This window comes from Rutilus rutilus (genome assembly GCF_951802725.1).
Source record: "Rutilus rutilus genome assembly, chromosome: 17".
In the NCBI taxonomy this organism is placed as follows: Eukaryota; Metazoa; Chordata; class Actinopteri; order Cypriniformes; family Leuciscidae; genus Rutilus; species Rutilus rutilus.
The window spans coordinates 6,599,624-6,731,651 of NC_140230.1; the positions used below are offsets into that span (position 1 = coordinate 6,599,624).

At 39.0% G+C, this 132,028-nt stretch overlaps 1 protein-coding gene across 1 annotated transcript; it reads left to right on the forward strand.

Moving 5' to 3' along the window:
* The first annotated feature begins 39,836 nt into the window (after positions 1-39,836).
* On the forward strand, positions 39,837-120,438 carry plecb (plectin b). Its single transcript, XM_084435277.1, is given in 36 exon segments — positions 39,837-44,304; positions 71,851-71,912; positions 75,681-75,770; positions 78,169-78,246; positions 78,721-78,813; positions 80,858-81,024; positions 84,135-84,250; positions 85,832-85,938; positions 87,339-87,458; positions 89,018-89,113; positions 89,572-89,699; positions 91,218-91,311; positions 91,409-91,563; positions 91,972-92,287; positions 93,427-93,504; positions 93,590-93,751; positions 93,933-94,037; positions 94,652-94,747; positions 94,853-94,978; positions 95,830-95,982; positions 96,064-96,218; positions 96,996-97,122; positions 98,030-98,213; positions 98,340-98,360; positions 100,246-100,403; positions 100,706-100,881; positions 101,339-101,477; positions 103,353-103,709; positions 105,550-105,633; positions 106,036-106,140; positions 106,328-106,426; positions 108,525-111,878; positions 112,102-118,212; positions 118,214-119,164; positions 119,419-119,520; positions 119,671-120,438. Coding segments are annotated over 34 exon segments (17,316 nt in total). The 5' UTR covers positions 39,837-40,430; the 3' UTR covers positions 118,244-119,164; positions 119,419-119,520; positions 119,671-120,438.
* Positions 120,439-132,028: the final 11,590 nt, after the last annotated feature.

The window sequence follows — 132,028 nt, forward strand, 5'->3', positions numbered from 1 at the left end:
AAGCATTGTGGGTGAGGTCAGCAGGAAAAGAGCGCCAGCTCTCGACTGAACTCTGTAATTAATGCGTGTAAGCCTGATTACAGTGATTATTTTTGTTATTTCCCCAGCAGAAGGACCATCTATGCGTCAGCAACACACACTCCACAGGTTTCAGTGTCATAACAGGAATTGGAAAATGAACTTGCTGTGCTGCTCTCCTGTCCCATGTGGCGTCCTTGTGTGTTGAGTGTCATTACTTCTGACTAACTAATGTCTTCTGACTGTCCGCTCATGCAGTGTATCATACAGTGGCATTGCAGTGTGATTGTAGGACTCTGGAGAGTGAACCACAAATGTGTTATAGAAATGGATTTATATAGGGAATAATGTTTGAAATGCTGTAAAGAACTTTATTTCATGTTTGCTACCACACATAAATAGCAGCTTAGTCATTAGAGCTGTGAAATATTGAATGGTAATGTCTACTATTGCGTTTTTTGGAAACCTTCTTTTGGAAATCAAATTACACTGCAGGAAAACCCAATGTTTTTTTTATTTATTCACTGGTAGGGGGTGGTGTGGCACAATGGATAAGACACATGCCTTTGGTGTGAGAGACCCGGGTTCGAATCCACTGTGAGACACCAATGTGTCCCTGAGCAAGACACTTAACCCCTAGTTGCTCCAGAGGCATGCAACCTCTGACATATATAGCAATTGTAAGTCGCTTTGGATAAAAAAAAGCGTCAGCTAAATTAATAAATGTAAATGTAAATGTAAATGGTCAATTGTGAGATTTTTGGCTATTCTGCTTCTGTAGCATGCACTCTAAAAAACACTGGGTTAAAAACAACCCAATTTGGGTTGTTTTCAACCCAAGGGCTGTGTAAATATTGGACAGAACACATTGGGTTAATTTTACTCAGCAAGTTGGGTTGTTTATTTAACCCAGCATAATTGTTTGATTCAATTGCACTATAGTTCTTCTTTGTTTTTTGTTTTTTTACTTCATACATGAATTAATGTTTACTTAAATCCTCTAAACTAAACTAAACTTCTCCACACAACCACTGGTTTGCATGATAATTCCTTTATTTTTTATCATATTTTACAGTATAGCATATTTTATATAGTTTTGAACACATATTGCATACCTTTAAGCTCGTTTAACAAATATTAGGAAGTAAAAATGTAACATTTAGAAGTAATTCAAGTGTAATCGGTAAGTCTGTAAGTCTTTATTGTCCCGTTTTCACCGTAACGGCGCTGGATCTCGTGCTAGCACTTGTATCATGTTTAGTGGGGGAACTTCTAACTTCAGACCGCTGCCCTGTGTTTCCCTCGCAGCCGACCCATGAGCTGGGTTACACTAAAACTACCCAAACACTGGGTTGTTACGTCTGAACCAGGAGCTGGGTTACACTAAAACTACCCAAACACTGGGTTGTTACGTCTGACCCAGGAGCTGGGTTACACTAAAACTACCCAAACACTGGGTTGTTACGTCTGAACCAGGAGCTGGGTTACACTAAAACTACCCAAACACTGGGTTGTTACGTCTGACCCAGGATCTGGGTAACACAAAAACTACCCAAACACTGGGTTGTTACGTCTGACCCAGGATCTGGGTTACACAAACACTGGGTTGTTACGTATGACCCAGGAGCTGGGTTACACAAAAACTACCCAAACACTGGGTTGTTACGTCTGACCCAGGAGCTGGGTTACACAAAAACTACCCAAACACTGGGTTGTTACGTCTGACCAAGGAGCTGGGTTACACAAAAACTACCCAAACACTGGGTTGTTACGTCTGACCCAGGAGGGGTTGTTACGTCTGACCCAGGAGCTGGGTTACACAAAAACTACCCAAACACTGGGTTGTTACGTCTGACCCAGGATCTGGGTTACACAAACACTGGGTTGTTACGTCTGACCCAGGAGCTGGGTTACACTAAAACTACCCAAACACTAGGTTGTTACGTCTGACCCAGGATCTGGGTAACACAAAAACTACCCAAACACTGGGTTGTTACGTCTGACCCAGGATCTGGGTAACACAAACACTGGGTTGTTACGTCTGACCCAGGAACTGGGTTACACTAAAACTACCCAAACACTGGGTTGTTACGTCTGACCCAGGAGCTGGGTTACACAAAAACTACCCAAACACTGGGTTGTTACGTCTGACCCAGGAGCTGGGTTACACAAAAACTACCCAAACACTGGGTTGTTACGTCTGACCCAGGAGGGGTTGTTACGTCTGACCCAGGAGCTGGGTTACACAAAAACTACCCAAACACTGGGTTGTTACGTCTGACCCAGGAACTGGGTTACACTAAAACTACCCAAACACTGGGTTGTTACGTCTGACCCAGGATCTGGGTAACACAAAAACTACCCAAACACTGGGTTGTTACGTCTGACCCAGGAGCTGGGTTACACAAAAACTACCCAAACACTGGGTTGTTACGTCTGACCCAGGATCTGGGTTACACAAACACTGGGTTGTTACGTCTGACCCAGGAGCTGGGTTACACTAAAACTACCCAAACACTAGGTTGTTACGTCTGACCCAGGATCTGGGTAACACAAAAACTACCCAAACACTGGGTTGTTACGTCTGACCCAGGAGCTGGGTTACACAAAAACTACCCAAACACTGGGTTGTTACGTCTGACCCAGGAGCTGGGTTACACAAAAACTACCCAAACACTGGGTTGTTACGTCTGACCCAGGAGGGGTTGTTACGTCTGACCCAGGAGCTGGGTTACACAAAAACTACCCAAACACTGGGTTGTTACGTCTGACCCAGGATCTGGGTAACACAAACACTGGGTTGTTACGTCTGACCCAGGAACTGGGTTACACTAAAACTACACAAACACTGGGTTGTTACGTCTGACCCAGGATCTGGGTTACACCAAAACTAAACACTGGGTTGTTACGTCTGACCCAGGAGCTGGTTAACACAAAATCTAACCAAACACTGAAAAAATATCCCCAAAAATTTACCCAAAAGACTCAACCCAAGATTTGGGTAGAAAAAATAACCCAAGATTTTTTAGACTAGTGAAAAGAAACCATCCAAAATACACATTTAAGTGTTTATTTTATTACACTTTCAGTCCACTCTTACTTCCTGCACAAAAATTTTGTAACACATTTGTATAACCCTTTTGAAAAAGTAGTAAGCTACACTACAAGTTACTATCAAAACGTAGCTAGCTACATTGAAACAACTTAGATTTTTTATTTATTTATAATAACGTTGTACATTACAAATAACTGAATAATTGTTAATGGAGAAATGGATAAAGACTTTGGGTTTAAAACAACGTAATGCAATTCAATTGTGATTTCAAAGATTAGCCTATTGTTTTATCCACTGATAACCTACACACAACATATATCTCAAACTGACTGTTCATTAAAATCAAAGTGCAAAATTGCAACAAATGAAACACTGCAAGAACAAAATGTATGCAAGTTAAATTGATATAAAGGAGTAGTCAAAAATGTACATTAAAATAGTAAAATTACTGTTAAATTTACTGTGAATGGAGCCACTCGGAGACACAAATCATGAGCTGCTTGCGTGAACTCGGTGTGCTTCACTCTGAAACCCACAGCCACAAACTAATCTACATATTTAAATAAATCATAGCTTTTGCAGTGTGATAAGCGCACAAAGATGTATCGTGATTACGTTTTCTGCTCGATTGACAGATGCTTTGCCAAAGCAATGGCCCAAAACACAACGTTAGTGATCTTTTATGTTCAATATGAAATTGTGGTGAGACAGATTAGTCTATGTAAAAAATGGGAAACACTGATTCATCATTGTAATTAAAACAGAAATAGACATTTGATAGAGTGCAATAAAGCAGAATAATTCATCATTTATGATGTAAATCTCCTGTATGTGCGTCCTTATATTTGTGCTTGAAGTCTTGAAATCATTCTAATACGCTGATTTGCTGCTCAAGAAACATTTACTTTTATTTTCAATGGTAAAAACAGTGGCAACCATTATCCATTTTTGCCAGGATTCTTTGATGAACAGAAAGTTCAAAAGAACAGCATTTATTTGAAATATAAATCTTTTGTAACATTTTACATTTCTTTGTCACTTTTAACTTAATGCATCCTTGCTGAATAAAAATATTCATTTCTTATAAACGCATTTGAACGGAAGTGTAATCTGAGAGAAGAACAAGGTTTTGTGAAGATCATGAACTCTGTTCTGGTAGAAGGTTTCATTATAGCTGCGTCCGAAAGCTGATAGGGTAGGAAAGCATCAAGACACGTCTTAATCCAATGTTAGCTTCAATCCCTGTCTCCTGAGATCCCTTCATCTGATGGATTTTTGAATGCAGCATAGATGTATCCTTCCCTGTCTTTGATATCCCACAATCCTGTGCTTTCCATTCTGTGACAGTTGTGCTAAAAAATAAAGATGTCGTCTGAAAGTTGTGGTTGGTGGTCAGTTAGTGTGGAAATGTAAATTTTTGACCAACGCTTTCCACTTCTGATGTAATTTCTAGCGAGAAATGACTATTGTTGTGATTTAAATATTTGCTTAGTTATCACCAAAGCTCTCTCCATTGTGCTCTCTAGATCATTAAACCGTTATACTGCCTCAGAAGTCTGTCTGAAATCAGTTTTGTGCACAAACGCTGCCTGCAAAGTCATTACCTGATGAGGCAACAAGTCACCGCCTAAGCTTTCGGACACAGCCATTGTGTGCGTATACTGGACCAGTGCCTGAAGAACTATTGTAAAAGTGAGATAAGCAGCGGTTTCTTTTTCCTTGTCACTGAACTTTCACTCAGGACTGTATTTAGATATCCGCAGTCAGCCATCTAAAGACAGTTTGTTGATATGCTTAATGTCATTGACGTCATTTGTTGTTTCTTCTGTCTGTGTTTATCACAGAGGATTTGACCTGTTCAGACTGAAAGACGACTAACACACTGTCATTTTGACTGTGTGAGCACAGCCTCTAGTGGACAGTTTCCTCCATAACAGCAGCAAAACACGAGGGGAATCTTTTCCATTCTTGCAAACTGTAGTAAAGCATACAGGGTTTCCAGATGTCTACGTGCGTCACAGTTTGAACTGATAAAGCCCCTGCTAATGTGGCACTTGCCCTTGACCTCGTCTCTAATTCCGTGTTTGTGTTTTGAGGTGTTGACGTGAGATGCGAAACAAAGGAAACCCGTGAGTGTTCCTCTTTCCTCCATTCCCAGCATTCCTCAACAGGAAGAAATGGTCTTTCAGGGCCTGGGTTTCCCCAACACATGGTCACTAACATTCATGGGTTTTAAGTGGTTTGAACCTTTAGAAACCTGCTGAGCTTAAATGTTCCACTTCCACATCTTGATGTCACAAGGTGAAGAATGTAGAGAATGTGCCACTTTTGCAGATTGATTGCAATTATGAGTTTTGACACTTACAGAATATTTTTTGTAGCGCAATGAACTAGAAGTAAAACAATTATGGGCCCTATTTTAAGTGCATGGTCTAAAGCGCACGGCGCAAGTGCACTGAGGGCTTGTCCGAATCCACTTTTGCTAGTTTAACGACGGGAAAAATGGTCGGTGCTCCCGGCGCATGGTCTAAAAGGGTTGTCCCTATTCTCTTAATGAGTAATGGGTGTGTTTTGGGATTTACGTGCATTAAACCAATCAGAGTCTCATCTCCCATTCCCTTTAAATGCCAGTTGCGCTCGCACCATGGCGGATTCGTTATTTAAATGACTGAATTTAATAGTGGATAGACCGAACGCGTCTCCAGAGCGCAAACGGATCTGCTCGTGCGCGAGGTAAAAGTGCGCAAGCAGACCATCTACGGGACAAGCCAGATTCCACCATATCTTTATGTACACAATAATAATCTTTTACGTTGTAATCCTTTTATTTTAAATATTTGGCATGTTTGTGTGCTGCTGTGCATCCCTGTGTGTTTAATAAGCAGAGTGTACGGGCGTTGTGGACCCACCTATAGGTGCACATTACTAACGCGCTCATTAAATAACAAAACAAATACTGCGCCATTGACTTTAGACCAGGTTTCAGTTGGTCAATGTCTCAGTCTATTTCTGTTGCCTCAAAATAGCAACACGCCAACAATGCACCTGAACACACCTTGCTTTCAGACCAGCACAAATGGGCGCAAACGCATTTGCTATTTAAACAACGTGGCGCAGGATGTGATGATTATAACCGCGTCGGACTGAAACAAAGATAGGGCCCTACATGTTTTTAAATAATATGTTAAAAAGTTGATGATAGCATGACCCCTTTTAAAAAAATTTTGAAGTCACAATGAAACTGAAGTAGCACCATCTCTCTTTTCCATATTCTGAGTGTAACGGATTAACATAACACGGGACTTGGTTCTATGCACCGCTTGTTTATTGGATGTTGAGATGTAGGCGTGGCACTCAAAGTTGTATGCAAATGAATGTTAGCTTGCAGGGGCGGGGTTAAAGAGCACTAAATGATGGAGATGTCTTTATGTTACCAGAGAAATCTGACGTTTCACAGGAAGATACAGTTATGACATTTGATTAAACAATTATGAGGTCAAAACATTATAAAGGGGACCCATTATGCCCTTTTTTCAAAGTCTTGATCTTTAATGTTCAAAAAAAAAATTTTTCTCTTCCCAGTCTATCAGTAATGCTCTGTTCAGTCTCTATGAAGCTCCTCCTCTGATTGGTTGGCTCACGTGTTTGTTCCCGAAGAAAACTCGAGACAATGGAGGCGTTTCAGGGAGTTCAGAAACAGTGACACTGATATAGAGAATTATAGATCCTTTGCAGTGACTTTGTGCTTTGTAACTTCGCAGAACTTTTACATGTTCAAACGGCAACATTACACATTAAAGAGAGCTGAAAATGTAAAAAAGCATAAGAGGTCCTCGTTAAAAAAAGAAGCCTATGGATGGATCAATTGACCAATATAATTGATCACAATAAGGTAACACGTATTTAGAAAAGATATCGGATGAATTTACATTTCATGCTGACTTTAAAGAAAATGCTGATGATGGAAAAATAAACAAGAATAGAGCATTAAAAGAGAAAGCACACGAATATCCTGTCAGATCCTGAGACAAAAGGTCCCAGTGCTCACACACACACACACACACACACACACACACACACACACACACACACGCCTCCTGTTCCTTGAGTGCATGTGTATGGTCATTTCTCTTCTGTTCACCCAGTGCCTCATCTGCTCAGATATGAGTGTGTTCGCTTAGCTCTACTTCTGTTCACTCATGGCCCATAGATAGACGTGGAGTCCAGAGCTCAAACAACCAGATCAGCAGAGTGTTTCGATGCGTTCGTGGATTGGGTGACCTCAGAAGGATGGCATGTGTTCAGGACATCCGTAGAGCTGCTTTTGGACAGACTGATGGGTTCCTCTCTGTGACTCTCATGTACACCGAGTCAAATAACCTCTGTTGGTGTCTGTGGCTCCTCTCATACATACAGGATTCTTACATGCATTCATTGCACATTATTCATAAAACACAAGCAGATTGAATTTCTAGGTAAATCACTCTACATCAATTATTGCATTCAAATCAGTAGGACAGTTTGTGCACAGATGGATTTGCTAATTCACAAGTTTGTTCTGCTGGTTAGGACTGCATGATTTTTGTGTGTGTGTGTGTGTGTGTGTGTGTGTGTGTGTGTTAATTTGCTGTGTCTATATGTGATTCACTCTGAACACAGGAAGCTCAGTCCTGGCCAGACTCATTGTCAGTACGTTTTGGCATTTTCCCAGATCATTAATCCTGGATGGGAGAGATTCTGTGTAGAGGAATGGACATCATGAGTCACACTTCATCAATACATGATACGTTTTATTCAAAGAGAGGAAAAACAAATGTTTGAAAGCGACTTTGTGATGTGACAGTGTTGTGGTTTCAATACATTTAAACTGATATATGGGTAGTTCAAATGAAGTAAGTCTCAAACTTTGTGTGCACATTCTGATGCACTGTAAATACTTTTTGTTATTGGCCAATAACTGAGTTTTATTGAGTTTGAAGAGAACTATGCTGAGAATGTGTTTGTCTTTGTGGGATGTTTATTTTTGCAATGTCCAAGGGAGCAATCTTCAGAGATGAGCTCTGCTTTGAGCCGCTGGAAAATGCTTTCTCTGATCTGCTTTCGGTCTCTTGGCCTAAAAAATGAATATAGTGAGTTATTTTAGAAACAGGTAATCTAACCAATGCATTGCATGAGGAGGGCTTTATTAAACCTTATTAATTATTACTATTAATAATTTTTTTTTGCATCAAATGTTTTATTGTTATTAAAGCAATTAAAGCTTTTTGAAATTATATGATATGTTACTTTAAGATTTTTTTCATGCAAGACTGCATACATATTTGTTTATTGACTTTATCTAATGTTCTTTTTTACTTAAAAAAACTACTAAAGAATGTTAATAAATAAGCTCAGTTGTATTTGCATGTAATATTTTTTAATAAATTAATCAAACTTTCAGAGATTCATTGAAATGCAAGAGCTTTAAAGAAAATGTATCTTTTAAAATCCATAAAGTTTGGCATCTGTAAGATTTTTTTTATATTTTGAAAGAAGTCTCTTCTGCTCACCAAGAAGCTCACCAAATATACATTTATTTGATTGAAAATAATATATATATATTTTTTTACATTGTGAAGTTTTGTTACATTTTAAAATTAAGATTTTCTATTGTAATATATTGTAAACTGTAATTTATTCCTGTGATCAAAGCTGAATTTTCAGCATTATTACTCCAGTCTTCAGTGTCACATGATCCTTCAGAAATCACTCTAATATGCTGATTTGATGCTCAAGAATTTTCCATGTTAAAAACATTCTTAATATTTTCTTGTGGAAACTGTGATACATGTTTTTTTCCAAGATTCTTTTATGAACGGAGAGTTCAAAAGAACAGCATTTATCTGAAATACAAGTCTGTTGTAACATTATACATGTCTTTACTGTCACTTTTGATTAATGCATTCTTGCTGAATAATAATAAAAAAATCGTACTGACCCCAAACGGTAGTCTACTGTATGTAAAAACTGTGAGAAGGGAATTTGTTTTCAAATTCTTTCAGTTTCCAGACGTATCTGATTGATTGATTGAAGAGTTCTGAGTTCATAAACATGTATTAAGTGTTCTTCCACTCATATATATATATTTTTTTTTATATCAGCAGTTTGCTGTGGCAGATTTTATAAATTGCTTACTTTAAGTTGTATAAGTATTGTGAAGATCCATTTCTCTCCAGACAGCTTGTTGCTCATAGCTTTGATCACTAATATATGCGTGCAGAAGTGCAGGGATTGGCCGGGCCTTCATGAATATGAATGCTAGGATTGGCTCAGGCAGGATGCTCGCAGTTCAGGGATGAGTTTGGGAGTGGGATGGGCGGCACACGGACAGATTCCAGCGCAGGGAGAGAGAGAGTGGGTGTGAGACCATATGAGTGTGAGGAAGAGGAGGAATAAGACCAAAGGCCGACCGTATGACCCCAAGCCAAAAGACTGAAGAAAAAGACAGAGAGAGAGAGAACTTTGTCATCTGGCAGCAGGTGCTCGAGGACAGACAGAGACAGGGAACAGGGACACCTGAAGAATTCACCATCCAGTCATGACGTCCAGATCCATTCAGCGTGAGATTGCAGCTCTGAAAGGTACAACCCTCCAGTCTGATCATAGTAAACTTTGCTCTGTTCTTTTCTGAGTCTGAAACTCTTCAGTCTGAAGTCTTTTTCTAGGAGAATAGTGAAAGTAGATTGGGAGGTCAAGTGAAGGTTTAGTTCGTAAGTACACTTAATTTGCTGTCAGGTACTGTGCTGAATATTTCCATGTTAATGCTGTACAAGATAAGCAAGAGAAAATGTTGTGATTGTTTTGGCTGGGCAGGGAGGGGCGTCCGGCTGTGCCATTGTTTTCAGAGCGACACAGAAGTTCAGACAGATTGTGCTTCTCAGTATGTGTGTTTGTGTGGCTCAACTTGACTATACATTGTGGACAAAACTTTCTCCAGAGATCAACTAATTATGACAGCTATAGGGTCATGGTGATGCTAAAAAAAGTGGAAGGAAAAATTATATTTAAATGCTTTTGTATAGACTTGCAAAATGTCTAGGGTCAAGACCTGTTAGAAATCAGGAATGGGGAGAGAATATTGAGCTTGGTACGTTTTTCGTCTTCAAACCAAGACATTTTGGGTCTTCAGCCGACGAAGTTTAAATCCCGTCTGGCTACAGCTCTTCCTATAATGTTTAAGCATCAGGTCAGTTGGCGGAGAGTAGACGGTCTTTTGCGGCTGTTTGAACACATTCGACCACATGAGCTTCTTCTCTACCAAAGCAATCCGGTCGAATGCGTTTTCTACCTCTGGAAGTGGTTGAAAGTGGACAAGCCCAAAGCGTTTAAGACCTCGTTTACACCTGTATTTAGTGTCGTCCACTTGTGATCCGATCGACCAAAAACGCATCTTAATACCAGGTGTAAACAGGGCCTCTGTGTCTGAGGCACGTGTACAAATGCCATTCAGTGGCCGACGCAGTGCGATGACATCTTAAGGTGCGCCCCAGCGTATAAGAAGGGTGCCTGAGAACCCGTCTTCAGATTTGTATTGTCTGACGGATGGCAGCGCGACGCAGCGTCTCGTTCCCTTCTCAGGTAAGCAGGGCGGGGCCGAGAGCCGTGAGAATGGTGCAAGGCCAGTGCCACGATTGTTAATAAGCGTCATCTGCACGCCACACCGGTCTCAAGTGTCTCACGGAGGAGCTCCGGATTGATAAAAGGTGGAGTGAGTTGCCGAGGACTGACTAATTCGCTGCCTGGGTTCTGGAGGGGTTGCCGCCGTCCGCAGGAGAGCGGAGGAGTCGCCACCGTTTGCTGCTGCCGTCTGCCCGGCAACTCCCTCCAGTCCACCGCCTGGAGCGGCAATGACTGCAGAGTCTGCTCAGATGTGCTCTGGCTCCGGGGATTTCCCACAGCGGCGAGGGCTCTAGACAGCGCATTCCTCCTTCCTTCCGGGTTTCGCCACCAATGTAGCAAGGTTTGATGTTCAGGGAAGGAGGCAGGAACCGCCGAATGATCAAACATAACTTTAATCATAAAATAAACAAACACAAAATAAAAGTAAAGAGGCAGGAAATGAAAGTAAAGCGCCTCACGGAAGATTGTCCAGGCCTGGTCCTCAGTCATCCTTCACTGTTGTCGCTCCTCCTTTTATCAATCCGGAGCACCTCCGTGAGACACTCGAGGCCGGTGTGGCGCGCAGGTGATGCTCATTAGCAATCGTGCCACCAAAAGCCCATGACCCGCATCTAACAATATAAGCAATGAAGAGCATAACCTCTTAATGTCCAAACCCGGAGGAAGTGACAGAGAAGAGAGTATAATGACTTATTCAGTCTACTCAATATACTTCTGTCTACTCGGCTCTACTTCTAAAATATTGTATCAGGGAGCCGAACAGCAGGCTTCTCAGTCTATAGTAAAGCAAGCTCACCTTACTTTTCAGGGTATTAAGGAGTTGGCCCAAGCTCAGTTTAGACTGCTCCCACTTTCCCAAATAATAGCCACAAATGCCAAGCTTAACCTGATTCCAGTCATCCCCTACTTTTATTCCTCTCTAAAAACAACCTCTTGTACCCCAACACACTCCTCAGAGGAAGTAAAGAAGAAGGAAAAGAAGAAGAAGAAAAAGAAAGAAAAGGGGGGCAGCGGCCCAGATCTGTGTGTGTGACTTCTCTATTACAGTTCTGCTTCACTCCCAGTTCCTCAGAAGGAGAGCTAGCTAAAATATTAACTGGTTTCAACATTGATAATAATAATAAGAAATGTTACCTTAGGCCCAAATCAGCATATAAGAATGATTTCTGAAGGATCATGTGACACTGAAGACTGAAGTAACGATGCTGAAAATTCAGCTTTGATCACAGGAATAATGACATTTTAAAATATATTCAAATAGAAAACAGTGAGGATAAGAGACATTTGTAGAAAAAAAAAATGTTTCCAAACTTTTGACAGGTACTGTAATGGTTTGTTTCACATTGTAAATGTCCTGTCAGAGCTTATACATGCTCAGGGTTAGCAGGTTGGATTGATATCGTCACAAATGCAGGCATTCACCTCCCTTTGGAGTGTGTGAGGATTTTCACAATATTTGCCTCATCCCACAAGCTTACGTGAAAAAGATTTATCACCCGTTTGGTTTATTCTCGTCACAGAGAACAGCCAGAATCAGGCTGCGTGAAACCATCATGTCACAGTGAAACTTTCAGTTTTCTCCCAGCAGACATTCATTATAGACCGTCTGTGAATACTCGACCCTTACTGTGAATGTCTTCTTGCATATTAAGTCACGTCATAATGCTAAGTTTAACCGTGACAGCACATTCCACATGCTTAGAAGTCAACAATGAAGCCTTTTCTCACTGCCTACGGATATTGATTTCAACCTGAGCGTTTGGACCTCTGGATGGGGAGCAGTGAAGGCTTGGTGAAGCCAAAATTAAATATGCAAAATAGGGAAAGTTTAGACCGGCCCACTCAGATGTGTTCACCAATCCTGCGTGAAGGCATCTTACAAAATGTTGGCAGAAAGACTATTTCACTCAATATTTATGCTACTGTTCAATAGTTTAAAAAAAATGTTATTAATACTTTTGTTCAGCAAATAAACTTTTAAATTCTGCAAATGTGTCATTTCTAAGGTTGAAAAGAGTTTCTATTTTAAATAAATGCAAAGAACCCTGAAAAAAAATGTATCATGGTTTCCACCCAAATATGAAGCAGCACAACTGTTTTCAACATTGATAAAATCAAAAGAAATGTTTCTTGAGCAGTAAATCAGCATATTCAAATGATTTCTGGAGGAATAAATTACGTTAAAATATATCCACAAAGAAAACAGTTATTTTAATCGTAATATTTCGCAATATTACGGTTTTACTGAATTGTTGATCAAATAAATGCAGCCTTGTTGAGCATAAGAGACTTTTTTTCAAAAACGTTTAGATGGCACACTAGCGTAGAGGAAGTTGCATTGATTACAGAAGAAAAACGTTTGGATCTCTATGGATATTGAGCTGAAGATATTAACTATTTTATTTCTGAACCCTCAGTAACATATCTACAGTGATGTCTATAAAGTTTCATAGGGTGTTGCTATTTCTCGCACCTCGCACATACTGGTCAGTCACGTCTCTCGTCATTGGCACTGACGCACACACTGCCAGATATAGCAGGGGCTCTTAGACCGGGAGGGAATCCCAGGGCTTTCCTGTAAGTATGCACTGGGAAGTCCACATTCTTCCACTTCCCGTTCAGCTTTCCCTTCATTGGCAGTGCACAGCCCTGTTTTCCACGCGGATGAAGCCCACAAGGATGATTGCATTCATGTGTGGTGCCAAAAGATGTATTATGCTCAGCCTAATTGCTTAGCAATGCGTTGTTTTTCCATCTGAGTCGTCAGACAAAGTCTAATTGTACTTGGGCTTCAAATGGCGCTTTAACCCTCTTGACAAACTAAAAGATCTCAAATGAAATTCGTATGAATGAAATATATAGATCATACTGAATGTCAGCTTGCTTATTTTCCTGAAGATAGGGATTCATTAAGTCCACGTCATAGTTCCAACCACACAACTTTGCAATGCCATTTGCGAATGTTCGTTGGAAAAATGGTATCGGGATACACCGACTCGTTAAACTATGCTGATAACGACGGAACTTGAAACCATAGTTGTCTAACTGTGCTTTTGGGAAATACACCCGTTTATTTCATTCTCTATGAAGCCCCTCCTTCTGAAAAACACAATGTTCTCTGATTGGTCGGCTGGATCAGCGTGCTGTGATTGGTGAACTCTTTCCAGCGTGTTACGGAAGTGTCCCGCCCCTTACTACAAACACCAGTTTGAACACACTACTAATTAGGGATGCACTGATATGAACATTTTGGCCGATACCGATAATTCTTTATATTTGAAATCCGATAACCGATATATTGGCCGATAAATCTAAATCCAAATTTATATAATTTTTGAGAGCCTGATTACAAAAACAGAAGTCTCACCATTAAATCCATGTCTCAAACACACAATTATAATGATGTTCTCATTACAATTTTATGCAGCCGATATGTCACATGCACGTTGCACTTTACTGTATTTTCCTTTTCAAAGTGATTTCAATCATATTTCAAGCAATTCAAAACCATCATGTTGAACAGTGCGCATCTGTAGTGTCTCAGCTGACGGAAATAATACGTTATTTATCGGCTTTAAGATATCTGACAAATGTTCTTATCGAGCCGATAGCGATAACATTCAAAGTGAACCGATATCGGCCGATACCGATATGTTGGCCGATATATCGTGCATCCCTACTACTAATGCAACTCAACCAGATGCGCCCTCTTTTTTTTTTTTACGCTTGGGGAGGAATTATTTAAATGAGGAATATTGTGACGTGTTCGTTCCCTGAAGAAAACTCAAGACTACAATGGAGGCGTTTCAGGGAGTTCAGAAACACTGACACTGATATAGAGAATAACTACCTTTGGAGTGACTTTGTGCTTTGTAACTTTGCAGAGCTTTTTCATGCTCAAACAGAAACATTACACTAAGAAAGTTGAGAATGTTAAAAAGCATAATACCACCTCTTTAAGTCCAGAATTATGCTTATATCATTAGATGCTAACAGGGCCGTTCTCACCAAACCCTGACTCCTTTGTTGATCAGTCATTCTGGTGTTCTTGGAACTGAAGCACAAATCTCTCTTCTTGGTAAACAAGTATTGAGGTAGTGCAGGCTCTCTTGGACAGACGCTGTACCTGTGGTTAGTATTCAGTGGGTATGAGTTGGCAGGCTGTACTTGGCACCAAAGGTTGTGCAAGTAGTCATGCCAGCTTCAAATGGCACACAAATTAACATCAGTATGTCTTTCTTTATTTGTTCTCTTGTCCAGTGGCCTAGTTGAGTCTGAGTTTCCTCGTTTGTTGTTACTCTGGTGCAGACCCTTTAGTAGCAGATTGAGATGAATTTTAGACCTTTCATAACTGATTTAACTCAGCCCGGAGAACAAATGCTCTTCTAAACAGGTGTGATGCAATTAAACAACTGATGATAGCTGAAAAAGAATTTAACCAGCCACAAACACAACAAACAATGAACGACAGGATGTTTTATTAGTTAACTAGATTTTTTGTTGCATCACTGGACAACCATTTTTATTTTTATTTTGAATAAGTGTTGATGCAGTTTAATCTGTCAGTAAGTACTTAAAGAGCCAGAAATCATTCATTTGTAGTGGTTTCCAGTTAAAACACTGCCATCTTCTGCTCAAACACTGCACATTCCCAGCTGCAGCAGTGTTAGACAACAGTTTAAAGCTCATTTTTTTGTGAGTACTCCTTCATACGTGTGTACGAGCATGTGCTTGTGTGTGTGTGTGTTTAGTCTGTTGACTCTGAGCTCAAAGAGGTTCATAACAAAGGCAGGAAGACAGCATGTGTCCATGTGAAGATTTACAGATGTGTTTACTTGTGTGAAATCTGTTCTTTCGAGATGAAAGACCGACCGTTGCGTTCGCAGCGTCAGAAGCTGTTGGACGCTCGTACCTTTCTTTGGTTTCTTCAAAAAATAAGCAGCACAACTATTTTCAACATTGATAATAATCAGAGTTTCAAAGTAGCAAATCATCATATTAGAATGATTTCTGAAGGATCGTGTGACACTGAAGACTGGAGTAATGATGCTGACAATTCAGCTTTGATCACAGGAATAAATTACATTTTAAAATATATTAAATTAGAAAACGGTGTTTCACAATATCACTGTTTTAATTGTATTTTTCATCAAATAAATGCAGCTCTGGTGAATGTAAGAGACTTCTTTCACAAACATTGAAAATCTTACTGATCCCAAACTTTTGAACGGTAGTTTATAAGCGGATGTGAATGATATACAGCTGTCTGACATTTTTACAGTCATTGTGCTGAACAGTGTTCAACCAGTTGTTGAAATTCTACACAAAATCCTATGGCTTAGTTGTTTGTAATCCTAAATTACGAAAAAAGTGTTTTATTGGCACTGAGATTTTCAGTCATGTTCAAAGGAAATGTTCTCCTCAAAATGATTTTTTTCCCCACTTGCATTGAAAAGAGCTGTAAAGAAATTAAGTAGAACTTCTCTTGTAAAAACATTTAGGAAGAACAATAGATTTAGAGATTTAGATGGCAATTTTTTTTTTATTTAGCTATTCCTTTAAAGTGCTATATCAGTGTTTTCTTGACACCTTTTAAAAAGTTCACTTACTTTAACCTTATTATGAGGCTCCAAACCTCCTAAGTATTTGTTGTAAGGATACAGTTGAATATGCCAGTTTTAATATTCTATTGTTAATGTGACCTCTGTAAATAAATCACACTAATATATACAGACACAACAAAACATTTCTTACACATGTGATCAGCAATGCTCTAGATCATTCATGTTTTACCGAGTTGGTAATCTGTAGTAAACTGCTTATTCATGAGTGATGTAATTCTTAGATTATAGCTCTACGTTCAGGCAAAGTAATAATTAAAGCTGCATTAACAAGCACTTTGTGAAAAGAGACACTGTTATCAAGTGTGAAGGGAATCAGAGTTAACTAGTGAGTTTGAACTGCTTTAGTCTTGTTTTCAGCCCGTTCTCATTGTTTCCGGATGTTCACTGGATGGGACCATTAAAGTGTCTGGTGCTGCTCCAGTGGTGCAGGCTGGGAATTAATGAAGCAGAGAGACATCTTAAAATATGAGCTTTCCATCAGGCCCTCTAATTAGTTTTGTCTCATTTTTGATTTACGAATCTAACAGCTAGTTATCTGAGGTTCTCATTCACTCACCCATGACCGCAGGGATTAAAGTTCTGCGTCACTAATGTATTTCCATCAACTGGATTGCAGAGAGGCATGTATGAGATCAGTGCAGATCAGGGGCAGAAATGAACGGGCTTGGGGGAAAAAAACGCCACCAAAATTCAAGATAGAAGGACAAAAAATGTACCCATTAACAATTAAACTGTCATGATTAAAGTGAAATGTGAAATTTACATTTAGATCTGCTCACGTTGCATCAAAGATTTTTTTTGTGGCATTGAGACTTCCAAGCAATCACACGTTTCTGTTGAGCGGATGAACGCAGTGGCCAGTCAGAGGCATTTGAAAAGTGTTGATAAGCTGATATTTTTGACAGTCAAAAATAGTCGATCTCCGAATGCGAATGAACTGACTCTGAGTTTTAGTATTGCTTCTTATATGAGCATCTTTTTTTCAAATACAAGGTCAATATTGTTTTTCACTAACGACAAAACAACAAATTATCCGTGAATTTATATTGAACTAAGCTTTAGGAGCTTTCCATCTTTACTCTCCTCCCTGTTACGTTGCATTCGGAGATCGACTATTTTTGACTGTCAGAATGCCGGCGGACACACAGCTAAAGTGAGTTGTTCAAAATCTTTCTTTTTAGTAAACTCTGTGTACACAAACAATGTTCTCAATTCTGGAGTTCATGTGTAGAGCCCCTGGTGATACTTCCAGCAAAGTTTCATGTTGTGTCGAACCTTCTTAGTGTTTTAAAAATAGCGATTTTGATGCTATCATAGTCGTGCCCCAATCACTCCCATTCAAAAGGCATTTTGACCGAAAACGAAAATACGGTCAAACTTAAAAGTGGCGTTTCCATCCTAATTATGCTTTTAAGCGAAAGTTTCCCTAGGGTAGATTAACAAAAAGACCCTAGGTTGCATTTTGGCGAGAGTTACGATTTAAGACATTAACTTAAAACATTGTTTGCTTTAACCAGATTAAAAAAACTTACTGAAAAGTTAGGTAGATGGTGATTATTTGTATGATTAAAAAGTGTCAAGCGTTGCAAAAAGTATGTTTTATAGATTGAAAACAGCCCTGAAATTATGCAAACTTGCTGTTCCAAAACATCGTATTCCCTTGAAACGCTATTGGTGTCAACCATTGATGGTTAAAGTAATATGCTGAAGAGTTTTCAGCCATAAGAATGGTTGTTTTTTGTGATTGTGTGCTGTTATTTATTTGTTCAGATTGGTGAGGCCACACATGCTGTAGTTCGGATCAGTGTTTAGTGTGTGTTTGTTCAGTGTTACTGCATTAGTCACTCTGTTGATGAGACAGATCCGTCTGGATTCTCAGAGACAGACACCATTAATCACCAGCATATCTATTTTTCTACTAATTCCCCTTCCAATGTATGCATTACATTACTGATGATGTGAAGGTGAAAAACTATTTTAATAAGTATTTTATCTTAATCATGGCATTGCTTTGTTTAAAAGAAAGTTTTAATAACATTTCATGTTTGGATGTTATTTATGGGACAACTTGATCATTCAAATACACAGTTAATAAGAAGATAGATGTTTAAAATATCATTAAACATGATCAGTTAATACAAACATAGTGTAATATGTGTTAGTGTATTATGTGTATATGTTTTTATTAAATCATTGTTTAAAAATATTGTAATAAATCCCATTCAAAGTTTTTTTTTTTTAAAGAAGTCTGCTCACCAAGGCTGCAGGTCTTTGATTACATTTTTTTTTTTTTTTTTACTATAATATTGGGAAATATTAATACAATTTAAAACAGCTGTTTTCTATGTGAATACATTTTAAACTGTAATTTATTCCTGATCAAAGCTGAATTTTCAGCATCATTACTCCAGTCTTCAGTGTCACATGATCCTTCAGAAATCATTCTAATATGATGATTTGATGCTCAAGAAACGTGTCGTATTATTATCAATGTTAAAAACAGTTGTGCCACTTCATATTTTTGTGGATTCTTCGATGAATAGAAAGTTAAAAAGAACATCATTTATTTGAAATAGAAACCTTTTGTAGTCATATATCTTTACAGTATTCACTTCTTTAAAATATAAAGTTTAATATAACTGAAGCAGCATCTGTGATGTCAAGTCAAGTCAAGTCAAGTCACCTTTATTCATATAGTGCTTTTTACAATAGAGATTGTTTCAAAACAGCTTTACAGAGATAACAGGAAAAGTTATCAGTTGTTTCTGCTGTACAGCAGATCTAGAAGAGAGTAGCGTCACAGTCCAGCTGAAGTAAGTTCAGAAATGGTTCATTTTTGTTGTAAAAAAGTTATTAATTTAGTTAATTTATATATATATATATATATCCGCTCTGGAGAAAACAGTGATGTCATCGTCCAGCTGTGTTCAGTGTTCATATAATGGTGTCAGTGCAGTCAGATCAGTAATATTGATGAATATTAAGTGTCCCCAACTAAGCAAGCCAAAGGCGACAGGAATGTCGTCGATTACCAACTGGAAATAATGTAGGCTTGTTTCTGGGTCTGTAAAGACAAACCATGTTTACAGTAATGCACTAACTATGGGAGTCTGTGATTTTTCACCGTGGTAAATGTTAAAATCTCTCATTGCTTTCCCAGTGTGCTGTGGTAGCATCCGATCTGCCTTCCTGCATGTAACAGAAGCTGTTGGCTGAGCGCTGCTGATTGTGAGTGCAGTAAACTAGTGTTTATTGCTTTATCAAATGATTATGGCATCGGCAGTAATCCTCTCCATTCATTCCTCTGATAATGTTGCTCACTCACACAGGTTTAATGATCTGTTTTATAGTCTCTTTCTCCCTCTCATCACCTGCTCTGTGTCTTAAATCAGCCATGTTAGGAAACCTTGTTAAACAGTCATTATTGTGTAATTATGCAGAACTGCGTGTAATGGCTCTCAGATATCATTTCTGGCTGTGTGTGAGATGGGATATGCGCTCTCCTTTAAACCAGTTAGATTTCAACAAAAGACGCAGCGCCGGACTGGGAGTTTATTGCTGTTTTGCTGATACACCCTCTTTTCTACAAAGAAACTCTCAGCCAGTGGTGGTGTGGGAATATCTGCACTCACCTGAGCGGGAGGGGGAACGCTTTCAACACACGAGACCGAGACACGAGCGAGGAAAACCCTGTGTTCGTCTATAGAGCCAGGGAAAAGTCATTAAAACACTGGAATACTGTTGCTGTAGGCAGTTCCTCCTCACCGCACGGCATGATGGACCTGTACTCCTCCAGTAAAGGTAGGAGACGAGTGTGTTCGGAGGAATAACAGATGGAGAGGGTGGATCTTAGAGAGCAGGTGTGAGACGTTCACTGGACAGTGAACTGCAGAAGCTGATCATGTGAGAGTCGCGGTGAACTGGGTTGGCTTTAGTTTCGAACTAATCCATTGTCAGAAGATACTTTCATTGACTAGACTAACTTACTGTAATTCATCAACACCGTATACTACAGGAATATGAGTGTTAAATTGATATCTGTTAATATTAGTTCAGTTTAAAGGGTTAGGGTTGATTTTAAATAAAAATGTATGACATTTAAAATTCTAATTAGATGAGAACATGCAGGCATGAAGGGATTTGTAGGGCTCCGGTTGGATAGATAGTGAGGTTATTGATTTTAGATTAAATAAGCTTCAACTCAACTCTAGTGTCTGAACTATTTCAACTTGTATTTAGGTCTATTGACACCAATCGACTCTTGTAAGACATTTTCCGATTACACTTCATTTTAAGGTGAAGTAGTTACATTGAGTCATTTTATTTTTATTTATACAGTTTAAAGTTACAGAGACAGTGCACATTAATAAACATTTATGTAAATGTGCCAGTTCAGCCAACTTGGCTAATTTTCAACTGTAGTCCCTGGGCAGGTGTGATGTCAGATAAAATACATTAAAACAATCAACAATACTTATACATACATTAAATCACATTTCATGTTCACTTTTTCCCTGTGACACTACGAATGTTTATGTGTCCTCCAAGTAATCCCTCATGGATCCCACAGCATTCGAGCCTGATTTACAGTTTGTACGAATTTCCACTTCTTGCGCTTAATAATTTGCAGGATTTAAGAGTTTCCTTTTAATTGGCTGTTGTATCGATGCATTGTCTTTATTGGCTGCTGGTGGTAGTTTCGTAGTAGTGATATTTACTGGGTCCAGTTCAACGTCAGAAGACCACGAAATCAACGAGGACAGATTTTCTCTACCCATATCAATTCCCACAGAGTAATATTAATTATTATACTTTTTGTGTACATAATAAGTAAAAGTGTAAAAGTACCTGAAAACAGTACACTGCCATTTAAGTATTTGATTAACCTTATGATTTTTAGTGTTTAAAATTTCTTTTAAAAATTGCATTTTAATAAATTAATTGGCCTAATTTGCTTTATTTTTGGTAACACTTTACAATATGGTTCAATGTGTTAATATGAACTAGAGATATACTTTGAAATATACTGAATACTTTCTAAAGCATGTATTAATCTTAGTTAACATTCAGAAATTAAGCAAGGTCTTGTACCACTCAGATGAACACTCAATTAAAAATAATAATAATAATTAATCACTTTGGGTCAAGATGACCTGAACAGAGCATTAAGTTCAACATTTACTAATACATTTATAGAATCAAAAAATGTATTTGTTAATATTGTTTAATAGACGTGAGCTTACATGAACGAACAATGTTAAAAAAAGGCCTACATTAATCCGTTTTTTGTTAAAAACATTCTCTGTCCACACTAACATTTTCCAGAAGTTTCTTGTCCAGCCTGAAATGTTGGAAAGTGCTAAAACTCATCTTACTGCTCATGCGTAAAATGTAATATAAAAGCTCGCTGGGATGAAACCGAGAGACCAGACAAGATCTTACGCTATTCTTCCGCATGATCATTTTATTAGCGAAATATCTGTCCATCTTATTACTTCGTCAATCGCCGTTCCATACCTGGTATACACTGACGCAGGACGGCAACTGCGAGTACATTTTCTGTCATCTTTTCAGGAATGTAATATGATTGTACAGAGTAACATTTATCTTCAGCAACACTGAAAGTGAATAGCACATAGCAGGCACACACTGGTATAAACTTGGATATCTAAAATATGTCACATGACTATACATGTGTCATTGTTTTCAAATACCTCTTTTTCTACTTCTCACCAGACTACTACATGAAATAAACATACTCAGATCAGTGTAGATGTATTTAATTTTAAGACTCATTGCATTATCTATCATTAACTAAAGGGACCTATTGTAAAGTGTGGATGATTTGGATCATGAAGTAAAAGCAGGTTTGGATTTGTTGAATGTTTTTTTTTTTTGCTCACTACATTACACTCATACTTAATATATGTGTGTAGTTTTGATGACTTTATCATTGTGTGTACAGTCTTTGACTGCAAGTGATCTCCTGTGATCCTTTAAAACAGGTGGACAGACTCATGCAGATATGAATGAAGAAGTATGTGCACGCACGCACACACCGACACACACACACACACACACACACACACACATACACATGCAGTCACACACATGCCACTTATAACAAAATGACCAGAGTCATTAGGATTAAATGACTGTCTGTTTTGTGGTTGTGTGGCATTTCTGAAATGAATCATCCATCCAAACACACTTCATGAGTCTCTGTTCCTGACTGAAGCTCTCTGTTCTGGAAATGCCATCTCACTCTCAGCCCAGACCGCTCTGGCATTTACTGGATGTCATGTAAAGCTCGATGAGCTTATGGAAATACTCAGATGAAAGTTCTCTGAGCTCAATGCCAACGCCAGCTCACCGATCAGAGAGCTTGCTCACGTGTCCATCTGTGACCTTCCATGTCTGTCAATGATCCTATGACCAAGACACACACACACATAAAGATCGTCTTCTGTCCACGGTGGTATTGGGGACAGAGGTTTTGAGGGTGTTTGTGTTCATACTAATGTACATGAAGGAAGATTGCAGTATGTAGAGGATAATGTAACGGGGATTGAGGTCTGGTATAGGGGTTTTATTTCTGGATAATGTCCCGCTGACTGCACTTTATCCTGCTTATTGCATGGCTAACATAAGTAAATAAATAGACATGAAATATGAAGTGTAGACGATCTGTGAGAATACAGCATATAATGATATAAGAGACATGGAAACTAGTACGGCTATAGGAGTTTGTTTGCCTAGAACAACATACATTATACAGTTTAGCTTCATTATACGAAATACTGTTAGAAGAGATTGAATGCTTACTGTAAATTATAAGCTTTAGGCTGTTATCTAACATTGTTCTTATGATGTATATTAAATAAGCTCATATATTGTTTAGGATATGTTTGTAAAATATATTGTCTATTTTTATGTACATACACTGCTGCTTAAAATGTGTTTTTTATTAATACTTTTATTTAGTAAGGATGCAAATCAAAAGTGTTCTTTGAACTTTCTATTCATCAAAGAACCATAAAAAATAAAATGTATCACGGTTTCTGCAAAAATATGAAGCAGCACAACGTCACTAAATCATATTAGAATGAATTCTGAAGGATCATGTGACACTGAAGACTGGAGTAATGATGCTGAAAATTCAGCTTTGATCACAGGAATAAATTACATTTAAAATAACATATAAAACAGTTATTTTAAATTTCAATACTATTTCACAATATTAATATCAAATATCAAATAAATGCAGCCTTGAGACTTCTTTCAAAAACATTTTTCAAAATCTTACTTTTGTTAGCACTTTATTTTACAGTCCTGTTCCCCATGTGCACACTATGTACTTATTATAGTAATTACAATAACTGGGTAATAACTAGGTACTAACCCTGAACCTAAACACCTAAACCTAACCTCAACCCATGTAGGTACCTTATATTACCGTACTTTCTTAGGTAAGCACACGTAAGCATACGTAAGTGCACTTACTGTAAAATAACGGCATTAGGTGATTGTTTCTGACATGGTTAATCAGATATAGTTGATAAACTGTAATAGATATGAGTCTCTCTCTTCGTGTGCTCAGTAACAGTCAGCACTCAGCAGGGGGCAGCGCTTCAACACGCAGTGTGTTTTCATACGGTTGTAACACACACGCTGACGTCGATGTGAAGGTTCCCTGAGGTCTGATGTGCTTTGAACACCTTGAACAAATGTCCTGCAAAGTTGATCTCAGTGTTTACTCTATTGTAATTAGATGCTGTGTATCCACAGGCTGTAAACTAATGCCATTTGTCTTTGTGTGTTTGTATTTGCAGGTGAGTTGCAGTTTCCCCACATCTCACTGTCCTGAAGAGCTGTTTCAACACGCAGCAGAGTTGTAGATGTCTCTACCTCAAGTATTTCACACCATATCACACACCTCAACCCTCAGAAGCACTAGAAAACAGAAAGATTGAAATAGCGTTTCCTTGTAAAACATAATCTCTCTAAAAATCCCAGTTTACAGTGCAGATGAATGTACTCCGCTGTATTAGGCAGTGCTTCGGGGTGTAAGCGAGTGTTGATGTAGACGTCTGAGGGTGTGGTAGGGCTCTTTTTTTTGTGATGGACGTTGCTCTCTAGTATATATATACAGGTTTAGGGCCTTTCAAACCCGGGTCATTATCGTCTCATCCTGCAGCCATTAGCTTCTCTATCTTTCACTTCTTAGGGTGGAGTTTATTTTCATTGTTCTCTAAAGAAATCAAACCTTTTTAACACTGCCTGTATTGTAATCTGAGAAGGCGGCACACACAAATACACCCACACCCACACCCTTACACACTCTGTAGAAACTGTGTAACGTCATGCTCGGATTATGCTGTTACCATCACATAGCAGAAGCTATCATGTTTTCTTACTTACATTTCATGTTTGTTCTTAGGCCATTAGTTTTGTCTCATTTTTCTGGTGTAATGTGCTTGCATTATTGTTGATGAAAAAATACTGCAATGATTAGAATGACAGTACAAATCATAATTAGATTATTGTATTTGTTTGTATGCAACAGTACAGTTTACAAAGCAACTGGACACTTGTGATTGTATAGCACTGCTAAAAAACACACACTTTTGGTTGCTTAAAGTCGGCATGAAATGGAAGTTGCAATAGACTTTTCTTCCCAATCTTGCTTCTGGAACAAGAACAAATGTAGGGTATGATTTTGTCCGTGGGGAAGTGATTGGATGGTTGTGGATTGCTATTGGTGGATCTCACGTGAGTGACAGGTTGCCCCGCCCTCGTCATCAGAGACGAGAAGTTGTCGCTGCAAGAGGGAGAAGTTATTTTGATTAAAAGATTACTAGTGGACATGAATTAGAAAAAAGTTAAATAATAAATACTGCAAGAAATAAGAATTGTACATTTTTATTTCATGGTGACTAAGTTAATCCTGGGTGACAAATACACCTGCAAATACAGTGTTTCTACAGAAAATAGCTTTTGTGTGTGTGTGTGTGTGTGTGTGTGTGTGTGTGTGTGTGTGTGATATGACATCCAAAAAGAAAAGGATCACTATAAAAACCAAAACCACTGAAAAATATATCACAAAAAAATGTGCTTATATTGCAGAAATAATAAGCAGAGTGCTATTTTAAACTCCGCTTCTGTGTTTGTACAGAACGTGTCGCTATTTTATATCAGATGAAAACTGTGCTTTTAAAAGCCAAAATGTCAATATAAATGAATGTACTGTGGAAAGTATGCCCTGCCGTATGAAAGCACATCTGTGCAGCTTTCAGAAGTTTCTCGCTGCGCAGACAAACGCTTTATATCACAGAACAATGGAGGGAGAAATGATCACAGACGTCCTGATACGAGATATTAATCACTGTGCTTTTATCTGTTGACGATTAGATGAGGTGTGTTCTGTGGGAATCAAAGGCTTCAGCAGAGCGCACCGCACCCTCACACATTTACACTGCTCAGGGCGGGACAACTTTTCCCAGGATGAGACTAAATCAAACACTTTTAATGAAAGTAATGCAATGTGCTTTATGAATTCCTGGGCTAGGTTACAGAGAGACCATAAAATACTAGGACAAAGACAAGGTTTTATTCTAGAGGAGATTTGCCTTGGCTGTGAACACATTTAATCTGAAAAGGAGATAGAAACGGACTGCAACTATCAATAGTTTTCTTATCTGGTAATCTGATATATTTTGGAGTGCTTCATTGAGATGATTGACGTGCTCATCTGCCCTGAAAACTGAAAACAGCTGGTGAGCGCATGATATGTGAACATGTAAATTAAACCAACAGGTTTATAAGGTGAAATATCATTCAAATTATTACAAATAAATCATAAAAAATGTATGTAAACACATACAGTGCAATGCATAAGTGAATACACCCATGCTAAAGTTGACAAAAAAGAGGAATAAAAAATCATATTTTGGAAATTGAACTTAATGCCTTAATTTAAAAAATTAGGAAAAATCCAACCTTTAAGGACACCAATTTTCTTTGTGAATGAATAATGTATCGTAAATAAATAAATGTTCTTCCTTAAAATACATGGTGCATAAGTCTGGACACCCCTATGTTAAATTCCCATAGAGGCAGGCAGATTTTTATTTTTAAGTATTTTTTTTATTTATTTTTTTAGGATACTATGCATCCTGATAAAGTTCCCTTGGCCTTTGGAATTAAAATAGCCCCACATCATCACATAGCCTTCACCATACCTAGAGATTGGCATGGGGTACTTTCCATAAGATCATCTCTCAATGCAAATCAAACTAGCTATTAGGCTAACTGAAATAAAACCATGCCAATCTCTAGGTATGGTGAAGGCTATGTGATGATGTGGGGCTATTTTAATTCCAAAGGCCAAGGGAACTTTATCAGGATGCATAGTATCCTAAAAAAAAAAAAAACTTAAAAATAGAAATCTGCCTGCCTCTATGGGAATTTAACATAGGGGTGTCCAAACTTATGCACCCTGAATTTTAAGGAAGAACATTTATTTATTTACGATACATTATTCATTCACAAAGAAAATTTGTGTCCTTAAAGGTTGGATTTTTCTTAATTTTTTAAATTAAGGCATTAAGTTCAATTTCCAAAATATGATTTTTTATTCCTCTTTTTAGTCAACTTTAGCATGGGTGTATTCACTTATGCATAGCACTGTACATAAAAAGCAACGCCCTAATTTTGTACATTTGTAGTCTAATCTGTAATAATCTCTATTCAAATAACTCACATTAGTGTAAGTATTGAGTAATACTATTGAACAACATGTTTTATGTGATTCGTTTCCACATTTTTTTTAGTGCCAGTGCAATTATATAAACATATACACTACTGTTCAAAAGTTTGGGGTTGGTAAGTTTTTTATGTTTTTGAAAGCAGACTCTTATGCTCAAAAATACTGTACAACAGGAATATTGTGAATATTATTGGAACATACATTTTAAAATACATTCATAAAGAAAAAGTGTAATTTATCAAAGCTGAATTTTCAGCATCATTACTCCAGTCTTCAGTGTCACATGATCCTTCAGAATTTTGTTCTGCTCAAGAAACATTTCTGATTATTATCAATGGAGAAAACAGTTATGCAGTGTCAAATTTGCGATCTAAATAGCTGTATGAAAAAATAAACATGTCTTTTTTTCACAGTTCAGGACTGGCTGAGCAGTTAAACTCTAGTTTGTCCAGGCTGACAGAGGTTGTTGTTCCAGAGATTTTTTTTAGAGATTTTTTTACCAAAAGTCATAAAGGGATGTGCTGTTTTCAGTTCCCCTGGGCACACGCAAGCAGAACAAAAACAATATGATGAATTCACATTAAAAGTGCAGACTGCCAAACTGCGAAGTTAACAGAACAGGGCCGTCCTGCGCTTAAGACAGACTCGTGCGCACTAGAGGACAGCAGGGAGTGAAGATGCTGATAATGTCCGACTGTAAAATTATACGTTCATCATATTCCCACATGATGCTTTCTCAGGTTAATAAAACATTATGATCTTTGGAATAGAACTGCACTGGTGAACCTTTAATGAGGATAGTTCATGACTCACTTTAATGCATGCTGGCGAGACAGATATGCATGTGCGGTCTTAGCGTTTTTAGCAACATTTTTAGCAAGTTGGTAAGGAATGTGTTGGCTTGCCCGGATGCAAATGCACATTCAAGCACGGCGCCCTGTGTGAGTTTTGCTTTGCTGTTGCTGGGGTAACACTGACCTAAGTCCAGGACAGACGGCGTATTTACCCACGACTGTGACTCATGTTCCCATGGCAACCACAGGCCTGGCTGACCACACCCTCGTGTAACCGTTCTTGCTGACTCACTGGACAAACATGTGGTTTGCTTTGTGTTTTCTGTTGGGATGTGTCGAGTGTGATGCTTTCACAAAGCACTTTCAGTTTTTTGTTTATTTGGAATTGTTTACTCAAGTGTTCCTTTTTATAGCTCGATTAGACATTGACCAACAACCGTCAGGGTATAGAAACCATTGTTTAACTGTGGTATTATTTGCAAAACTATGGTAAACGCAGGTAAAAACACGGAAGACTCCTCAATATCATGGTTAGTATGCAAGTTCAGATTTATTCTACAAACATTTTCCTCAAGGATCATTCAGAATTTCCTAACCATATTTTTCAGAAGACTTGCAATTGCAGGAATTTTATTTCACAATGATTGTCGTTAAAAACGACTAACATGTGCAGACAGGAATCTAAAGCATTTCAGATAGTGTTGTGGTAAAACACTTACAGATGTGTTTTTACTGGTAAAGAGGAACCTCAGTGTACCTCATTGTAATTCAACATAGAAATCATTTAAATAACAGTTTTTCTGTCATGACAACTCTCTGAGTGTTTGGCACGGTAATGGATATGATAATGTTGATGTGTTTGGTCTTGGCAGAATAGATCTGCTACACTGCTGCTGATGTATGGGACAATACATACACAAAATGCTGCTGCATGAATTACCTGTAGCAGATCTATACAGGTGGAGCTAGGGACGGTGGAGGGTTTCTGAAAGCGCACTGAAACTGTATTTGTATGGGATTAATATCCTGCCATGATTCAAAACTGAAAATAAAGTTCAGAAAGGTTGAAACTAAGTGTTCGAAAACTCAAAATCGTACAAAAAAAAAGTTTTGCAAGATCGAAAAATAAGATTTGCAAGCTTGCAAAATGTAAAAAAAAATAAAAATATCTCTGCAAACATTGTTGTTTTTGAGATTTCCTTCTTTAGGACTGCAACATTTTTTTTACGATGTTGCGCAAACAATTTTTCAGAGTTTCAAATTTGTCACTGTTCTCCCACTAAATTAGTTTGTTTTCCAGGTTTGAAACCTTGTAAATGGTGATCTGAAAACTGGTGTGCCGATGTGTGAAAAAAAGTTTTGAAACTCTGAAAACAGAGTTTTGCAGGCTTGCAAAGTGGTAAAAAAAAAAAAGAATCTCTGCAAACATAATTTTGTTTTTGAGTTTTCAATCCCACCTTTCCAGGAATACGACTTGTGATTGGACTGTACGTCAGCAGACAGCAAAGCATTGGCCAAGAGCAGAAGGCCCTCCCTCCAGGCTTTTTTTTTAAGTTGCGAGGTTGCGAAGCTTCATTTTCGCTCAGTCTGAGTTTCAGAGTTTCAGAGCAGAGCTGCGTGACAACGCTGCCACATATCACGTGAGTCGCAAGCTCGCAACTGTGTGGACGTATCTCCGCAAAGTGGGTGTTGTAAACTCAACTCTGAAAAAATAGTCTGCAATAGGAGTGCTAATGTAATGTAATGTAATAAGTTTCGCCCTTTCAAACCTCAGTTTTCAGAGTTTCAAAACTTTTTTTCACCTATTGGCACACCAGTTTTCAGATCACCATTTACAAGGTTTCAAATCTGGAAAACAAACTATACACTGGGAGAACAGTGACAAATTCGAAACTCTAAAAAAATGATTGCACAATACCGTAAAAAAAAATGTTGCACTTCTGAAGGAGGAAATCTCAAAAACAACATAATAATTGCAGATATATATATATATTTTTTTTACATTTTGCAAGCTTGCAAATCTTATTTTTCGATCTTGCAAAACTTTTTTTTGTAAGATTTTGAGTTTTCGAACACTTAGTTTCAACCTTTCTGAACTTTATTTTCAGTTTTGAATCATGGCAGGATATTAATCCCATATATTTGTAGAAGCTCATTGGCTACTGATACAGCAGGAACCAATCAGCTGTGCCCTATAGATAATAATGTGATTCCAAGAAGATTGAGTGAAAGGACCGATCAGCCTGCGCCATCTAGAGTTTCTTAACAGAACTTTGTATTAATTGTGGTGTTACCATTAGCTAAACTCTTTAGCCTATCTAGCGTTTTATATAGTCTACTGACAGGATATTTGTTTTTATCCTGTAAAGATACTCTGCAGTGATAACCCTTTATAAAGACATGCTTAAATGGGTTAAAACAAATTGATAGGGCTCTGCAAATAATTTACAATGATTATGTGCCACATTCTTTCTTTTATGGTCTTTGTATTGTGTTTTGTATCATAAATCCAGTACACTTTTTATATGCCAAAAATGTAATATATTGAATACATGTTTAGTAGTTTTCACTGAAAACTATGTATGTGCTCTTTTAAATAATCTCAATGTTGGCCAAAGTAATTGTGCTTATGATTCCTGCCATAATCAGGCAGCCTTAATGTCATATGTAAAAATGGGAAAAAATGGGATAACTTGCACTCAACCATATAATCATAAATAGTTGGGATAGTACAATTCATAGGCTTTTCAACTTTTAAAAGGGAGGAGAAAACTTTACTGTGGACAATATTAGTATTTGACCCACTATTTGTCCCGTGATGAGTTTGAATATCGTTGGGTGTATGCAATAGTAATATTGATGGATTTCATTTGTGATATTAAATACGTTAAACAATTTTTGGATTGTACTTGATTATAAAATCTGGGTTGTGAAGTAAAAACCAGTTGAGGTCCACTGCCATGAACAACCTTTAAAATGTAAAAGCTTTGTAAAAATGTTCATAGTTAGCATTATAAACACCAATGTGCATAAATAACCCTAAAGACAATGATTTACTTCTCAAGATTCTGTTGAACAGGAACATTTACAAAATAATGCTCTCATCGAAGACCAAGCAAACCACTTAAATTGACACAAAAGGTTGGGGCAGTAGTAAATCAGCCCTGTGGGAGTGTGGTTGCTATGGGGAAGACACTCGTACCTGTAAGACCTTCTCTCTAATGATGCATATCGACAGTCCAAAACCCTCCTGCACACCCTATTATCTCAAACACTGTAGAGTTGATCTAGCCCTGTTTATTAGATTGAGACTCCAAAATGGCTTGGAATTTTGTTTTAGTTAATGGTGATCAATCCCACCTCTTAAAAAACTTTTATTTGGTTGCGCTGCCAAACTAGGCTATAACCTCTGAAACCCCAAAGTGCCTGCTCTCTTTCACAACACATCAATTATTTGGTGTGGCAGAACAAGCCAGTGTTTGTGCGGAAGTAAGTGTTGCTGGATGGGACAGATGTATGGGAATCTGGGAGAACTGGACGAGGCAGAACAGGCCAGATTTATAGACTTTGTGTGTTTGTGGGCAGAACATGAAAAGAAGCTCTTGTTTCTTCAGTGCATTCCCCTGTCATTCTCCCCGATGTGCCCCCTCTGTTCCCTTATGCCCCGTCCTGCACGCCACGGGGAGAATAGGTTTCAGATGGGGTGGTTCTCTCCACACGGGGAAGACGTTGTGGTGCGGTTAGACTGCTCACCCGGGCCTGTTCAAACATGCATTATCAGATGAGCCTGGACATGGGTGATATTCTGGGAGATCGGTTCTGGCGCAGCAGCAAGAAAGGTAGGTAATGGCCTTAGTGTAGTAGTGCATAGGTAGAGAGTGACATCATCACAATTAAGGCAATTATGAGCTCTTTCTGTCCTGGAAAATTCACATTTTACAAAGAATTGACTAATTCAGTTTGCTATACTGCACTTTAGGTCAACATGGGATTGCAGCAGTGTGTTATTATTGTTTTCAAAAGAATGAGGGAAGATGACTCATTTCCAGAGACCAGAATAGCATTGGCGTTTGGTTTTTCATACTAAGTTGGGCCAACACAGAACCACCTAGCAACCACGCAGAAATGTGCATAGCAACACTGTGGCAACCACCCAAAACACACTAGCTTTGTATCTGTGACTTTTGCAGTGGCATTCATTCTTATCTTTGTTGAAAAGACCAGATTAGACCACTGTGAATTCCGATGCTGGTTTATGCCGTGTAATCCGGTTGATGGGCTAAAAATATAGCCGATGGAGCTGATTCAACCTTTCTTGTGATGCTGGTTGACCAAGGAAGTCCTGCTAGTCTTTTGGAGTCGGAAAGTGTTGCTGGTGACCAACCAGAGGTACGTTTTCTGTACAGTGGCGTAACTCGCAGCTGAACCACCATAGCATGATGCATCATTAGAGAAATGAACTAGCAAGTCATGACTGTGTCCTGAAACCGTAGTCGTTTGAGGTACGTTGGTCCGGTCACGTCGGACCACGTCGTTAATGATGTCACATGCAGTGATTCTAATTAGATCGCAATTAATGTAGATTATTATAGTTCATTTACGTGAATATCAGAAAAGCCGGGGGGTTTTTCACGTTAACATGCAGTATGTAAATGGTGTAATCTCGTATACTTGCAGTTCATTCATTCCCTTCTCACTATTTCTACTTCACTATTTTTGTTCCCTTTGTTTTGATTCATCATGGGTTCTCTATTATGTCATACTCCGGGGTTTCCTTTTGCATTTATGCCAATCTAAACACTCACCGAGCTCTCCCAGCTGATTAGGTGCTGAGACTTATATATCAGGGCAAAAATGCAATAAAAAGTCTGTACTCTAAAAATACTTTAAAGATTATACAAACGTTTTGGCTCTTTGCCTTCGTCAGTGACACGTTTGTATAATCTTTATCTCCTGTTTGTAGTAAAGTATTTTTAGAGTGCAGACCTTTTTAGCACTTTTGCATTTATGCACATGCGCACTCTTTAAAAAACTGTGCTGATCGCTGACATGCATCTTAGCTTGCTTATTGTGTCCAAGATTGTGATCTATTTAAGTCCACACCTCATATTAACAAGTAACTACTCTTGTAACGACAGGTCGAGAGCTGTATTTCCAGCAACACAAGTTTGCAACACTGTTTGCGAATGTTTGTTGGAACTACGGCTTTGGGAAATGCAGAATCTTTTAAATATGTTGGTAACGACAGAACGACAGAACTGGGAATGGTACGATCCATAGGCTTTTTGGCTTTTAATACGGAGGAGAACATGCTTGCGTCCAATCAAACACTACATTATTTTGGTGTAAATGCATCTCTTACTTGAAAATAGGGAATTTGACCCACTGTTTTTTTGCATCATGCATTTTTATATGCAACAGAATCTTTCATACAATGCTGGTTGACCAAGGAAGTCTTGCTTAAGTCGTTTGTTAGAGTCAGAATTTGTGCTGGTGCTAGTTCCTTCTCAGTGGTGTACTAACATTAATGACCATTAAACCTACAGTTCAAGTTGGTCTCAAGTTGTCTATCCCGAGTTTTTCGAATAAAGCCGGATCTTTGCCTCTCCCACACTAATCTGACTCTTGAACGCCAATTCCTCTCCTACTGTGCTCCCAAAGGGGCAGCTGGGAAATCAGGGCTGTTTCATATTCCCAACAACCTCAATTGTGAGATTTTCCTCTGGAGCTGTTTACTGCTCACAAAGCATTCCTTCGTTTTACTTCCACGCTATCATGTTCCAACTCCAAACCTGTGTTTCATTAGTAGATATGTAACAGAGAATCAGATTGGATTGTTGAAAATGTGGGCTATAATAACAGCGAATAAATCGTTTTTTTGACAGTATCCTTGTTTGAGTCCAAAGATCTGTTGGGGTTTATATTCCCGCCACCTTCCATACGTTTGAGCAGCGTTCAGGACGTGCGCTGAAGCTTTGGGTGTTGGCCAGGAGGTTGACTGTGCTCAGCGAGGGCTAATCTGAGACGTTGTGTTTCTTTCCACTTAGGAAATGGACAAGACGGAGCGATCCATGACTCATGCTGTGGAGAACACAAGGGAGACTTGTCATTTTTGCCATGTTACATAATTTTACTACTTTTCCATAGACACGTGTAGCCAAAGAGAGAAAGACTTGCACTGCTTCAGACGTCAGAGCTGTTCTGAATGTGCACCTCGCTTAAATGTGAAGACATTTTAAAGAGCGTACCCACAAAAAGTAGATCTGAGCATTGTTGTAACTTTTCATTTGGCATTCCTAAAACAATGTGGCTCTGTTTGAGAAAGCGAGGGATACGTTTGGAGAAGATCACTGTTAAGCAGTAATTTAACCTGTCTGCTTCTCATTCATTCAGGTAAAAAATGCTGGTTTTATGAACTTTAGGTCCCGACACTAGTTGCTTGTAGCTGCCAGAATCACTTTCAGTGCAGCCATTGGCCTGAGCAGTCCATTATGTTTCAAAGACAGACATAGTGGCTGGTTTACATGTTGAGCAGGATCAAATCAATTTTATTGATCGATAACAATTATTTATAAAGCACAATAAAAACAACAGTTGTTGACCTCTGTGCTGTATACAACCTTGCTAATAAGGAGGAGAGTATCAAACTACTGAATCAAACTACTACTTAACACTACTGTTACTTTAGCTCAGAGCTCATTGTGGGGTGAAATGTATTCCGGACAGTTCTCGACAGTTTTTAGCTGGTTTTGTGAGGTTGTTTTCACAAATTACCTGTAAATGTATTTGTCATTAACATAAAATTTTCTTTTCGCGACTCTACAGAAGTACAAGCAGTTTGGAGAATTGGTGGATGGAACAAAATGTCTTTGGGAGAAAAGCTAATTTGCACATGAAAAATTTGCCAGCATCTCACAAATATTTATGAGCTGCATATATTGGAAACAGCTCTTTGGCTTGAAAAAGGTTTTGCTGGGAAAAACTCATCATCAACATTTACTGGTTTTTACTCTTGCTTAGTCCATTCGCCTCTCAAAGCATTTTGGCTTATTTTTTCATGTCAACCTGAATCTTTCGGTTTTGGAAGAAATGTCAGTAATGGTCAGAGCTCTTGTCTCTCGTTTACATGCTGGTGAAATTAGTTTGTCTTTGTCTTTGTTTTAGCTTTTTTACACTCTTTGTCTAGTCATGGTTAAACTTTGGCATTCTATAATTGCTTCAGGTTAATCTTATTTCTCAAGCCATTTCACATTTCAAAGTGTAAGCCTTGAGATGCTTCAAGCAGGTGAGTATATGGAGTATGGTCTATTTAGTGACGTTTACTAAAGTAAGCATCATTCTTATTAGTGTATGCCTCATTGAGCGCCAAATGACTCTTGGACACAAGTGAGATTGGTTGTTTTGAGTGCTGCAAATGGGAGTATAAGTACAACAGGAAATTAATAGATGGTCTGATAAGGAATGCTTGACCTCAGCTGTGTTAATGGGTTAGAGATTGTTCAACATAGACACATTTGGGGCAATTTTTCCAAACGCTGTAATGATGTTTACTTCCTTAAGATCATATGATAAGCTTTAGAATCACATTGCAGTTATTGACAGACACAGTGTTTGTCCTAACCAGACGCAATAAGATTCCAGCAAACAATTCGTCTGTCCACACCAGATGCAATGTGACTGAGACATGACAAAATCAATCCAGAATCACAGCCAATCAGAATAGCGTGTGGGCGGAGCTCTCTCTGCAAGCGCACTGCACTAGCAACAAAATGGATAAGCACTTAATCCAACAAATAAATAGTACACCATAGTCATATGATTAAAAATACATACTGAGTGACTGAAACAATCTTTGTCATAGAATACACTTGTTTGTTCACAGTTTGAACTTTCTTGGTTCTGAGGTGAATTATCCATTGTACGGCTATAAAGGTCACTCAAAATAATATTGAAACTCGCATTAAAAGGTATAGACAAAAACTCTGATTATCATGGAAAAGATACCCTTTATCGAGTGCATCACGTCTGGTCAGGACATGGTGTTAGGATCATATTTGACCTCTCCAGATGTATCAGAATCCTTGATTCCCTCCATATAAGGTTCCTGATCAGCTGAGAACAGCAGGAGATTGAGTTTCCTCTGGGTTGTGAACAGGTGCTGAAGGTTAGAGGTGACACCAAGTCTTCTGACGGGATAGGCCGCACTGGTGTCGGCACTTTTTCACTTGGGACAGCTGAATCCCTGTCCCCAACTCCACTTACAATACTAGCCATGGGCTAAGAGCATGAACTTTTAAAAGTCTAAATGCATTATCTGCTTCCTAATTATAATGTGGCTAACTTGAAGGGATAGTTCACCCAAAAATAAAAATTGGCATCATTTACTCACCCTCAAGTTGTTCTAAACCTGTATGAGTTGGTTTTGTTGAACACAAACAAAGATATTTTGAAGAATGTGTGTAGCCAATCAGTTGATGGGCCTTCCATAAAATAAAATAAAAATACCATGGGAGTCAATGGGGACTAGAAACTTTTTAACATTCTTCAAAATATCTTTGAAAACAAAGAAACTCATGCAGGTTTAGAACAACTTAAGAGTGAGTAAAAGATGAAATAATTTCTATTTTTAGGTGATTTAACCCTTCAATACATTTGATTGAAGGATGATCTATTTATATATTATTTTATTAACTATCATCTTTTTTTTCTTCTTTCATTCTCTGTTTTAACTTGTTTTAGAGACTAAATGAAAAAGAAAAACTATTTGTTGACTTCAGTGTTAGCAGATATGTGGTGTGATATAGATATTGATATGGATAGTGTAGTGTGTACTTTAGAGAGGCTGTTAATAGTAGGTGTGTGTTCTTTGTTTTCAGGTTGATTTGCATTCTGCATCATTATTGCAAATCATATTCAACTGTTCATTCAGTAGATCTGAAAGAGCATTCCGTTTAGATTCTTCAGAAGATGAGCTGAATATAAATCACAAACATCCATGCAACAGAGATAAGGCTTCCGGAGACCTGAAGTGACTGACAAATTCTCATGTGGCACTCGTCTGTTTAATGCATCTTCCAGTCATATCTGATTTCATTCACGTCTCATCAGAATTTGCATCTCTTTTAGGACTGTAAGTGACTTGGAAGAAGTCGTTGGAAAGTTGAAAATGAAATTTAAAGAGTATATTAAAAAAAGTCTTTAATTATATCCCAGTTGACAGGTCTCTGTTGCCTTGGACACATGCAAAACTGACTTCTGGGTCATGTCGACCTTTGTCAGCAGGCTGAGGGAGGAAGGCACGTGTTTCTGAGCCCTAGTGAACACTTAACAGTGGGAAGAGAGCCAGATAATATCTATTCTGGGCAAACTGGGATCACTCACAAAGAGCTGAAGTGATCCAAATGGAGAGCTGGATTCTTCAATAAATTATATTAGGTGACCTCGAATTCATTCTCCCGTCTCTTTATCGCTTATCATCATTTCATGTACAGTACCCGGTTTTTCTAAACTGTTACACATTTTGAAATCAGTCATGTGTGTGAATGTGAGCTCTAAGCACCTCTAATGACTCACATGGGAATAACTGAGGAACAAAAAATGATCAGTGAATCACCACTGCTTATTCAGTATGAAGAAATTTTACTTCTGGAGGATCTTTTTTTTTTTTTTTTTAATCAGAGTAGAGGTTATGGTTAATATGTTTATGTGTATTTACTAACTCTCTCTGATTACCCAAAGATTGATTTATAACAGTCTTCAACTAATGAAGCCTTACAAACAAACTTTTTTTTTTGTCCAACTGGAAACAAGGTCTGAAATGTATACAATTTTGTGTTGTTGTATGGAGTACATCTTTCATTTCATAGCTTAAAGTGTTTATAAAACCATTACATTTTTTGCTGAGCCTGTCTGACTGATTATTTTTTTTACAAACAGAAATCCTTTATTGCTCTTTCTAGGTCTGTTTTATGTTCAAATTATTATTAGCTATTAGTTAATCAAATTTTAAGTAACTCAAAACAGTTTAATTGTTTGGTATTGGTAAGGCTTAGGGTTAAGGTAAAAAAAAAAAAAAAAAAATTAAGAAGTCTCTTGTGCTCACCAAGGCTGCATTTCTTTGATCAAAAATATATATGCAGAAAAAAAAACAGTAATATTGTGAAATATTATTATAATGTAAAATAAATGTTAATTTAAATAAATGTTTTAAAAGTAGTTAGACAATAGAGCAAAACATTTTAATATAAATCTTTTGTATATTATAAATTACTTTACTTTCACTTAATCAGTCATCTTTGCTCGGCAGTGGCTCAGTGGTTAATGTTGATCGTCTACAAACCGAAAGGTTGGTGGTTCAATCCCCGGTTCCACCTGACCAAGTGTCGAGGTGTCCATGAGCAAGACACCTAACCCCAGCTGCTCCCGACGAGCTGGATGGCGCCTTGCATGGCTGACACCGCCGTCGGTGTGTGAATGAGTGAGTGAATGGGTGAATGTGAGGCTATGTAAAGCGCTTTGGTGGCCATAGGTCTGTGAAAGCGCTATATAAATGCAGTCCATTTACCATTTACCATTTGCTGAATAGAATGAATAATTTCTTAATATAAATTATAAACATAAATTCTAATGAAAAAGTAGTTTCAGACACAGCTTAATAGCCAATGACTTTAATGAGTGCATATTAATCAATCACATCATATGCACTACCTATTCCCAGACAGCATTCATCTGTGCTGATTATGACAGAGAGGTTGTTCTTGGTTAAGCGTGCTGTGATGTCCTGCACAGCTGCCCACAAGTTATTTTCATGGCGTTGGAGCGACGTGAAAGAGGATATTTGAGTTTCCCGGAACTGACACACTGTCTGACTGTTTCCATGGCGATTAAAACAAAAACATTTTCCGTTTGAGGTATGAGGGGGTGCGCATGGCATATCCCTACCATTTATTCCAACCAGATATACTCAGAAAACTGGTAATTGCAGTGGTCATTAAGAAGCATATTCAGTTTTTCCAGAAGGCATTAGAGACAATCAGTGCAACTCTACACTCTCTCTGCTTCTGCTCCCTGTCTCTGCATCTGTCTGTGTCTATCCCTGTCCTACTCCCTCAAAATCAGACACCATGTTCATGGTTCCTTTGAAAGGTTAGCAGCAAAGCATGGCTCTTTATATAGTAGACTCTCTCACAGGGAACTCAAATTCAACAGCTATATTGAGATTGAGATATATAGAGCCCTAGATGAACTCTTCATCCATTCTTTCAAACTGTTGCATCACATCATTGTACTGCCAACAGTGCTTGTAAAAACGTGCTTAGTGTAATGCTACGGTCTTTTATCATCTTTTAACTCCATAATTAAAGATGGATTTTGCTGTATAGAAATATACAAATGTATCAGTTTTCAAAACATTATCCAGCTACTCATTTGAAATTAGCTTCAGTTTAAAACTAGCTAAACGGTAACATGTGTTCTTCTGCCTGCTTATTTTTTTCTGCATGTGATTTGCGCTTATAATAACATGCTTTTAGTGTACTTTTCCACTTGAGTCCCTGCTGTTTCGTACTTTCTTCCTGTTCAGTATCTGCACTGATTCATCAGTTAAGTCAGTCATTCATGTTCAAATGTTCTTTGTCAACCTATTAATCACAAAACCAAAGTAAGGCATTTTCTGAGGAATTCAAGTGTCTCTAGGGAAAAAGGAGTGTCCCGACACACGATCTGAAGTGTGTAAACCCTGACTGCCTAAGGTAGGTGTTAATAACTGTATCTTTCACCTATTGGATGACTTACGTGAAGGGTGTCTCCTTTTCTCAAACCTAGCTTCTGATTGACCAATCTACTCTCTGAGATGGTCCAACATACCCCGGGGGTGTGTAAACATGTGCTGTGCACCACTGTGGGTGGTTCCTAGACAGCGTAGCACATATGCCTCAATGAGACATAGGTGTGCTGAACGAGCACTTCTTCTTTTCTTCTTCCATTTTTAGAGTTCTATTTTTGCGTCCTACACTTTTGGCAATTATCTTTGCAAGCGTTTACATCAAGCCATTCACAACTGTTAAAGAGTCTGCCGACCAGGCAGTTTGATTTTAGCAGTTTCTTCCTTGCTCGAGCGAGGTAGGAGGGGCCGACTGGATCATAGTACTCTCTCTCTCTCTCTTTCTCTTTTACACACACCCCCTCTCATTGCAGCTCTGCCAGTTCGGACTATGCTCACTTCCAAGGAAGGCTGAGTGAAGGAGAGAACAGTTTTCCTTTTCTAAGTTTTTCCTTTGCCTACGAGAAAGTTTGAGAAGAAAGAAGAAACCCTTTTGATGAGGAAGGAAGTTAGCTAAACAACAACGAACAGACAGGTTGTATTTATTTTTAGTGTCTTTTTTGATTGAATTGGCAGCACGTGGCAGCAGGCTCTGCCTCAGGACCCTGGAGAGTGAGGTCATTCAGTGATTTGTTCTTCTTTGGCAAAGCTGTTCCTGTTTACTCAGACGCTGCAAGACTAAGGAAGCACAATGGTTGCTGGAATGGTAATGCCCCTTGACAACCTGAAGGCCATCTATGAGCGTCTGTTTCGGGATGGCGTCATGGTGGCCAAGAAAGACAAGCGCCCTCAGACCATGCACCCTGAGATTCCTGGTGTGGCAAACCTGCAGGTGATAAGAGCCATGGGCTCGCTGAAATCCAGGGGATATGTAAGGGAGACCTTTACGTGGAGGCATTTCTACTGGTACCTTACTAATACAGGGATTGTATACTTGCGTGATTACCTACATCTGCCTCCAGAGATTGTGCCCACTCCTCTACAGAGAGTACGACGGCCAGCTGCCACTCTGGCCATCGCCCGCAAGGCGGAACGGGTTCAGTCTGTTGAGGGGCCAACTTCTTATGTTCCCAAACCTGGCAAAATGGGTGCAGAAAAACAAGAGGCTCTGATGGATCGACAGGGTTACCGTCGCAAAACAATGAGCATGGATGAACCTGAAATTACTGAATCCAATGACAGAACACCAAGATTTAGAGGTCGCCCAGTGGCTAGCAGTCAGATCAAACCCAAAGTATCATGGGAATCCAAAGAGCAGCCAATGCTTTCTGATTCTCGTGATTACACCAAAGAGATGGAACCAAGTGCTAGGAGGGAGGTTGCTATGCATTCAGTCTCTCATATGCCTTCTATTGAAACTCGCCATGCTAAGCCAGTTGAACAGGAAAAGATGGTGGAATGCACCAAGGCAGGATTCGTTCAGAAACCGCAAAAGGCTCATTTGAGCTCAGAATCGTCATCACTGGGGGCAACAGCAGTGGAATCCTCTTTGATTTCTGTCCATACTGAAGTAGCCAAAGAAAAGCCAAAAGAAGAAGTGCCTATCAAGGTCTCTCATGAAACAACATCCACAGCAACTGACAATGGCAAAACCGCCAGGGATGCTCGTCGTCCTACTCCCTCAAAACCGAAGGTGGAGAAAACACAGAAAACCCTTGTGATGAAAAATATGCAGGATGTGTCAACTGTTTCATCAGCAGAGGGAACAATTGCAGTGGAATCCTCTGTGTTTTCTGTCCATACTGAAGCAGTCAAAGAAAAGCCCAAGGAAGAGGTGTTTATGAAGGTCTCCCAGAAAACCACATCCACTGTAATAGTTGATAGCAAAACAGCTAAGGATGCTCCTCAACATACTCCTTCAAAACCCAAGGTGGCTCAAACACAGAAAACTATTGTGGCCAAAAATGTGCTGGATGTTTCAAATGTTTCATCAACAATGGGCGCAATAGCAGATGAATCCTTTGTGTCTTCTGTCCCTACTGAAGCGGCAAAAGAAAAGCCTACGGAAGAGGGGTTTATTAAGGTCTCTAAGAAAACCACATCCACAGTAGCAGATAATAGCAAAATGGGTAAAGATGCTCTTCATCCTATTACATCAGAACCAAATGTGAAGAAAACACAGAAAACACTGGTGACAAAAAATGTACAGGATGTGTCAACTGTTTCATCAGCAGTGGAGAAAAATGCAGTGAAGTCCTCTGTGCTTTCTGTTTCTACTGAAACAGTCAACGAAATACCAAAGGAAGAAGTCTGTGTCATTGTCTCACAGGAAACCACATTCAAAGGTGATAACAAAATAGATGAGGATGTTCCTGGTCCTACTCTCTCAAAACCAAAAGTGGAGAAAACAAAGAAAACCTTTGTGACCAAAAATGTGCAAGATGGCACGATTGTTTCAACAGCAGTGGAGACAATTACAGTGAAATCCTCTGTGTCTTCAGTTTCTAGTGAAACAGTCAAAGAAAAGCCCAAGGAAGAACTATTTGTCAGTGTCTCTCAAGACACCACATCCAAAGGTGATAGCAAAGAGGAAAAGGATGCTCCACATCATACTCCATCAAAACCAAAACTAGAGAAAAAGCAGAAAGCCACAAAGACCAAAAATGTGCAGGATATATCAACTGTTTCATCAACAGTGGCAACAGCAGTGGACTCCCCTATATTTTCTGTTGCTGATGAAGCAGTTAACGACGAGCCCAAAAAAGAGGCATTTACAAAGGTCCCTCAAGAAACCACATTTACAATAACTGACGATATCAAAATGGCTAAGGATGTTCTTTGTCCTACTCCATCAAAATCAAAAGTGGAGAAAACAAAGAAATCCAAAAAGACCAAAAATGTGCAGGATATGCCAACCATGATGTCAACAGTGGAGGCAACAGCAGTGCAATCCTCCATATTTTCTGTCTGTACTGAAGCAGTCAACAAAGAGCCTAAAAAAGAAGTGTGCTTTAATGTTTCTCATGAAACCACATCCACAATTGGTAGCAAAATGGATAAGGATGCTCCTTGTCTTACTCCATCAAAACCAAAAGTGGAGAAAACGCAGAAAACCATAAAGGAAAAAAATGTGCAAGAACAACCAATCAAGAACGAAAAAGCAAATGAGACCTCCATTGCACCACATCATGTGCCTGGTGCTAATGTGGATGAGGTGAAGTCAAATACCTCTGTTAGCTCTCAGGTGCCTCTCAAATCTCTAGAATCAGCAATGCCACTTCTGCCGAAGAAAGAAGAAAAATCGGCAATACAAATTGCTGAAAAGAAATCAGAGATTAATCTACCACTGCATACTTTTGAGCTTTCTGTAGAGGAGACGGTCAATAAGTCAGCCGTCACAGCAGTGCCACCCACAGCATCTAGTACTGTTCAAATGACTGACAAGCAACAGAAAGTACTTGTTTCCCAAAAAACAAAGGAAACCCAAGATGCATCTAAACATGAAAACACTAGTCCTTTAAAAGTTCATGGAAAGGTGGAGATTCCTGATGCTATTTCTACTGCTGAGGTTAAGGCAGAGGTTAAAGGTCACAAACCTGACCTCAGCCCTAAATCTCAGTCCCTATCTAAAGGTGCTGAAGTGACGATTACCACAGCTGTCTCCAGCAAGACTTCAGAAGTAGTTGTGCAAACTTTGAAATCAAACATAGAGACATCAAAACAAATTGATTCTGTTCAACAAAAGTCATCCCCAGCAAAACAGACTGAGGAACCCGCAATCACAGAAGAGGCCAAAGTTGCAAAAGACAGTTATACAGTGGATGCCTCAAAGCCTTTAAAAGGAAAGAAGAAAAAGCAGAAATCTTCAAACAAAACTCCTGCTGTAAAACAGGCCCCTCCACCTATAGCTGAGACAAAAGTGACAGAGGTAAAGACAACAGCCCAGGATGCAGGTCGGGTTGAGGGCCCTGAGCAAGTTGCAACAAATGAGTCTGCAAAGACATCCCCTGAAGCAATGCACGATGTGGATAGCATGCAACCAACAGCTGTACAGAATGAGGCCCCGGTTCACAAAGGGGAGGTGGAGCCTGCTCAGCCCTTGGCTGAAAAACGGGAGGTTCTGAGAGGAAAAACATCCTCCTCGCAGAGACAGTGGGAAGCACCGGCAGCCTCAGCGTCAGCAGCTACAGCAGACTCGGCCCAGCTCACCCCCCTCCCTAAACAAGGGGAACCTCCCAGCGTTGCACAACACACGGCTGCTCCTGACACACAGCAGAGCTCAGAGAAGCAGAACAGGTTTTTGGCTAGCAAGGCCCCCACACAGCCTGTCATCACTGGACCCCTTCCTGCCAACGAGATCACCTGCGACGTGCAAAAGCAGTCCACAGACGACGCCATGCGGAAGAAGATTGTTGTGGTCGAGGAAGTGATTGAAGTGCAACAGATTGCCAGTCCTGTTGCGGGACAACCTGCTACACCCTCACCGACAGAGGTTGCAGGAGATGATTTGGACTATGATGTCTTGGAAGAACTGGCCATAGAGCGTGGCCTCCTGTCGGATGAAGAGACTTGGGATCATTCACTACAAGAGCCAGAAGGCAAATCCTTCCCCAACTTCGTTGAAGGTACGAGTCCTTTTTCATTTCAATCACTCTATATTTCAAATGTGCTTTGATGTCAGTAGCACTGCTCCGGTTTCCATCCCTATTTGCTCTGTGGGAGGTTCAAGGTGACTGTTGTAGTGTCAGAATAGTTGTGCTGTTATTAGACTGTTGGGCATGATTTTCTTGAGTGGTGTTAACTTTATATGCATGATATTTGAGTGAATGATGCCTGAGCTTAATATTTATTGAATGAAAAACACAAGTACATTTATAGGTTTTCAAGATTTGTGCAGAGAAGCTTATACAAATTAGCTTGTATAAAGATATGGACAGTATCAACAACTCTAGAACCTCTTTCAAAAATGTTTTGTCTATGCAACAATGCACATCTGTTTTGTAGCTGTATTTATTCAACATTCCTGGTTTATCGCTGTTTCTTTCCACAGGCACAAATCTGGGCATATTTGTTTCCAGTTATTTCGAAAAATTAACCTCTCACAGTGATTCACACCACACCCACACCCAAAACATCAAATTATGCATGCAATGTTTTGCAACCACCCTTTTGCCGTGCAACATTTTGGGACTAGCTAGTGATTTTGTTGCAAGTTTTCCTTCTTCAAGGGGAATACCAGACTGCTGGTAATGAGTAGTTAAGCAGCACTGTGTTTCTGACAGTACAATGCTTGGAGTCAGTTCTCCCCTCCCTGCTGCCAAACACAACCCATATAGTTTTTCTGTTCTTGGAGTAGAAAAAGAGTCATTAAACAACAAAATCAATACTGTGTTTAGAGGATCCTGTGTGCCACTCTTGCAGGAAGCACGTGTGTTTGGTTGTTTCCTCTAGATTGTCTCGGTTTCCAGTGGTCAACTATTAGCTGGTGACTTCTGCTTTGCCGCTTTGTGTATTATGCAATGGTATGCCACAGATTAGATGGAGTTGTCCATCCCAAATTCCACCTTTGTCTTTCTCCCCATTGCTCTGGAATGTGTGCTGCAGTTGCCTTTGTTGTTGTTAGCTGTGCATTTCAGTTGATGCTTGTACACTTTAAATGCAAAGACATTTAATGGAACCATTGATTTGTTTCATTTTATTTACTGGAACAGTCTACTATTGTAGATTTCTCACAGTAAGTGGTTAAGTTTTGCACAATCTAATGGGTGTGCTTAGTAGGTGAATCACAGAGGAAAGATCCAAAAACAATTAGCCTTTTGTTTGAAGGTTTTTGTTAGTCACTTCATCATGACAGGTCTTTTAGGAATTCCAACCAAACACAATTGGATTTGAAAAAGGAAAAAGCATTTATACAATATTATGCTCAAGACTAACTAACTCAAGTCAGATGTGCTTGAGGTTACATGAGAGATCTCTGTAATTTCATGCTGCCCCCTACTGTATCTCTGAAGACCTGTCTATGGAAAAGAACCTCTTCCCCGTAACACTTTCAGATGAAACTTTTTAATAGGAGCTCAGTCACTTTGTTGTTTAGTTAAATTTTAGCCTACAGCTAGGACAAAGTATTTATTGTGCCTAGCACCTTTTTGTTCTTCTGTAATGGTCTAGAAGCAATACTTTATTCGTTAGCAATCCTTCAGTCATCCGCTGGACTTGAAGCATGAAGTTTGAGACTGTTCTCTGTTCAAGCAGAAATGTGTTGTGCAAGTCTGTGTTTCTGCCCGCCTCCACCATGAATTCCTGCATGTTTTTGATGTTGTGACAGGCGCTCTGTGATGTTCTCAATGCCATGTGATTGTGGTGCAGTCCATGAGTCATCCAGTGAATTCTGAGAGCCAAATGAATCTGACCTTTAAGAAGTCTTATCAGACACATTCAATGGCTCTCTGGTGTTGTGATATCCATAACTGGCCCTCCGCCTCTTGTGAAATGAGACCTTTTGTAGGGATGAGTCCATGTTCTGGGTATAGAGGAAATTATGTTTATAGCGAGCATACCGTCCTAATTAACCTGTCAGATTAACATCTTAAAAGTTCTACTGTAACAGCTTTTAAAAAAATATGATATTGGAATTTTGTATGTATAAGGCATAATGTTTATAACATATTTAAACTATCTGGTTAACATCCAATGCTAAAGATTTCACACAATCTTATTAATCTTGGTTGCCTTTACAAATACAATATTATTCATTGTTAATTCATGTATTAGAAAGTTAAAGTAAGTTACTCTTAATGTAAAAAAGCATATTAGTAGAAATATTATTAATGTTAAATATATTGCTCATTATGAATGTATTGCAATTGGATTTGAACACAAAATATTATATTTACTGATAGTTTCCTCATGTGAAAACTAGCCGCACACTCCTTTACATCTGCTTGTTTTTTTAAATATTTTGTTACATCTGGTAACATTATGTCCCTGTAGTTGTTAGCTGTGTTAATAATAATAACTATGAAATGAAACTATATTACTACTTCAACTTTCTGAATTTGAAAAACGAAGCGAGTGCTCTGATAAAAAGCCTTGTCTTTTGCCTTGACCAGTTTTTCCGAGAAAAAAAGCAGCCGTCTCAGATCTCATCATGCCTCAATAAACCACCTGTGCTTCTACTGACAGTAATATAAAAGATTTATGACACATTCCTCTGAAATAGCAGTTGTTTTGATATCACATGAGTCTTTTCTGTCTACAAGGTTAAAATGTCCCCAGGTGAATCAATAATGACACTCAAGAACTCATATTTGAATTCTCTGCCAGGAACTGATTTTCCTCTATGCTTTATCCGTAAAGTAATTTTCTTGTTGTTTCACTGGCTGATACACTGTTTTCAAAGTTAAACAAACCGGATTATTGAAAGACTGAAAAGGTATTTTCTTGTAAAACATACTGTTCCAGTCTTTCAGCTTCAAAATGTCACGTTTAATTCAATGTGTTACTTGCCGTTGCATTGAAACAGTTATCACTCGCCGCCAGTAAATTTCACAAATAATTACAAAGTAAATCCAACACCATATTTTTTTTCAGTGTACAACAGGGATACTGACACCTACAGGTGTGGATGCAGCATCAGTGGAAAGCAACTTTGTTTGTGTGTTGATGCAAGTGCAGGATATTTGCAGGTGCATTTACATTTAATTTATGATCATTTTTTAAGTCGAAATAAAGTATTTAATTGGTCATTAGATCTCTGACCTGCATGAGGAATAAAACTTCAAGGCTTCTGATGTGAGCAATCTTCATGTGAGTGGACATCCGTTTAAATATATTTGTCAAAAAAGGTGACGCACTCATATTTAGACCTATTTGAAATTTATTAAACAGACTCAGTGGAGTCAGACATTTGCTCAGTCAATGATTATCTTATTTTACAAATATAGTTCCCATGCCAAGTCCTGCAAATTAGATGCCTTCAAATATTGTATTTAATCACGGTCGTAAGGACTTTAAACATGAAAATGAAATCAACACTCTGTCAACGCCATAATTCACAATGCCACATGCTAATTTCAGTGGATTGCTGTGAAAAACTCTACTATATTTAGCATAGGTCTGGCTCCATGGGTGGTCTCTAAAGAGTCATGATATGGCACAAGAGAGAGGCGGAGATTTCCAGTCATGCCAGGCTTTTCCTATTACCACATTCCATATTTCAATGGAAAAAATACAGTAAGAACCCTGGCACTCGTGTGCTTGGGAAGGTCTCTGGATTGAAAATGTTAAAACAGAGTCCAGCATTGTGAAATATATTAGAGAAGGAATGGAGCTGTTTGGTCTATAGAAACTGGATTTCTTTTATTTTATTTATTTACATTTTTGCATTCGGTAGATGCTTTTGTCTGAAGCGACTTGCATTGCATTCAATGTATGCAAGGTATAAAATTTCCACTTATTATGGAAATAAAAGAATATACTTAAGTATAAACTGATTTTTTTTTTTTCTGACACTTAATTGCATGCTATTTACAATCAAATAAAAATGTATTAGAGTTTAAAGTTATATTGAAGAGATTATACTTTCACGACTATGTTTCTTAACACACTTAAGTACACTTTTAAATCATTATGTTGAATAATCATGCTTTAAAAAAGTATACTTATTTGGATGTTACTAACATACTAAAGCACAATGACTTGATTATAGTCTTATTCAATATTACAGTTAACGTTATATATTTGAATATACTAAATTGCAGCTTCAGCTTTACTAATGTGTAATTAAAATACATTTAAATAGGCCATATCATTTATTTAACCTTTATTTAACCAGGCAAGTCACTTAACAACAGAATTCTTATTTACAACAACAGCCTGGCAAAATATAAGTTCCAATAGAAATGACACTAAAGTATATTTTAGTTCACCATAAATGCATTCAAAGTACAACAAAGATTTACTTAAGTCCTACTTAAGTAGGGCAAGTTAAACTAATTGCATTTAAGTAAGTTTCAGAACATTTAATACAATTAAGCACACTTCTTTTTTATTTTGTTCCAATTATTCCTCACAAACTTAATGAAACGGGCGTCTTGGTGTCTAACAGAAATTGGGAAGGTAAAGCTGAGACTGTGATGCAATATCATAAAATAACTCTATGATCATCCAGGAACAAGCTGGCCGCCGCGGGTTTCATCACTTTCTAACTGTGCCAGTGTGAGCAACTTGTCCAGCATGATATTTATATCCACGGTGAGCTCTTTTACCCTGCCCCACTCACAGTGCCCCACTCGCCCCCCCCACCCCGACCCCCTCAGCCTCCGCCCACCTAATTGCAAAGCCACCGGGAGCAAGGCTGACATATCCTAACAGCAGGCATGGCCCGTCAAAAATAAGAAAGGCACAGTTCCGACCAAACAAACGGAGACTCTTTTCTTTGACTTTATTGGCGCGCTCTTGCTCTGGTTGTCTGCCGTTGCTGCTCCACAAACTTCATGAAGATCATACCTGGTAGGTCAGATGACCAAGATTGTGTGTCTTTTTCTATATGTTTGATTGCGCGTGTGATCAACGTGTGAGAGGAAACGTTCTGTGTTGACATACGCAGATGCTTCCTATAAATTCTATTCCATATTTTAAAAAACTCTCACACTTCAGTTATCTGTGATGTGTTTTAGTTTTGGATGATTCGTTTTTTTTTCGTCCCACATTGGATGCGGTGTGAGCGCTCTCATCTTCCTCCAGCTTACCTGGAGGAGTTAGCGTTCGCCAGGTCAGACGGACGGATATATCGCGGTAAAGAGGGTGGGCGGGCAGGAAAACAGGTCGAGATATTCTCTGTGTCTACATGGGAATGCGAGGTGTCCCATATATGCGCTATTTTTGAGAGCTGTAAAAAAGCTTCCACCTGTTTTGCAGTCTTGAAGCAGACTTCTCCCACGCGTAATAACTGAGCGTCTGATACAGCGGAACTCCAGCGTTGCTTTGGTTTCAAAACATAATAGTTAATAGTGAAGAATTGTTCAATCAATGTGTTTAGCTTTGTGGCCAGCGTCTATGACATGACTTGTTTGTAAAACCAAAACCAAAAGTGTGTATGTTAATGGACTTGCTATGGAACTGCTTTCCATTGTAACTGTCTTCAATCAACAGCATACAAGTGTTATTTTAGTATTATTTATTTGCTATTATGTACTAATATTTCTGGTTACACTTTATTTCGATGGTCCGCTTTAGACTAATTACTATATCTTAACTACATGTACAACTACCAACCGTTAAAGTATTAATAGACTGTCTGCTTAATATCTTCTAACACTTTATTTTGATGCTCCTTAACAGTGACTATAAGTAACTTTGCAAGTACATGCCAACTTATTCTACAAACCCGAACCCTAATGTAACAGTCTACTAATACTCTAATGAGAGTTAGTTGACATGTAGTTGCAAAGTTGCTTAAAGTTAGTAGAATGTTTAAAGTGGACCACCAAAATAGTGCAACCATATTTTTTTGTATCTTTCAGTTTTCATTTTAAATGTAGTTAGATGTAGTTTTTATTTCTGTTTACACTTAAAAATGCTGGGTTGTTTCAATCCATTTTAAACCAATGGTTGGGTTTGTCCATATTTGACCCAAATATGGGTTGAAACAACCTAGCATTTTTTAAAGTGTAGCTGTCATCTATTTTTTTTATTTATTATTATTAATTTTAGTATAATTTATTTTATATCAGCTTTATTTCAATTAAGAAACGTTTTTCATCTGTATAACAGCTGCTGTCAGTAGACCTTAAAATCAACATAATTTACAACCCAAGTGGGCGTTACATACCAGAATGGATCCAAATGGCTGGAGGGGGTGAAAAATAAATAATTGGTGGTGTCAACAAAAAGGCACAGCGGTTTAAGAGGTGGAGTAAGTTGGGTTACAGAACTGATTTTTGAATCGCATTCACTGATGAATTGTTCAAAATAAGACCAGAAACATGCGTTAAAGGGATAGTTCAGCCAAACATTTTAATTCTGTCATTAATTATTCACCCTCGTGTCGTTCCAAACCCGTAAGACTTTCGTTCATCTTCGGAACACAAATAAAGATATTTTGAATGAAATCCGAGAGATTTCGGTCCCTCCACTGACAGCTACGCAACTACCACTTTGGCGCTTAAAAATGTTCGCAGTTTCAGTTGAGCTTCTGTTTATGTTCTCTGATCAATGGTTATTTGTGAATAAAAGACTCAATTCAATCTGTTCATCATATAAAGCGATCGAGTCTCTTCAGAAAATGTGGACTAATCCTGATATGGATTAGTTTTACAATCTCTTTATGAACATTTTGAAGCGTGAAATGGTAGTTGTGTAGCTGTCAATGGCAGGAACAAAATATCTCGGATTTCATCAAAAAGATCATCATTTGTGTTCTGAAGATGGACTTAAGTCTTGTTTTGGAACGACATTAATGACATTAATTTTTGGTTGAACTATCCCTTTAAGTAAGTAAATAGTCTGTTTTGATTTTGACTTTTAATTTAGACTGAACCTGACTAGTTATGAATATTTGTGTTTTTAAATTGCCAGTTGGTTAGTTGTTTGAAGGTGCTAACGACTGCACACTTTTCTCATTGCCTTTGGGTGTTTCGTTACCCTTTGGATTGATGAAATTCTTTAACTAGTTTGTCCCGAGAGTCTGGTTGTGTCTTCTGATTTCAAACTCAACCAGTTCTGCAAAGCCTGCTGTCTTGTTAAATGTTCAAACAATCTGGTTTGCCAACTTTTCAGTCTAACATTCATTCTAATTTGATGTGATTTTTAAAACCGGTTCACGCTTTTAGAGTTGAAAGACATCTGTAGTGAATGAAAAACAGTGTGAATGTATGCGCAGTGAAGTTTCATCCGCTCCAGGTGTGTTTCCAGCATTAAAGATGACAAGTGAGAAAGGATCGAAGAAGACAAGATAATATAGTAGAGGAAACTCCCTTCAGAAGGAAGGAAGGAAGGAAGGAAGGAAGGAAGGAGAAATGACTAACTCGATCCCCTTTGACTCCACGTTTGGCTGAGAGACTGGTGTCTTTTTTTAAATGTCTGGCCTCAGCCCTAACTCGGGAACACACCCCACATCGCCCCATTCCCTCCACCTGTTCCCGCTGCCGGCCTCGTCCAGGGTTATCCCAGGTTTATCCCAGCCCTAATGCCACTGAGCCCCTCAGAGTCCGCTGTCCCCACACTGGTGCTTTTCCTGCACATTGCCTCTCTCTTTGCAGTCTGGCGTTTGAGGCAAAACAGAGGTGAAGGTAAGAGATTTAAATGAGAAGATCTGGGATGTTCTCGAGTTCTGCGCTTGTTTTTTCTGATCTCTTCTTCTCTTGCTCTGCCAGGGCATTGTGGGCAGTAAGATTAACCCTTTAAATCCAGTAATAGAGGGCGTCAGATAATGGGAAAGGGGAGTGGTTATTGGATTAATTTTGCTTTGTCAAAAGCTTGCATCGTATCATATGGATAGTCATGCATTTTTGTTTATAGTGGTGATTCTCACAAAATTTGTATTTCAAAGATATCCTTTTTATGCATTAAAAATAAGGTCTGTAGAGTTTATGAGCATTGACTTCAAAACATTCGCTGAGTATTTAACTCTTTTTAAAGAGTTTAAAGTGATATATTTTCAAAATAATGTGCCAAACCTGAAAGAATTTTTTTTTTTTCATGTATTAAATTAACATTAAATGTATGTTGTGGTAATAATGATACATAGGTAAAGGAAATTAGGTTGAGGATTTCAGCAATGATAATAAATATACTTTCTATTTTTATCTATTATTTGTACCAGAATAACAACTGGCCTCATCATATTGGCCTAATTTCTTTTGCATTACACTTCCATCTACTAAAAAAACACACACAATAATACTACATGAAGCAGTGATTGCTGATCCAAAAAGGTTATTTCTGCAAGAAAATAGGAATAAATATTAGAAAAGTCCTCTACAAAAAATTGCAGGGCAACGTTAAGTTGCACTTTAAACATATGCATGTGTCCTCTGTAGTTTCAATCTAACGTAGATGTTTGGCTGACCTTCAACACTGGTCTTAAATCTCGTGATGTCCTACATGTGAAGGTCTGAAACCTCTCAAATGTTAATGTCTCTTGGAGAAAGATGACTTGGGAAGTATTTAGAAAGGTCATACTTTCTTTCACACCTTAATAACTCGCCTCTCAAACATGTCTGATCAGGGCCATGTATCTTATCTTGCAGCCTGTAAAAGAGTGAGTTTACAGTTGAAGATTGCACTGATAGCTCCCAGGTGTCAGATGCATACATTTAGACATATGTCAGACAAGTTTATAAAGAAACCGGTCTAAAGTTGTTGCTTTTGAGATCTGCATTGGAAAATACTGAAATAACACTTATTAAAGTATAGTCAGAGAGTTGGACACTTGTTTGTTAGCAGGGCATGGAGAAGACTTTCAGATGAGATAGATCATGATCAGTATTTCAGATGAGATACAGTAGATCAATACTGACCTCAGATCAGTATTTGAGTCCCAGTGTCTGTAAATAAGGATCTGTTTTCCAGAATGATCCATGTGTTGTTGTGACGGCGATGACCTCTGCTAGCGGTTGGCTGGTGTTCTCTGTCACTGTCACTCTTCCTCCCCTCCTCCTTCAGGATCTTGTTTGTTTGATCTTAAACCTTGTATGGGCAGAATAGCGCAGAATGTATTACAGATGATTACTTTATTGCTTTGTTCATCCTGTGTCCATTGTGCATTCTGTAAGGAGAGAATGAAGTTACGTGTTATATGATTCTGCTTCATTCTGGGGAAGGGTGTGTTTGTGTGTATGAGAGGCTCTGATCTCATTCCAGCCTTTTCTCTGTGAGCTTAACCCTTTATGCTTCTATATTTCTACTGTGCCATTAATCAGACCTGTCATATGGAGGAGAAATGTGCAAACAAACAAACAAACAAACAAACAGGTGCAGTAATGATACAGGTGCCAATGCAAAATAAATAAAGGATTGCATAAAACTGTAAAGTTAGTTGATTGAGTGAATGTAAGATGCATTAATAATGCAGGTGCCAATACAAAATAAAACAATTATTGCATAAAATAACAAATTATTTAGTTATGTATTTATAAGGTTGCTGTAATAATGTGGGTGCCAATGCAAAATAAATAAGGGATTGCATAAAAAAAAAAATTGCTATATTTATCCTATCCTATCCATTTTTTATTTTATTACATCTTTTATTTTTGTCGTTGATACCTGCAATATTACTTCACCTTATTATAAGTAAATACATTTTTATTTTATTTTATGCAATCCTTTGCTTTATGCACCTGCCAGTACAAAATGATTTATTTATTTATTTTGTGCATTAATAATGTAGGTGCCAATACAAAATAAATAAAGAATTGCATAAAATAAAATCGCAGTTTAATCTTTTATTTATTTATAAGGTGCAGTATTAATGCAGGTGCTGATGCAAAGTAAAGGATTTCATAAAGTAAATAAAAAAAGCTAAATGTATTTATTAATTTACTTATTTATAATAAGGTAAAGTAATATTGCAGGTATCAACGACAAAAATAAAAGATGTCAAAATAAAAAAATGCTAAATCAAATACAAAATTATTTCTGTAGTATTAGCTAAATTATTGGATTTGTAAAAACACTAAATACATATTTTCATGTTCTTTAATTGACAATAAGCACACAGTAAACCGATCCTGTGAAAGTAACAGCAGTGAGATCATTGTTGGAGGGACTTAATAGTGATCTATAAATCCTGTAGTGATGGAATAAATCTGCTCATATTCATTGAAAGAATCTGGGAATATGTGAACACTTCTGCAAGGCTGTAGTATCACTGTAATTCACAATTTTGAATGGCAAATTACATCAAAACTTTGAATAACAAATTGGAGGTCCAGAGGCTCAGATTTTCCATGTGTTCAGTGAATAAATAAAAGAACATCAGAAACTTTTCTGTATATATTTCCAAGTCAAATTCATAATACTATAGGAGAGCTCCCAGATGTCTTGTGAAAAATGGCCCCGTCAGAACGTACTGTATAACTGCCATAATGGAAAGTTCCAGAGCCGTGATGTGAACAGCACATATGTTTGCATGACTGTATTGTTCAGGGAGCAGCAGGGCATTAAGAGCGTATTTCAGGACCCGTGAAGTGCTTTACACTTGATTTATGATCTTTTTATACCAGAGGGATGCTTTTGCTTTCGTTTGACCGTTACTTTTAGCCCTTCGCTCGTAACTCAGATTTCATAACACACTGTGGTACAGCTTCATGTTATACACAAGTCAGAAATTGACTTTAGCTGTAATTTCAGATGCAAATATTAGATTAGCGGTTATTATCATTCCAGCCAACTTAATGTTGTTTCACTTTACAAAAATCACAGGAACATTTTAAGGACACACAGTGAGTAATACAAATATTTCACTGTAAACAATAAGTAAAAAATAAGTACAAAGCAGCTCTACAGAAGACCGTTGTCATTATTCAGATCAGTTTAGTTCAGTGTCAGTGTTACAAAGTTCGATTATGAAGCAGATTCAATCCAGCTATAAAGCAGCTCTACAGAAGATAACCGTATCATTAGTTCAGATTGGATAAGCAGAGTTTGGAGAGTTTTCTAGCGCTTCTCAAGAACGGCCTCTTTGAAAATGTCCTGAATCTTTTATATTTGCAAAGTTTCATGACATTTCTGTTGGTCTGCTAGGCTTCATTTAAAGATAGATGAGCCAGGCAGCGATGCCATTGGCTAACGGAGGCCTTTAGGCTTCATTATTGCCCGCGACTGAGGTCATGGGAAGCGTGGGAAATCATTAAGAATGACTGCAGGAGACCCGGCGACGTCTCGGGATGCTTTACGCTTTATAGCTGTTGCAGTGAAGGAATGATTTACCAGAGAAGTTGTGGAGAACAAGTTCACTCCTTGTGCAGCATGATGTGTGGTGTTGGTGAGTGACTCAAACACGTCTCTCGCAGGATTTTCACTTAATCTCATCAGTGCTATGTGTTTTAATTCACATCATCGACTGTTATGTAATGTCTGGCTGGTTTAATGATCTCAATCCTGCTGATGAGATTATAAATCCCTTCACTTTGGCAGTCTGGTGCCAGTTTGTTATGCAATATGATAGTTTGTTCTCTCACCGCGCACGGGTCTACCTCAGTACATGCGGAAAAACACGCACTTTCTTTTACTTGTATGATACTCTAATTCTTGTGAAATTATTCTACAACGAGTTGATTAATAAGTATTATTTGCACTTAAATAAAGGTGCGTTATGTTCAGAATAGCATACTACTCTTACTGCACTATTTATAATATATTTGGTACAGAATGCAAAGTCTCCGAATGCAATTAAAAATGCATAATAACTCATTTCTAAAATAACTAAATGCCACTTACATGCGATGTGTCGAGCACGCTGCTGTTTGAATATAACTTATACTCCAATGCATTGAATAAGCAGAAAGCTGATATTGTATTGCAAATACACTCTTGAAAATATATATATATATATTTTTTTTTTTTGCAGTGATGCCATAGAGGAAACATTTTTGGATTCCCCAAAGAAGCTTTCAGTATAGCGAAACAGTTTTTCCCCGTAGTATAAATAACATTTTGAAACATTTTCCACTATTAAGAAAACTTTTGTGTAATCGAAAGGTTCCATGGATGTTGAAGGTTCTTCATGGAACCATAGATACCAATAAAGAGTGTAAAGATCATCTATATGATGGAATTTTTTTTGCCATTTTGATAAACTCTGTCCGACTTAGCCACTCCCATCCATTCAATCAAAGTGATCCATAACCCCGCCCTTAAAAGACACGGCAGCCAATCGGATGCCAGCAAACCTGACCATGCAAAATGATTGATTTATCAAGCAGAGAGTGTTTCTGATGGCGGATAAGAAAAAAATGGCGGCTCATTTGGTTGAGTTTTGCTGTTTGCTGTGAGTTCTGTCACAGTCATGCCCTTTTTCAGTGACATCTGTCAGGAAGTATAAGCTATGCGTGGTATTTCACAAAAAGGTATAGCTGAAATACTACACCCCCTTTATATGCACAATGAATGTGTTGTCCTCTTGTGAATACTGTGTTTTGTCGCCATCTAGTGTTAAGGATCTGTTGAATACTTCATTGTAATAACTTTGTCACTGAAGGTGTGATACTTAAGGCATAAAACAGGACAAAAGCTTCATTAAAGTCACTCTCCGTAAGTCTGTAACACTTGTCAGGATAAACAGAGGGTGGAGTGGTTTTGGGTTTAGTGGAAATTTGGGGTTTAGCCAAGACATCTGTGGATGTGTGGCCTATCATGTATGTCCCTGATAAATATTGGACTCTGATACACTTATCTTCACATTGCTGATGAGTTTAGTTTCCTTCACTTTTACTGAAGCTAATACTGAAATATCCCACTGGCATTTATTCTCTCCCTCAAATGCACATTGTATTAGTGACAATAATCAACTGGTATTTAGTCAAATGGAAAGGTCATCAAAACTGGGGCTTTAGAAAATTCCCCCCATTTGTATCTGTTGCTCAGCAACAAGTTTAGATGTTGTTGTAAGCTACTGGTGTGTGATTGGAGGGGAATTTAGAAATGGTGTAATCTAGCAGAATGTATTCCTTCCATCTTTTCGTATACTGGTTTTGTGAAGTAATCATGCAGTCAGCCCTTCCTTTGAATGACTTGCAATCCGACTATAAATACAGACATGAGTAAGTGTGTGTTGTTCTGATCTGCTGCCATGGCTACTGTGTGTGTGTTTGGTCAACTCTTCTCAGATGTCTGCATATCTGCACCATCAGCATCTCAGATGAAAGCAAGTTATTATTATGTCACTTAGGCAATGCTGTCAAAAGCAGAAGTCTATAGTTTTCAGCTGATCTCATTCAGGTCATTGACACGGCGTGTGCGTCATGTTTACCTTTTAAAGATCACACTTCTCTCAGCTGTTCACAGATCTGAGCCATTGTAAAGTTGTATGATTATGTCCTAATTATTGGCCAGAAGAGGGAGACATTTATTTAATGAAGTCAATTTGAAAACATGGTCATTATTTCATGTCTATCTGTAACATGGATGCTGCAGACACAAGAGGCGTTGGATCCAAGTGCAGGGAACATTTATTAACACAAGACAACAGGAGTAAATTCAGTCACGAGAGAACAGAAAGCTGCAGCAAACACACACACACAATACAACCATGAATTGGCAACACTAGACAAAGAACATGGGAAACACAAGGGCAAACACAAGACACACCTGGGGGAGACTAATCAACAGGGAAAACTACAAACATGGCCACAGGACACATGAGTAACCATAGAAACAAAAGGAACATAACAACATTTCAAAATAAAAGTCCATACAAAACAGGCACAACACCGGGATCACGACATCCTTGTATTGTTCAACCCGTCGAGGTTGATATGAGATTTAAAAAGTAATTAGTAATAAATAATCCAATACTTTTAAGCGAGAGTAATTAGGATAGTAATTTAATTAAACTGTTGAAGATGTAATTAGTAGCAAGTAATTTTTGAGTAACTTCCCAGCAGAAATCACTTTATTTTGTACAATTTCTCAAACTCAAACTCTTCACAGTGCAAGAATGTAACCCATCAGATTGACTTTGAAGAAGTCGTTTCAGAGGACAGTATTACTATTTACACAATGATTAAAGAATATGAAGACAAACATTTCTTATTATTTGATATAACTTGGGCTGATAAATCGTTCACCAGTAAGACCAGGAATGTGCATTAAGTAAACTGAATTTTGATTTCATGAGGACTTTGATACGTGTCTTATATTACGCTTTTAAAGTTCCTGTCATCATTTTGAAGAGAGGCTGTGAGTGAGCTTGGCAGGTCCGTCTGTTTTCCACTCCGGCTGAAACTAGTGCAGAAGGTCTAATAGGTTATTTTAGACCTCAGCTGCTGTTGATGTTCTGTTTTGAATCTCCAGCTAAACAGAGATTTCCCCAAATCCAGTTTTGACTATCACATCAGATCTTGACTCCAGGATTTATATAAGCACAGACATTAATGCTCCATGCAGTTTTGCAATTGTAATATTAATGCTCCTTAGCTCTGGGAATTATGAGCAAATGGAAAGCCACATAATGAAGGTAAATCGACAAAAACCCTTGTAAAGGAAAAGTAAAAGCATCTTATGGAGAGGCAAAAAAGAGCTCAGGTGTCCATTTTGTTCTCGTTGGGAAGGACAGGGTGTGTTTGTGATTCGGGTGAAATCAAAGCAGATTCCACATTCCTCTCTCTCTGGGCGTGACAGACATCCCTGTACACGCTCTCACACGCAGGAGGAGGAAAGAGGGATCTGGAGGGAAAGACTTCTGGATGGGATTGTGAGGCACTTGCACGGCTAATGTGGTTTGGTTACACCTAACACGGGAATGTTGAGGAGTCAATCTCATTACCTTTAAAGACAGCTTTAAGTCTATGACTTTTTGCTTTTGTACACACTCAACTATGCCTCTACCAAAATGGATTTTGAATTATTTAAATGTGCTATTTGTAGAATACAGAAGCCTTTGTTATTAGTGACACCGGTGGCCGTTATGTGAACTGCAGCAGCAATATATTGCTTGTGCTGTCGCTCGTTCGCACGTAACGTACAAGAGACTGAATGTAATTCAAGGCTCCGATATACTCACAGCGAAGTTTTTTTTTTATTTATTTTTTATACTTTGCTTAGAAGTAAAAAGAAGTTGTAAATACCTTTACAGTGATATACTGTTAATGAACATCCAGATGTTTAGAGACATGTAGATGGATGTGTAAATATGTGCTGCATCTTTCCTCTCAATAACAGAATAAAAACACCAAACATGACAGAGGTGAGAAAACATCAGTTAAGAAAGCATCTGATCGCAGTGATATGGATAATTCAAATTACACTGTTATGAAAGTGTGATTATAAAGTATATTTGAGACTATAGACGGTATAGATCTGGCTATGAGACTTTAGTTTGAAATAATCATTTTTGTTTGCATGACACATTGACAATACAGTACAGAATGGCTCTTTCGGCATTATCCTGAACATTGTATATCATTCGTTTCATGTATCATTGAACAGAACAGAAGCTCTCAGGAGCACGAGTAACCGTTACGCCCTTTTGATATTCCTGGCAAAAACTTGTGTTGAAAGGTCAGGCAAGTCAGGCAAGGTCTTGTATTTTAAGTTTTGTCACAAGTTGTTCACACATTGGCAATGAAAAGTGATTATTACTGATAATCCTTACATATAACCCCTTTAAATATCACATGCAAAAACAGTGCGTCATTGATTTTCACTAGAAATGTAGTGAATTTTAAGATTGTTAATCTATATATTTACATTATTTTAATCTACACTGAAATCACCTGTCTGTAAGTTTTCAGAGTACACCATAGTTTGTGAAACTTTTTATTATTTAAATCACACTGTTCCGTTGTACAAAATATATGTTCTGAAAAAAATGGTGTAGTATTTACTTTAAAAAACTTTTCACTCAGAAATTGCTGGGAAATTTCACAAACCAGAACAAAGAAATGGCAAGTAACATTTAAATGTGAAATTTAGAAGTAGCAAGACTAAAATTGTGTTTTCTTGTAAAAGTGTACTCTAATTTTTGCAACTTGCAAAAATCTTTTTTTTTTTTACAGTATAGATATTGTTGCACACTAATATTTATACAGTGTGATAGCACATATGCACTTCAGACCTCTTTAAAGATCGGATCTTTAACCCTTATCATCTGGGCAAAGATATTCTGGGAATATTCTGAGATCTAATATCCGGGTCACGGCACCAGAAAATGCTTTTCAGTTCCACCGTTGACAAACAAAATGTCTTCTTCTGACTGGGTCACATTGACTCTTGCCTGCATCTTCTTATCTAACCCCAGATCCAGAGACGTTTTGCATGCGTGCGTGTGGTTCATAGAAAGATCTGAGGTTTATGTGAGGTTAAAAGATGAATACTTGATATACTGATTCAGAAAGTCATGTTTTCTGCTTCTCCCTGCTTGTGTGAAGGTTCGGTCTTGTGTAGACTTGACAATTGAAAAAAAAAAAAAGTAGCTTTGGCCAAGAACCAGGCATAGTTTTCGCAATTGTTTATGTCGTATAGGTGTGAGTTCATCTGAAACACTGAATATGTGTGTGTGCTCAAGGATATCACGTTTTGAAAATCACGTCTCAAACAAAGCTCTTGAAAAACTTCAAAAGTTGTATTTGTATAACACCATTTATTTTAACTCGTATCTTGAGGCTAGGTCTTCTTCAGAAGTGCTGACTGTTAAACCAGCCAATCAGATCTCAGTTTTCATCCAGCTCGTGTCATTTGTTTGTGTGGATTATGAATCAGCTGGTCTGTGAATGATACTAGCTGTGTAACAGTTTATCTCATTAACATACTGTAAGTCTAATAATGATACATGTGAATGGATAAGTAGATCTATAATACATTGATAATTTTTTGTCATAATCATGAGATTATGACAAAAATGTCAAAAGCCAAATTCAATTTAATGAAAACATAATTTTAAAGTCTCTTCTGCTCACCAACGCTGCATTTATTTGATCAGAAATACAGTAAAAAAAACTGTAATATTGTGAAATATTATTACCATTTAAAATAATTGTTTTCTATTGTAATATATTTTAAAATATAATTTATTCCTGTGATCAAAGCTGAATTTCCAGCATCATCAGTCTTTAGTGTCACACGATACTTCAGAAATCATTCTAATATGATGATTTGATGCTCAAGAAACATTTCTGATTATTATCAATGTTGAAAAAAGTTGTGCTGGAAACAGTGATATTTTTCCAGGATTCATTGATTTAGAAAGTAAAACAAAAAAATTACTTTAAAAAAGCATTTATTTGAATCTTGTGTAACATTTTAAATGTCCTTACAGACACTTTTGTTCAATTTAATGGGTATATAATAAATATTACATATTAACATAAAAAAGGTTATGAATGCTATTAAAGGTGTTGGTAGATTTGTATGCCACACCTTCATACCTTTTTCTGTATCAAAAAACATAGTCTATAAAATGAAGGCGTCAGCTTCCTCATCAGCTAAAGGATATGTCAGATATATCGTAAAATAATCCCTCCTGCAAACTCTGTCAAGTTCAGGCTGTTAGACTCACTGGCGAGCCTCAACAGGTTATCAAACCTCAGAGCTTCTCAAAGTTTATGGCGTGGGCCTGTTCAGATGATAAATAAACAAGAATCGGCACACTGCCACTTCTGCTGCCAAGGATTTCGTTTCGACCCAAAGGGTCTTCGTCAGGCCAGGTCTGCTGAGATGATGAACGTGATGAACGCCCCGTCCTCATCTTCATCTTCGTCTTCTGAGATATTGGTTTATATCTTTATGAACCCTTTTCCCGCATGGACAAAACTGTTACTCATCACCTATTGCGTAAATCTTAATCTTTCTACACTTATCAACCCATTCTTTGGGGATGCACATGCAAGTTCAGCATGTTCACATAAACACACACAGGCATGCAAACAAGAAATGATTCTTTTAAAGATCTTTCATCTTATTTCTAGTTCCGTTCATTTTGCAGCCTCTGGTTATGTATTTTTCTGGGGTTGGTTCAGATTCAGTAATGTTAATCTCCAAGCGTGTGTAGACGTGAGCGGCCCATCCCAGAGCCTCACCCTGTCTTATTGGCAGCACACACTCTTAGTTAGTCATACTTGCCCCACCGCACAGGTATGTTACAGTGGTTAATCATTAAAGAGGCGCATATATGTGTGTGTGTGTGGAGTGATATCTGTAGGCATGAGTGTGATTGTGTAACTTCTGTTCCTATAATGACTCTACACACTCATTTAGTGCTCAACTTAAGGTAGTTACACAACTCGTCACACTCTCCATTTCCTGTTGCATTACTCTTTAGAGATGGTGATGCTGTAGTGTGACTGTTTGGAGAGGGTGTGGGATCCTATGAGGCATGCGGACAGACACACCTTCCCACTCACTTTCCCTGATTCCACCCCTTCTCCACAAACATGACCATTCAGGGATTAGGCGGAGCCAAACATAACCCGAAGTGCCCTGCACCCATGTCTCACAGGAGTCAGAACCTGTAGCCTTCTGACATCATTTACTGGAGATAGAAAAATGGACAGCAGAAATTAAACAGGAACCTTAAGTCTTAACGGGAACATTGCTGCAACGTTCTATTTGGGAAAAGTGAGGAAGCTTGTAAAGAGCAGAGATTTGTGGCTGACAGAACTGTGTGTTTGGCTGTAAGCGTGACGTAGAGGAGATGAGTACGCAACAGAGACGGAGGGAGTACTCGACCGACAGCCTGGACGGGGACAGGAGGGAGAGGATCCCCTCGGATGACTTGTATTATCAGGGAATGCTGAAATCCTTGGACGGCAGGAAAGGTACTCGGGACGGCTGTCTGATACACCTGCTCATGTGGGAAGAGACCTTTCTTTGTTGTACAAAATGATTAGGGTATGATCTTAGACACGTTTATCTAGAGATGCACGTCATGGTCATTGAAGCAAAGATCATCTTCTTCATCAGTATTTTCATCTTGGTTTTAAAACACAGATATTTTGAGAAGTGAAATGACTGATGCCTAAATCAAATACGATTTAGTATTATACGATTTGCCAACAGGGTTAAAAAAATGTATTACGCTTTAGAAAAAAACAAAACATTACTCAAGTCTTAATACCTTATGAAAATTTGCTTTCCAAATGCATACTGCATTAACTAATGTAGTCTGATATTATATTAGAAGATCTCATTATGTAATTCTGAAGGTTTTATTAAAGCAGTAAACAGCCTGAGGTTTATCACTTGCCTTATAATGTTTGCGATCTGCTCAAGTGCCTTGCTTACAGTCGTTCTTGTCATTGACAGTAATTTGTGCAATAAAAAGTGTCATACAGCAGGCGTTTCAGACCTGAAACTGTCTCTCCTGACCAAGGCCATTGTGTCAATATTTATATAGATGGCATATATTTAGCAGTATAAAGATGTGTTAATTGGATCTGAGACAGCGTTCCCTGTTGTCCTGTCACCTGATCACCTGACTCGCACAGTACAGTATGTCATCAGCAAACCGAGACAATGCATTTGTCACTATAGGTATACATATCACTGCATAAAATATAAGTGAGTACATTTGAATTTTATAGGTAAAATATAGTGAATTCTCTTGTCTCCTTACACATTCCAGAGGACAGGCTTAATCACAAGGGCGTTGGTTTAAACATTAGCACTGTAACGTTATACATGTCAAGGCAAAGAATGGTGTTCAAAGGTCTGTTGAAGACCCCGTACTGGTGGTCATAATGATCCATACCATCGCCCACAGAAAGACTCTTCAAACACTAAAAGGGAAGTCTTGCATTAGAGGTCAAGGTTTATTGCCTCCGCCCATGATAGTCACCATGGTAATATTATTTCATAATATGCTCATCATACTCCACCCAGCAGAAACAGAAGTTCTGCGGGAGCGTCTGAATCAGCTGTTCCCTCAATGCACAACAATAGATGGGAGAGTCGTGCCGTTGCCCAGCAAAGATCTTCCACTCCTATGTCGTATTATGCATTCAACTGTCCCGTTGCACAAAATTGCTCCAATTACTGAGCGAGAACCCTGGAGCGTAATTAGACTGAAGTGTTGGGCTTCGACTCAACATCATGTTTTCAGGGATGTACTGTTGTACTTTTCTTGATACGTGATTCATATCCTGTTAACTGTCAGTGTCCCGGTAGCTGGAACCTTCCCACACATTTTTTATTTCCTTTATCACGTTTTAGTAATAATCATACATACATTAGGTATTATCCGAAAGATTTAACACTCACAATCCTGTCATCCTGTTTTGAAACATTGCACTACCATAGGTATCTTCAATCGGATTTGAGGGACAAGTTTACGGTTTATGTCAAGTTTAGGCTTACAGCCAGGGTTAGGTGCTTCTACATCAGTGTTATTCGCCATCATTTCCCTCTGATTTTATGGATAACTCATGGATAGGGTTAGGTTTAGGGGTAGGACTATATTTGCGGACAGGAATGTTGTTCCAGGATGTCTTAATTGGAAAAATCACGGTAAATGATCGCTTACAGTTTTTCAGTCCTTGCATCCTCAAAGCAAGATCCATCATCCCCATCATTCAAAATATGGATGGTCCTGTGCGCCTCATGAGAAGTGATGTCCATCGGCCCAGGTTTGGGCTCTTCGGGCCATAGAGTGTTCTTCTCAATCATACATGCCATTAGAGAAACCGTAGCTGAGATGATCTTGCTCCCAGATTGAGGTGTATCGAAAGACTATATCAAAGACTATTCTTATACATGGCATTTTGTGCATTTTTACAGTAACACTACGGTCACACTTCATATTTGGTGGCCTTAACTATCTATCTATTAGCATGTAATATGGATTTACTGTGCAAATACATGTTGTTTCCACATTTACTGCTAATGAGTTTGAGGTACGGTTAGGTTTAGATGGAAATGTAGGGTTAGGATCATAGCGGTTAGAGGTTAAGGGTTGGGTTATGGTTATAAGTGTCATAATGACTAGATGAGACAGGAAGCAAGTGCAAGTATTTATTACGGCAACACAGTCAACAGTACAAGCTGATGTGAGATGGGTGACGCAGGGACAAGATGGTCAGGATCCGTGATGAAGTGCTGTGACGGTGACGGTGAGAAGACGACAAAATCCACGAAGAACGGGAACAGGAACACAAGGCAGGAACGGACACCGGAACACCAACACGGAGGACATCAACAAACGATCTGACAAGGATGATACAACAACGGTGAGTATTTATAGAAGGGTGAATTGCTTGCAGCTGGTGAAGTGATGATGATCAGCTGGAGCGGATCAGGTGATGTCATACACACACCCACTACACACGCGCTCACACAACAACATAAACACGAGACTAAAAGGAACAGAGAATACGTCTACCGTGACAGTACCCCTCCTCCTAAGAACGCCTCCTGGCGTTCCCAGGCCCCCCTACCTGTCGATTGAAATCATCGATAAGGGAGTGATCCAGGATGTCTCTAGCAGGTACCCAACTTCTCTCCTCCGGACCGTAACCTTCCCAGTCCACCAAGTACTGAAATCCGCGTCCCCTCCGCCTAGAGTCCAGAATACGATTAACCGAATAAGTGGTCTCCCCATCTACGAGTCGCGGTGGAGGAGGAACCGGGACAGGCGGATTAATGTGAGAACGAAACACTGGTTTAATTTTAGACACATGGAAGGCGGGATGAATCCTCCTGTACGCGGGAGGCAATTTGAGGCGGACTGCCACCGGACTAATGATCTTGGTGACAGTAAACGGGCCAATAAATTTAGGTGCAAGCTTATTAGAGACGGTACGCAAAGGAATGTTCTTAGTAGAAAGCCACACTTTTTGACCCACGACGTATACGGGAGGCTTCGACCTGTGGCGATCGGCCTTGGCCTTGGTGCGCTCTCCCACTTGGAGTAGAGTCTCACGGGCTCTAGTCCAAGTACGATGACACCTCTGGACAAAGGCGTGAGCGGAGGGAACCGCAACCTCGGATTCCAGACTGGGAAAAATAGGTGGCTGGTAACCTACACTACACTCAAAAGGAGAAAGGCCCGTGGCCGACACTGGCAACGTGTTGTGAGCGTACTCCACCATAGAGAGTTGCTGGCTCCATGAGGAAGGATTCTTGGACACCAAACATCGCAACACCCTTTCCAAATCTTGGTTGGCTCTCTCGGTCTGACCATTGCTCTGGGGATGAAACCCTGAGGACAGACTAACCGTCGCCCCCAGTAATCTACAAAATTCTCGCCAAAATTTGGACACAAACTGGGGTCCCCTGTCAGAGACCACGTCAATCGGGAGGCCATGTAAGCGAAAGACGTGGTCTACGACGGCTACCGCTGTCTCCTTAGCTGAGGGTAATTTGGGTAAGGGGACAAAATGGGCTGCCTTCGAGAACCGGTCCACCACAGTCAAAACGACCGTGTTCCCTTGAGAGGGTGGGAGGGCGGTAATGAAATCTAGAGCGATATGGGACCAGGGTCTCGAAGGAACCGACAGCGGTTGAAGTAACCCATCAGGAGGTCGATTGGAAGTCTTACCAGTGGCACAAACCGAGCAAGCCAAGACAAAATCGTGAATGTCGCGAGCCATACGTGGCCACCAGAATCGTTGCTTGACTAAAAAACTAGTCCGATTAACTCCTGGATGGCACGCCACGTTGGAACCATGACCCCACTGGATAACGTCGGACCGTAATCCCTCCGGCACGAATAAGCGGCTCGGTGGACACCCGGGCGGAGGCGTTACCCCTTCTAAGGCCCTCTGGACCCTCGATTCGATCTCCCATGAGAGTGTGGAAACGACTAGAGTTTCGGGCAAAATGCACTCGGGAGTAGTCGGGCGTGCGGAAAAATCAAATATGCGAGATAGAGAGTCGGGTTTGATGTTCTTAGAACCCGGGCGGTACGAAATAGAAAAATCGAAACGACCGAAAAAAAGTGCCCACCGAGCCTGCCTGGAGTTCAGTCTTTTAGCAGTGCGAATATACTCTAAATTCTTGTGATCAGTCCAGACGATAAAAGGTACCCCTGACCCTTCTAACCAGTGGCGCCATTCCTCCAACGCTAGCTTAACTGCCAACAACTCTCTGTTGCCAATGTCGTAATTACGTTCTGCCGGGGACAACCGATGAGAAAAAAACGCGCATGGATGCACCTTGTCGTCTACAGGGGAGCGTTGGGACAACACTGCACCTACTCCCACCTCTGACGCGTCGACCTCCACCACGAACTGACGTGATGGATCAGGGGCGACAAGAATGGGGGCTGAAACAAAGCGGCCTTTCAGTTTGGTAAACACAGCCTCAGCTGTGTTAGACCACCTGAACGTCGTTCTGGGGGAGGTCAAGGCGGTCAGAGGTGCGACTAGTTGGCTGAAATTGCGAATAAAACGCCGATAGAAGTTGGCGAACCCCAGGAACCTCTGCAGGGCCTTGCGAGAATCCGGGCTTGGCCAATCTACCACAGCCTTGATCTTCTCAGGGTCCATCCGCATCCCCTCAGACGACACGATGTACCCAAGGAAAGGAACTGACTGTGCATGGAATTCGCATTTCTCCGCCTTGACAAAAAGCCCATTCTCTAGCAACCTCAGAAGCACTCGTCGGACGTGTTGCACATGTTCCTGGAGAGAAGAAGAAAAAATCAATATGTCGTCCAGGTAGACATATATGAACTGATCGATCATATCTCGCAACACATCATTGACCAGTGCTTGGAAAACTGCCGGGGAGTTGGACAGCCCGAAGGGCATGACCAAATATTCAAAGTGCCCCCTGGGGGTGTTAAAGGCAGTTTTCCACTCATCCCCCTCCCTAATGCGAACCAAATGATAAGCGTTACGCAAGTCCAATTTAGTGAAGATGGACGCTCCCTGCAACCTCTCGAAGGCTGAAGACATCAACGGCAAAGGATAAGTATTCTTTACCGTGATGTTATTCAACCCCCGGTAGTCAATACAAGGTCGCAGAGAACCGTCCTTCTTCCCCACAAAAAAGAACCCCGCCCCCGCTGGAGAAGAGGAAGGGCGAATGAACTTGGTTGCTAGAGAATCAGAAATGTATTTCTCCATAGCCTCCCTCTCCGGAATAGAGAGTGAATATAACTTGCCCTTAGGCGGAGACTTACCTGGCAGTAGATCTATCGCACAGTCATAGGGACGATGCGGAGGAAGAGAAGCAGCACGAGACTTACTGAACACTTCCTTCAGGTCCAGATACTCTGCGGGCACGTTAGACAAATCCCCTGTTTCCTCCTGAAAAACAGAAACAGGCACAGACGAACAAGCAGACACGAGACAAGACTTATGACATTCCTTGCTCCACTCCAGCACGACTCTATGATGCCAGTCCACTCGAGGGTTGTGTTGAATGAGCCAGGGATGTCCGAGGACGACGGGTGCCAGAGGTGAATCCATGATGTAGAATGAAATAGTCTCAGAGTGGTTACCAGAAGTGATGAGGGTTAATTCTTCAGTGGATAGTGAAATGGTGGGAAGTGTCTGTCCATTTAGAGCGTGAACTGCAATTCTGTGAGTGAGAGGTTTGAGGGGAATCTGTAACTGTTGTGCGAATGAGTGGTCCATAAAATTACCTTCAGCCCCAGAATCCAGAAGTGCTCGACAGTCGTGCTGGTGGACTGACCATCTTAGTCTTACCGGGAGGAGCGTGGAGGTAGATGTAACAGCTGATGAGGTCTTCCTGGCGGAGATCCCACCCGATAGTAGCCTCAAGTTTACTATCGGGCTTGGCCTTTTACCGGGCAGTTGTATGAAAAATGTCCCGCTCCTCCACAATATAGGCAAAGGCCCTGGGACCTCCGCCTCTCCCTCTCCTCCCGGGAAAGCCGAGCTCGACCCACCTGCATGGGCTCGGGATCGTAGACTGGGCTGACCACGTCCCTGCCGTTGGATCTTGAACCGTCGACCCCTCCGAAGGTACGGGTGGACGGGACTCGGCGTTCGATCCTGGATAGCCGAGCGTCCACCCGCAGAGCTAAGTCAATCAACCCGTTCAGTGTGGTAGGAAGATCCAAGGCGTAGATCTCCTTCTGGACGTGGTCAGCCAACCCATGCAGGAACATATCCCACTGCGCCTCCTCGTTCCAGCCGCACTCCGCCGCCAGGGTCCGGAATTCGATAGAAAAATCTGAAACTGATCTTTCACCTTGACGAAGATCCGCCAATGTCCTGGCAGCTTCTCTCCCCGAAAGCGCTGGGTCAAAGACCTTCTTCATCTCGGCGGAGAGGGTCTGGAACGAGGCGCAGCATGGATGTTGATTCTCCCACACCGCCGTTCCCCAGAGTGCAGCCTTCCCAGTCAGCAAGGTGATAACGAACGCCACTTTGGCCTGTTCCGTACTGAAAGTCTGTGGTTGAAGAGCAAAGTGCATAGAACAACGCGTCAAGAATGCTCTACAAAAGGCTGGTTCACCTGAATAGGTCTCCGGTGTGGGTAGACGAGGCTCGGACTGGGAAGGTCTTGCAGGTGTTGCGGGGGGAACAGCCGGTGTGGGCGGCGCAGCGGGAATCTGTAGGCGATGGATCTGCTGGGTGAGCTCGGACACCTGCGTCACCAGGGCTTGCACTGCGCGACCCGTGTCGCCGATCTCTTGTTGTTGCGAATCCATTCTTCGGATACTGTGATGAATGAACTCTTCCAATGCTCCAGAAGACGCGCTCGCTGCTTCCATTTCTTGGTCAGATCGTTCTGTCATAATGACTAGATGAGACAGGAAGCAAGTGCAAGTATTTATTACGGCAACACAGTCAACAGTACAAGCTGATGTGAGATGGGTGACGCAGGGACAAGATGGTCAGGATCCGTGATGAAGTGCTGTGACGGTGACGGTGAGAAGACGACAAAATCCACGAAGAACGGGAACAGGAACACAAGGCAGGAACGGACACCGGAACACCAACACGGAGGACATCAACAAACGATCTGACAAGGATGATACAACAACGGTGAGTATTTATAGAAGGGTGAATTGCTTGCAGCTGGTGAAGTGATGATGATCAGCTGGAGCGGATCAGGTGATGTCATACACACACCCACTACACACGCGCTCACACAACAACATAAACACGAGACTAAAAGGAACAGAGAATACGTCTACCGTGACAATAAGAGGTAAAGTCAGTGTTACTACAAATGCAAAGTACTTTAAATGTAATTAAGATGCACCAACATGTAAAGTATATAATAATTATATATTATATACACTATTTATTTACATGTACTACTTATAGTAATTATAATAGCTGTTATAACTAGGTAGCATACTAACCCTAAACCTTACCTTAGCCCATGTAGTTGCCTTATATTACCAGTACTTAGGTAAGTACAATGTAAGTACACGTACTGTACAATAAAGTGCTACTATTATATGTTTTAGGCCACCTAATGTGTGACTAACTTTACCAAGTAACACACTAACTTTAACCGTAAATGTGAGCATGTCATTTTAAAATGCAGTAATGTTCTCCAGTAATGATGACGGATGCCTGTGTTGGTCATTTGTGTGAGACAGCAGTACGGATCATGTTCTCTTGTGTTTAATGCTGCTGAAGGAACATGATTCTGCAGGCTGTAGGTGTGCCTGTGTCTGTGGTGACGCACACTGAAGATTAAAGCTATTCTACCGTCATGCTAAAATTTCCCAGCCTGAGGTCTTAAATACAATACATGTTCTTCTCTCCGAACCTGTGCTCCGTCTTTGCGTGACAATGGATCAGTCTAGACTCCTCCTGCAGTCATTACTCCCCATCTTTACCCAGAGATCACCTTACTCACATGGCTGTGTCTGTGAGGTGCTGTTTAAATAGTGTGTAGGAGATGTGAGGCATTACTTCTCAAAGAACTGATTTGAAATCATTCTGATATTGAGATTTTATCTGATCCACTTCTCTCTTCACGTGCAGTTCAACTGTTTTAAAGTCACCATGAAATCAAAATTGACAGTTCTTATTTTTTTTATTGAATATTGCAGTATTTATGTATCCGTGCACATTATTACTTTATTAAATTCATGGGCTCGTAATCTTTAATCAGAATACGTTCCTGTCCCTCCTGCATCAACATCTCTTCTCCTCTCTGATGGTGTGTTCACTGGCGTGAGGGCCTCTCACTCACATGCAAACCACAACCATCTATTCAATTCCCAACGGACAAAATCAAGTCCCGCCCTATATTTGTTCTTGTTTAAGAAGCTTTTTCACTCAGATACATGTCACAATAAGGAAGAAAATACTATTGCAACTTCCATTTGTGTTTGGGACATTCAGTGCATCAATGTTTTGGTGTGGTCGTGATACTCAAACCAACAGAGACAGAGACAGTGGTCTCTGGTTTTTTAAGGTTGAAATTTGATGTTGAATCCATACTAGATTTAGTATTCTAAAAATCTACAGTATTTTAACATTAATAAAAGGACACACTTGCTGTAAATCCTTTCCGATCCAGGCATTTACTCTGTTACTGCTGAAGTGTGTTAAATGTTCTTTTTTCTTTATCTTTTGCAGATGAACGGGACAGAGTGCAGAAGAAGACTTTCACAAAATGGGTGAACAAACACTTGATAAAGGTACATTTATGTTTATTTTTACTGTTAAGATTTGGTAAAGCTTGATTAGAATAACTAATCACTTTAACTTACAAATCCAATGCAATTTACAATACAATTCAAGTATCATACAAAGATTCAGTCCTCCTGAAGTGAGCTGCGGTTTAGGGCCAGATTTACTAACAGCTCCAACACAAACCCTCTTTTGGCATTACAAATAACTGTCAGGATTTACTAAAGACACGCGGTGAAAAATTTGCTCTGAAAAGGCTGGGATATTTCCCTTTCAGACACAAACTTTATGGGAAGAGAGTATTTAAATGAATCACGCAAGGTGATTTACTAAGGTTTTGGCCGTTCGTTTTGGGAGCCTGAAAACGCAAACTTTTAAAAACGGGTTTCAAAGTGCAAGTTATCGTCTCTGTGTAAAACTACAAAAACACAAATTTGTGGAAACGGTGACGTCATGCGCATGTGTATTACGTGTTCAGTCTATACAGATATTTGCAGAGAAGCATATCTTGTTCACACGGGTTATAAATCTGGTCTAAAATGTCTTGTACTTAAGCTGAAAAGTGGTGAACTTGAAAAGCCAAACAAAAGATAATGAGTATGTAAGACTGGACAAGAATGGAGGTTATTGGCACTCTTACAAATCAGTCAAGCCTATTTATTCACTGTAGGTGATGAAAAAAAGAGACCACTTCAAAACAAAAGAGTTTGAGATATAAGACAAACCTGCATGTCAAGAACATCTGGATTCATTTAGCAACTGGCATATCATGTTCAGGGTATAAACACTCGTCAGGCAGGCCAACAGTAGCACATGTGCTGCACAGATGTAAACCCTTCATCTGTGATTAAACAAAAGCCTTACTCAGATGGGACTGGTTTCTCTGAGGAGGACAGGTACATTTATCATTTTGATCCCATTTGAATGAAAACATGGTTTTCCCTCACAACTCTTAAAGGCTAATTTAGTCAAATCTGCTCCAATCTGGGTAGTAATAGCTGTCATTGTGTAATATTATTTTTGATAATGCTTTCATTATTGATTTTGGTGTTTTGGCCACGTTTCTAAAATTAAATAATAGTTTTATTATGTATGTTTACAATAATTATATACACACTTGTAATTAATTCTCTACATGTAACTCAAGTGTTTTTATGATGTGCGTCCAGAGCACGCCTACATAATCCTGTCATTTTACTTGGCAGCATTGTACAAAATATTTAAATAATTCATATTTAACAGAAAGATTAAGTCTGCCTTGTTTTCACTCTTTATACTGTACCATCAAATATAATCTTATTTTACGAGTCAAACTGTGTTCTACACCGACACGTTTATATTTGCTGACTGAATGTTTGAGTTTGACCTTGACGAACACTGATTGCTCAGTTTGTTTGTCATCAGCTGTTCTGTAGCTCTTATTGCTTTGTGCTGACTGAGCTGAGTATGTGTGAGGGAAAGATGGGCCGAATAATGGGGATAGACAGTACAAACGAGACTTATCACTGTATTATACACCCTGTTGTTGTTGGTGATTTTCCAATGTATGAATTTAACACAGACTTTGATATAATACATTTTATCTTATTATTTGTGTGAGCTTCTGCTAGTGGACATGTTGGGTAATATAGACTGACATCAACAGAGACCTCTAGTGGCTCAGTATGACATCTATCTATCTATCTATCTATCTATCTATCTATCTATCTATCTATCTATCTATCTATCTATCTATCTATCTATCTATCTATCTATCTATCTATCTATCTATCTATCTGTCTGTCTGTCTGTCGTTTTGTCATTCTATCTATAGTTCTATCATTCAGTTTGTCTAAATTTAATCAAACATGAATCATATAGGTTTTGAAAGGAGAAAGTAGAGTACAGTAAATTTTCAGTTTTGGCTGAATGACTCCATTATGAGCTGTTTTTAAGTTTCAGCATCAGCCTTTAAATCATATTAATCTTAATGTTGTCCTTCATTTTCAACCTTCACTTCTTTCTTCCATTTCTAATCAACTCTCACTCTCTCTGCCTTCTACTCTGCTCCTCATCATCATCGCATCCTTCCTCTTTTCCTCTCCTGCTCCATTCACTCATCCAGCACTCGAGAGCTGAGGTAGGTCCATCTGTCAGCGTGTCCCAGCAGGCCTTGCTCTCTCACATGCATGTACAGTATTTCTGTCCTCCTTAAGGCTCTGGACCTGGGGTCTCATGAAGAATGAAGATTACCGCTTACACTTATAGAGCTTGAAAAGATTTTAGTCTCATGCAGTACAGCAAAAGAAATCCAAAGCCTGCCTCGTTACGCCAATTTGTCATTGTACTTTGATTTGGATTTTGTTCTTTGAAAGCAATTGTTACTAACTTTTGAAATAGTGCTGAAGATAGGCTTTGCTGTATAATGCTAGTAAAATGAATAGTTAATTCCAAAATCCTGTCATCGAAAACTCAAAAATCTCAAATCTCATTTTCCATTCCACATATTTGAACTTTCTTCCTTACACTGGAGCTTGACATATTTAATTGTCAATGTATAAAAAAAATGTTTTTTTATTAGTTTGGAGCGGGATTGCAACAATGTGAGGGTGAATAAATAATCACAGGATTGTCAGTTTTCCGTGAGCTGTTCCTTAATTCCCGCAGAGAGTTCAGTGTTTTGCAGCAGTGCATGTTGGGTTGAGCTGCATGAGAAATACCTGAGGAAGCCCAATCTCTCATTTCAGCCAAAGAAAAAAGTTCTGTATGGTTTTTTTTATCATGCAAGCGAAGATCTGACCTAGTGAGGTTTTATACAGCATCTGTATGTATGTATGACTTGCTTGATTTAAAAACAAACAAAGAAAAAAGCTTCAGAATTTAATTGACACTGTCCCTCAATAAATCATTTGTCGGATATTTTTTGACGTGAGGCAGGTGTGCCGCCCTTCTGCCTGAAGCGATGCATTGCCCCGTCCTGTACTTGCTGAGCAAAGCGTGAATTTTGAATTCGGTGTTGTTTTTATCCTTTTAACAAGAGACATACATGCTTGCAATTAGAAGTTGCTGCCCATCTTAAAGGGATTGTTCACCCGAAAAGGATCATCATTTACTCGCCCTCAAGTTGTTCCAAACATGTATGAGATTCTTTCTTCTGCTGAACACAAAAGAAGATAGAGTGAAGAATGTCAGTAACCAAACAGTTGACATTGACTTTGTATTTTTTTTTTTTTTTAACTAGTATGGAAGTCAATGGGTCCCATCAACTCTTTGGTTACGCATATTTTTCAATATACTGTATCTTCTTTTGTGTTCAGCAGTTGTGTATTATAAAAGTGGATTGGGATTTATACTGCCAAGCTCCAAAAAGGACAAAAAAGTACCACAACAATTTTGTAAGTGAATTGGAATATATGTGACTGTTGTATTTTTGAAGATTGGCATCACCATATACTTTCCTTGAATGAAAAAAAGAAGCAGCAGCTCATGAGGAAGGATAAATAATGACAATTTTGTCAACAAAATGACCAAAAAAGGGCAAATTCTAGGTGCGTGATTTTTGTCCCCTAAACCAATTAAGCGCGAACCTGGAGCTAATTTCATTGCTCAACTCAATCACGCAGTAACCTGTTTTTGGTATGTGGTGTTTGTTTCAGCTTTATGAAGGCAGTCAGAACTGGGATTGCATGAGCAATAACATTTTTAGAATCTTTTCTAAGCTGTTTTCTTACTGCAGGGGTGATGTGATTTTTAATGCGATACTCATAAAACCATCTTTGCTTTTTTTCCATCCTCAGACTCAGCGTCATGTGAATGACCTGTACGAAGATCTCCGAGATGGACACAACCTGATCTCCCTTCTGGAGGTCCTCTCCGGGGAGACGCTGGTGAGTGTTACAGATTGTCTTGCACTGATTTCTATAGCCCTGTCCCAATTGGAACCCTAAGCCCTCGCAGTCTTCCTCCGAGTCCACACTTGTGTGACAGTACGCCGGTTTGACTGTCGGGTAGAAGTCTGCTGCGGCGCTCGCTCCAGTGCAGGCTCGGTGAAAGTGCACTTAGAGGGAGCGTATCTGCTGCAAAGGGGAACCGAAAATGACAAATGAGACACCCTGGAGGGCCACTGCCCTGCAGAGTTTAGTTTCAACCCTAATCAAACACACTTGAACAACGTAGTCAAGTTACTAGAAAACTGCAGATAGGTGGTTTGATCTAAACTCTGCAGGACAGTGGCCTGGATTTGTGAAACCCTGCCCTACGGTCTTATAGCCACTGTAAACCCACAAGACCGCAAGTGCACATGAAGTGTGCCATTTGGGACAGGACCTATGTAGGGTCTATGCTTCTGCTAATGCAGCACAGCCAAACAAGAGAAAACCCATCACTTCTCCCATTCAGTTTCCAACCTTCCCACCTTCAAACATCCAACCTTGCCCTCAGCCTTCAAACAAATCCAAAGTCCTGATCCAGACCTCCAGGTCAAGGAAGACCTGAACACCCCGCCATATTTATGGGTGATGCCTTGGAATACGTCTTCAAATTCGAAAGATGTTATGTTGAATCACATCCAAAACACTGGGTTCAGATTCAAAATCTTGACATCATCCCATCATACTGCTTAAGTTCTTGGCTTTAGCTAAGACATTAACTTCACTCTCTGGCTTTTCTTTTCTTTTATTTTCTTTTCTGTGTGGCTCCTCTTTGACTCTTTCTCTGCCTATCATTCTATCTTCCTATGACACTGACCCACCATCTCTTTGCTGACTTTTGCCCTTTGACCTCTGTCTGCTCTCTTTGCACTTCTCTTGCTGGGTCAAGACGAGGGAGAGGGACGTTGTGCGGAGCGTACGGTTGGTGAGTGATGTAGATGCTTCATTGGCATGGGTCACTCACTGTGGCTGGCTTGCGCATGATGTCACTTCCGCCAGTCTTGTTGTAGTCATGTTTTCATTTTGCTTCCTTTGAGGTTTCAAGCTATGTTTGTCAATGCTAAGTTTCTCAACTGATTAAAATAAAGAGCTAAATGTTAAAAGACTTCATTAAGAATTGTAAATAAAAAGATTTGAAAGATTTAAGATCTGTTTTGGGAAAAAACATTGCGTCTTAATAAAGCATGTTTTTTCTTTTAATCTGAGGGACTTTTATTTTGAAGTTTCACTGGTAGGAATAACATTATAGTTGCCCTTTTTCAATTCCACTTGCGCATGACTGAGGCTGTTTCTCTTTATGACATCATCTCTCTGAACCTCGTCATAGTTTGGATGTGTGATTGAAATAGAAAATTATATCTAAGTAACTACCCTGACTATTAGCAAAATGCCTATAACTGATCATTAGTGCTGAACAAAACGTTTGTGCAAGACATATTTACATTCTGGACTACAGTTTAAAGCTAGTTTAAGGTGTTCAGGTCATAAAACGATGTTTGCATAAAAGGGTGTGTCAGATGGTGAGTCAGATGGTAAAGATGTTTTGGGTTGTTTTCTATATAAGACAAGCATTTTTAGCATTCATCCACAATAGTAAACCACACTACATCCCTGAAGTCACATGACCATCACTTCTGTCATATACTGTAGTCCTGAAGACCCCATGAAATGACTTGCAGTTTTTCAGTTATCTGTGTTGATATATTTCCTACTGAAATTGAAAGTTGGTGCAGGGCATATCAAAGTTGGTATTGTTTATGTTGAACTGGAAGATAAAGATGGTACAGTATATCATCAATACAGATTTAGTTTTAAGTACACTTACATTTAAATGTCATAAATGCTAGCAGACGTGGACTTAAAGATTTGATTTCATGGGGTCTTGTCTTTTGGATTTTCTTAGTGTTCATATATGAGGTAACACTTTATTTTGATGGTCCACTTTAGACATTATGCTAACTATAAGTAACTTTGCCACTTTGTCAACTACCAGTCATTAGAGTATTAGTAGCTAATACTAGCACTTTATTTTGATGCTCCCCCAACAGACATACTACTGACTATAAGTAACTTTGCAAGTACTGTACATGTCAGATTATTATACTTAGCCGAACACTAACCTAACAGTCTACTAATATACTCTAATGAGAGTTAGTTGACATGTAGTTGCAAAGTTAGCCTGAAGTGGGCCATCAAAGTAAACCGCAACCATATACATTAGCTTCATAAAAAGGTTCTCCACGTTTTTCACTCTTCCTTCATTTCGACCTTCAAAAGAAGCTTGGATGCGGAAGGACACGCCTCAGTCTCATCCTTTGTGTTATGAGTCTTAACCGGCTTCTGTCTGTCTCCTCAGCCTCGTGAGAGAGGACGCATGCGATTCCATAAACTGCAGAATGTGCAGATAGCACTGGATTTCCTCAGACGCCGACAGGTACGAGACAAACTCATCTTTCAAACTAAATTGAAATGATAGTTTATTCCAAAATTAAACTTTTGTCCTCATTTACTCAACCTCTTTTGTTTCCAAACCTGAATTTTCTTTTTTTCGTGGCTTGCCAAAGGTGATGTTTAGCAGAATGTCCAAGCTGCGCCCTTACATAAAGTGAAAGTTAAATGGGACCAGATTCTGGTCACAGCAGAACTGACCATCAAAGCATTACAAAAAGCCAACATGTGCATCATCAGTCATGGTAATGATTAACTTTCATAGTGTGGAAAAGAGTAGCTTGGACATTCTGCTATAAATCACTCATTGAGTGTTTCACAGAAAAAAAAAGTAAGTCATACAAGGTTTATTTTTAGGTGGACAGTATTTAAACATGCTTACAATGGTGTTTTGTTAGACAATCTCTCACATTAAACTTGAACTCAAATGTGAATTATTGTTCTTCTCTGGAAATCACAGGTCAAGCTGGTGAATATCAGGAATGATGATATTGCCGACGGAAACCCAAAGCTGACATTGGGTCTCATATGGACCATCATCCTTCACTTCCAGGTCTTCTTTTCTGTCAGTGTTAAGTTCCCATACCATTTACCTCCTCCTCCTGGGCTCCAAATCAGTCTGACCTATCACTTGAATCTGGGTCAATCACCAGTTCATTTGGGTCATAATTACTGTACACCTTCCAATCAAACATCATTGGGGTCAATCATTTTTTGCTTCAAACCAGTGTCTGCCTCAAGCAATAAAATAAGTTTCTCTTGTTTTATAATATATCCAATATGATCCGACCACAATAGTTTTAGTATGCGGAAATGAGATTTTGTAAATGAATCTGTTCAGTGTCTTGGGCAACATGAGGAATTGAAAGTCTCTGATCTAATCTAATTTCATGATCTAATATCCAGGCAATTTTTTAGACCTAATTATGTGAATCTGTTGTTCAGTGTTTAATTACAATCACACCCTGATTTATTCCACCTCAATCAATTAAAAAAACAAAACAGTCATGTTACAGCTGCAGGAGTCTGACGCAAATAAGACGATTATGCTGTTTGGCTACATCCAGCTTTTGAGAGAGTCTGATTTCTTTGGATAGAGGAAGTAAGTTGTCAGGACTTCTGGTTTGTCCAGAAGAGGCAGAGGGGTTTATGTGTAGGGGTGGAGTATGGACTTCTGCCCACTTCCCCATGAACTAAAATAGCTTTCTCTTTGTGGAGGTAGCCTGACCAAGAAGAGAGTCACATGACCAGGGTTTTAGATGGTGCCAACCTCCCATGTGTTTATATTCAATCCTGACATTAAACACTATTTATTGATTGTTTAATGTAGTCTATACTATGTCATTTTTATTAGGGGGACTAGATTCTTTAGGAGATGTGGTTAATTTCCTCAAATTGAGATCAAATATCTTTAGTTTAAGCCTGTGTTTCAACTCGCTTCCTCAGCTCCTCCATCTTGTTCTATTCAGTTTCCCTAGATTCTCAACAGAATCATGCAGATTACATCAAACAATTGACAAAACATGTGTTATTTCTAGAGATTTTAGCACATTTTTAAATGAATTGTTAGGGCAGGGGAAGCTCATAAACCCAGGGTAAGTAGGACATCTGGTCACCATAATGTGTTAAAATGCTAGCCTTAAAACAGTGTTTGTGAGTAACTAAGGCCGCATTTACTTTATAGTTCAAGTGAATTCAGATTTTTTTCTCCCATGTGGCACAGATAGAATATGACCAATGAACGTATAAGCAGGAAGAAAGCACATGGATTCAGATATTCTCTGATCGGTTTCAGGCCTCATTCATATGTGGAAATAAATCTGATATGAATTGAATACGAGCATTTGCATCTGCCATGTAAGTAGACTGATCGGATATTCCCATCAATGCTAGTTGTACGCCATTGAAAAAGCGACGGTGTTGAAAATTACGCCAACTCAGACGGACACCCAACCACGATCACATGACTCTTTTCAAAGGCCAGGCTGCAGCAATTAAGGGCTCTCCTCTTTTTTCTTGTTTTATCATTTAATCTGCATCCATTGCAAATCACGCCATTTTTACTTCCTTTTCGGCCTAAGCTTTTCCGGGTCAGTGCATCTACCTTGGATTGACTTTTATTTTAGCGAAATGGTTTGTTTTGGAACTAATTAATTGAAACCTGATTCACAGAATCATCACTGTTGCCAGAAATGTAGACTTTTTGCAGGCAAATACATATCTAGTTAATATATTAACTATATATTTAGTTTATAAATGTATGCTTTCAAGTTCTATTTGAGCTCCTCATTGTTTTGTGGCAGATACTGTTGTTTAGCTACTTCAGACTGTGAATTCACAAGGTAATTGGATTTCCTTTAATGTGCTGGGTTGTTTTTGCTACACGTTCATGCAGTGAGTATGACGACGGGTCTCAGAAGGGTCTTAGGAGGTCAATGGTATTTAGAGGGAATGCATTTGCATGACTAAGATTTGTTTCATACCTGTGTGAGATATCAACCACTTTAATTATTTATTGATAATTACACAATAAACATATTGCTACCGCTGCTGCATGTCGCTAAATCCATGAAACTCATTTTCTTCTGGGCTGGTAGATTTCAGATATCCAGGTGAACGGTCAGTCAGATGATATGTCAGCGAAGGAAAAGCTGCTCCTCTGGTCTCAGCGTATGGTGGAGGGATACCACGGTATCCGCTGCGATAACTTCACCACTAGCTGGAGGGACGGAAAACTCTTCAACGCGGTTATACACAAACATGAGTAAGTGCCTCTTTACCAAAGCTAAAGATTAAGATGGAATGTGTGCTTGTATAGTTAGTTGCTCCAAGTCTGAAGTTGTTCAATAATAGTCACGTGATTCATTCTCTTTTTAGCTTACACTTTATTTCAATAGTTCCCTTTAGACATACTACTAACTATAAGTAACTTTGCAACTACATGTCAACTAACTCTCATTTGAGTATTATTAGACTATAATAGACTGTTAGGGTTAGAGTTTGTAGTATTAGTTGACGTTGTTGCAAAGTTACTTACAGTTAGTACTGGACCATGAAAATAAAGTGTTACCTTGATTTCCTGATATTTTCTTGAAATATTTATCTTCAGTCTTTTTGCAACTGATTCATTAGCCGCTATAAGTAAAAAGGAGAACAACAAAGTGCAGTAAATGATAAAACTATTTGCACTACAAATCAGTGTGTTTATCATTATGATAATAAATTAAATAACATGATAACAAATGCCAGTTTGCAATATAAATTAGCATAAATTAGTGTAAGCGGATGACCCGCTTTTACGTTAAGAATAAGTTGGATAGATACTCAAAATGACAGCCTTCTATTGGATGTTGGAACATAGAAATGTGTAAATCAGGTTCTTTCCTGACTCAACATTGAGCTTCACTCTTGACCAAACTTGTACTTGATGCCAAGGAGTGAAATGTTCTGACCTGAAGCACATATTTTCATCAAGATAAACCCCCTGAGCGAAGACATGTCAAATCACACGACTGCCACCTCACTTTATCAGTCTTTGTAGTTCAAACATATAAATATTAAAATTCTTCTAAACATACTTTTCTTCCGATGAACACAAAAGAAAATATTATGCCGAATTTCTGACCTGCTCTTTTCCATTAAACAAGAGATGTTCGAAGCTACAGTATAATGATAAGATTTATGGAAATGGAAATGAGATTTGAGAACTATGGGGGAAATTACATAATTTAAGTCTGTTCCTCACACAAAAATAGCATTTGACATCAGAAGGCTGATGTTGCACTAAATGTATGGAGTACTTTGTGGAGTTTAGCAGCCCATGGTCTGGTTTCGTCGTATGGAAAAGACCAGCATGTACATTCTTGAAAATGTTTCCTTTTGTGTTCCACGTGGTTTGGAACGATATGAACATCAATAATACAATGAAATGCATGATAGAGTGTTTTGAAAAAAGGAAACAAAGCCACGCAGATCCAGGCCAAGTGAAAACAGTTTTTCTGTAATGAGGGTGTGTCCCGTACACAGACGCAAGGACAAAAGAGAGCAGGGCGAGACTGAATAAGAAAGTAGTGCTAATAGAAGTGTACAATGAAGGCAGTTTTACAGAGAAAGTTGAAACGATAAATGCTGTGAGGTGTGGTGCCTGTCGGAGCGGAGACAGGCCTCCCCGCAGGGCACCTTTCCCGAAACATGGACGTGTACCTGCAAAGCTTGGGTACGCCCCGCTGACCCTCACATGAACAGGGAGGATTTGATGCTTTTGTCAGCCAGGAACACCCATTGGAGTTGTAGGATCTGCCTCCTTTCAGAAACAGGGAAGAGACTTTTACAGGCACCACCTGCAGACAAACAACAACGATCAAACTTCAGCTTGGTTTCTTTTTTGGAGCTCTTTGGGAGCAAATGGATTGGAGAAAAAGAAGAATAACTAATACCAGAAGGGTTCATTATTGATATTTGACAATTCGAGAAATATTTCGTTGGTATTGCATTGTGTGGACGCATTGAGGACACGATGATGCTGAACATGAAGAGGCGCCTGTCCTTTAAGAAGCGTCGGACCGGCTCCAGCAGTACGGTGGCTTCTGCGAGCGACTCGGAGGACCGCGTGATCATGCTGTGCGAGGATATCCCCTCCGAAAGCTCCCTGGACTCTGGCCGGGGCTCCCAGAGTCCAGGCGCTCACTCCAGCGGGGACTCTCAGACGGGATATGAGCCAGACTGGAGCTCAGAGAGGGACCTGAGGCAGATCAACGGAGGCTTCGGGATGGACGATCGGACTGCGGTGGCAGACTCTCATTACCACACTGGAGAATCCTATTCCATGCCTTACACCATACATGCCACACAGATGACCGGGTGCTTGCTTCATTTCTGGCTCTCTATAGATTAATGGTGTAGAAACGAAAGGTTTTAATGTTTTAAGAATCTTTTGGTGTAAGTGTATAGATTTGTTCTCTCTCTGTTGTTTCAAGCCACTCCCATCTCTGGGTATTCATGGCATGTCAGTTATGGCTCCATCCCTCAGGAGACAGATGTTATTTTGGATTTATGGAGCAGGTGGTCACATTACCTGTGCTCTGAGCCTAGTATTTATTCTACTATTTATGACTTATTTATGACTTCAAATCAACTAACTCCAAAATGTTATCATGTTATCATTCTGGTATAATATTTGGTAACACTTAATCTTAATTAATATTAATTACAACTTTTAATAATACAGTAAATCAAATCTTGTATCTGGGACTATTATTTAATGGACCTAAGCTAACATGAAATAACAATGAACAGTTAATAAATGCAAACAAAAATAAATATTGTAACAAATGTATTGTTCATTGTTAGTTAGTTAGTTAATGCATTAACTTACTGTAACTAATGGGACCTTAGTGTAAAATGTTAAAAAAAAAAACTGTATTGGATTGCAAGTCTTGAGTTTTCTTCCGGGAAGGAACACAATGTTCCTCATTTAAATAATTCCCATCAAAGGCATACGCAAAAAAGGGCCGGGGCCTGTTTGAGTTAGTTAGTAGTGTGTGAAAGTCGTGATGATGGAAATTTCCGAAACACGCTCAAATCGGTTGAACAATCCCAACACACTGGTCCAGCCGACCAATCAGAGCACATTGTGCTTTTCAGAAGGCGGGGCTTCATAGAAACAGGAACTAAACAGTATTACTGACAGACTGCGAAGAGTGGTGCTGCAATAATACCAAATATGTGAAAAATAATGTATTTTTGAATATTCAAACATGAAAACCTACTAGCAGACCCCAAAAACAAAATCAAGACTTTGTAAAAGAGCATAATAGGTCCTCTAAACTTTTTCTGCTGCATTTATTTCACACTTGTTCCTCTTCATTTCACCAGGCCCAGGCTTATCGACATGTCGAAAGTATACCACCTATCCAACCTGGAGAACCTGGAACAGGCATTTTCAGTGGCGGAGCAAAAACTTGGGGTCACACGACTGCTTGACCCAGAAGGTAATGTCAAATCAAGTGGTATAACCTGGTATTGAAGAAAGTTATTAGAAATTAATGCCCAGTCTTGAAGCTAAATCCTGATCAAGTGTATTCAATATAGGTTTGCATTTTTTAATTAGTTTTAATTGTAATATTGGTTTAAAATTTTTCCTATAGCCTACATTTCAATTTAGTTTTAGCTATTTTCATTAATGGTTTTGTTAGTTTTAGTTCTATTTTTAGTCTATTTTCTATTTCTATTTCTATGTTTTTGTATATTTAGTTTCAGTTTTAGTTTTATAGTTAGTAATTATAGTTTTGCAGAGTTAACAGAACACTTCCCGTATGGACCAAAGCTAAACATTTAATTTCAGCTTTTAATGTTTGCACAGTTTAAAGTTAACGCTTGTGCTAACCACTTAATAATACAAATAAAATCATTGTTTGAGAATGAAAAATAACCAAACAAATGCAACTTTAAAGTATTAAAAAAAGTTACAAATTATTCATTCATACTTCTTGTTAAACATGCCTAGTTTACTTTTTTTTTCCAGATCTACAATGTATCAGTGAAACTACTGGTAAATCTAGAAACAGTTCAAGTCATTTCAAGCCAGTGTGATTAGATAATGAAGTGTAAATGCTGCGTGTGTGTGTGTGTAGTTGTGGAGAAATGTGTCCACATGGATAGTGATATTAATGATATTTTGTAAAAACAAAGACAATAACAGCACTTTTCAGCCTGTCACCATCATGCAAACATTAAATCTCGAACATACAGTAGTAGTTCTTTACAGGTTTTCGCGTTGCACTGCTTTTCAATTGTTTTCTATGTAAACATGCTTTTGACGGGCGTGTTTGGCTGTCGCACCCGCGTCTCGCGCATGAAGCAACATTCTAAAAACGCAGCGCTCAACTTTAAAGCTCATTCCATTGTCCGAGTGAATTAGTAGCCGCTTAGGACTTAATCGCCCAACCCTATGCTTCAGCTCACACGCATGAAGCGCCATCTACTGGTATTTCCCTAAACAGCCACAGGATAAGAGCTTATTAATTACGAACATGATTATTTATATTTGCTAATTAGTATTTTATTTCAGTTCGTTTTTCAGTAACTGTTGTTTGTTTCGTTTCATTTTAGTTTTTCATCTATTTTGAAAGTTTCAGTTTATGAAAATGTTTTTTTTTACCAATAGTTTTAGTCCATTTTCGTTTACGAAAATAACCTTTGTTCAATCCCACAACACCATGGGTTGATCTTTCTTTGAGTTTAGGATCCCATGACCTTTGACATTTGAAAACCTTGAGAAGTGTCAAAAGTTTGTGAACCCTTTGACTTTTTTATGGAATATTGCATTGTTCATTACAAATAATTTATCTACGCACATCCTTATTTAAAAAAGAATCCCTCATTATCTCCCCCTCTAAACGACATAATCAAACGGCCTAATCAATTCCTGATGGACAAAATCAAGTCCCGGTCACAATAGAGAAATACTACAGTCTGCTTAAACAAATGACACACAAACAATCACACATTTTCATGTCACACACCGAATGAAACAATGAATTCTAACTGATCTACAATACTTTTCATTGCAGATGTGGATGTGCCTCATCCTGATGAGAAGTCCATAATCACCTATGTGTCCTCCCTGTATGACGCCATGCCACGAGTTCCAGACGTCCAGGACGGCGGCAAAGCCAAAGTGAGTTTTTCCCTCATCATTTTAAAATGACGTAATTGCCGCTTAACAAACCAGTTCCAGACATAGGCTGTCAGCACATAGTCCAGTTAATATGCAGTCAAACTAAATCTAATAAAACTAATGATGCATTTTTATGAATGAGGTTTCTTAAGGCTTCCTGCCCTTGCCCATTCCCACGCTACTGCTAAATAGCATCAGCATGACGAGAGGTTCTCCAAAAACTGTCCACATCACTATATTCCAAGTCTTGTGTCTTTGTTTTCACAGCAATGCCATAGAATAACCGTAATTGTATGATTATTATATTTTATAACAATTATATTATATTGTATGAATCTTTCAGTGATCAGATGAAAAGAACCATTTTTTCTTAGTGTGAAGAACTTAAAAAAAAAAATCGAAAAAACCCTTTTCCACTATAAAGAACCTTTTGTGCAATGGTAAGGTTCCATGGATGTTAAAGGTTCTTGGTGGAACCAGATGTCAACCTTTAGTTTTAAAGGAACACGCCAACTTTTTGGGACTTTAGCTTATTCACCGTATCCCCCAGAGTTAGATAAGTCCATACATACCCTTTTCATCTCCGTGTGCCGTAACTCTGTGTGACGCACCCACCGCTAGCCTAGCTTAGCACAAAGACTGGCGGTAAATGGCTCCAGCTAGCATACTGTTCCCAATAAGTGACAAAATAACGCCACATTGTGATTTGTATAGTCACAGCGTGTACAAATAACAAGGTCACATGAGACACAGCCATCTTCTAACCATATACATACTGGGAACTATATTCTCAGAAGGCGAAGCACTGCTACTTGGGCGGAGTGATTTACTCCAACTCTGCTCCTCACCACGGGGCTTCTCAGGTGCAAATCACTCCACCCAAGTAGCAGTGCTATCTTTGGGTCATCTTTGAACCTCTCTCACTGTACGACGTAGGACCACCGTTTACGAGCCACGCCTACAGAAATCGCCGCGAATGGTCATCTTTTGTCTGGGACAGCCCAAAATTGTACAATGTGTACTGGCCATTAATATAGATAGAAGGTTTAGGAAATATTCTGTAAACTTCAAGAGGTAATAGACTTTGTGTTATCTGGATTTGGATCCAGTTGCTGTCAAATGCAATTTATTTGATTCCTCCTTCACACCATCAGAATCTATCATGAGGAAGAGGATTAAATGATCGGTGTGAGCTGTGTCACAGACTATCAATCAACCTATCAGGATCAGCTATTTTGCTCCTTTGATTCCTCCCTCCCTTCATATGCTGCTGCTATCAGACAAGGCTACGCTTGTCGACTCCTAATTGAGTGAATGTGATAATTGACTTAGCACAGGGGCAAAAGAGCGTTCCTGTTCTCCCCTGAACAGTTCCCGTGTGTTTTTCCTCCCGCTTGCAGGAGCTGGAGCTGCGCTGGCAGGAATACTACGAGCTGATCACCGTTCTATACCAATGGATCAGACATCACATTACCATCTTTGAGGAGAGGAAGTTTCCCAGCAGCTATGAGGAGATTGAGGTGAGGAACGCTAATGTAAAGTCTGCTGTTGTGTGGTCTGGGTTGCTACTAGTTACTGTTCTTATCTAGTTATGGAATGAATTGCAGTCTTCATTATCTCTTGTGAGATCCACATTGTCTGGGATTTCTGTAGAATTACCTGGGTTAAAAGATCAGCTCGGTCACCAGCATATGTTGTGATCTGCATTCTGGACACCATTCTTAACTGGTCTTAACCAGCAAGAATTACTTTCCTTGGTCAACCAGAAAGTGGTTGAAGTTTTGCTGCTAATATTTAGACCAGCACCAATGCAGCACTAAATATGATAAACAAGTCTTGACCAGCATATGAATTTACACTGGTCTAAGCTAGTCTCTTTAGCAGGGAGGGTGACTTATTTAGGGTCATAGAGAATACAAAACCTGTTGGGAAGTAACTAACTTTAGTAATGAATGATTATATTAGGGATTCCACTAACTTTACTACATTTTTAATTAGCGTGAAAGTAGCTTTATGGGGAAGTAATTTATTTATGTGACATTTCATAGTTTCAAACAAACATTTGAGTCGCTGTGCTTTATTTATTTATGCAAAAAAAAAATTTCCATGATATTTCAATTTGTCTGTGCCTCAGTTATGAAAATTAGGGTGTGTCTAGTTTTATTAGTAGCATTTAGTATCTATCTATCTATCTATCTATCTATCTATCTATCTATCTATCTATCTATCTATCTATCTATCTATCTATCTATCTATCTATCTATCTATCTATCTATCTATCTATCTATCCATTTTCATCCATCCATAGCCTCCTCAATCCCACACTGTTTTAAAAGAAAGGGTCCTGTAAGGTGCTTCATATAGAGAACCTTTTTTTCATCATGGGACCATTTTATGCAACTAGTTTTAATTAATTAATTTTGTTTTACTTCATTTCTCATTTTAATTCAGTTTTATGAATTAAACAGGTTGTAAACATTTTATCACTAGAATAATAATTAAATAACCATTAAGCCTGAAAGCAGTATGCAATCATTTGCGACATTTGTCCTTGTATAGAACCTTTTTGGCATAAAGTCTTCTTTAAAATTAAGTCAAGAGCCCTAGGGTTCTATATTAAACCACTTTGAACCTTTTGTCTAAGAGTGCAAACACTGTCAGTTACCTGGGTTGAACTCTATCCTGTTGGAAGAAATCCTTCTCTGAAGTGCATGAGTCATGTCATATGACACCACATCATGAAGAGCAGGCGTTCAGTCTTTGAACGTCTTTGTTTGAGTTTGTATGGCTCCATCTCTTCAGGGTGGGGCGGCTGTGTAATGGGTATATCATCTTAGTCTGAGGGAACAAACCTACATTACCAGCTTTGAGAAACAATCCTCGGTCATGTCAGTCCATGGCAGATGTTTAACAAAGCCACTTTTAACAAATGCTTACTGAACCATTCAAATGGACCTGCTTAGGATGATCAAGGTCAAACTGTGTCTTGCACAATGTATACTATATGAATATATTCCAGCATCTGTGGCAAGCTCTTTATGTGTTTGTTTATTGATTTGCTTGTGGTGTTATATTGTAGATTCTATGGCGTCAGTTTCTGAAATATAAAGAGACCGAGCTGCCCGCCAGAGAGTCAGACAAGAGCCGCTCCAAACACCTCTACCAGTCCTTTGAGGTTTGTGCACAGGATTTCACAGTCTTGGAGATTTAAACATGTAACATGAGATGTCAAAATAATTATCACTTTGTTTCAATAGTTCACTTTACACATTCAACTGACTATAAGTTACTTTGCAACTCCATGTCAACTAACTCTCATTAGAGTATTAGTAGACTGTCTGTTTAATATCTGCTAACACTTTATATTAATGCTCCCAACAGACATTCAACTGACTATAAGTTACTTTACAACTACATGTCAACTTATTCTACTAACCCGAACTCTAACCTAACAGTCTACTAATACTCTGAGAGTTAGTTTTGACATGTAGTTGCAGAGTTGCTTACAGTTAAGCAGAATGTCTCGAAATAAAGTGACATTTAGTTGACCAATGAATCATGTGAAAGTGTTTAATCTCTGTTTATGGATATGTTACTTCTGTCCTAATATGATGTTCTGCAAATTTCCCACAGAGTGCGGTTCACGCTGGTCAGGTTAAGGTCCCTCCTGGTTATCACCCCATTGATGTTGAGAAGGAATGGGGGCGTCTTCATGTGGCCATCCTGGAGAGAGAGAGACTGCTCAGAATCGAGTTTGAGAGGTGAGGAACACGTCTGAAAACACAGACCTCTCACTCTGCCGTCTTAGTTTTGTTGTAGCTTTGTCTCGTGGTCATTGTGAATATGGGAATATAATGGGTGCGTAACAGAATGACTGTTGCTGACTGGAATAGAACAGCCTACCAGTCCAAAAACGTGACATACATCAGCCATTACAACACACAATGAAGGACGTGCTAGACTAATAAGAGCTGCATGAGAATGATCCATTTCTACCGGATCCCAAAACATATTTAGATGCTTAAGCAGCACTTTGAATTTCGTTGCACTTGATACTAAATGTCAAATATAAAAAAGTGGCATTGGCAGACAGAGCTTCTGTCTTCACTCTTCTTCATCTTTTTTTGTGACTTTTAATCAGCTTTGTGATTTATTTATTTTTGTTCATTATATGAACTATGAACATGTTCCACTATTATGTTACAACACTTTTTGTCTGTATTTTCATCACTATATTTATTGTTTATTCATTTAAAACTATCTTAACCATATGACTGTGTATGTTTACATATGAATGACAGTGTGAACTTAAGGGTGTTTCCACATGCAAAGTGCTTAGCCAATCACAACAGAGATCATTTACATAATGTCATCTTAAAGGTACGGCAGTCAAAGAACTAAAGTACAGCTATTTTGATGAAAGAAACCTTAAACTACTTGTCAAATCAATGGGGAATGGAGAACATAATTTACATTTTGGTTATAAATTTTTATAACATTGTTATAATTTATGACATTCTGGCAATTTAATCATTTAAACTTCCCAGTGAAGTGAAGCAGTATAGCAAGATTACTGATTTTTAATAAAAGTGAGAATGTAAAGAAATGTTGCACTTTTGATCTGGAGTAAATGAGATTATATGAAATTGTTATTAATATCAGTCATCTAGAAGGAGAGGGAGTATCGTCTAAAACAGGACACATCCCCTGTCACAAGACAATATTGCTTCGGACAAGAGTAATGTGCAGCACACAGATCCTTTATGGACTGGACTGTGGAATGGCTGACCAACGACTTTTTCCTGGCTGTGGTTTGGTCTGTCCGAGTCCCATGACAGGATTATAACAAGAAAAACATGTTTTTATGCACTTCGGAGAAAGTCTTGGATTGTAAAAAATGGCCTTTATGACTGACACTTATCGGTTAGAGTATTTGCTTCGTCGCGGAAAACTGTGAGTTTCTTAATTACTTTTAACCAACTCACATCCAGGTTATTTTTAGTGGTTGGATGAAGTAATTTCCTATCATATTATTCTCATTTGTATTATTTTAGTTTCAAAGCGAATATTGTTTAACAGACAGAATATGTTCTGACATGTATATTTGTATGCATTGAAAATCCTATCCCTTAATTCCAGTCGAATGTGTGATAGTCCAGCGTACACCAGACCTTTGACTATTCGCTATAACGTCTGGTCGCGATTTGCAGCTTATTCTGGTCAAGAACTATCAATTTAGAAAATTTAATTATTCGTATGCAAATTCTGATCATTTCCAGGTTAGAACGTCTCCAACAGATTGTCATTAAAGTGCAGAGGGACTCAGGCATGTGTGAGGAACAAATCAACCAGACGGAGTCTCTACTGCAGTCGGTGAGAGCGTAGATCTGTTGAATTTTTTATTATTCGATCAAATTTGAAGTTGCTGTAAAGGCTGTGACTGTGCATGATAGAGTCTCTGTTGTTGCAGGATATTCGTCTCCTGAATGCGGGGAAATCAGCGCAGCACACAGTAGAGGTGGAGAGAGATCTGGACAAAGCCGATGGCATGATCCGTCTCCTCTTCAATGACGTTCAGCTTCTCAAAGATGGGCGCCACCTGCAGGCGGAGCAGATGTATCGCAGGTGAGTTCGTCCGATGTTTCTTAGCACTACCATAGTGGAAAACCTTCTTCCAGTAGCCTGCAGTGCATTAACCGCATTCTTTCAAATCCGATTTGAAAATCAATCTACATATGTAAATATGACAAATTATGGCCTGGTTTCAAAGACAGGGCTTAGATTAAGCCAGGATTAGGACATTTAAGTGTCTTTTATCAACATGCCTTACTGGTGTGCATCTTGAGACACCGAGGCACTGACATATTTTAAGATATGCCTGTTCAAGTTGCTTTCAGGTAAAACAGCGCAAACGTGCATTTTAGGGAATAGGCTTAAACCTCGTTTATGAAACCTGGGGCTTGTATAATCAGACTCACTGCTAAACCTCTTTAAGTCAAGGAAAAAGAATGACTTGTGATTTTCTTTTCTCAGGGTCTACCGCTTACACGAGCGCTTGGTGAACTTGCGCAGTGACTACAATCTAAGGCTCAAGTCCAGCGTCAGTACTACTACTCACGTCTCCATGACCCAGAGGTCTACGCAACGCGTGCGACCCGAGCTGGATGAGGTCACTCTCCGCTATGCACAGGACCTGTTAGCCTGGGTGGAGGAGAACCAGCGCAGGATCGATTCCTCCGAGTGGGGCGATGATCTTCCGTCTGTGGAGTCTCATCTGGGCAGCCACAGAGGTCTTCACCAAACCATTGAGGACTTCAAGGCTAAGATTGAGCGAGCACGAGCAGATGAGGTACTTGTTTTTTCAGGGTTTTTTTTTTTACGAATTGTTCATTAACTTTATTGTCAGCCACCGCCAGCATTAAAAAAAAACTGTTTGAGTAAATAGCTGAGAAAAATTCATTTTTGTCAAAGACTACATCCTGATCGGATTTAAAACGATGATCGAAACACAGATGTAGTAGATCGAGTCCATCAACACCCTCAAAGCGTCACAGTCCTGTAGCTCGTCCTGGGTCGACATTTCATTCAGTAACATTAGGCAGTTTTGATTTATATGCTGTTTAATGTTGATGATCGTGTTATTTTACATATGTATTTGCTTACATATGCTATCGCTTGTTTCTGCTTCTTTTTCGCCTGTGTTTTGATCCTGAGGTTTTGTGTCATAGTGCCCCCTACCGTATAAAAGTGAAAACACGGAGAGCCGGAAATTTCTCTCAACGGTGGGGACAGAGTTAATAACAAATTATGCAACTATTGAAAGTATATATGCTATATAGCTAATCTCAACTGCTCGATTGTTTATATCATCATATAAATGTAAACTATATTATCGCACAGCTCTTTATATACAGTTGAATTTATAAGTTTGTCCAACTTCATCTGCATACACACAGTATTCTCATGAAGTCGTATCTTTTTAGAACGGCTTTTAGAACTGATTGAGTGAACAGGATTTAATTTTGTTTGTGTGACTGTATGTAATTGCTTTTGTTGTGTTATCTATGCTGGTAAGCACTTTGGTCAATGGCAGTTGTTTTAAATGTGCTATACAAATAAAATTTGTATTTTATTGTATTGTATTGTAAAGCAATATATACTAGCAAATCTGAGCCACGTAATTGTTTATATCGTCTCAAAACGTGAACTATATTATCACACAAAAATATATTAAAAGTTAAGTACCGGTATATAAGTATATCTACAGTGTATTCACATAAAGCGAATAGCACTGTGCAATTATTTTTCGCCCAGCTCTAATCTACTAAATGCGGCTATAAGGCAAGAAGATAATAACATTAATATCATGATTTACTGTAAAGCTGCTTTGAAACAATGTGTGTTGTAACTTGCAACTGGACAAAACAAATGTAAAATTTTATCTTTAACTTTAAAGAGTTGACGTCTCTACCTCTTTGTATATTTCAGAACCAACTCTCGCCGGCTAGTAAAGGCACATACAGAGAATATCTGGGCAAACTGGATCTACAGTACAACAAACTGCTGGTGAGTGTTCTGACCAGTAGCTATTAAAAATCATTAAGCCGGTGCACTTCCATGTAAGCATATGCTGTATTTTTCTTCTCTCTAGAACTCCTCCAAGTCCCGTATGAGAAATCTTGACCATCTATATAATTTTGTCAGTGCCGCCACCAAGGAACTGATGTGGCTTAATGACAAAGAGGAAGAGGAGATCAATTACGACTGGAGTGAACACAACACCAACATGGGTGCAAAGAAAGAGAACTACTCAGTAAGTAAAGCATTTTATAAACCCGTTTACTTGTTTAGGGTTAGGATTAAGGAGAGATTTTTTACTTTGATTGGTTGAGATATGGGTTGTTCCAGGACTTGTTGCTTATTGTAGTTGGGCGTGTAAATGGAGAATATTTTACAGTGTGAAGTGCTGCTTCATGGCCTAATTAATTCCCCAGGGACTCATGCGTGAACTGGAACTTAGGGAGAAGAAGGTCAATGACATCAAGACCACTGGAGACAGACTCATTAAAGACGGCCATCCAGGCAAGAAGACTGTTGAGGTACGGCATTAACTACACTTCTTATCATCTTATTCATATTTCTAATGTGCTTCAATACTTAAAACTGCAGTGTACCAAAGACGGTCTCACAAAAGACGGTTCAAAGCGTTTCTAAGGAAGCTGATTTTTAGAAGGAAACTGTCTGACTCTTAGATTGCAAACAGGAACATAGTGTATTAGCAACACATTAGCTGTTTGATAACATAGTCAAGCCAAAGGCCAATCATATCAATTACCATTATGTGTCCGACGTTGTGAAGAGAAACTCATTACCATTCTGATGCATCGACTTGTAGACGAACCTGTAAAATTCACTCTTCGCTCTTTCACTCTAAAACCAGTATGCCATTGTGCAACGTAAAGTTGAACTGGTGTGAGTAAGTGGAGGCGGAGACTAATTTTAATATAATTCACGTATACTAAATGAACCAAGGGTGTAAAGTTACATTTAAGCTATTTTAAGGCATGAAGAAATATGTCACTTTGATTATCAAAGATGAGTTTTAAGGGATAAAATTATTGACTGCAGGGAACAACAACAAAACGTACTGACCCCAAACATCTGGACGCTAGTGTTGTATGTGTTACATGTGTGTTGTGTTGGTGATCTTCAGGCCTTCACCGCAGCTCTGCAGACCCAGTGGAGCTGGATCCTTCAAGTGTGCTGTTGCATTGAAACTCATCTCAGAGAGAACACTGCATACTTTCAGGTACTGCATCATCAAATGCCCGTCCAATATAATGTAATCTCTGTTGGTCAAACATGTATAAGCAGCATCCTTCTCTTCTACCTCCCTTGTCTGTTTTACCAATAGTTCTTTGCTGATGTAAGAGATGCTGAGGAGAGGATGAAGAAGATGCAGGAGACCATGAAGAAGAAGTACATGTGTGACCGCACCGTCACTTCCACTCGTTTGGAGGATTTACTCCAAGATGCTGTTGTGAGTTTTAGTAGATGGCTTATAGGGTAACACTTTAGATTAGGGAACACTATTAACTACGAGTTTTCCCCTCAGTAAACTCCTAATTTCTACTAATTGATAGTAAGTTAGTTGTAGTAAGTTTAGGTATTGGGTGGATTAAGGGATGTAGAATATGGTCATGCAGAATAAGGCATTAATATGTGCTTTATAAGTATAATAAACAGCCAATATGCTAGTAATATGCATGCTAATAAGCATTTTGTTAATAGTGAATAGTGTTCCCTAATCTAATGCTGGTATTTGTTTTGCTGGTGTACAGTTATTGGTAGTGATCTTTTTACTGCAAACATTTACTAAAGAGATCTTGTACTGTAATATTGCAACACTGACAATGATTTATTTGCTTAAAAGTCATCTACGCAGACACTCACTTGAATTGTCATCATTTGACAACATCAAGTAGTGTTTTATTTCACATTGGTAATACTTTACAATAAGTTCTCATTTGTTAACATTGTATTAACTCACATGAACTAACAATGAGCAATGTATTCTACAGCATTTATTAACCTTTGTGAATGTTAATGAACTTGTTCATGTTTATGTTAGTTCACAGTGCATGTTCTAATGTTAACAGATTCAGCACTTGATCTTAATAGTGTTTTAGTAAATGTTGAGATTAACACTAAGATTACTAAATCCTGTAGAAGTATTGTTCATTGTTAGTTCATGTTAACTAATGTAGGTAACTAATGATAACAAATGAAACCTTATTGTAAAGTGTTGCCAACATTTCTTGTACACAACGGTATACAATGAAAGAAAGAAATCAAATTGAGAAGCTTTGAAGTAATAGCGTTTCACCACAGGAGGAAAGAGAGCAGCTGAACGAGTTTAAGACTGACATCGCCGGCCTGAACAAGAGAGCCAAATCTGTGATCCAGCTGAAGCCACGGGACCCCACCACCTCCGTCAGAGGAAAACTGCCCATCCAGGCCGTGTGTGACTTCAAACAGATGGAGGTAGACACAGTCGCGTTCGCGCTAACACACACTCGGCCTGTGTCTTGTGCTGCATGCTTAAATCCCTGTTTCCTGTAACAGATCACGATGCACAAGGGCGACGAGTGCGCGCTCATCAACAACTCCCAGCCCTTCCAGTGGAAGATTCTGCACCGCTCGGGCAATGAGGCCGTTGTCCCGTCCGTCTGCTTCCTCGTGCCGCCCGTCAACAAGGACGCTGTCGAGAGTGTCTCCAGGTGTGTTTACTTGCATGTCATGTGACCATCAACTGTCATCAGAGAACCATGAACATGCGAATGTATCATTCAATTATTAAAAATATTAACTTAATCTCAGAGAGATACACTACCAGTCAAAAGGTTTGGATCTGTAAGATTTTTAATGCTTTCAAAAGAAGTGTCCTCTGCTCACCAGGGCTGCATTTATTTGATTAAAAATACAAACAATAAAAAACAGTAATATTGTTACATATTATGACAATTTAAAATAAATGTTTTCTATTTTAATATATTTTAAAATGTAATTTATTCCTGTGATCAAAGCTGAATTTTCAGCATCATCACTCCAGTCTTCAGTGTCACATGATCCTTCAGAAATCATTCTAATATGATGATTTGATGCTCAATAAACATTCATTACTATTATCAATGTTGAAATGTTTTTTCAGGATTCTTTGATGAATGGAAAGTTCAAAAGGACAGCATTTATTTGAAATCCAAAACTTTTGACTGGTAGTGTACTTCGAGTAAATCTTTTGTGCCAAAGAGGTACAGTTATTAAAATAAGTTTGGTAACCCGTGCCTTCGAAAAATAGGTATCTCATAAGGATGCGTACATTTGATTCCTACTGTTCATCATATTGTGAGTGTTCCTCTGATGCCTAAAAATGCTGTCTAGTTTGGCAGCTCACTAAATTTGGAACAGCTCCTGTACATTTCTCTTTTCTTAGTGGACAGTATGACCTAAAACACATTGACTAATGTTTGTGAGTGTTATGTTGATGTTTCTCACAGTCTGGAGTCTGGTCACCAGCAGACACTGGTTCTCTGGCAGAAACTACACGCCGACCTCAGGAGTCTGCTGTCCTGGCAATACCTGATGAAAGACATCCATCTCATCCGCTCATGGAACATCACTATGGTCTGTTCTCTGCTTTATTCATGGCATTTAGTCACGTCTTGATGTTTGAGCCAGATAAGGGATGACGAAATGTATTTGTGAAACTTAGTTAATGTACAGGCTGAATATTTCCCTCTAGCATATGTAAAATAAACAATGTGTGCTCACATCAGAATCTTATATCACGATATTTAGTAATTTTATCACAATGTTGTAAATTTTGCTTTAAATAGTTTTATACTAAATTACGTAAATTAGGTGAAAACGCGAAGCTGTTATTTTATTTTATTTTTTATTAATGCATGTTTCTATTAAGTAACTAGAACGTTTGGGGTGTGAGTGTTTGCAGTTTACATTATTGAACAAAATGTTCAAGTTTCATCAAGTTGTTTAACACAGACCTTATTTTACTCATAAAAACAAACAAAAAAACATTATTAAAACTAACAGGAAACCAGTGGCAAATTAGTCTTGCAGGATTTGATGTCAACTTTATTGCACTTCAACAAAATCACTTGTTTTTTAAACCACAGGGCTGAAAAACACGTTTATCATGTCTACGTGTAAATCTCCCAGCCATAGTTCTACAGTCAACAAGATGGGATATTTACCTCTAACTCCTTAACTTGATTTTTTTTCAGTTGGAGATCCACTGAGTTATATTTAGGAAACTAAACAAGGAGAATTGCTTTATTGAATAACAGCCCTTCAAGGGCCCTCCTAAACAAATTAAAGAGAAGAGAAGTCGTCATTTGACTGTTTTAACATCTCAGAATAAGTTTGCTATAGATTGTCAATTTTAGACAAAAAACTAAATTAAGATTATTGTTATCCCGTCATAGCATTAATCACGGGAAAAGATGCAAATATAACCATTTTGAATTTGAAAGAAGCTAAGGGTTTATATGTTTGTCCACTTATGTTTCAGTTCAAGACGATGAAGTCAGACGAGTACCAGCTGATCTTGAGGAACCTTCAGCTGCACTATCAGGACTTTCTCAAAGACAGCCAGGACTCAAAGATTTTCGATTCAAATGACAACGTGCAGATCGAAAGGGACTATAAGGAGACCACACAGTATTTCGACAAACTGCTCCGCACCCTGGAGAAAGGTACAGACTTCACCTCGCAATAAACATGAAGCCCCTGACAAAGCCCAATGTGCACCACCAAACACTTTTGAAAAATGAGGGTGATATTTTCACGGATGTTGGGTAACTGTTAAATTCACGTTACAGGAGCCGCTGTCAGAGCACAGGGTGAGTCTTGTGCTCCTGCTGACAGTCATGAGCAAAGTTTGGTTATCATGGATGAGCTGCTTTATTAATGAAAAACGTGTTGTGTCAGCTTTTGTCATTGTTTCGTTCCTGTGGTTTAGCTAACTGCGCATCTCTACAGAGTGTGCATGTGTTAAAAACTCAATCTAGTAGCATAATACAGAGGAAAAAACTTGCACTGGTCAAAAGATGAATTTCTGACTCTGTATTGTTCATATATTTGTAGTTTAGATGACATTTAATAAGGGGAATCCAATGAAACGTGTTGGATTTCCAACATGGAATCCTAAAATCTAAATAAAGGGACGGATTTCCTAAAAAAGGGCAAATTAGCATGAGAGTGCAATCCTAAAAAAGCGCCGATGTGAGCGGAAAGTTCTGCTCGTGATCTGCTGACGACACACAAATTAAAGAACACAGATCCAACCGGATCATTTCCTTGATTACACAATCTACCAAGAGCAGCGAAAATTAGCGTCTGGTTTAAGACAGGCTTTTCTTGGATGGCAAATAATGGCGCAAATACCAGTAAATTGACGAGCGCAAACCTTAGTAAATCACCTTGCAAGATTCATACTCTCCTACTTTTGAAATGGAAACTCTACAAATGCATGTGCATTAAGGTCAGCCGCAAAAATCACTGTCGACACCTTTTCAGTGCTAATTTTTCACTGTGTGTCTTTAGTAAATCCTGACAGTAGCTTTTCACGGCAAAAGAGGTTTTGTGCTTGTTGGCAGAGGCTATTTACACTTATTCCGCCCACATTGTATGATTGAGCCAGAGAAAATTGCAAAACAATCCACCTTTTTTCCATATATGCAACTATTTTTTACAAATCAGGTCAGAGAGGTGTTTATTTTAAATAAAAATGAAGAAAATATTCGAAAAATGGAAATAAAGTGCCTACCGGATATTTAATAGTGGGAATAAAGAGTTTATCTGTAGGGTTATAGGTAGGGGTATTGTCCTAATAAGGCGGCATCCATTTATGCTTTTAATAAATATTACCATGCACACTGAATTTATACTGTTTTATAATACAATACATTGTGGTGCAAATAGTATCTGCCACTATTTGCACTAAGTATAATTAGCATTTAACAACTATTTACACTTAAACACTGCTATTTTCACTTAGTGTAAATAGCATCTATATATTTGCACTTAGTGTAAATAGCATTTAACAAAGAAATAAGGGTCACACTTTAGATTAGGATACAATTCTCACTATTGACTAACTATTAATTGTAACTTTTGTCTCAGTAAACTCCTAATTACTGCTTATTAATAGTTAGTAAGGTAGTTGTTAAATTTAGGTATTGGGTGGGATTACATATGTAAAATATGGTCATGCAGAATAAGGCATTAATATGTGCTTTATAAGTACTAATAAACAGCCAATAAATTAGTAATATGCATGCTAATCAGCAGCTAGTTAATAGTGAGAATTGGATCCTAAACTAAAGTTACTGAAATACAAAATTATATTTTGCTTAAAGTTTTCATGCTAGTTAACCATATATATATATATATATTTTAAATTACACATTTTCACAATTTACACCATTTTATGTACTTTTAAATTTGTGATGATTTAAATACAAAAATATTAATATTAATACAATAATATTTATTTAATAATATATTTTACTGTCATAAGCTGTAATAGTGCCTGAAATAGGCTTCATTTTCCTCATGCATAGTATTATATATAGTTTCTTTTCTTTTGATTTCGGAATGCCATTTGTACCACTAACACTGAAGGAATGTGTGTGACATGAATGTTGGCTGCAGTGCACAAATAAAGGGAGAGATAAACTGTTGTTTATTTAGAAGACCGTAATAACAAATCTTTTATCTTCACAGGTGAGCAGGATGAATCCACGAGCAAGTCGTACATCACCCAAATCAAAAACCTGCGCCTGCAGATCGAAGATTGTGAGTCTCGCACAGTGGCTCGTATCCGACAACCCGCGGGTAAAGACCCGCACAAAGACTGCATTCAGAAGACTGCAGAACAGAAGGTACGACCGTCTTATTTTATTCTTATTGTAATGCATCCAGATGTTTTGTAGCTCATTTATTAAATCTTATTACCATACTGCAGAATAAATTAAAGACCGAACAATAAATATTAAAACAATCTGAGGTATATGAGAGTAATAAGAATGAGATTTTTTTCTCCTGAAAAAATAAAAATAAAATAAAATACACTTGCAAATTATTTGCTTGATAATGGTGTGAAATATGACTCGGACCATGTTCATTGGCATATTTAACAAAATGGATCAGAGGTTCTGAGAGTTTCTGTTTCTGCCTCAAACAGAAAGTGCACGTGGAGTTGGAAGGTATTAAGGTGAACCTGGATAAAGTGTCCCAGAAAGCTGAGGAGGTCCTGGCGTCCCCGGAGCAGTCCAGCACCCCCGTCCTGCGCTCAGAGCTGGACATCACCCTGCAGAAGATGGACCAAACCTACACCCTGTCCTCAGTGTACCTGCAGAAGTAAGGACCACTCTCACATAAGCAGTATTTGTCGTTGCACAACATATCCATTGTTCAGAATACGAGTCTCAAGGATGCTGCTTTTCATTCATGTTCTGTCTCTAATTAACTAGCGTGTACACTACCTGTCAAATATCTGAAAGAATTAAGATTTCTCTTATGCAAAAACTGTTTTCAACATTGATGATACTAAGAATTGTTTCTTGAGTAGCAAAACATCATATTTGAATGATTTCTGAGGGATCATGTGATACTGAAGACTGGAGTAATGATGCTGAAAATTCATGGGAAAAAATTACATTTTAAAATATATATTACTGCATATTCAAATCAATCAAATAAAATGCAGCCTTGGTGAGCAGAAGAGTCTTAATTATTTCACATGACCAGTAGTGTATTATTATGTACTAATTTAATTAGGCATAAGATTAGATCATGGCATCTCTTTCCTTTGTAGACTTAAGACAATAGAAGTTGTGATCCGGAACACACAAGGGGCAGAAAATGTCGTGAAGATATATGAGAATCGCCTGCGTGAGGTTCACACGGTTCCTACAAACGTCCAGGAGGTGGAGAACTACTGTTCCGAGCTCAAGGTAACATGGGAGGAAATATTTAGTGTTCAATGATTGACCCTTTGTTTTATATGACACTAGGTAAATCTTGTACTATTTATTTAATATATACAGTGTTGCAGATGAGTGGTGCGCAACCTTTGTGACTGCAAGACTCCTGTCAACTCCAAAATTCGGAGGCATGACAATCCTAGTTTCCGTAGATTAAATTTCAGGATTCCAAAAGTTTTAAGAGCTGAATGTTCTTCAAGGATCCCTCTTTTTTAACCAATCAATTTACTTGATGTTTCCAGTTGTTTGTGATTTACTGCATAAGTAAGAATAAGTTTTTACAATTTTCTACCCAAATATTTTAGAGCTTGGAATAACTACAATTCAGTCAGGACCACTTCGCCAAGTATGGATAAATAGATTTATTGCGATAATATAGCATACAGTTAGTGTTGGCGGTATGGATCTGTTCTGGGCAAAACTCCTACGCCTGTCCATGCAGCTATGCCTGGACAGAACGGGAGAGCAGCAAGGCAAACCCCCCATGGGGTACAGAACAGAACCAGTATATGCATGATTACAATTCTCAATTACATGAGTTGAAATGAGCAATTACATGTGAAATACAATATATATAGACAATTTGCCAAGATTACACTGTAAAGAAAACAAGTGATCAGAAAGATGAAGGTTTGGTTAGGAGGAGTTGGGGTTGGAGGAGGGAGTTTAGATGCGAGCAGCAAGCTATGTGGGAAATGCTGAAGGAGTGTGAGATTTAAGTGTGCCGCTGAGATAGATGTCGACACCTGATTGGACCACGTCGTGAACAGCTGGCTAACAGCTGATGCGGGCTTGGCTGACGTGCCCTGCCTGAACTAACGCGATGCTTGATAATGTTTATTCATCATGGAATTTAAATTTTGTATTTTATTTACATTTCTTAGCTTTAGAAATCACACTTTAAAATAAATTTGAAAAATGAATTCTTTATATATCCCGATTTTATAGTTGTTGAGGGGGTGAATTTAAAATATAATGGAAGTATATCGATTTAGTTTTAGTTATTATAATGCTTGTTTTGTCTTATTTTAAATCAAGTAAGTCATTAAACCACTTTGGAAGTCTGCTGAGGCTACCTAGGGGGTCCTGAACCCTTGGTGTAGAACTGCTATCTAGATATATGAATAGAAAAAAAGTTTAATTGTCTAAAATAGGATCAGGATTTAGTTTAGTGGACCATAAAGGTGAAATGTGGCATTTCTTTGGCACCTCACTGAATAGCAAAAATAATGTCTGTGTTCAAACAGGTTTCCCAATCTGCCATTGTTTGGGCAAACATATAGTATGCTGGACTGATTCTCAAACCAACAGATTATGATTTGAAGAGCCACAGTGTTGCACTTTTTGGGGAAAATCAACTTTCAAATGACTTACTTAGAGATGACTCTGCAAATTCAACTGGAAACAAGAAAATATTTTAACAAGGAAAAAAACAACCGAGTTATACACCCAAAAATGAAAATTCTCTCATCATTTACCCACCCTCATGTCGTTACAAACCTGTATGATCTTGGAAAATAAAAGAAGTCATTTTAAAAATGGTTGGTACCCAAATATTTCTTAGTGACTTCCATTATTTAGACCAAAAAAATACAGCGGAAGTCAATGGGAACCGAAACTGTTTGGTTACCAACATTCTTCAAAATACAGGTTTGGAAAGATAAGATGGTGATTAAATTTGACAACATTTTCATTTTTGGGTGGATTATAGTTTGAGTCAAGACTTTTTGCCAAATGTTGGGATTTAATTGGTTATTTTCATGAAAAAGCTTATATACTGTATGTACAATGTAGTTACGTTAAATTTTATTTTGGGATTAAGTCAACTTGTTCTTGTATGTTCAGAAAATGCGTGTGGATGCAGAAACCCAGCGGCCCGTGTTTGATGATATGGAGGGTGAGCTGGCCAAGGCCACATCGGTCAGCCAGCAGATGTCTCGGATTCACACTGAACGGGACGCTGAGCTGGACCACTACAGACAGCTCCTGGGCAGCCTCCAGGACCGCTGGCGCGCCGTCTTCGCCCAGATCGACCTGCGTCATCGCGAGCTGGAGCAGCTTGGCCGGCAGCAGGGCTACTACAGGGAGAGCTACGACTGGCTCATCCGCTGGATCGCAGACGCCAAACAGCGGCAGGAGAAGATCCAGGCAGTGCCTATTACTGACAGCAAAACACTAAAAGAACAACTGGCACAGGAGAAGGTACTGAATGACACAAGCTTTCTGTAAAGGGCCTTTCAAACTGCTCTCTTTAAACCTCGGGTAACAGCCAGATTTAACACTGGGTTAAGCAATGCTTCACACTTGTTTTAGAGTTTTATAGTGAAAAGGCACAATATGTACGATTTTTGGATTCAAATATCCAAAAACCACTAGAACAGCGGTATATATTTAGCTGACTTGTGTACTTACATTATCCCAAAGGTTTCCAACGTTTAATGTTCAAATGTTTAAATCCGCGATTTTAATCAGCGTAACGTCCCGTGTCATTGCACCGCCTGTCAATGACGTCATATCCACGTTACCCTCGATTTCTGGTTTTACTTCCATAGAAACCGTGGAAACACCAAAGACACTTTAATATATTATGTGTTTAAATAGACAGGTGAGTAATTGTTTTGATACATTTATCGACAGAAAACGAATCATTGCTATATAGCGCAACACGGTTAGTCTTATTGTTTGAACCTGTTGTTTTCTTAATATACCGCGAGTAACATCTTTGTACCCAAAAAGTAAATCAGACAACACTATTTTGTTGCTTACATATCAATATCAGAAAGAGCTTTTTTTGTAGTTACAGTAATATGGCATTTTCTCCACCATACAATGGTTTAAAATGAATTACATGCCGTTTAGCAACACAAGTCATCCAGCATTTATTGATTATTGATATTCTAATATCGATCTAGTTCACTGCTGTGCGCAACAAGAGTCTCATAGCAGCCACTGAACGAATGCGCAGAGTAACGTTATAACATAACTTTCAACACACTCAAATGTATTTTTAGTATTATATGATTATTTAAGTGATAAAGCGTAACTGTAACTTTCCAAATTCAGGGAAAAAGGAGGCGGACGGTCAACGTAACTTTAATTATAAAATATGCATAAACAACAAAATGAAAGGAGCGACAGCGGCCGACTGCAGCATTATAAGCATGATAAAAACAGCCATGTAAATTGTCCCAGGTCCTCACTCGTCCTTCACTGTAGTCATTCTTTCTTATATCCTTCTGAAGCTCCTCCGTGAGACTCCAGACCAGTGTCTCTCATTAGCATTCGCTTCCCAAGGCTCTCGGCTCCGTCCTGCTTCATACCACAGTAATGTTAGTAAAACTTTACTATATTAGCTCACCCATGAACATGGTTTCTGCCTATCCGAGTCCCGTCGGATATTTCCACTGGCTGTGGAGGTGAATACAACACCTCCCATGATTCCACGCTTTGTTATTGTTTTGAATAAGTGACCTCTATCTGCGAAATTTACATAAAGTACTGTGCCTTTAAAAAAAAAAAAAAAAATCATTACCAGCCTCACCTTACCTCATTAGATATTTATTTGCTTTGTACAGTTGCAGTCACATCATAAACATCTGCTGTGTTTAGTGTCAATGTCTAAGTGAAACTAAAAATAGCAATGGCCAGTGACATCAAATGCATTTATTGAGGCGACGAACAGAGTGTTATTTGTGTAGTATGTTTCAGAGAGTTAACCTAAGTGTCAACATTTCCTCAGATGGACAAGCAGGTATTGAAATAGGTCACATGCTCTTTTGCTTTTACCTCAGTGATATTAACCTCATAAATATGCAAATTATGCAGTGTTTACAAATGTACAGTTTGGCATCGTGAAATTTGACCAAAATTTGAGTAGTGTGAAATATGGAACAAGATCAATAACTTGTGAAAAGCTGCTGGAATATTAATGTATGTGCATTAGTTCTCTGATACACATTGCAATAAATACGTTTCTCTAATAGCTTTTCGTTAGCCTATTTAAAAGGTAGAAGTATAATATGCTGACTTTTTCCCCTCACAGAAACTGCTTGAAGAGATTGAGAAAAACAAAGAGAAAGTTGATGAGTGTCAGAAATATGCCAAAGCTTACATTGACACAATCAAGGTAAGAGAGAGTTATAGAGACATGTGTGTACAATAAGTATATTGTGCTTACAAAGGCTGCATTTATTTGAGTACAGAAAAAAAAGCGTTATTGCGAAATATCATTACCGTTTTCTTTTTGAATATATTTTAAAATGTAATTTATTCCTGTGATCAAAGCTGAAATTTCAGCATCATTACTCCTCATCAGCATCCTTCAGAAATCATTCCATTATACTGTATCACTGTTTCCACAAAAATATGAAGCAGCACAACTGTTTTCAACACAGAAAATGAAATTTTATTCAAATCAGCATATTAAAATTATTTCTGAAGGATCATGTGACACTGAAGATTGGAGTAATGATGCTGAAAAGTATAGATTTTTGTTGTTGGAGTGGTACAACCTTTTTTTTTTGTTTAGGATTATGAACTACAGTTGGTTGCCTACAAAGCTCAGGTAGAACCTCTGACTTCTCCTTTGAAGAAAACCAAGATGGAGTCAGCCTCTGATAACATAATTCAAGAGGTTGGAAAACGCTCATAGATCAGTTCATTCTAATTCATACATTTGCATTATTTGATTACTCGTGTTTGCATAGATTACTATGGTGTTTTATCATTTTAAATGTGCAATTATGTTATCTTGTAAAATAGTACAGCCTACCTACTGGTATCATCTGAATGATCAAAATGCTTTATCTTTTTCACCATAGTATGTAACTCTGAGAACTCGCTATAGTGAACTGATGACGCTGACCAGTCAGTACATCAAGTTCATCACAGACTCGCAGCGGCGCTTGGAGGACGAGGAGGTGCGTGACACCAAGGGACCCTATTCACACCAGACTAACTCAACGCACTAATATTAACCAACTCAACCAACCACTCATTAAAAAATCATCTAGATATACTTAATGTATGGGTGACTCGACATTTATTCTGTCGTTTTGGAAACAAAAGCTGTATGTGACAAACAGAAGTAAGTTACAGGTAGAATAAATTTGTCCTGTCCAAATTATGCCTTGCTAAAAAAAACAAGCATTAAGAATCACATTACCTTTCAAGGACATTATCTATTATTACCTTTCAAGGACATTATATGTACACATTTCTTTTACAAAACGTTAGAAAAGCTTATGATTAATTTGCAGATACATAAAAAAAAAAAAAAAAAAATGTAAAGCTCCAATAATTACCAGCAGCTGTTTAGGTATTTTTACATATTTTAACAGAGCAGAATATGTTATATTTGAACGTCAGACAGTGTCTGATACACACTAGGGAAAGCAAGTTGTATGAGGCCGACTTTTCCTATATGCTTTTCTCTTTTCTCTCTACTGTATGTCTTTCAAACCCTAACCTTTGGTTTCTTTGCTTTTCCTAACTGCTTGCCAGTGCTTTGTCTTGATGATTGCTTGAACTTTTTTGGGCTCTAAAGAGGTAAAACTTTTCACTACGCTCTAGTAATTTCATACCCATATTCCAGTATTCCTCTTCATGAATCTTCTGAATTTCCTCCCATCAAGCTTATATGATTTAGCCTTTCTCTGTAAATGTTATTGTACTTTTGTTCATTGTAGTTTTCTGATTCTCATAGCTACAGTAGTCAACATTTGAAGTGGAGCAAAACCTTTAATCAAAGTTATACATGAATTTTGAACAATACCCGTTCTTGTCTTAGGACAACTTTGATTAACTTTTTTGATCCACTTCAAATGTTGACCTCTGTATATTCTCTGAGTCTTAGCTATTGCAATTCTCATAGAGTCAGTGTAAGTACATTTATTTGAGAATCAGATTCCTACTGCCCTTTTTTTAACTTTTCAAAGTCATTTGAAATGTTTTTTTTTCTTTTCTTACTAACCTCTGCTCTTTATCTGTGGATCTGGACCTGCTTGTCTGCCTGAATCATTGCTTTTAACATCTATAACTTACTTTCCATTGCTAACAGTGGAGTACTTGCTTGCACTATTGGTATTTAGTTGTTCTGTTCATCTCACCATTTGGTCTGGCCACCAAATCAAGATACCTTAATGATGATATACCTTTAGAAAGGCAGGCTTTTTTGTTAACACTCTTAAAGCTGTATTAATTGTGTGCTCAGTTTTCATCCAGTCATCTAGTTTATAACAACAGCATATTGATTGTATACCATTAGACAGTTTTTTCTTGAATCATTTTGTTTAACTGGAATGCAGTAAATAGTTTTCAGAGTGCTACCATAGCATGTCATGAGAGTGTAGTGTTTGAAAGCAGTGTCTTGTGTCTCCATACATTAATTATATCATATTTGACTATTAATTTATTTTAACCCCATTTGTCATGTTTGCATCTAAACCTGTCTTCCTTTTGAGCTAAACAAAAACCTTAACACTAAAAGAATTAGTTCACTGAAATAATGAAAAATTCTGTCATCATTTGCTCAAATTATATTTTGTTATTGCAAACCACGTCTTTCTTGCTTCCATGGAACAAAAAGGAGACTTTTCGATAATGATAGTTTTTTTTTTTTTTTTTTTTGCCATGCACAAGGAATGGGATTTGAAGTTTTCAAACTTCAAAAGTGACGAAGCACGATGACAGTCGTCCATACAACTTCTGTGCTGTTTTCCAAGTTTTCTGAAGCTATACGTATAGCTTCAGAAGACTTAGAATATAATGCAAGTCACATGGGCCACTATTATGATACTTTTGAGTGGCCAAGATATTCTTAAAAAAAATCACCTTTTGTGTTCCATGGAGAATAGTAACAATATAATAATAATATAATAGAAAGTCACACAGGTTTGGAATAAAAGAGCTAATAAATGATGACAGCATTTTCATTTTTTGGTAAACTAAATCTTTTAACACCCTGTCATGCTTGATCCTGATCTTAATTTTCTTTACCATTTACTTCCACTAATACAGAAAGCTGCTGAGAAACTTAAAGCAGAAGAGAGGAAAAAAATGGCTGAAATGCAGGCAGAGTTAGAGAAACAGAAGCAGCTAGCTGAAGCTCATGCCAAGGCCATTGCCAAAGCGGAGAAAGAGGCACAGGAGCTCAAACTCATGATGCAAGAGGAGGTTAGCAAACGAGAGATTGTAGCTGTGGATGCTGAAAGGCAAAAGCAGAACATCCAGCTGGAGCTGCATGAGCTCAAAAACCTCTCCGAACAACAGATCAAATCAAAGAGTCAACAAGTGGAGGAGGCCCTGCAAAGCCGGTCCAAAATAGAGCAAGAGATCCACATCATAAGACTTCAGTTGGAAACTACAGTAAAGCAGAAGTCCACTGCAGAGGACGAGGTGAGGCAGCTTAGAGACAAGGCTGCAGAGGCGGAGAGACTTCGCAAAGTTGCTCAGGAGGAGGCTGAGAAACTTCGTAAGCAGGTTAATGAGGAGACCCAGAAGAAACGGATGGCGGAGGAAGAGTTAAAGCTGAAGTCTGAAGCAGAGAAAGAGGCTGCCAGGCAGAAGCAGAAAGCCCTGGATGACCTTGAGAAGTTCAAGATGCAGGCTGAGGAGGCAGAGAGACACATGAAGCAGGCTGAGATTGAGAAAGAACGACAAATCAAGGTCGCTCAAGATGTAGCTCTGAAAAGTGCCGCTACTGAGCTGCAGAGCAAACGCATGTCCTTTGTCGAGAAGACATCCAAACTCGAGGAGTCACTCCGAGAAAAGCACGGAACTGTCATTCAACTGCAGGAGGAGGCAGAACGCCTCAAAAAGCAACAGGAAGAGGCAGACAAGGCAAGGGAAGAGGCTGAGGGCGAGCTTGAAAAATGGAGGCAAAAAGCCAATGAAGCCCTTCGTCTAAGGCTCCAGGCAGAGGAAGAGGCCCACAAAAAGAGTCTTGCACAGGAAGAGGCTGAAAAACAGAAAGATGATGCTGAGCGCGAGGCCAAAAAACGGGCCAAAGCTGAAGAGTCTGCCCTGAAACAGAAAGACATGGCTGAGCAAGAACTTGAGCGGCAGAGGAAGATGGCGGAGAGCACAGCACAACAGAAGCTTTCAGCAGAGCATGAGCTGATCCGCTTGAAAGCTGATTTTGATCATGCCGAGCAACAGAGATCTCTGCTTGATGATGAACTGTACCGTCTTAAGAATGAGGTCAGTGCTGCAGAGCAGCAACGGAAGCAGCTTGAAGATGAGCTTTCCAAAGTAAGAAGTGAAATGGACATACTTTTGCAGCTGAAATCTAAGGCTGAAAAGGATAGCATGTCTACCACTGAAAAGAGTAAACAACTCTTGGAAGCTGAAGCTGGTAAACTGAGGGATCTTGCAGATGAAGCAGCCAAGCTCCGTGCCATTGCTGAAGAGGCAAAGAGGCAGAGGCAAGTGGCTGAGGAGGAAGCTGCAAGGCAGAGAGCAGAAGCAGAGAGAATTCTCAAAGAGAAGCTTACTGCCATTAATGAGGCCACTCGCTTGAAGACTGAAGCAGAGATAGCTCTTAAAGAAAAGGAGGCTGAAAATGAACGCTTGAGAAGGAATGCTGAGGTTGAGGCTTACCAGAGAAAGGCTCTTGAAGATCAGGCAAGCCAGCACAAGCAAGACATTGAGCAGAAGATCGACCAGCTCAAGAAATCCTCTGAAATGGAATTAGAAAGACAGAAATCAATTGTGGATGACACTCTTAAACAGAAAAGAATAGTTGAAGAGGAGATTCGTATCTTGAAACTTAATTTTGAGAAGGCTTCATCTGGCAAGCTTGATTTGGAGCTTGAACTGAATAAGCTGAAGAATATTGCTGAGGAAACACACCAAAGCAAACTACGAGCTGAAGAGGAAGCAGAGAAGCTACGTAAGCTTGCCCTTGAAGAAGAAAACAGAAGAAGGGAGGCTGAAGAAAAACTGAAAAAGATTACTGCCGCAGAACAGGAGGCAGCTCGACAGCGCCAAGTTGCCCAAGAAGAAATGGAGCGTCTCAAAAAGAAAGCAGATGAGGCCAGAAAGCAGAGAGAAGATGCTGATAAAGAAGCTGAGAGGCAAATACATGCTGCCAACGAGGCTGCTCAGAAAGCAATTACAGCTGAACAGCAAGTTCAAAGTGTTCTTGTTCAACAGAAAGAGGACAGCATGGTACATAAAAGGCTCAAGGAGGAGTTTGAGAAAGCCAAAAAGCTTGCCCAAGAAGCAGAAAAGGCCAAACAAAAGGCAGAGAAAGAGGCTGCCCTCCTCCGCCATCAAGCTGAAGATGCAGAGCGTCAGCGTCAGGCTGCCGAGGTTGAGGCAAACAATCAGGCCAAAGCCCAAGAAGAGGCTGAGAGGCTCAGAAAAGAGGCAGAGCTAGAGGCAGAAAAGCGAGCTCAGGCTGAGATAGCAGCACTGAAGCAAAAACAGCTAGCTGATGAAGAGATGGCTAGGCACAAGAAACATGCAGAGCAGACACTTAAGCAGAAATCTCAGGTTGAGCAAGAGCTCACTAAAGTGAAACTGCGGTTGGATGAGACAGACAAACAGAAGACTCTCCTGGATGATGAGCTTCATCGCCTGAAGGACGAGGTTGGTGATGCTGTTAAACAGAAAGCCCAGGTAGAGGAGGAACTGTTCAAAGTCAAGATTCAAATGGAAGAGCTAATCAAACTTAAGCTCAGAATTGAAAAGGAGAATCAGCGTCTCATCCAGAAGGACAAAGATAATACTCAAACATTCTTGGCTGAGGAGGCTGAGAACATGAAAAAGCTTGCTGAGGAGGCTGCCAGGCTCAGCATTGAGGCCCAAGAGGCTGCTCGCATGAGACATATTGCAGAGACTGACCTTGCAGAGCAAAGAGCACTTGCTGAAAAGATGCTTAAAGAAAAGATGCAAGCCATTCAGGAGGCGTCTAAACTTAAAGCAGAGGCAGAAATGCTACAGAGACAGAAAGACCTTGCTCAAGAGCAAGCCCAAAAGCTGCTTGAAGACAAACAGATGATGCAGCAACAGCTTGAGAAGGAAACTGAGGGCTTCCAAAAATCATTGGAGGCTGAACGCAGGAGACAGTTGGAGATAACAGCTGAGGCAGAGAAACTTAGACTTCAGGTTTCACAGCTCAGTGATGCACAGACTAGAGCTGAGAAGGAAGCCAAGAAGTTCAAGAAGCAGGCAGATGAGATTAGTGCCCGACTTCATGAGACAGAGCTTTCCACCAAAGAGAAATTGACTGTTGTTGAAACATTGGAAATACAAAGATTGAGCAGTAACAAAGAAGCAGATGACTTGCGCAAAGCCATTGCTGATCTTGAGAATGAGAAGGCAAAATTGAAAAAAGAGGCTGAAGAGTTACAGAAAAAGTCCAAAGAGGTATTGTGTTAAAGATGGCATAAATTGCAGCTTATGTCATTGTTAACCCTCTTTCTGAAAACTAACATTGCTTTTTTTTTTTTTACAAATTGTTCCTTTATTTAATTATAATCCATAATGCTTTCTCATTAATCTTAAAATTGACATTTACATAATTGAAAATTATTTGTCCGAATGTTTTTCAGCATTGTTTTAATGTTGTTCATGGTTTCTTCTTTTACAGATGGCGAATGCTCAGCAAGAACAAATTAAACAGGAGAAAACTATTCTTCAGCAGACATTTATGTCAGAAAAGGAGATGCTTTTGAAGAAGGAAAAACAAATTGAGGATGAAAAGAAGAGGTTAGAGAGCCAATTTGAAGAAGAGGTCAAAAAGTCAAAAGCCCTGAAAGATGAACAGGAACGTCAAAGAAAACAAATGGAGGACGAAAAGATGAAACTTAAGGCCACTATGGATTCTGCTCTGATGAAACAGAAAGCAGCTGAAAAAGAGATGCTCAACAAGCAGAAAGAGATGCAAGAACTTGAGAGGAAAAAGCTTGAACAAGAAAGAATGCTTGCTGAGGAAAACCAGCAACTGCGCGACAAACTTCAGCAGCTTGAAGTTGCTCAGAAACTCACCCAAGAGATTCACATCCAGACCGAATACAAAAAAGTCCTCAATGGTCAAAGTATTTCTGATGAAGCTGACGGCCCAAATGGTTTCTCTGCATTATCTTTCGATGGGATTCGTGAGAAAGTACCTGCAAGTAGACTTTTTGACATAGGACTTTTAAGCAAAATGGATTATGATAAGCTCCAGAGTGGTGACACCACAACCCAAGAACTCAGCAAGACAGAAAAACTTAAAACCGTTCTTAAGGGCAAGAACTCCATTGGTGGCCTGCTTGTTCATCCAAATCAAAAAATGCCCATCTATCAAGCCATCAAGGAGAAGAAGATTGCTCCTGGGACAGGGCTAGTCCTGCTGGAGGCACAGGCCGCTTCTGGATACATAATTGACCCAATTAAAAACAAGAAACTCTCTGTCAATGAGGCAGTTAAAGAGGGTCTAATTGGACCTGAACTTCACAACAAGATGCTGTCTGCAGAGAGAGCTGTCACTGGTTACAAGGATCCATACACAGAGGCAAAGATCTCCCTCTTTGAAGCAATGAAGAAGGGTCTCATTGGGGAGGATCATGCCATCAGATTGCTTGAGGCTCAGATAGCAACAGGTGGTATTATTGATCCAGTCAACAGTCATCGTGTGCCAACTGAAATGGCCTATAAGCAGGGTCAGTTTGATACAGCCACCAATAAAATGCTACAAAATCCAACAGATGATGTCAAAGGATTCTATGATCCAAACACCCAAGAAAATCTGACCTACCACCAGCTAATAGAAAGGTGTGTCACTGATCCAGAAACAGGACTGCTTCTTTTGCCCATCTCTGAGGAGGCTGCTCTAAATGCCAGAATATTCACAGATGAGGAAACAAGGGATGTCTTTGACAAGACAACTGTGTCTGTGCCATTTGGAAGGTTTAAAGGAAAGACTGTGACCATCTGGGAAATTATAAACTCAGAGTACTTCACTGAGGACCAGAAAAAAGATCTTATCCGTCAATACAAAACTGGAAAAATTACAGTTGAAAAGATCATCAAAATTGTTCTAACTGTGGCAGAGGAAAAAGAGAAAAAGAATGAGCTTGCCTTCGAAGGCTTGAGAGCACCTGTACCTGCTACAAAACTTCTTGAATCCAAAGTTATTGACAAAGACCTCTATAACAAGTTGCAGAAAGGACAACTGCTGGTAAAAGATGTGTCTGAGATGGAGCATGTGCGCAATGCCTTGAAAGGCACTAACTGCATTGCAGGAGTAATTATTGACTCAACCAAACAAACAATGTCTTTATATGATGCCATGAAAAGGGACATGATGAGACCTGGGCCTGCCCTTAATCTCTTGGAAGCACAAGCTGCTACAGGATATGTCATAGATCCTGTTAAAAACCAAAAACTTACAGTAGATGAGGCTGTAAAAGCAGGTGTTGTCGGTCCAGAGCTTCATGAAAAACTACTGTCTGCAGAGAGAGCTGTCACAGGCTACAAAGATCCTTACACTGGAAAAACAATTTCTCTGTTTGAGGCTATGAAGAAAGATCTGATCATGAAGGACCAGGGATTTCGACTGCTTGACGCACAACTGGCAACCGGAGGCATCGTTGATCCTGTTCAAAGTCACCGTATTCCGCACGACATTGCCTGCATGAAGGGCAGTTTTGATGATGCAACCCACAAGATTTTGGCCAGCCCAACTGATGACGTTAAAGGATACTTTGACCCAAACACTCAGGAATATGTCACTTATCTGCAGCTGTATAAAAGATGTGTCACTGACAAAAAGACTGGCCTTCAGCTTCTTCCTTTGTCTGAGCAAGCCATCAATGCCAAGGAGGAGTTGAAATATACTGATGACCAGACCAAAGACTCAATGACTCAAGCAACTGTTGAAGTTCAGAGTGGACATTTTAAAGGGAGAAAAGTTACCATATGGGAGCTCATTAACTCTGATTATCTCACTGAGGAGCAAAGACTTGACTTAATAAGGCAATACAGATCTGGGAAAATGACAATTGAGAAGATAACAAAGATTCTAATTGTAATTGTCACTGAGAAAGATACCAAGAAACAAGAAGAGGGGTACTTTAAGGGACTTAGGGCACCAGTACCTGCCAAGTCATTATTTGACTCCAAAATCATTGACAAGTCTACCTTTGATTTGCTGGAACAAGGTAAAAAGACTCCAAAAGAGGTAAGCAAAAACACCTCAGTCAACAAGTATCTCCAAGGCTCTGAGAGCATTGCTGGAGTTTATCTAGAGCCTACAAAAGAGAAAGTCAGCATCTACCAAGCAATGAGAAAGAAATTCCTCAGACAAAACACAGGAATCGCTTTGCTTGAAGCTCAAGCTGCCACAGGATTCATTGTGGATCCATCAAGAAATGAATGTCTTACTGTGGATGATGCAGTTAAAGCAGGCCTTGTTGGTCCGGAGCTTCATGAGAAACTTCTCTCTGCTGAAAAAGCTGTCACTGGATATAAAGACCCATTCACTGGCAATAAGATCTCCCTGTATCAAGCCATGGAGAAAGACCTTATCCTCAAAGAACATGCCATGCCACTCTTGGAGGCACAGTTGGCCGCAGGTGGAGTTATTGATCCAGTAAACAGTCATCGTATTCCTGTTGAAATTGCTATTCAACGTGGCTATGTTATCAAACAGCTGGCCAGCAGCATTGCTGAAAGCAAGTACTTCTCTGACCCTGCATCTGATGAGAACATATCATACAAACAGTTAAAAGACAAGTGTATGGCAGATCCTGACACAGGTTTAAATCTACTAAAGCTCTCCAAACCACAGGCTCCAACAGTTGTGGAGAAGACATACCTTTACAGTGAAGAACAAACTCAGAGTGATCTAACCACTACCCAGGTTGATCTACCCATTGAAGGTCAGGGCTCTATGTCTCTCTGGGATGTCATGAATTCAAATCTACTACCTGAGGAGCAAAGGGCTCAGCTTCTGGAAGAATATCGTTCTGGCAACATAACAAAGGAACGGATGATAATCATTATAATTGAGATTCTGGAGCAGAGAGAAATTATTAAAGGGGGGAACATCCAGACGGGCAGCACAAGAAGACGTCAAATTACCATTGAAGATCTCTACAATGCCCGCATCATTGACCTTGAGACCTACAACCTGTTGAAGAAAGAGAAAAAGACTATGCGTGATGTCATGGAGATGCAAAGTGTTAAGCAGTACTTGTATGGAACTGGCAGTGTTTCTGGTGTGGTGACTGATTCAAATTCCAAAATCAGCATTTATCAAGCAATGAAGAGAGAGATGATGAAGCCAGACATTGCAATTGGTCTCTTGGAGGCTCAAGCAGCCACTGGATTCATCATTGATCCTGTCAGGAATGAAATGCTCACTGTAGATGAAGCAGTGCGCAAAGGTGTAGTGGGCCCAGAAATTCATGATAAGCTCTTGTCTGCAGAGAGAGCAGTCACTGGCTATAAGGATCCATATAGTGGAAAGGTTGTCTCCCTCTTCCAAGCAATGAAAAAGGAGCTTGTGTCCGAGGACTATGCCCTAAGACTGCTTGAAGCTCAAACAGCAACAGGTGGTATTATTGATCCAGAATATAACTTCCACCTGCCAACAGAGATTGCCACACAACGTGGATATATTAACAAAGAGACAAATGAAAAGCTGTCCGATGAGGTTAAAGGATACGTTGATCCATTAACTGATGAAAAGCTTTCATATGCTCAGCTTTTGAAAAGATGCAAGGTTGACAAAGATGGGCTATATCTGTTGTCTCTAGCAGACAGAAGGCTGCTCTTCAAAGGTCTCCGAAAAGAAATAACAATAGAGGAGTTATATCGCTCAAAAATCATTGATGAACAAACAGTCAGCGAACTTAATGAGGGTCTACTATCAGTGGAGGAGGTGAGCAAAAGATTGCGGAAATATCTTGAGGGCTCAAGCTGTATTGCTGGCGTGCATGTGGAGTCTACTAAAGACCGTCTATCTATCTACCAAGCCATGAAAAAGAACATGATCAGGCCAGGTACTGCTTTTGAGTTGCTGGAAGCACAAGCAGCCACAGGTTATATCATTGACCCTATCAAGAACCTCAAGTTAACAGTAAATGAATCAGTTAAGATGGGAATTGTCGGCCCAGAGTTCAAAGACAAGCTCCTGTCTGCTGAGAGGGCTGTGACTGGCTATAGAGATCCTTATACAGGCAAAATGATCTCACTGTTCCAGGCAATGAAAAAGGGCCTGATTTTGAGAGACCATGGAATTCGTCTTCTTGAGGCCCAGATTGCTACTGGAGGAATTATTGACCCAGAGCAGAGTCACCGCTTGCCAGTCGAAGTTGCCTACAACCGAGGGTTTTTCGATGAGGAAATGAACGAGATCCTCAGTGACCCAACGGATGACACCAAGGGCTTCTTTGACCCGAACACAGAAGAAAATCTGACCTACCTGCAGCTGATGGAAAGATGTATTGTAGACCCAGACACAGGTCTTGTGCTCTTGCTTCTTAAAGAAAAGAAACGCGATAAACAGTCTTCTACCAAATCTTCCGTTCGCAAACGCAGAGTTGTCATTGTAGATCCCGATTCAGGCAAAGAGATGTCCGTGTATGAAGCCTACCGCAAAGGGCTAATTGACCATCAGACTTACCTTGAACTTTCAGAGCAAGAGTGTGAATGGGAAGAAATCACAGTGACATCATCAGAAGGGGTTGAAAAGTCTATACTCATTGACCGTAGATCAGGTCGACAGTATGACATTGATGACGCTATTGCAAGAGGCCTTATTGACCAGAGTGCAATCGAACAGTACCGCTCCGGCACCCTTTCTATCACAGAATTTGCTGATATGTTATCTGGAAACATGAGTGGTTTCCGTTCCCGATCCTCTTCCTTTGGATCCACCTCCTCTTATCCAATGAGCCCCATACCTACCATCAAAGCTCCTGCAACTGTATGGAATGATCCATCTGAGGAAACAGGTCCTGTGGCTGGAATACTTGATACAGACAGCCTAGAAAAAGTTTCAGTCACTGAAGCCATGCGTAGGAACTTAGTGGATTCTATAACTGGCCAGAGACTGTTGGAGGCACAAGCTTGTACTGGTGGCATAATAGACCCATCTACTGGAGATAAATTCCCAGTTGCTGAAGCGACAGAGAAGGGTCTTATAGATAAGATAATGGTTGACAGACTCAACTTAGCCCAGAAAGCTTTCCATGGATTTGACGATCCTCGCACTAAAGTCAAAATGTCTGCTGCTCAGGCTCTCAAGAAAGGCTGGCTTTATTATGAGGCAGGACAGCGTTTCCTGGAGGTGCAGTATCTTACAGGTGGCCTTATTGAGCCAGAGGCTGAGGCACGTATCTCCTTAGAGGAGGCAATCAGGAAAGGTTCTATTGATGGTCGTACAGCCCAAAAGCTCAGAGATGTGAGTGGTTACACAAAATATCTTACATGTCCCAAAACCAAACTGAAGATCTCCTACAAAGATGCCATGGACAGAAGCATGGTTGAAGAGGGATCTGGCCTTAGGCTTCTGGAAGCTTCATCAACATCCAGTAAAGGTCTCTACAGTCCCTACAATGTCAGTGGTGCTGCATCTGCCTCTGGATCTCGGACTGGGTCCAGAACAGGCTCTAGGTCAGGTTCAAGAAGAGGCAGCATTGATGCTACTGGCTCTGGATTCAGCTTGAACTTCTCATCATCATCATATACTTCCTCCAGTTACAACCGCAGATTTTAAAGCTGGACCCCACGTGGTCCTGTAGCTTTCATATCAATGCTGACTCTATACACTACAGTTACATAATACACAGAAATTAATTAGACTAAAAAGAATGACTTTTTTTCCGCTTTGCATGTGTTTGGTATAGGAAAATGCATTCCAAAAACTACCAGTATCATTTTTTTCTGGCAATGGTTAAGTTTCCATTTTATGTAGTTTGGATGCTTACAAACTATTAATTACCTGGTTAGCTTTATTCATAGTTCAAGTTATTTCATTTAGTTTATACAGACATGTTATGTATTTTGAAAGTGGTATTTTTATGTTCTTATTTTATACTTAAATACAGCATCTAAATTCAGGAGATGTTAACATACTACAAGTTACTTGCAGCATTTTGGAGATTTTTCAAAAAATCCAACTCGGATTAGACTGTATTTAATGTTGCTTATATTGAGTCTATATTTCTACTTATTATTTTAGAAAATTCTTTCAATACTTCGGTTTATGGATAATGTACCAGAAAATATACCAAGTTTTACAAAAAAGAAATTAGATTAACAAAGAGTGTGGTTATTTTTACATATTTGTATAGATTTAAAAGAGATATATTAGAGCAAATAAAAGTTGCAGCTTGTTTCATGGAATGTAAAAACAAAACACTATACCTATGCATAAACACTAAAGGAGGAGCAATCACCTTGTGCAACAAGCCAATATTCATGTCCCCTAAAACTGGAGCTTTCTGTTATGAAAGTCCATTTTTCATTTACTGGATCCAGTCCCTCTCCAAAGTCCTTTACAAAAGAACTCATTACTCCTGATTGACAGTTAATGAGTCCTCAAGGCCCAGATTCACTGTCAGTCCTCCACTGATGTGTTATCCAATGAAGATTTCAGATGTCTCAGGTGTCTGATCCATTCCTCACTCATAACATCTGGACAGATCTGGATGAAATGTATTGTAAGTTGAACTGAATTTACATTTATTGCAGCCGTCTCGCTGATTTTATTTGTCTCAAAGGCTTTCTTACTCTGTTCTGTCACTGTGCTTTTTTAAACAGATAGATTATGTTTCTGCTATCTTGAGCAGCTGCTTTAATCAACTGAATGTCATATGTTTGCTTTTCCTAAGGATTTATTGACAGCTTTCAGCCATATAATAGTTGTGCTTGTGTCATTTATAGTTTGTGTTTTGTCATGTTTTTCCTCCCACAGAGATCATCAGTTGCTAGATATGGACTTGATGATGCCACACATTTGGTCTTGGATCACAAGATAAATGATGCTCATCAGCAGCCCACATCCTTAGACATCCAGGTAGTTTATTATACGTTCACATTCACTACCTCTCTATGAGGGTTTGTTTTTGCATTGTACCAAGTATATTTTATTTTCCCTTCATTCACCTATTTTGTTGCGTTTTTTTGTCATTTTGTTGCTTCATAGTATATTTTTTAATGTTTTTAGATCCTTACTGAGGGTTTCCTTCTTCCATTGCATCTGCCATTTGCATGAAGACACTAGAGGCTAGGGCTACCTTGAAGTTTGCCTTGGATATCACTGGGAGCTGGACTTTGGAGTTTACACAAAATAATTCAAAACAACAAAAGAATTGGATCCATTAATGGACTTTTTATGTAGAATCTCTAAGTTCTACTGCCTACATTGTTTCTAGCACCAAAATATCTTTTTAAATAAAACACTTGACTTAATGCATTAGATACACTACACATACCCTTGTGTTGCACCTCTCCAGAAGATTACACATTTACATAATACAGATAAATACAGATTGCATGATTGACTGAATGTATTTAGGCTCATTTGTTTTTGTTTTTTACATCTCCTGTGACAAACATTTGTTTAAGTCACTTGTTGCCTCCCATGTATTTCTTTGCTTGTTTTTATATTATTATACGGTTGTGACTTTTGAAAGTACTTGACTTTTTTTCTTTATATTTCTTTCTTTCTTTCCTTTTTTTTTGTTTTGATGTTGTATATGTAAAATATGTTTGCATGTTTCACTAACTTGCTATAAAAGATGTTCTGAAAAGATGAAGAATAGAATTTTGAATTATTACCAATATATGGAAGATTATATATGAGTAAAAGGTGTATGAAATACTACGTAACTGGTGGATGAACTATTTCCTTAAGAGATACTGGTAATAATAAAATGAGTTTTTAAAAATAACACAATACTTAAGTGTAAATAAATATATTTTGGAAAGATCAGTTCTCGTCTTGTAGAGTTTGTGTTTTCATTAATTGTCATAATTCACCATGACATTCCAGCAAATAACTGCTAAATAAGTAATCTAAGTAATCATGTATCAAAATACTTTTACAAAGCAAGCAATTGAAGAACAAAGATGAATAATCACTAGACTACTTAAACAAACAAGCAGGAAATATAATGCAGATGATGAAACTGATTAGAGAAACAGCCAGTGTTCCCTGCATGGTGTCCTCTGGTGGTAGGGAAGTTGAATGACAGGCTCAGACGGCATTATGTTAAATCTGTAGGCTGAAAGACCGAACCCAGAGGGGGACACATTTATGGATGGCCTGCCTTTCTGCCATTATGCTACCGACAGCCTCTCTGGTGTCCCTGCATTAACTGTGTCCGTGCCGTGCCTTTCTCCACATGATGACAGCTCTACGGTATGTTTTCAGATCAACAGAGAGGTAGAATTACACTCGTGAAGTACATATAATAAATATGTGCATGTAATAAGCGTGTGTTTGGTGTCCATCTGTTTCAGGAATCAGCTGCACCGAAGGGCAGACAACATGGGTAAACTAAACACAGTGTTCATTTCCAATTTTATATTTTAATTTAATAATAAACCCCATATATTTTTAGGTCATGTCTATATTATATTATATTATATTATATTATATATATAATATATTATATTATATTATATTATATTATATTATATTATATTATGGATTTAAAATATATATATATGCATATATGCATTGTATCAAATTATTAATTTAAATGTTAGTACTTAGTAGTTATAAAAAATAAAAAATGGGCTAGGCCAAAAAATATTTAGTGGTCTTTTAATGGTCTTTTCATAAATCAAGGTTCAGGAAATTAGCAACAATTGCACAAATGCTGTAGATAAAGTAACTTAGCACAGAATATCCTTCCCCTTTGTTTTCTTTAAATGTTTACCCCGTGTGGGTAAATTTGCAGACAGATTTTTACAAGAAGTGTCAGTGTTGTTTCACTCAATGTTGATGGCCTCATGAGTAGTTGAAAAATGTCTCCCAGTTCGTCCAAATATTCACTATAGGGTTCAAATCATGACTCTGACCAGGCCAAAACATGAGCCCGATGGACTTGTTCTCAAGCCACTTTTTGGTTGTCTTTGCAATTTGGGCAGTAGCATTGTCTTGTTGAAAAATAACATCTGATCATTCCTCTTCAGGTAATAACGTGTCGTTTGTGGCAATCAAGCCATTCTGCAATATTCTCCTGTACTCCAAATCATTAAATTATTTTTCACAGTGAAGTCGCTCACCAACATCAGCAGCTAAAAAGGCTTCTCACACAATGACACAGTCTCTTCCTCCATGCTTCACTGTGGTAGAGATGCATATTATTATATTTCTCAGCAGATTTTCGAAGACAACGCTCTGGAGCATCACCATGCAACTCCTGTTTCATCATTCCACACATAACTTCCCATGCTCTGACAAAAACTTTATTCTGCATTTAATGTTTTATTGTTTGTTTGTTTGTTTTTCTGAGACAGCAATGGCTATTTAAGTATTACATTTGCTTAAATACTGCTAATTTCCTGAACAATTTCTGGGTAAGACAATTAAAAGCTTAGTGTTTAGCCATTTTGGGCTTGACCTTTTTTATTTCTTTTTTTTTCAAAATAATTTTTTATGTAATTACGTGTTAATTGTTTAACGTCCAAATATTTCAGTTATAAAAAGAATGTAATGATGTTCAATTATCAATTTAATAGTCTATTATTACTAATAATAATATTAATGAACAGTTTATCAGAAAGAAATTACGTTCATTTTGTTTTATGCACTATATAGTAAGCTATACATATTTTAAACTTTACAAATATTAAGTGATTGTTGATAGAGACCCGATTTAATAAGGGAGGACTCGATTTGTTATGACATATGAGCAACTTTTCTCTATTTACGGATATGACGTGACTCGGGCGAGTGATGTATGCGCACAATTTCTTGCAAAAACTATCCCTACAGGTCTAGAAAAAAAAAAACGTTTACAATTTTTCAACTTAAATTTAAAAGTTTAAAACGTTTTAAAAGAAGGATTGATGATGTATTGACTCATTATTTGAAGGGGACCTATAATGCAAAATTCACTTTTATATTGTTTTTTAACATATTTATGTGTACACAACCACCCTAGCTAGCCACCAACATACCTAGTGTCTCAAAATAAGCCGTTCAGGAATGTGCTCCAATGTGACATCACATTTTAATAGGCCCCGCCCATGACTGGCACGAAATCTGCCCTATTAGTTTGGCTCCTCCCCTAAGTTTGCTTTCCACATGTACGCCATGTTTATCTCCTCGCCAGAGCAATTAACAGCAGCATTCAAGTAAGAAATGTATTCTTATTAAAGTTATTCAATCAAGAGCAGTGAGTGATTTTGTTTTTCTATTATTGTTTGATTCATATTAACAGCATATAGCAGTAGGTACTGCTGTAAACTGCTGTCGCTTTAATACACAGATCTAATATACACATGCGATTTCTTTACTTGCTGTTTACGTTCACAGACACAACAGACTGTGTTTGTGTACTTTGTGTGTTTTTGACATTACCTTGTGTGTATTTGGGAGTTTAAGTGCAATAAGACGTGAAAGAGAAATTTGTTTAATACTCACGGGACGCGCTGTCTGACAGCCAGCTTTCTGTGTGTGGGCTTCAGGTGTGTGTGCTCAGAAAACCATGTACTGATATCAAGTTTAAACTGATATTGCTTAAAAATGCATGCAAATAAAAAAAACTTTCATGATGATAGAGAATGTAGAGTATCCTGAATGACGCCATTCTTCCGCCTATCCTCGAGACCTAATATAAACAATGTCAGGTAACTGACTTAGGGGTTGGCTATATAACATCTGGATGAACCAACCATCCTCTTGCCTGGAACGCTCATCCTGAGTGACAAGGGATGGTGACGGTCATCGTTTGGTCTCATAAATCCATAGTTATAGACATAACTTACGACCTCACTTAGGCCATCACTACGGTCTTGTCCTGGATGACTTATACCAGCAGGGTCACGAGGGACTAGTATCTTTTGCCTCTCCTGGCAATTTAGCTACAGATAAAACAGCGGATCCCAAATAATTCAGGTTTGTTACATTAATCCTATAACATTTTGGAGTACTCCAAGAGTCTGCAGCACAGATGTCTGAGAGTGCTACCCCCTGAGTGCCGCTCAGGAAGTAGCCATGCTTCTGGTAGAGTGAACCACCAGATCACCAGGGATAGGTAGATAGGTAGATTCACTATCCAATGAGATAATTGTTGCTTAGACACAGGCTTGCCTGCACATTTCTTGTCAAAGCATATGAATAGTTGGCGTCTGTGACTGCCACAACGGTCGAGTGCACTCAGTGTATGTGTGCAATGCTCTAATAGGACATAGAGAAGAATTATCCAACCCTGTACCTTGTGAAGGAATGACGAGTTTGGCCAGAGAAAAACCCTGTTTTTTCCGCCTCCCATCTCAAGCACTCTTCACTGATAAAGGGTGCAATTCAATAACTCTCTTGGCTGAACATATCACCAGGAGGAAAATGTCTTACATGTCAAGAACGACTTGTTCCAAAGGTTCAAAAGGTGCTTTGGCCAGTGAGTGTAAGACAATAGTAAGGTCCCAAGCAGGTGATCTCATAACTCTCCCTGGGCGTAAATGGTGTGCACCCTTAAGGAATTGAGACACCAAAGGGTGTTTGCCAATACTTACACCATCCACTAACGTGTGAAAGTGGGAGATGGCTGCAATGTAGACCTTTATGGTATTAACTGATATCCCCAAATCCAACAATGATTGAAGAAAACAAAAAACAAACAAACTGTTGTTGCAATTAATTCGCCACTTGCTAGAGTAATTACTCCACGTAGAGGGTGCCTTAGAAGTATTGTTGTCCTCAATGCAGCTTCATCTAAGTCTTTAGAGAGGGGCTGAGCAAAGGCCATACCCACAGTCTCTGGTCTCGGGTGCCAGATTTGGCCCTCCACTTAAGAGAGATTGACTTTCTTCAGTAATGGCCAAGGGTGACCTTGGACCAAACGTATAAGGGCTGGAAACCAATGTTAATTTGGTCACTTTAGGGCCACAAGTAAAACTTTGTGATGGCCCAATGCTACCCTCCTGAGCACCAGGGGAATCAAAGGTATGGGAGGAAAAGTGAACAATAACTCTTCCGGCCATTCTTGATATAGTACATCTATCCTCAAAGGACCTCCCTGGATGTTCAGGGAACAACATAGATCGCAATGGGTTGTCTCGGTAGTCGCAAATAGGTCAATCTACTACGTCAGTCAGTTCCTTCCTAATAGTCTCAGGCAAAGATGTCTGAGCTAACCAGATCTGTTTTCAGGCTAAAATTGCTGAAGACATTGATGCTCCAATATCCCTGGTAAGCTGTGAGTGTGTGATGAGTGCTGTGTCAATCAAATTCATAACATCACGCTGCTCTGTATTGACAACTTTCCTCAAAGCAACCAAAACTATTGCCAAAGCATTTCCTAATTGGGCTGCCCCTTGGTACATTAACCGATCTGTCTTCTGACACTTTTTACCAGGACAATGAGGGTTGTCCTTAACCCTATCAGACACCAAAGTGGTTAAGGCTGCAATCTCTCACTCCACTGAAGGCATGTTCCCCATAATGCTCTCAGGGTGTCATTTAATTTAACAAACCGCCTATAACCTGCATTAAACCGGGGTGCAGCTTTTGGATGATTCCAGGCTTTCCTTAGCATCTGGGAATAATTCTCAGCCACAGGTATAGACGCAGAAGGCTGTGTATGGGGAAATGCTCACCCATACACCTTGTGTGGGGGCTGGAGCTGTAGCTTCTTCCTGAGTATCAAGGCCCACGATCCTTGCCACATTAAAAATGTGAGAAAGAATGTCAGAATGCAGGCTACTTTCTGAAACCTGGATTCATCTTCCTCATCGTCTCAGCATTCCCCTCACTACCATAAAGGGAATTATTTGCAAGCAGTGATATGACATCTATAAAATCATCCCTCTCTCCCTGATATGATGTAAACGCATCTCTATGGGAGGGTGCAGCAGGGAGTGCAGATGGTTGTGTGCTTACTAGAGAACTACTTGTTTCAAGCTTACCAGCTCAGTCATGTACTGCTGCCAAAGTTTGTAACTGTGTGTCGTCCTTGGGCTCTTGGACTACCGTGGCCCTCTCCTGTTTATTCTGAGGCATGTCAGGACATGGGGAATCATCAGGAGTATGATTCCTCTTGCGTTTGTGAGAATAATAATTTACCAAGGAACTATTGGGAGTCACTTCTTTGCTACTACCAGTTGAATGTCTGGCTCTCTGCAATCTTTCCTGCAAAGATAGCCCCATTGCAGCTGCACAGGGGTTTCCGATATCGTCCAATAAATGCTGCATACCCAAACAGGAATGGCATTCCCGGTGCCCATCCCGTGGGTGTATACCAGTTTGGCAAAACCAACATTTTGAGTGACTCTTGACAACAAGCCATGTTTTCCCTTCCACTCAAAAATTGGCATTTACAACATGGTATGATAAATGATCTGTGGGCTATTTTGAGCTGGAACTTCACAGACACATTCTGGGGACACCTGAGACTTATATTACATCTCAGTATAATAGGCATAATAGGTCCCCTTTAAATTTGGTTAATTTTGAACAAAAAACTGTTACATAGTGTACCTTTAATTATATATTCTATTGTATTCTATTGTATTCTATTCTAATTATGACACAGTAACAAGCATCTTGTCAAAATGTTCTTTTATTTTGTGCTGAGTAATAAGAGGAACTGATTAAGTACAGGCACTAGTAGACAGTCAACAAACCAGACAACAGTAGGCAGAAAAATATCCACAAAAAAACAAACCAAACACACTGTACACTACCAGTCAAACACAGGGACTCATCCACTCCTTCTTTATGGTTAATATTTACATTTAAGAATAATGGATACTCTGAAGTACCACAGATGGAAGTCTGGGAATGATGTAGTGACCAAAACATGTGAAACGCATAGCTTATATTTAAACTCTGCTCACATTCATCTATCTACTGTCCACTGTATAAGTGAAGTGTAAATGTGTTCTCGTATTTTCTCTCACAGGATGGATTCAGAGGAGTGGAGTCAGTGGCAGAGTGAGTTCAGAGGGCAGATCAGGGCCTTGCGACACTGGCTTAAGGCCATGGAGATGAGACTGCCTCCACTGGATCCTGCTGTGAGTTTCTCACATACACTGGGGTCAAGAACATCTGAGAACACTTCTGAAATTGCTTCTATTTTGAATTATTTTCTAATTGAATAGAAAACATGAAACATTCAAGTGGACGATTTGCATTCCTGATAATAAACCTGATGATCAAAATCTCCAGCGGGATTTGAGTATGTTCAAAAATAAAATCTTGTGCTTGAGTCACATGATCACTGTTACTCATTCACTTGTATTTAAGTGTAAAACCAAAAATAACATTTCTGACTTTTCTTTTTCTTCATGAAATTCTAAAAAAGTATGTTTATGTCCACCATTTACCCACATTTCATGATCCTTATTTCATTCTCTTCTGTTCCTCGTTATTCTACAGATTTCTATTTGAATATTGAATAATCTCAAGTTTCTTTTGTGCCACTATTGAGACCAGTTTTAATCGTCTCCACCCAGGGTTTTCACCCTTTTGTCTTGTGAAGTATAGCATCTCATTTCTCATGACATCATAGTGTACAGGGTTGGACAGTAAAGTTCAGTGAAGTGGAGAGACATTTATGCCATGCTACCTGTGTTTTTAGATTTAAGACTACAATATTAGACTAGATTATAACTCATAACTAACACTAAACATATAACTAAAAAAAGAATATGTGAGAATGTGGATATATAAGAACCAATACATTTATTTGAATTTTTCATTTAACCTTTTTTTTTTATGTATGAAATTTTCTTATCACATACGAAAGCTTGTTTCTGCGACCGAATAAAAAATTGTTCCCCTCATTTCTCTACTTTTTTGTCGCAATTGCTAGTTTATATCTCACAATTCAAAGAAAAGAGTCAGAATTCAAAGAAAAGAGTCAGAATTGCGATTTATAACCTCACAATTGCGAGAAAAAAATCAGAATTGTGAGATAAAAAGTCGCAATTAACTTAATTTTTTTTTATTATTCCAGGAACAAGCTTCCAATATACTGTATACTGTAACATGACCACCTGAAAAAAAAAACAAAAAAAAAAACCTTGAACATTGTTCCTGAGGACATCCGGAATATGGCACACCTCTTTGTTCAGTGGTAATTGAGTGGGCAAGGGCCCTTTTTGATGGAAAAATCTCTGTGATGAGAATAAAGCTGATCAAAGGCGGTAATCTGATGCTTGTAACACACTGTCCCCATGGTGCTTGGGTAAGAATCCCTATCAAATATGCTCAAAGAATATGCTTGAGCTATAGCCATAAATCCCAGATCCCTGCGGGCGAGGAGAGAGAGAGAGAGAGAGAGAGAGAGAGAGAGAGAGAGAGGGAGAGGTGCAGCTCCTCAGAGGAGAGCTCTTTTGTGTTAAGGCTGGTTGAGGAGAGTGGGGCGCAGGTCTGTGTTGGGGCCCCGTGCACACATGAGAGAGCACTCTGAAAGCACATTAGACTCAGATGAGACAGTGACGAACTGGAGAAAAACACAGGAATCTTACAGTGGGAGTTCTCTTATCTTTCCACAATAGAAAAGTTGTTACACTTGTCCCTCTGTTTTATCTCTTCACTGTCTCACTTACATCAACAGTAATTGAGCCGTCCACTGCCATTCCTCTGGTCTATTTTTATACTTAATGTCTACAGAGGAACACAAGCATCTTTTTTTTAAACTATTCTCTTCTTGCCCCTTCAAACCTTGCTGCCATGATGCTGGTTGCCAGGGTGTTGCTATGCAGTTGCTAAGGTGTTCTGATTGGGTTTTAGCATGATGTTATGCAGTTGCTTATGATCTTTAGATATGACTCAGGTTCCTCCTTCAGTGTAAGTTATGGGATTATTGCAAGTATGTTGTTGGGATTTTTACCTGTTTTACTTTGCAGGTGAAAATGGTGCGTCTGATCACTTATTAAAATAACAGCTCATGTCTCCTGTCTGAAGACACATGATTTAAGGAATCATTCATGTCTGGATCACAAATGCTGCCTAAAGGAGTTACCTTAAGTTTTAGCTGTCAGTACGAGTATGAATAATAGTAATAATGACACTTGTCTTAGCAAACACAATTCTGAGATCTATAAATGTGAAGAATCGTTGGTTACACTTTATTTTGATAGTCCACTTTAGACATTCTACTAACTATACAGTAAGTAACTTTGCAACTGCATGTCAATTAACTCTCATTAGAGTATTAGTAGACTGTTATGTTCGGGATCAGGTTAGTAGAATAAGTTTACGTAATTGTAAAGTTACTTATAGTTAGTAGAATGTCTGAAAAGTGCTGAATCTTTTTTCTTTGATTGTTACATTTCTATATATAAAACAACAGATAATTACACTGCAATGTAATTATTGATCAGGGTAATGCAAGCAAATAAATAAAATATAATTTTGTAAACTAATAATGTAAATATTTTATTAAATTAAATTAAATAGTGATGCACCAAAATTTCAGCAGACAAATATTTATATTTATAAAGGGCCAAAATCATTGATTGACACAGTTTGTTTAATTCGCACTTCTCCAATGATGCATTTGACTACATATTAAGCTACATCAGGTAAACATGTCAGCTTTGTGGATGAGTGATAAAAAATTATGCTAAAATAGCAATATGTAAAATTTGTTCAGTTGAAAATTCGAGAGGCATCTTGCTTGCCAAAGAACTTTACAATGAAAGTTTTAGTTTATCACCTGAGTACACGACAGGCTTAAGAGCATAACGAGTTCAGGTACCCAGTCACTTTAATTTAATTACAAAACTTTTATTTTTCATCTAAATTGAAAATTTTACTTTGGTGTTTCGGTAAAAAAAAGAAGGCGCATCACTACAAAAAATGCATCCCCTTTGGTTTGATTCTTGCCCAGGGTCTCATTCATTGCTTCCTGCTAACGCTAAAGTCTTTGTGTGTCTGTGTCTCTCTTTATCCTGAGCCTGTGGCTAGCTCTGCATCTCAAATGAGCCTCACACACATAACCTGCAAACAGAGCCGTGATGGAGCAGGGTGAAGGGTTACAGCACAGCGTGGTCTCCTTTTTCTCGTCTGTACCCTTAATGACAGCGTGCTAACATCAGTTCCCCTCCTCCTCTGAGAAACACACTGGCCCATCTAGAACTTCCGAAGGCAGAGCACTCTTTTACTTGAATAAAGAATTTTTGAATGTTGTAATTAACATGAACTAAGATTGATAAATGATTTTGAACTATATTTGATTGCTAGTTTAATTTAACCAATGTAGTTAAATATAAAGTTCTGTTGTGAAACTCAGGCTGATCGGTCCTTTCACTCAATCTTTTTGGAATCACATTACTCTCAATAGGGTACAGCTGATTGGTTCCTGCTGTATCAGTAGCCAATGAGCTCGCTGCTCAACCTTCAAATACTTGGTCAGCTTTTGCTGTAGCAGTTTCAGTGCGCTTTCAGAAACCCTCCACCGTCCCCAGCTCCACCTGTATAGATCTGCTACAGGTAATTCATGTATGTTATATTGTACAACAGCAGCATGTCTTAATTGCTCACAGCAGTGTATCATGTCTGTATTATCAGTAGCAAGTCCTGTACTTACTCTGCAGCAGCAGCAGATCTATTCTGCCAAGACCAAACATATCAACATTGTCACAAGCATTACCATGCCAAACAGTCAGAGAGTTGTCATGACCGAACTAATATTAACAAATAAAACCATATTTTGAAGTTCTGACAGAAAATGTCATTTCTTTGTTCATTATGAAATTATTATATTATTCATATTAGTGCATATCATCAGTGTGAAATATCTGTCTATGAATAATCAATGCCTTAAAGGGACAGTTCATCTAAAAATCATCATTTACTGGCCCTCATTTCAAAATATCTTCATTTGTGTTCCACAGAAGAGAGAAAGTCATACATGTTTCAAAGGACATGAGGGTGAGTAAATAAAAACAGAATTTTCTTTTTTCTTTCTTTTTTTCAGGTGAACTATCCCTTTAAGGAAAATGTGTACTTTTAATGCAAACCACAATTGTTTGGTGTTGACGTATGTAGTATGTAGGTTAAGATTGAGGGTACGTTAACACGACAATGTGGTCCAAAAAATGGAAATCTTTTTTCTTTTTGTAAATTTTTTGCGTACAGATGACAATGTTGTCATAATGAGCTCCGTTCCCTCGGCCCATTGTCTAGACTTCTTCTCCTTGGCTCCTCTCTACCTTAGCTCCACCTGGACCATGGACCTTATGGCTTCACCTTGCTCCCTCGACCCTCCGACTCCACCTTGTTTGGACGTCGCCTAGCTCAGTGGTTCTCAAACCTGTCCTGGAGGCACCCCAACACTGCACGTTTTCGTTGTCTCCCTAATCAAACACACCTGATTCAACTCATCAGCTCATTATCACATGGGTTAATGTGCTGATGAGTTGAATCAGGTGTGTTTGATTAGGGAGACAACGAAAACGTGCAGTGTTGGGGTGCCTCCAGGACAGGTTTGAGAACCACTGGCCTAGCTTATGCCACGGACTTGTGAGCCATCCACTGAGCGCCATCTCTCCACCCCTATGGCTCTGTGTGGCTCCACCCTCCCTCCGGCTCCACCTCTGCCTTCAGTCCCTCCGGCTCCACCTTAGCCCTCTGGTACCCTAATTCTACCCCAGGTGGTTGTCGCTAAGGTTCCGTCGTGGCCTCTGAATCCTGTGGTCTCGCGCCTATCCATCGGCTCTCTGTCTTGCGCTCTGGGATCCTTCTCCATCGGCTCTGTCTCCATCTGTAGTCCCAATGGCCTCGATAAGGAGTTCTACACCATGGCTCCTCCCTCCCTCGACTCCGCTGTGGGCCATCGTCTTGGCTGGACTCGGGATTTCCACCGAACTCCTTCCGCTCCTGTCTCCACCCTGGCTCCTCCCACCATCTTCACCACCCTGGTCTTGTCTCCTGTCATCGTCCCTGGCTCCCTATCCTCTGCCAGAGCCTCCGCCCTCCCTCCCTCCTCCCTCCCTCCCTCCCTCCCTAGATGGACTCTTTACGGCGTGAGGACACACCTTCCGGGAGGAGGAGCTACAGTTATGTTCTGTTTTGGCTATTTTCTTTGTGTTTTGGTTCTGTCTCCCTTAATTGTCTGTTTGACCTAGTTTGCAGTTTGTTTGATTAGTCGTTCCATTCACCTGTTGTCTTGTTAATTATCTCAATAGTTCCTGTCTATTGGTATCCTGAGTTCATGTCTTTGTCCATTGTTGTCTATGGTAATATGGTTGTGATTCAGTTTCCCTGAGCGTTCCTGTAAGTGAGTTGGAATTAAAGACTATTCCTGTGATTTTCTTGTCTTCATGCATTTTATACTACAACCGTTTTGTGACAGTAGCAACTTTGTTTGTAGCTTGAGGCTTACTACCTTTTCAAAAGG